Genomic DNA, 144,179 nt, shown 5'->3' with positions numbered 1-144,179 from the left:
TCCAAAGCGAGTACGAGCACCGATCGACGAGAAAGAGACTCTTCTGGGTTGTGACGATGAGATATTGCGTTTTCGGGGGAACGACATAGTTTTGAAAAGGTCTTAGAATATATTTCTTATATTTCATCCTGTCGCTGACTTTAAAACTTCTTTCCTTCAGATTGGGGGACGATGATTCGTAATAGGCGAGAGGAGCGGCTGTGGTTTGAACAATATGAACTTCGTCCTCAGCCGTCGTTCTCACTCCAAACGTAAAATATCGTTTCGTGAGAAAAATATTCTTCCACCGAAAACTCGTGCGCGGATCTGTATATCGCCGGTCTGTTTGAATAGGCCGTCTCAAAGCTCGATCCATCCGATTCCAAGAGAAGGGAGATTCCTCTTTCGTTTGTTGCGATTCGAATAAATTTCTGTATATATTCTGAACGAGCAGGTTGGAGGATTCGACATCTTGGTTGAAAGAAACGATCGCTTGATGAGGTGGTAAATGGGAGAATAAATGTCGCACAATGACACGCCAAAAAAATTTTTAAGTTGGAGATTTGCTTTAACGTCTTCAAATCCTCCCCGTTCGAAATCCGTTGAGTTGGAAAAACGTCTAATAGCAACATGGCTCCCAATGGAAAAGAAATGATCTCGCCCAGTACTCTCGTCTTTTTATATATCTATATAGACACACACAGACACACATAGAGGCTCTATGACGTCCGTTTTATTTGTTTTTTTTTGTTTCTCTCTCTCTTCTTTCCAAGAAATCTTATCTCCATGACCTCTTTTTCTTTTCTTAAAAAGATGAATGTGTGTGGGAATGAGGAAGTGAAAGTAATAATTTAATAAACAAAAAATTATCCAACCATGACCTTCTTTTTTTTTTCAAAGCCAACCTTTCCAATCCAAGGACGTCCAGAGATAGAGGAAGCAGGGAGAGAGGAGGAGGAGGGAAGGGAAGGTCACACTCTCTTTCTCTCTATAAATAAAAGGGGAGAGCCCCAAAGTCGTATTTTTGTCCAAGTGGATCATGAGGAGGCATCCCCAGCTCACTACGTGTATTCCTTTCAAATATAAATATGTTGATCTTTCCTTTTATATCATCCAAGGAGTCGTTTACCTGAAAGCCTCCGATTTTTCAAAATGTGCGGGTTATTATACCGTGGGGAGTTATCAAAAGATGCGGGACGAATTTTTGTCCGACGAAAACGTGTTGATGGCTCGTGACATTCCACCTTTGGATGCACAAATTTTGTTAATGAAACGAGCCAAATATTTTTACACGTCCCACTTTCTAACCGTCTCGCAAATGAATAGGATTATGGATCGTCTTGAGAAGACAAAAGGGATTCTCGTTCATTTTAGTGAATGGTTGCATAAATGTTTGCACGAACCTCTCTCGATCGAGAAGACTGGGAAGAATACCTATTATATTCTTCTCGAGGACTCTTCTCCTTCGTCTCATCATAGAGAGGCCCCGACTTTTGAAAAAATCCTCGAGCAAGAAAAAATAGAATGGTGGAACAACTACCCCATTCCTCTCCCCGAGCATCAAGAGGAGCCTGTTCAGAAGAAAAAGAAAAAACCTTTCCAAAAGCCTATCCTCATCCTCCTCGATAATGATGGGGATGAGGAGAAGCCTGTTCAGATTCCTCTCAGTTTGTCAAAACCCGTCGAGGATGAAAAACCTCTCCCTTCCTCAAAACCCCTTGAGGAAGAGAGACCCCTCGAGAAGGAGAAATCTCTCCCATTGTCAAACCTCCTCGAAGATGAAAAACCTCTCCATTTATCAAGACCCCTCGAAAATGAGGGACCTCTCGATTTGTCAAAACCCCTCGAGGATAAGGGAACCAAAACTTCTCTCTCTTTCGAAGAGGAGGGACCACTCAATTTGTGAAGACCCCTCAAGAATAAGGGAACCGAAAATCCTCTCCCTTTCTCAAGACTTCTCGAGGAGGAGGAGGAGGAGAGACCTCTCCATGTCTCAAGACAGGACCCCCCTCTATCTCTTGAGGATCCGAGGGAAACGATTCCTATTGAAAAACCATCTATCGACGATCCCCAGAAAAGGTCTTCGGAGGAGATTAGACTTCCATGTAGAAAACGAATCTGCCACAATCATAATAATAATAATAATAATAATAATAATAATAATAATAATAATAATAATAATATACCCCCTTCTCAACAACAGAATCCTACAACATTTGCAGATAAATGCATTCAAACCAATCCCTTTATAGTAACCCTTTTGATTGGAGAACCCGTGCATTAGCCTCGAAAAATAAAATGAGATTCTAGACTGTTTCTATGACCAGAATGTTAAGCCAATAGATAGGTCTAGCTCAGAATTTTTCTTTTTAAAAGAAAATAAATAAATAATCCAAAGACTATTCGTAAATATAAATGGTAAAGTCTTGAGTCGGCTGGAAAAAAAATTTTCAGAGCTGAGAAAAATTCTACAACTCAAAAAAAAAAAAAAAAAAAAAAAAAAAAAAAAACTTTTTTGTTAATTTTTATCATGTCTTAGACATGATAAAAATTAACGACCCCCCTTCCCTTTTCGTCTGGGAATGTTGTCTCACTCTTTTGAAAAACAAATCGTGATTCATTCATGGAATGATTGCCATTAGAGAAAGGATGAGTCATGATCTATTTTTAGAAAGGGTGAGACATCCTTCCCAGACAAAAAGGGAGGGTCATTAATTTTTATCATGTCTAAAGACATGATAAAAATTAACCAAAAGTTTTTTTTTTTTTTTTTTTTCAGCTCTGAGAAATTTTTTTTCTCCCAGCCGATTCGAGACTTTACCATTTTTTTTAAGAATGATTTCTCTCTGATCTATTATTTCAAAATTCCAAGTTTCACTTCAGAACCATCTATGCTGTTGAAGAAGTAACGTGATATATGTATTTTTTAATGAGTTCTGTCAAGATTGAATTGTGCAGGATCGACCTTGCGAATTTCTTCTCTTTGTCTTTAAATAATAATGATACCGAACCGCTTTTTGTAGAGCGCAATGGAAAAAACCTTTTGTATGGTTAGGACAATTCATGTGTTCGATCCCATTGTATTTGAGAATCTCTTGCGTCGATCCCGAAATGCAATAAATGGATCTTTGCAACCATTTCTCTAAAAACCGCCGTTTCATTTCTCCTCGCACCCAAATCATGGAAAAAGGTTCCGTCAACATCGTTAACACCCATGGAAAATAACTGTACGGAATTTCTCCTTCGTACCACGACAAGCCGTGATAATAATCACTCGCCCACACAGCGGTTCGTTTTTCGTTCTCGGTGAGCATTTACCATGGAAACGGGGGTTTAAAAACAAATACCCCTCGAGAAGTACCGTCCAATGTGACGTAAGCCAATTCTTTCACAATAAAGGCTCCTTGAGAATCGTAGAAACCTTCAAAGTCGAGCACGAGTTCCATGTTTTTTCTTTCCAAGGTGACCTTTATTATTATTATGATGGATGTGTATTGAGATACGCACGATATTATTCAAAAAACAAATATATATACGAATGTGACCTTTCCCAGAATTCATACGACCTGTCACGTGCAACCTTCTCTCTCTATATATATAAAAGAGGAGACGGCGAGAGAACGCTATCCATTTTTTCCTTCAGGACACACAGCGAGAGAGAGAGAATTTTTTTTCTTTTTTTCCTCAATTGAAGAAGATGGACATTTTGAGTGCCAAACCTCTCAAAGATTCCTACATTGTTCTGGACATGGAATACTTTCAGTGTTATGATCCAAAGACGGGAGATATATGTTTCATCTTGAAAGAACTGGGCTACATCACTTGCGATTTAACCTTATGCGGATCCATGATTTTTCTCCCTCCTGTCCATTACGATGACTTATCGTCCCGCAATCAAGCTGTGGTCAACCAGACTACAAATAACCGACACGGCCTGCAATGGACCGAGGGTCGTCTTTCCTACGAGCATCTTCCTACAATCCTGAAAATACTGACCGAAAATGTGGAGGTGATCTACGTCAATGGATACGATAAAGCCGAATTTTTCAGCAAGCTCTGCCAGCGATCCGTTTATGAGTTTTACATCCCAGGGAAAACCGAGTGGCGGAACAAGTCGAAATGCACGCGACACCAATATTTCCAAAAGATGATTCATTGTGCCGAGAACAAGGTGAGAAATTTTCGATACCATTTGATGGAGGGTAGTTACGTTTTCCGGAAATTACATTGTTACCCCTCCGAGAGCAAAGCTGTCGAAGACGAAGAGGAGGCGGAAGAATCTCCCCAGGAGAACTTGTGCGACGATGAGGAGGAGGAGGAGGATGAACTTTCTAATAATAATAATAAATGTCTAAGTTGGGATGCTTTAGAGACCCAAGAATATTGGTCTCAACCCTTATCTCACCTAGACCTGAAGGAGGATCCTCAAGTGTACTCTTTGTGGTCCTCTTCTAAAATTTGGTCTTGGAGAGAACCCTTGAATGTTCATGAATGAAATGGTATGTAAATCCCTAGAGAAAAAAAAATAGAAAAAAAAAGTTCCTTTTTTTTTGTAATATGTTGATTTCTTTCCAATCCCATTTCTTTTCCATAACTCCACCCCAATCGACGAGAAGAAGAAGAATTTTCCAAGTTACACAAGACGTAGAAATATTTCACAAGGATTTATAAATTACACGCTCCCACATGATATATGTATAGAGAGAAAAAAACCCTCTGTTCTCTAGCCAATACGTCAAGACTTCCCTAAACTAAGAGAGATCATGAGTACCGAGGAAACCTTAGCAGAGCAAGTGGAAAGACTTTCAAAGAGATTAGAAGAGTTAAGACGGGATAGATTTACAGTTCCGCAGACTAAAGAGGAAACTATCATCGATTTCAACAAACCGCTGTACTTTCATCCCCTACCCCAAAGAATGAGACGAATGGACTCGCCGTTGAACAGTTCCAATGAGAAACAAAATGTCACTTATTTGAATAGCCAATTTCAACACATGAATATTTCATAAGTATTTTTTTTTGTTTTTTTTCCCTAAAGCGTAGGGAGATCGGATCAGTAGTTTTTCCCTTTTCATCGTCGAAAAAGATTGGGAGGAAAAATCTTTCTCAGCTCTCTCAGAAAAATTTTTAAGCCTTAAAAAAAAAAGAAAAAAAAAACACTTTTTGTTAATTTTTATCATGTCTTAGACATGATAAAAATTAACTCTACCCCCCCTTTTGTCTGGGAATGTTGTCTCACACTTTGTAAAAATAGACCATCACTCCTTTCCTAAAGAATAGAATTCCAAGAATGGGATTTGGTCTATTTTTAGAAACGGTGAGACCCTATTCCCAGACAAAAGGCGGGTAGAGTTAATTTTCATCATGTCTAAAGTTCAGGGTCCATCCATCTTCTTATGTGAAACGGTGACCCTGACAAGATCGAGATAAACAAGTCCTGTGAGTTGTTTTGTAATCTTGACGCGATCCAAGAAAGACTTTTTATTTTTTTTTTTTTGAAATAGGCGTGGGGTGGGGAGAGAAAATATTCTCACGACCCTCAGATATCTTTTCATAAATGTATTTTTTATCAAAGTGTTTCTTTCATTCCGATCCTTTTAAGAGGTTGGAATGACCCTGACATTTAGATGGGGTCGCGATCCCGACAGATGTCGCGCGAGTATAAAAGTGTGTATCCTCCGCGAGATTTCTTCAGAGAACAGAAGAAGACGTGAACTGAGCTGGTAAGTCCCTTTGGTCCTATGAATATGGTTTAATCATAACTTCATTTAAAAAGACCTTTGAAACTTTGAAACTTCTTAACCCTTTGAAAAGAAAAATGTCTCTTTCAAGACGACGACTCTAAAACGTTTTATTGTTTTTTTTCCCTTTCTAGATCTTCCCTGTTATACATATATACCTTTTCGATTCTTTTTTTGCTCCTGTTTGTGGAAGACATCACCGTATTCATCGCCATAGCGTGTTCAGAAAACTTTATCGTGCTCGATCTAGAGGGTTTCCAGTCCTACAACCACAAGAAGGGTGAATTTACCTACGTTTTAAAAGAATTGGGCTATGCGACAAAAGATTTTTTGACCGTGGGATCGTTGACGTTTGCTCCTCCTCACCCCTTCCACCAACTGAATGAAAAAAACCAAAAGACGAATGCCTGGCTGACGAGAAACCGGCACGGACTTCGTTGGAACGAGGGTCATATTCCCTACAACCATTTAGGACGCATTCTCCAATCGCTCACTCACAGCTTCTCCACGATTTATGTGGTGGGATGTCAGAAAGCTAAATTCTTTGTTAAAGCCTTGGATTATCAAAAACCCGTGACGGAAATTTATGTGCCAGATGGAATCATTTGGAAGTATCGGGAAAAATGTGCCCGACATCATCAAAGGATGAAATATTTCCATTGTGCCGAAAACAAAGTGCGCAACTATCGATGGCATATCACGGAAGGAGATTTTCATATCAATCACGTCTATCCAGTCGGAACGGAGAAAGAGGAGAGGATTCAGGACGAAGCAGACAATCCTCTGCAAGCTTTTGATAAGGCCTACGATCAGTTAGAGAAGGATCCGTCCCCAAAAGCGTACGATAACCTCATCCAGAAATGGGATAATCTGTCCTGTTTCCAAGTGATGGAACATCCGGATGAGCTTTAAACTTGATGGGCTCTTCTTCTTTGTCGTCAACTTCCTCCAATAACTCGAGGAAGACGGAGGGTTGGGGAGACATACCTGAAAATATTCCCCATTACGATCCAGCAGCCTGTTGGGACGAACCTTCCAAAGAATCTCATGAGACCCCCAAAATATCTTCAGAGGATCCAAAGACAAAATCCACTGAGTGTTGGGACAATGAACGGACGACTCATGCTCTAAAATCTACTAAGACTATGTCCACTGAGTGTTGGGACAATGAACAGACGACTCATGCTCCAAAATCTATTGAGACTATGTCCACTGAATGTTGGGACAATGAACGGACGACCCATGCTCCAAAATCGACTGAGACTATGTCCACTGAGTTTTGGGACGATGAAACCGAAAAGACGACAGAGAATTGGGATGACCGTTGTCAAAAGTATTTGAATTGATATATACATAAACTCAGGAGAAAAAAAATAAAGAAAAAATTTTTAGAAATAAGTAGGGAAAGGTTCTCCGCTTTCCCTATATTTATGGAAATGGACTGAGAAGAGAGAGAGTGAGACGAATCAGGAGACCAAAAAAAATGGGTCTTGGAAGGAATGAGTGCAAATGCATTCGATTCTTTCCAAGACCCATTTTTTTTTTGGGTCCCTCTCTCATCCAATCTTGGAAAAGAACTTTGTCCTATTTTTCTAGGTCCATTCAAAAAGAAATGAATCTATCCATAAATTTTCTTAAAAGAAAAAAAAACAAAAAGATCCTTTACCTCTTGACGGTCCAAAGTCGAGAATCTTGGAAAAAGTTATCCACTCTCTCCATCCAGTCAAGCTTCTCTGTAGAAAATCTAGTAGTTGCATCTGCATTCTTGAACACCCGGCAGTTATTATTGGACGCGAAACGTCGAATGCTGAAATAGTTAACAGTGAGCCCATTCTTAAAGAAACGGGGTTGTTTTATTCATCCAGTCGAGTGCGGAAAAATTTCTGAGAGCCGGAGAAAAATTTCTCTAACTGAAAAAAAAAAAAAAAAATACCCCCCTTTTAGTCTGAAAATTGATGTCTTCAATTTTTACATCAATTTTCAAATTTTCAGACTAAAAAGGGGGGTAATTTATTTTTCAGAAACATTTCCCAGCCGACTCGATGTGAATAAAACTTTACTGTTTGTTAAGAATGTTATTTAATGGATCGATTTCAACCTATCGAGTTTCGCTTGAGTTCCGGCCGTGCTGTGGGCCCACCTGGATACAAGTTTTCCCCTTTTGGAATAGAATAAAACTTTACTGTTTTTTAAGAATGTTATTTAATGGATCGATTTCAACCTATCAAGTTTCGCTTGAGTTCCGGCCGTGCTGTGGGCAAACCTGGATACAAGTTTTCCCCTTTTGGAATAGAATTTCCTTCAAGGTAGGCTACTTTTCCTCTTTTTGCATTTTTCATGTCATTTCATTTGTATTACAATATACTGAAAACGGGCGTTCGAACTGATTTCTAGGCTATTTCTATACAAATGGAGCTCGATCCAAGAAAGAAATGATGTCTTTCTTTTTATTTTGTGGACTGCCAATTTGTATTGGAATATACTGAAAACGGGTGTTTGAGTCGATTTTCAGTATATTTCAATACAAATAGAGCTCGGTCCAAGAAAGAAATGATGTCTTTTTTTTATTTTGTGGACTGCCAATTTGTATTGGAATATACTGAAAACGGGTGTTTGATTCGGTTTTCAGTATATTTCAATACAAGTGGAGCTGGATCCAAGAAAAAAATGATGTCTTTTTTTATGTTGTGGACAGCCAATTTTGTATTGGAATATACTGAAAACGGGCATTCACGTCGGTTTTCAGTATATTTCAATACAAATGGAGCTGGATCCAAGAAAAAAATGATGTCTTTTTTTTATGTTGTGTACAGCCAATTTTGTATTGGAATATACTGAAAACGGGCGTTCACGTTGGTTTTCAGTATATTACAATACAAGTGGAGCTGGATCCAAGAAAAAAATGATGTCTTTTTTTTTTATGTTGTGGACAGCCAATTTTGTATTGGAATATACTGAAAACGGGCGTTCACGTTGGTTTTCAGTATATTACAATACAAGTGGAGCTGGATCCAAGAAAAAAATGATGTCTTTTTTTTATTTTGTGGACAGCCAATTTTGTATTGGAATATTCTGAAAACGGGCGTTCACGTTGGTTTTCAGTATATTCCAATACAAATGGAGCTGGATCCAAGAAAAAAATGATGTCTTTTTTTTTATTTTTTGTGGACAGCCAAATTTGTATTGGAATATACTGAAAACGGGCATTCACGTTGTTTTCAGTATATTTCAATACAAATGGAGCTGGATCCAAGAAAAAAATGATGTCTTTTTTTTTATTTTTTGTGGACAGCCAATTTTGTATTGGAATATACGGAAAACGGGCATTCACGTTGTTTTCAGTATATTTCAATACAAGTGGAGCTCCATCCAAGAAAAAAATGATGTCTTTTTTTTTATTTTGTGGACAGTCAATTTTGTATTGGAATATACTGAAAACGGGCGTTCACGTTGGTTTTCAGTATATTTCAATACAAATGGAGCTCCATCCAAGAAAAAAATGATGTCTTTTTTTTATTTTGTGGACAGCCAATTTTGTATTGGAATATACTGAAAACGGGCGTTCACGTTGGTTTTCAGTATATTCCAATACAAATGGAGCTCCATCCAAGAAAAAAAAATGATGTCTTTTTTTTATGTTGTGGACAGCCAATTTTGTATTGGAATATACTGAAAACGGGCGTTCGAGTCGGTTTTCAGTATATTCTAATACAAATGGAGCTCCATCCAAGAAAAAAATGATGTCTTTTTTTATGTTGTGGACAATCAATTTTGTATTGAAAACGGGCGTTCGAGTCCTTTTTCCGACTATTTCTATACACATTCCACTATATTAAAATGACGTCATGGTTGAGTCCAGAGTCGTCCCCGGACAATTTTATACCGAATTTGTATAGAAATATACTTAAAATGGGCTTGAAGGGGGGGCGGAATCCAAACAAAATCGTCCCCGGACCATCTTGATGACCAGACATATTGCCTTTTCAACAGCCCGTATTATTCTGAAGAAAAACGTGGAATACTTTTATAGAAAAGAGAAGAATTGAAAGTGAAAGTCAAAAAGCAAAATGGGATCGGCTGGGAAAAATTTCTGAGAGCCGAGAAAAAATTCTGAGTCAGAAAAAAAAAAAGAAAAAATATATAATATATATATTATATAATATATATTATATAATATATATTATAAATACTTTTTGTTAATTTTTATCATGTCTTCTAGACATGATAAAAATTAACTCATCCCCCTTTTGTCTGGGTATGTTGTCTCACCGTTTCTAAAAATAGACCAGAACCCAGTCTTTTCTTGGAATTTAAAAGGATGAGTCATGGTCTATTTTTAGAAAGTGGGAGACAACATTCCCAGACAAAAGGGGGGTGAGTTAATTTTTATCATGTCTAGAAGACATGATAAAAATAAACAAAAAGTGTTTTTTTTTTTTTTTTTTTTTTACATCTCAGAATTTTTTTCTGAGCTCTGAGAAATTTTTCCTAGCCGATCCCATTTCGTTTTTCGACTTTTTCTTTCAACTCTTCACTTTTCCTATCCACTGTCGTTGGAATTGTGTTCACTGGAGGCTATTTCTTTTTTTGCAATCTCGCTTTTAGTTTTCTCTGAGATTCTTTAGAAATGGCTATACAAATTTCACCATCTATATAGAGATGATGTCCAAACAAAGTAGTCCCCGGACCATCTTGATGACCGAATATGTATAGAAATAGTCTGAAAATGGGCTTGAGGGCCGGTTTCTGGACGATTCCTCTACAAATTCGGCCGCATCCAGAAAAACAAAAATACATAGTTTCTTTTTGGGTGGACAGGAGATGATAAATTTCTTTTTTTTCTCTCTCTCTCCCAATATTGGAGGAGAGAGTGGCCCAAAAAAATGGGTCTCGGAAGGAATCGAATGCATTTTGAAATGCACTCATTCCTTCCAAGACCCATTTTTTTGGTCTCCTGATTCAACTCTCCAGTCTATGGAATAGGGAAAGCGGAGAACGTTTCCCCTTCTTTAAGCGACTGGAGACCATATCGTATCATCATCATCATCATCATCATCGTCCTCTTTCTGATACTTTTCAACGAAGGCTTGATGTCTCTGGATGATTTTGGGGAGATGATGGATCCCGAATTGTGTGATGAAAAAGAGAGGACACTTTTTCCTTTCTTGTTCGTCTTGCACAGTCTCTCGGAGGGTGAAATACGTTTCCCCGTCCTCCTCAATTTTCGTCAGAGGTCTCATGAATATTTTACACATCCAAGGGAAGAGCGACTTGTTATGCAGGGATTTCGAAGCGACGAAGGCCGCTTCATTCGAAGTGAGGACAATCTGGTTCGGTTGACCCCATTCTTTGGAGTAGTTGTCCAAATCGCCTAGTCGAAGAAAATGGTGTCGATTAGGAAAAAAGACTTGGAGAACACTCGTCGTATGCGAGACGTTCGTAGGCAAGAGAGTCAAGATATCTTTGGCATTCCAGTACAGGAATCCTAGATCCATACGCGTGCACGTAATAGTCATCGTTATATTCCAGTTTGAGCAGCATGGCTTTTGTATTTTTTTTTTCGTTCTCAAGGCGAAACACTCGTCTGATATGAACAAGAGCTGAAAAAGATTGGGAGGAAAAATCTTTCTCAGCTCTCTCAGAAAAATTTTTAAGCCTTAAAAAAAAAAAAAAAAAAAAAAAAAAAAAAAAAAAAAAACCACTTTTTGTTAATTTTTATCATGTCTTAACCATGATAAAAATTAACTCTACCCCCCTTTTTGTCTGGGAATGTTGTCTCACACTTTCTAAAAATAGACCATCACTCCTCCTTTCCTAAAGAATAGAATTCCAAGAATGGGATTTGGTCTATTTTTAGAAACGGTGAGACCCTATTCCCAGACAAAAGGCGGGTAGAGTTAATTTTTATCATGTCTAAAGTTCAGGGTCCATCCATCTTCTTATGTGAAACGGTGACCCTGACAAGATCGAGATAAACAAGTCCTGTGAGTTGTTTTGTAATCTTGACGCGATCCAAGAAAGACTTTTTATTTTTTTTTTTTTTGAAATAGGCGTGGGGTGGGGAGAGAAAATATTCTCACGACCCTCAGATATCTTTTCATAAATGTATTTTTTATCAAAGTGTTTCTTTCATTCCGATCCTTTTAAGAGGTTGGAATGACCCTGACATTTAGATGGGGTCGCGATCCCGACAGATGTCGCGCGAGTATAAAAGTGTGTATCCTCCGCGAGATTTCTTCAGAGAACAGAAGAAGACGTGAACTGAGCTGGTAAGTCCCTTTGGTCCTATGAATATGGTTTAATCATAACTTCATTTAAAAAGACCTTTGAAACTTTGAAACTTCTTAACCCTTTGAAAAGAAAAATGTCTCTTTCAAGACGACGACTCTAAAACGTTTTATTGTTTTTTTTCCCTTTCTAGATCTTCCCTGTTATACATATATACCTTTTCGATTCTTTTTTTTGCTCCTGTTTGTGGAAGACATCACCGTATTCATCGCCATAGCGTGTTCAGAAAACTTTATCGTGCTCGATCTAGAGGGTTTCCAGTCCTACAACCACAAGAAGGGTGAATTTACCTACGTTTTAAAAGAATTGGGCTATGCGACAAAAGATTTTTTGACCGTGGGATCGTTGACGTTTGCTCCTCCTCACCCCTTCCACCAACTGAATGAAAAAAACCAAAAGACGAATGCCTGGCTGACGAGAAACCGGCACGGACTTCGTTGGAACGAGGGTCATATTCCCTACAACCATTTAGGACGCATTCTCCAATCGCTCACTCACAGCTTCTCCACGATTTATGTGGTGGGATGTCAGAAAGCTAAATTCTTTGTTAAAGCCTTGGATTATCAAAAACCCGTGACGGAAATTTATGTGCCAGATGGAATCATTTGGAAGTATCGGGAAAAATGTGCCCGACATCATCAAAGGATGAAATATTTCCATTGTGCCGAAAACAAAGTGCGCAACTATCGATGGCATATTACGGAAGGAGATTTTCATATCAATCACGTCTATCCAGACGGAACGGAGAAAGAGGAGAGGATTCAGGAGGAAGCAGACAATCCTCTGCAAGCTTTTGATAAGGCCTACGATCAGTTAGAGAAGGATCCGTCCCCAAAAGCGTACGATAACCTCATCCAGAAATGGGATAATCTGTCCTGTTTGCAAGTGATGGAACATCCGGATGAGCTTTAAACTTGATGGGCTCTTCTTCTTTGTCGTCAACTTCCTCCAATAACTCGAGGAAGAGGGAGGGTTGGGGAGACATACCTGAAAATATTCCCCATTACGATCCAGCAGCCTGTTGGGACGAACCTTCCAAAGAATCTCATGAGACCCCCAAAATATCTTCAGAGGATCCAAAGACAAAATCCACTGAGTGTTGGGACAATGAACGGACGACTCATGCTCTAAAATCTACTAAGACTATGTCCACTGAGTGTTGGGACAATGAACAGACGACTCATGCTCCAAAATCTATTGAGACTATGTCCACTGAATGTTGGGACAATGAACAGACGACCCATGCTCCAAAATCGACTGAGACTATGTCCACTGAGTGTTGGGACGATGAAACCGAAAAGACGACAGAGAATTGGGATGACCGTTGTCAAAAGTATTTGAATTGATATATACATAAACTCAGGAGAAAAAAAAATAAAGAAAAAATTTTTAGAAATAAGTAGGGAAAGGTTCTCCGCTTTCCCTATATTTATGTAAATGGACTGAGAAGAGAGAGAGAGAGACGAATCAGGAGACCAAAAAAATGGGTCTTGGAAGGAATGAGTGCAAATGCATTCGATTCCTTCCAAGACCCATTTTTTTGGGTCCCTCTCTCATCCAATCTTGGAAAAGAACTTTGTCCTATTTTTCTAGGTCCATTCAAAAAGAAATGAATCTATCCATAAATTTTCTTAAAAGAAAAAAAAACAAAAAGATCCTTTACCTCTTGACGGTCCAAAGTCGAGAATCTTGGGAAAAGTTATCCACTCTCTCCATCTAGTCAAGCTTCTCTGTAGAAAATCTAGTAGGTGCATCTGCATTCTTGAACACCCGGCAGTTATTATTGGACGCGAAACGTCGAATGCTGAAATAGTTAACAGTGAGCCTATTCTTAAAGAAACGGGGATATTTTATACATCCAGTCGAGTGCGGAAAAATTTCTCTAACTGAAAAAAAAAAAAAAAAAAATACCCCCCTTTTAGTCTGAAAATTGATGTCTTCAATTTTTACATCAATTTTCAAATTTTCAGACTAAAAAGGGGGGTAGTTTATTTTTCAGAAACATTTCCCAACCGACTCGATGTGAATAAAACTTTACTGTTTGTTAAGAATGTTATTTAATGGATCGATTTCAACCTATCGAGTTTCGCTTGAGTTCCGGCCGTGCTGTGGGCCCACCTGGATACAAGTTTTCCCCTTTTGGAATAGAATAAAACTTTACTGTTTTTTAAGAATGTTATTTAATGGATCGATTTCAACCTATCGAGTTTCGCTTGAGTTCCGGCCGTGCTGTGGGCAAACCTGGATACAAGTTTTCCCCTTTTGGAATAGAATTTCCGTCAAGGTAGGCTACTTTTCCTCTTTTTGCATTTTTCATGTCATTTCATTTGTATTACAATATACTGAAAACGGGCGTTCGAACTGATTTCTAGGCTATTTCTATACAAATGGAGCTCGATCCAAGAAAGAAATGATGTCTTTCTTTTTATTTTGTGGACTGCCAATTTGTATTGGAATATACTGAAAACGGGTGTTTGAGTCGATTTTCAGTATATTTCAATACAAATAGAGCTCGGTCCAAGAAAGAAATGATGTCTTTTTTTTATTTTGTGGACTGCCAATTTGTATTGGAATATACTGAAAACGGGCGTTCACGTTGGTTTTCAGTATATTCCAATACAAATGGAGCTCCATCCAAGAAAAAAAATGATGTCTTTTTTTTATGTTGTGGACAGCCAATTTTGTATTGGAATATACTGAAAACGGGCGTTCGAGTCGGTTTTCAGTATATTCTAATACAAATGGAGCTCCATCCAAGAAAAAAATGATGTCTTTTTTTATGTTGTGGACAATCAATTTTGTATTGAAAACGGGCGTTCGAGTCCTTTTTCCGACTATTTCTATACACATTCCACTATATTAAAATGACGTCATGGTTGAGTCCAAACAGAGTCGTCCCCGGACAGAGTCGTCTCCGGACAAAGTCGTCTTCGGACAATTTTATACCGAATTTGTATAGAAATATACTTAAAATGGGCTTGGAGGGGGGGGCGGAATCCAAACAAAGTCGTCCCCGGACCATCTTGATGACCAGACATATTGCCTTTTCAACAGCCCGTATTATTCTGAACAAAAACGTGGAATACTTTTATAGAAAAGAGAAGAATTGAAAGTGAAAGTCAAAAGCAAAATGGGATCGGCTGGGAAAAATTTCTGAGAGCCGAGAAAAAATTCTGAGTCAGAAAAAAAAAAGAAAAAATATATAATATATATAATTTATAATATATATATTATATAATATATATTATATAATATATATTATATAATATATATTATAAATACTTTTTGTTAATTTTTATCATGTCTTCTAGACATGATAAAAATTAACTCATCCCCCTTTTGTCTGGGTATGTTGTCTCACCGTTTCTAAAAATAGACCAGAACCCAGTCTTTTCTTGGAATTTAAAAGGATGAGTCATGGTCTGTTTTTAGAAAATGGGAGACAACATTCCCAGACAAAAGGGGGGTGAGTTAATTTTTATCATGTCTAGAAGACATGATAAAAATTAACAAAATTTTTTTTTTTTTTTTTTTTTTTTTTTTTTTTTTTTTTTCAATCTGAGAATTTTTTTCTGAGCTCTGAGAAATTTTTCCTAGCCGATCCCATTTCGTTTTTCGACTTTCACTTTCAACTCTTCACTTTTCCTATCCACTGTCGTTGGAATTGTGTTCACTGGAGGCTATTTCTTTTTTTGCAATCTCGCTTTTAGTTTTCTCTGAGATTCTTTAGAAATGGCTATACAAATTTCACCATCTATATAGAGATGATGTCCAAACAAAGTCGTCCCCGGACCATCTTGATGACCGAATATGTATAGAAATAGTCTGAAAATGGGCTTGAGGGCCGGTTTCTGGACGATTCCTCTACAAATTCGGCCGCATCCAGAAAAACAAAAATACATAGTTTCTTTTTGGGTGGACAGGAGATGATAAATTTCTTTTCTCTCTCTCTCTCTCCCAATATTGGAGGAGAGAGTGGCCCAAAAAAATTGGTCTCGGAAGGAATCGAATGCATTTTGAAATGCACTCATTCCTTCCAAGACCCATTTTTTTGGTCTCCTGATTCAACTCTCCAGTCTATGGAATAGGGAAAGCGGAGAACGTTTCCCCTTCTTTAAGCGACTGGAGACCATATCGCATCATCATCATCATCATCACCATCGTCCTCTTTCTGATACTTTTCAACGAAGGCTTGATGTCTCTGGATGATTTTGGGGAGATGATGGATCCCGAATTGAGTGATGAAAAAGAGAGGACACTTTTTCCTTTCTTGTTCGTCTTGCACAGTCTCTCGGAGGGTGATATACGTTTCCCCGTCCTCCTCAATTTTCGTCAGAGGTCTCATGAATATTTTACACATCCAAGGGAAGAGCGACTTGTTATGCAGGGATTTCGAAGCGACGAAGGCCGCTTCATTCGAAGTGAGGACAATCTGGTTCGGTTGACCCCATTCTTTGGAGTAGTTGTCCAAATCGCCTAGTCGAAGAAAATGGTGTCGATTAGGAAAAAAGACTTGGAGAACACTCGTCGTATGCGAGACGTTCGTAGGCAAGAGAGTCAAGATATCTTTGGCATTCCAGTACAGGAATCCTAGATCCACATACGCGTGCACGTAATAGTCATCGTTATATTCCAGTTTGAGCAGCATGGCTTTTGTATTTTTTTTTCGTTCTCAAGGCGAAACATTCGTCTGATATGAACAAGAGCTGAAAAAGATTGGGAGGAAAAATCTTTCTCAGCTCTCTCAGAAAAATTTTTAAGCCTTAAAAAAAAAAAATAAAAAAAAAAAAAAATAAAAAAACCACTTTTTGTTAATTTTTATCATGTCTTAGATATGATAAAAATTAACTCTACCCCCCCCCTTTTGTCTGGGAATGTTGTCTCACACTTTCTAAAAATAGACCATCACTCCTCCTTTCCTAAAGAATAGAATTCCAAGAATGGGATTTGGTCTATTTTTAGAAACGGTGAGACCCTATTCCCAGACAAAAGGCGGGTAGAAATAATTTTTATCATGTCTAAAGTTCAGGGTCCATCCATCTTCTTATGTGAAACGGTGACCCTGACAAGATCGAGATAAACAAGTCCTGTGAGTTGTTTTGTAATCTTGACGCGATCCAAGAAAGACTTTTTATTTTTTTTTTGAAATAGGCGGGGGGTGGGGAGAGAAAATATTCTCACGACCCTCAGATATCTTTTCATAAATGTATTTTTTATCAAAGTGTTTCTTTCATTCCGATCCTTTTAAGAGGTTGGAATGACCCTGACATTTAGATGGGGTCGCGATCCCGACAGATGTCGCGCGAGTATAAAAGTGTGTATCCTCCGCGAGATTTCTTCAGAGAACAGAAGAAGACGTGAACTGAGCTGGTAAGTCCCTTTGGTCCTATGAATATGGTTTAATCATAACTTCATTTAAAAAGACCTTTGAAACTTTGAAACTTCTTAACCCTTTGAAAAGAAAAATGTCTCTTTCAAGACGACGACTCTAAAACGTTTTATTGTTTTTTTTTCCCTTTCTAGATCTTCCCTGTTATACATATATACCTTTTCGATTCTTTTTTTTGCTCCTGTTTGTGGAAGACATCACCGTATTCATCGCCATGGCGTGTTCAGAAAACTTTATCGTGCTCGATCTAGAGGGTTTCCAGTCCTACAACCACAAGAAGGGTGAATTTACCTACGTTTTAAAAGAATTGGGCTATGCGACAAAAGATTTTTTGACCGTGGGATCGTTGACGTTTGCTCCTCCTCACCCCTTCCACCAACTGAATGAAAAAAACCAAAAGACGAATGCCTGGCTGACGAGAAACCGGCACGGACTTCGTTGGAACGAGGGTCATGTTCCCTACAACCATTTAGGACGCATTCTCCAATCGCTCACTCACAGCTTCTCCACGATTTATGTGGTGGGATGTCAGAAAGCTAAATTCTTTGCTAAAGCCTTGGATTATCAAAAACCCGTGACGGAAATTTATGTGCCAGATGGAATCATTTGGAAGTATCGGGAAAAATGTGCCCGACATCATCAAAGGATGAAATATTTCCATTGTGCCGAAAACAAAGTGCGCAACTATCGATGGCATATTACGGAAGGAGATTTTCATATCAATCACGTCTATCCAGACGGAACGGAGAAAGAGGAGAGGATTCAGGAAGCAGACAATCCTCTGCAAGCTTTTGATAAGGCCTACGATCAGTTAGAGAAGGATCCGTCCCCAAAAGCGTACGATAACCTCATCCAGAAATAGGATAATCTGTCCTGTTTCCAAGTGATGGAACATCCGGATGAGCTTTAAACTTGATGGGCTCTTCTTCTTTGTCGTCAACTTCCTCCAATAACTCGAGGAAGACGGAGGGTTGGGGAGACATACCTGAAAATATTCCCCATTACGATCCAGCAGCCTGTTGGGACGAACCTTCCAAAGAATCTCATGAGACCCCCAAAATATCTTCAGAGGATCCAAAGACAAAATCCACTGAGTGTTGGGACAATGAACGGACGACTCATGCTCTAAAATCTACTAAGACTATGTCCACTGAGTGTTGGGACAATGAACAGACGACTCATGCTCCAAAATCTATTGAGACTATGTCCACTGAATGTTGGGACAATGAACGGACGACCCATGCTCCAAAATCGACTGAGACTATGTCCACTGAGTGTTGGGACGATGAAACCGAAAAGACGACAGAGAATTGGGATGACCGTTGTCAAAAGTATTTGAATTGATATATACATAAACTCAGGAGAAAAAAAAATAAAGAAAAAATTTTTAGAAATAAGTAGGGAAAGGTTCTCCGCTTTCCCTATATTTATGGAAATGGACTGAGAAGAGAGAGAGAGAGACGAATCAGGAGACCAAAAAAAATGGGTCTTGGAAGGAATGAGTGCAAATGCATTCGATTCCTTCCAAGACCCATTTTTTTTGGGTCCCTCTCTCATCCAATCTTGGAAAAGAACTTTGTCCTATTTTTCTAGGTCCATTCAAAAAGAAATGAATCTATCCATAAATTTTCTTAAAAGAAAAAAAACAAAAAGATCCTTTACCTCTTGACGGTCCAAAGTCGAGAATCTTGGAAAAAGTTATCCACTCTCTCCATCTAGTCAAGCTTCTCTGTAGAAAATCTAGTAGGTGCATCTGCATTCTTGAACACCCGGCAGTTATTATTGGACGCGAAACGTCGAATGCTGAAATAGTTAACAGTGAGCCCATTCTTAAAGAAACGGGGATGTTTTATACATCCAGTGGAGTGCGCAAAAATTTCTGAGAGCCGGAGAAATATTTCTCTAACTGAAAAAAAAAAAAAAAAAAAAATACCCCCCTTTTAGTCTGAAAATTGATGTCTTCAATTTTTACGTCAATTTTCAAATTTTCAGACTAAAAAGGGGGGTAATTTATTTTTCAGAAACATTTCCCAGCCGACTCGATGTGAATAAAACTTTACTGTTTGTTAAGAATGTTATTTAATGGACCGATTTCAACCTATCGAGTTTCGCTTGAGTTCCGGCCGTGCTGTGGGCCCACCTGGATACAAGTTTTCCCCTTTTGGAATAGAATAAAACTTTACTGTTTGTTAAGAATGTTATTTAATGGATCGATTTCAACCTATCGAGTTTCGCTTGAGTTCCGACCGTGCTGTGGGCAAACCTGGATACAAGTTTTCCCCTTTTGGAATAGAATTTCCGTCAAGGTAGGCTACTTTTCCTCTTTTTGCATTTTTCATGTCATTTCATTTGTATTACAATATACTGAAAACGGGCGTTCGAACTGATTTCTAGGCTATTTCTATACACATGGAGCTCGATCCAAGAAAGAAATGATGTCTTTTCTTTTATTTTTTGGACTGCCAATTTGTATTGGAATATACTGAAAACGGGTGTTTGAGTCGATTTTCAGTATATTTCAATACAAATAGAGCTCGGTCCAAGAAAGAAATGTCTTTTTTTTATATTTTGTGAACTGCCAATTTGTATTGGAATATACTGAAAACGGGTGTTTGAGTCGGTTTTCAGTATATTTCAATACAAATAGAGCTCGATCCAAGAAAGAAATGATGTCTTTTTTTTTATTTTGTGGACTGCCAATTGGTATTGGAATATACTGAAAACGGGTGTTTGAGTCGGTTTTCAGTATATTTCAATACAAATAGAGCTCGATCCAAGAAAAAAATGATGTCTTTTTTTTATTTTGAGGACTGCCAATTTGTATTGGAATATACTGAAAACGGGTGTTTGAGTCGGTTTTCAGTATATTTCAATACAAGTGGAGCTCGATCCAACAAAAAAATGATGTCTTTTTTTTTATTTTGTGGACTGCCAATTTTGTATTGGAATATACTGAAAACGGGCGTTCACGTCGGTTTTCAGTATATTTCAATACAAATGGAGCTGGATCCAAGAAAAAAATGATGTCTTTTTTTTATGTTGTGGACAGCCAATTTTGTATTGGAATATACTGAAAACGGGCATTCACGTCGGTTTTCAGTATATTTCAATACAAATGGAGCTGGATCCAAGAAAAAAATGATGTCTTTTTTTTATGTTGTGGACACCCAATTTTGTATTGGAATATACTGAAAACGGGCGTTCACGTTGGTTTTCAGTATATTACAATACAAGTGGAGCTGGATCCAAGAAAAAAATGATGTCTTTTTTTTATGTTGTGGACAGCCAATTTTGTATTGGAATATACTGAAAACGGGCGTTCACGTTGGTTTTCAGTATATTACAATACAAGTGGAGCTGGATCCAAAAAAAAAATTATGCCTTTTTTTTATTTTGTGGACAGCCAATTTTGTATTGGAATATACTGAAAACGGGCGTTCACGTTGGTTTTCAGTATATTACAATGCAAGTGGAGCTGGATCCAAGAAAGAAATGATGTCTTTTTTTTTATTTTTTGTGGACAGCCAATTTTGTATTGGAATATACTGAAAACGGGCATTCACGTTGTTTTCAGTATATTTCAATACAAGTGGAGCTCGATCCAAGGAAAAAATGATGTCTTTTTTTTTATTTTGTGGACAGCCAATTTTGTATTGGAATATACTGAAAACGGGCGTTCACGTTGGTTTTCAGTATATTTCAATACAAATGGAGCTCCATCCAAGAAAATAATGATGTCTTTTTTTTTATTTTGTGGACAGCCAATTTTGTATTGGAATATACTGAAAACGGGCGTTCACGTAGGTTTTCAGTATATTCCAATACAAATGGAGCTCCATCGAAGAAAAAAAATGATGTCTTTTTTTTATGTTGTGGACAGCCAATTTTGTATTGGAATATACTGAAAACGGGCGTTCGAGTCGGTTTTCAGTATATTCTAATACAAATGGAGCTCCATCCAAGAAAAAAATAATGTCTTTTTTTATGTTGTGGACAATCAATTTTTATTGGAATATACTGAAAACGGGCTTTCGAGTCTTTTTTCCGACTATTTCTATACACATTCCACTATATTAAAATGACGTCATGGTTGAGTCCAAACAGAGTTGTCCCCGGATAGAGTCGTCTCCGGACAAAGTCGTCCCCGGACAATTTTATACCGAATTTGTATAGAAATATACTTAAAATGGGCTTGGAGGGGGCGCGGAGTAAAAACAATGTCGTTCCCGGACCATCTTGATGACCAGACATATTGCCCTTTCAACAGCCCGTATTATTCTGAACAAAAACGTGGAATACTTTTATAGAAAAGAGAAGAATTGAAAGTGAAAGTCAAAAAGCAAAATGGGATCGGCTGGGAAAAATTTCTGAGAGCCGAGAAAAATTTCTGAGTCAGAAAAAAAAAGAAAAAATATATAATATATGTATTATATAATATATATATTATATAATATATATTATATAATATATATTATATAATATATATTATAAATACTTTTTGTTAATTTTTATCATGTCTTCTAGACATGATAAAAATTAACTCATCCCCCTTTTGTCTGGGTATGTTGTCTCACCGTTTCTAAAAATAGACCAGAAGCAGTCTTTTCTTGGAATTTAAAAGGATGAGTCATGGTCTATTTTTAGAAAGTGGGAGACAACATTCCCAGACAAAAGGGGGGTGAGTTAATTTTTATCATGTCTAGAAGACATGATAAAAATAAACAAAAAGTGTTTTTTTTTTTTTTTTTTTTTTTTTTTTTTACATCTCAGAATTTTTTTCTGAGCTCTGAGAAATTTTTCCTAGCCGATCCCATTTCGTTTTTCGACTTTCACTTTCAACTCTTCACTTTTCCTATCCACTGTCGTTGGAATTGTGTTCACTGGAGGCTATTTCTTTTTTTGCAATCTCACTTTTAGTTTTCTCTGAGATTCTTTAGAAATGGCTATACAAATTTCACCATCTATATAGAGATGATGTCCAAACAAAGTCGTCCCCGAATATGTATAGAAATAGTCTGAAAATGGGCTTGAGGGCCGGTTTCTGGACGATTCCTCTACAAATTCGGCCGCATCCAGAAAAACAAAAATACATAGTTTCTTTTTGGGTGGACAGGAGATGATAAATTTCTTTTCTCTCTCTCTCTCTCCCAATATTGGAGGAGAGAGTGGCCCAAAAAAATGGGTCTCGGAAGGAATCGAATGCATTTTGAAATGCACTCATTCCTTCCAAGACCCATTTTTTTGGTCTCCTGATTCAACTCTCCAGTCTATGGAATAGGGAAAGCGGAGAACGTTTGCCCTTCTTTAAGCGACTGGAGACCATATCGCATCATCATCATCATCATCACCATCGTCCTTTCTGATACTTTTCAACGAAGGCTTGATGTCTCTGGATGATTTTGGGGAGATGATGGATCCCGAATTGAGTGATGAAAAAGAGAGGACTCTTTTTCCTTTCTTGTTCGTCTTGCACAGTCTCTCGGAGGGTGATATACGTTTCCCCGTCCTCCTCAATTTTCGTCAGAGGTCTCATGAATATTTTACACATCCAAGGGAAGAGCGACTTGTTATGCAGGGATTTCGAAGCGACGAAGGCCGCTTCATTCGAAGTGAGGACAATCTGGTTCGGTTGACCCCATTCTTTGGAGTAGTTGTCCAAATCGTCTATTCGAAGAAAATGGTGTCGATTAGGAAAAAAGACTTGGAGAACACTCGTCGTATGCGAGACGTTCGTAGGCAAGAGAGTCAAGATATCTTTGGCATTCCAGTACAGGAATCCTAGATCCACATACGCGTGCACGTAATAGTCATCGTTATATTCCAGTTTGAGCAGCATGGCTTTTGTATTTTTTTTTCCGTTCTCAAGGCGAAACACTCGTCTGATATGAACAAGAGCTCGCTGGCGATCCGTTTATATAGACTCCTCAGAGAGAGAGAGGGAGAGGGGAGGAGGAGGAACAAGGATGATGAATTCTAAAATAAAAAAAATGATAACGAAATGAGATCGGCTGGCAAAATATTTTCAGAGCTCGGAAAAAAATTCTGAGATGTAAAAAAAAAAAAAAAAAACTTTTTGTTAATTTTTATCATGTCTTCTAGACATGATAAAAATTAACTCACCCCCCTTTTGTCTGGGTATGTTGTCTCACCGTTTCTAAAAATAGACCAGAACCCAGTCTTTTCTTGGATTCTATTCTTTAAAAGGATGAGTCATGGTCTATTTTTAGAAAGTGGGAGACAACATTCCCGGACAAAAAGGGGGGGTGAGTTAATTTTTTTTTTTTTTTTTTTTTTTTTTTTACATTTCAGAATTTTTTTCTGAGCTCTGAGAAATTTTTCCAGCCGATCTCATTTCGTTTTTCGACTTTCACTTTCAACTCTTCACTTTTCTATAAAAGCATTCCACGTTTCTGTTCAGAACAGTGTCTCTCTCTACCCAAATCTGAAACCCTAGTCACGAGAGAATATGAGACTAGAAAAATAGTTTAGCTTATTGATCTAAAAAATGTCCCATGCTAGAACTCAGAATTATAATCAGAGCGGTTCTTTCCAGTATCCACTTCCAAGATTTTAGATTTGTCATGGGTGACATGTTCCCAAATTCATAAATTCTTCAATTATAGTCCCCTTCTTTGACAAATGGCTAAGAAATTCTTAAAGAATATCATGATAAAGATTTAGCTATCTATATATAACATTATGTTTTCTTTTCAAAAAAAATCCAGTCTTGATCGAAATGGACTTTACGCACAATTTATTGTATCCCCACCTTTCCAAGATTGGTTTGAAGAAGTGATAAAAAATTGGGTCTCGAAGGAAAAGGGTGCATTTCGAGAAAAGAAAAGAGGACCCTCTTTTTCTCGCAATGCACCCGTTTCCTTCCAGACCATTTATTTTGCCTCCTCAGAACTCTCTTTCTTTTCTCCTCCCTCTCTCTCTTAAGAGGGATTGAAAGAAAGAGGCTAGATGGAAAAGTTTCTTTTTTTTTTCTTTCGAGAAGATAAAAAAAAATTTGGAGGAGGAGCAAATTTTTTTTGGGTGGTGGTGGTTGTTTTTTTTAGAAGGTGATAACTTTAGTGACATTTAAAGAGACCACCAGAGGATCCGTTTGAGTCTCGACGACCATTTCTTGACGGGGGTCTGTCTGGCAATAAGCGCTGGCATATTGTTTAGGGTAAGTAGAAGAATCCGTCATGCCTGGATGAGGCGGTATGTAGCGCACTCCCAGATTAAAGAGGGTGATGAAGGGAAATTTCTCCCCCGGATAGAGCAGTCGGTAAACGGGTTGATTGGTACAACTCGAACCAGCGGCTGAGTTAAAATGCTATACACCCAGGCCAGAAGCTGATTATTTTTAGGATTATTTTCGGCCAGATGTAACATTTCTTCGCTGGAGAGGACATATCCCTCTTGTGAACTGCCGAGACTCTCAAGATCTTTTATTTTCCTGAAGACGTGGTGTTCGTAGAAAAACACGGAGAGAATGTCTGAAGTATTCTCTCTTACTGGAAGAGTTCTTTTACTGGAAGTATGAATCAGAGGCAAAATGTCCGTAGCGTTCCAAAACAATCTTCCGTCATCCACATAACAGCGAATGCTCACAAACTCATTATATAAGACGCGGATCATCATCTTGAGTAGAAATATGGATACGCACAGCAGTCTCTCTCTCTCTGGGAAATAGAGTCTGTCTTCCACTCGCCTCTCTATATATACGAGAAGACCACGTGATGGGCGACGTGACGGTTGACTTCTAGAAAGAAAATCAACTTTGTCTATCTCTCTCTCTATGACCTTCTATTTTTTTCCTAAAGAACACCCCGTCACCTTTTCAAAGGTCATGGGATTGAGAGGAACGAAAGAAAAAAAAACCATCCTTTGTATACTACCTATGACCTTCTCCTAGAGACCCCTGTCATTTTCTTCTCGAGAGCTACGTGATGAAAGCTTTTTTTTATTCTAAAGTTTATCAACTTTGTAGACACATGACCCCGTCACCTTCTCAAAGGCCATGTCGTATGGAATGGGACCCTTTTGGTTTTTTCTTTTGAGAAAATAAAAAATAAAACAACTCTATAATCATCTCTCTATGACCTTCACAAACACTCATTTCGTTATCATTTTTTTTATTTTAGAATTCATCAACCTTGTTCCTCCTCCTCCCCTCTCCCTCTCTCTCTCTGAGGAGTCTATATAAACGGATCGCCAGCGAGCTCTTGTTCATATCAGACGAGTGTTTCGCCTTGAGAACGGAAAAAAAATACAAAAGCCATGCTGCTCAAACTGGAATATAACGATGACTATTACGTGCACGCGTATGTGGATCTAGGATTCCTGTACTGGAATGCCAAAGATATCTTGACTCTCTTGCCTACGAACGTCTCGCATACGACGAGTGTTCTCCAAGTCTTTTTTCCTAATCGACACCATTTTCTTCGACTAGGCGATTTGGACAACTACTCCAAAGAATGGGGTCAACCGAACCAGATTGTCCTCACTTCGAATGAAGCGGCCTTCGTCGCTTCGAAATCCCTGCATAACAAGTCGCTCTTCCCTTGGATGTGTAAAATATTCATGAGACCTCTGACGAAAATTGAGGAGGACGGGGAAACGTATATCACCCTCCGAGAGACTGTGCAAGACGAACAAGAAAGGAAAAAGAGTCCTCTCTTTTTCATCACTCAATTCGGGATCCATCATCTCCCCAAAATCATCCACAGACATCACGCCTTCGTTGAAAAGTATCAGAAAGAGGACGATGGTGATGGTGATGATGATGATGCGATATGGTCTCCAGTCGCTTAAAGAAGGGGAAACGTTCTCCGCTTTCCCTATTCCATAGACTGGAGAGTTGAATCAGGAGACCAAAAAAATGGGTCTTGGAAGGAATGAGTGCATTTCAAAATGCATTCGATTCCTTCCGAGACCCATTTTTTTGGGCCACTCTCTCCTCCAATATTGGGAGAGAGAGAGAGAGAAAAGAAATTTATCATCTCCTGTCCACCCAAAAAGAAACTATGTATTTTTGTTTTTCTGGATGCGGACGAATTTGTAGAGGAATCTTCCAGAAACCGGCCCTCAAGCCCACTTTCAGACTATTTCTATACATATTCGGTCATCAAGATAGTCCGGGGACGACTTTGTTTGGACATCATCTCTATATAGATGGTGAAATTTGTATAGCCAATTCTAAAGAATCTCAGAGAAAACTAAAAGCGAGATTGCAAAAAAAGAAATAGCCTCCAGTGAACACAATTCCAACGACAGTGGATAGGAAAAGTGAAGAGTTGAAAGTGAAAGTCGAAAAACGAAATGGGATCGGCTAGGAAAAATTTCTCAGAGCTCAGAAAAAAATTATGAGATGTAAAAAAAAAAAAAAAAAAAAAAAAAAACACTTTTTGTTTATTTTTATCATGTCTTCTAGACATGATAAAAATTAACTCACCCCCCTTTTGTCTGGGAATGTTGTCTCCCACTTTCTAAAAATAGACCATGACTCATCCTTTTAAATTCCAAGAAAAGACTGGGTTCTGGTCTATTTTTAGAAACGGTGAGACAACATACCCAGACAAAAGGGGGATGAGTTAATTTTTATCATGTCTAGAAGACATGATAAAAATTAACAAAAAGTATTTATAATATATATTATATAATATATATTATATAATATTATATAATATTTATTATTATATATCATATATATTTTTTCTTTTTTTTTTCTGACTCAGAATTTTTTCTCGGCTCTCAGAAATTTTTCCCAGCCGATCCCATTTTGCTTTTTGACTTTCACTTTCAATTCTTCTCTTTTCTATAAAAGTATTCCACGTTTTTGTTCAGAATAATACGGGCTGTTGAAAAGGCAATATGTCTGGTCATCAAGATGGTCCGGGGACGAGTTTGTTTGGACTCCGCCCCCCCTCCAAGCCCATTTTAAGTATATTTCTATACAAATTCGGTATAAAATTGTCCGGGGACGACTTTGTCCGGAGACGACTCTATCCGGGGACGACTCTGTTTGGACTCAACCATGACGTCATTTTAATATAGTGGAATGTGTATAGAAATAGTCGGAAAAAGGACTCGAACGCCCGTTTTCAATACAAAATTGATTGTCCACAACATAAAAAAAGACATTATTTTTTTCTTGGATGGAGCTCCATTTGTATTAGAATATACTGAAAACCGACTCGAACGCCCGTTTTCAGTATATTCCAATACAAAATTGGCTGTCCACAACATAAAAAAAAGACATCATTTTTTTTCTTGGATGGAGCTCCATTTGTATTGGAATATACTGAAAACCAACGTGAACGCCCGTTTTCAGTATATTCCAATACGAAATTGGCTGTCCAGAAAATAAAAAAAGACATCATTTTTTTCTTGGATACAGCTCCATTTGTATTGAAATATACTGAAAACCAACGTGATCGCCCGTTTTCAGTATATTCGAGTACAAAATTGGCTGTCCACAAAATAAAAAAAAGACATCATTTTTTCTTGGATCGAGCTCCACTTGTATTGAAATATACTGAAAACAACGTGAATGCCCGTTTTCAGTATATTCCAATACAAAATTGGCTGTCCACAAAATAAAAAAAAGACATCATTTTTTCCTTGGATCCAGCTCCACTTGTATTGTAATATACTGAAAAACAACGTGAACGCCCGTTTTCAGTATATTCCAATACAAAATTGGCTGTCCACAACATAAAAAAAAGACATCATTTTTTTCTTGGATCCAGCTCCACTTGTATTGTAATATACTGAAAACCAACGTGAATGCCCGTTTTCAGTATATTCCAATACAAAATTGGCTGTCCACAACATAAAAAAAAGACATCATTTTTTTCTTGGATCCAGCTCCACTTGTATTGTAATATACTGAAAACCAACGTGAACGCCCGTTTTCAGTATATTCCAATACAAAATTGGCTGTCCACAACATAAAAAAAGACATCATTTTTTTCTTGGATCGAGCTCCACTTGTATTGAAATATAGTGAAAACCGACTCAAACACCCGTTTTCAGTATATTCCAATACAAATTGGCAGTCCACAAAATAAAAAAAAAGACATCATTTCTTTCTTGGATCCAGCTCCATTTGTATTGAAATATACTGAAAACCGACGTGAATGCCCGTTTTCAGTATATTCCAATACAAAATTGGCTGTCCACAACATAAAAAAAAGACATCATTTTTTTCTTGGATCGAGCTCCACTTGTATTGAAATATACTGAAAACCGACTCAAACACCCGTTTTCAGTATATTCCAATACAAATTGGCAGTCCACAAAATAAAAAAAGACATCATTTTTTTCTTGGATCGAGCTCTATTTGTATTGAAATATACTGAAAACCGACTCAAACACCCGTTTTCAGTATATTCCAATACAAATTGGCAGTCCACAAAATAAAAAAAAAGACGTCATTTCTTTCTTGGATCGAGCTCTATTTGTATTGAAATATACTGAAAACCGACTCAAACACCCGTTTTCAGTATATTCCAATACAAATTGGCAGTCCACAAAATAAAAAAAAAGACATCATTTTTTTCTTGGATGGAGCTCCATTTGTATTGAAATATACTGAAAACAACGTGAATGCCCGTTTTCAGTATATTCCAATACAAAATTGGCTGTCCACAAAAAATAAAAAAAAAGACATCATTTTTTTCTTGGATCCAGCTTCATTTGTATTGGAATATACTGAAAACAACGTGAATGCCCGTTTTCAGTATATTCCAATACAAAATTGGCTGTCCACAAAAAATAAAAAAAAAGACATCATTTTTTTCTTGGATCCAGCTTCATTTGTATTGGAATATACTGAAAAGCAACGTGAACGCCCGTTTTCAGTATATTCCAATACAAAATTGGCTGTCCACAAAATAAAAAAAAGACATCATTTTTTTCTTGGATCCAGCTCCACTTGTATTGTAATATACTGAAAACCAACGTGAACGCCCGTTTTCAGTATATTCCAATACAAAATTGGCTGTCCACAACATAAAAAAAAGACATCATTTTTTTCTTGGATCCAGCTCCACTTGTATTGTAATATACTGAAAACCAACGTGAATGCCCGTTTTCAGTATATTCCAATACAAAATTGGCTGTCCACAACATAAAAAAAAGACATCATTTTTTTCTTGGATCCAGCTCCACTTGTATTGTAATATACTGAAAATCAACGTGAACGCCCGTTTTCAGTATATTCTAATACAAAATTGGCTGTCCACAACATAAAAAAAAGACATCATTTTTTTCTTGGATCCAGCTCCATTTGTATTGAAATATACTGAAAACCGACGTGAATGCCCGTTTTCAGTATATTCCTATACAAAATTGGCTGTCCACAACATAAAAAAAAGACATCATTTTTTCCTTGGATCGAGCTCCACTTGTATTGAAATATACTGAAAACCGACTCAAACACCCGTTTTTAGTATATTGCAATACAAATTGGCAGTCCTCAAAATAAAAAAAAGACATCATTTTTTTCTTGGATCGAGCTCTATTTCTATTGAAATATACTGAAAACCGACTCAAACACCCGTTTTCAGTATATTCCAATACAAATTGGCAGTCCACAAAATAAAAAAAAAAGACATCATTTCTTTCTTGGATCCAGCTCCATTTGTATTGAAATATACTGAAAACCGACGTGAATGCCCGTTTTCAGTATATTCCAATACAAAATTGGCTGTCCACAACATAAAAAAAAGACATCATTTTTTTCTTGGATCGAGCTCCACTTGTATTGAAATATACTGAAAACCGACTCAAACACCTGTTTTCAGTATATTCCAATACAAATTGGCACTCCTCAAAATAAAAAAAAGACATCATTTTTTTCTTGGATCGAGCTCTATTTGTATTGAAATATACTGAAAACCGACTCAAACACCCGTTTTCAGTATATTCCAATACAAATTGGCAGTTCACAAAATAAAAAAAAAATCATTACTTTCTTGAACCGAGCTCTATTTGTATTGAAATATACTGAAAATCGACTCAAACACCCGTTTTCAGTATATTCCAATACAAATTGGTAGTCCACAAAATAAAAGAAAAGACATCATTTCTTTCTTGGATCGAGCTCCATTTGTATAGAAATAGCCTAGAAATCAGTTCGAACGCCCGTTTTCAGTATATTGTAATACAAATGAAATGACATGAAAAAATGCAAAAAGAGGAAAAGTAGCCTACCTTGACGGAAATTCTATTCCAAAAGGGGAAAACTTGTATCCAGGTTTCCCACATCACGGCTGGAACTCAAGCGAAACTCGATAGGTTGAAATCGATCCATTAAATAACATTCTTAACAAACAGTAAAGTTTTATTCACATCGAGTCGGCTGGGAAAAGTTTCTGAAAAATAAATTACCCCCCTTTTTAGTCTGAAAATTTGAAAATTGATGTCTTCAATTTTTGAAAAATTGAAGACATCAATTTTCAGACTAAAATGGGTTTTTTTTTTTTTTTTTTTTTTTTTTTTTTTTTCAGTTAGAGAAATTTTTCTCCGGCTCTCAGAAATTTTTCCGCACTCGACTGGATGAATAAAACATCCCCGTTTCTTTAAGAATGGGCTCACTGTTAACTATTTCAGCATTCGACGTTTCGCGTCCAATAATAACTGCCGGGTGTTCAAGAATGCAGATGCACCTACTAGATTTTCTACAGAGAAGCTTGACTGGATGGAGAGAGTGGATAACTTTTTCCAAGATTCTCGACTTTGGACCGTCAAGAGGTAAAGGATCTTTTTGTTTTTTTTCTTTTAAGAAAATTTATGGATAGATTCATTTCTTTTTGAATGGACCTAGAAAAATAGGACAAAGTTCTTTTCCAAGATTGGATGAGAGAGGGACCCAAAAAAAATGGGTCTTGGAAGGAATCGAATGCATTTGCACTCATTCCTTCCAAGACCCATTTTTTTTGGTCTCCTGATTCGTCTCTCTCTCTCTCTTCTCAGTCCATTTCCATAAATATAGGGAAAGCGGAGAACCTTTCCCTACTTATTTCTAAAAATTTTTTCTTTATTTTTTTTCTCCTGAGTTTATGTATATATCAATTCAAATACTTTTCAGAACGGTCATCCCAATTCTCTGTCGTCTTTTCGGTTTCATCGTCCCAACACTCAGTGGACATAGTCTCAGTCGATTTTGGAGCATGGGTCGTCCGTTCATTGTCCCAACATTCAGTGGACATAGTCTCAATAGATTTTGGAGCATGAGTCGTCTGTTCATTGTCCCAACACTCAGTAGACATAGTCTCAATAGATTTTGGAGCATGAGTCGTCCGTTCATTGTCCCAACACTCAGTGGATTTTGTCTTTGGATCCTCTGAAGATATTTTGGGGGTCTCATGAGATTCTTTGGAAGGTTCGTCCCAACAGGCTGCTGGATCGTAATGGGGAATATTTTCAGGTATGTCTCCCCAACCCTCCGTCTTCCTCGAGTTATTGGAGGAAGTTGACCACAAAGAAGAAGAGACCATCAAGTTTAAAGGCGTATGCTCATCCGGATGTTCCATCACTTGGAAACAGGACAGATTATCCCATTTCTGGATGAGGTTATCGTACGCTTTTGGGGACGGATCCTTCTCTAACTGATCGTAGGCCTTGTCAAAAGCTTGCAGAGGATTGTCTGCTTCCTCCTGAATCCTCTCCTCTTTCTCCGTTCCGTCTGGATAGACGTGATTGATATGAAAATCTCCTTCCGTAATATGCCATCGATAGTTGCGCACTTTGTTTTCGGCACAATGGAAATATTTCATCCTTTGATGATGTCGGGCACATTTTTCCCGATACTTCCAAATGATTCCATCTGGCACATAAATTTCTGTCACGGGTTTTTAATAATCCAAGGCTTTAGCAAAGAATTTAGCTTTCTGACATCCCACCACATAAATCGTGGAGAAGCTGTGAGTGAGCGATTGGAGAATGCGTCCTAAATGGTTGTAGGGAATATGATCCTCGTTCCAACGAAGTCCGTGCCGGTTTCTCGTCAGCCAGGCATTCGTCTTTTGGTTTTTTTCATTCAGTTGGTGGAAGGGGTGAGGAGGAGCAAACGTCAACGATCCCACGGTCAAAAAATCTTTTGTCGCATAGCCCAATTCTTTTAAAACGTAGGTAAATTCACCCTTCTTGTGGTTGTAGGACTGGAAACCCTCTAGATCGAGCACGATAAAGTTTTCTAAACACGCCATGGCGATGAATACGTTGATGTCTTCCACAAACAGGAGCAAAAAAAAGAATCGAAAAGGTATATATGTATAACAGGGAAGATCTAGAAAGGGAAAAAAAACAATAAAACGTTTTAGAGTCGTCGTCTTGAAAGAGACATTTTTCTTTTCAAAGGGTTAAGAAGTTTCAAAGTTTCAAAGGTCTTTTTAAATGAAGTTATGATTAAACCATATTCATAGGACCAAAGGGACTTACCAGCTCAGTTCACGTCTTCTTCTGTTCTCTGAAGAAATCTCGCGGAGGATACACACTTTTATACTCGCGCGACATCTGTCGGGATCGCGACCCCATCTAAATGTCAGGGTCATTCCAACCTCTTAAAAGGATCGGAATGAAAGAAACACTTTGATAAAAAATATATTTATGAAAAGATATCTGAGGGTCGTGAGAATATTTTCTCTCCCCACCCCCCGCCTATTTCAAAAAAAAAAATAAAAAGTCTTTCTTGGATCGCGTCAAGATTACAAAACAACTCACAGGACTTGTTTATCTCGATCTTCTCAGGGTCACCGTTTCACATAAGAAGATGGATGGACCCTGAACTTTAGACATGATAAAAATTAACTCTACCCGCCTTTTGTCTGGGAATAGGGTCTCACCGTTTCTAAAAATAGACCAAATCCCATTCTTGGAATTCTATTCTTTAGGAAAGGAGGAGTGATGGTCTTTTTTTAGAAAGTGTGAGACAACATTCCCAGACAAAAGGGGGGGTAGAGTTAATTTTTATCATGTCTAAGACATGATAAAAATTAACAAAAAGTTTTTTTTTTTTTTTAAGGCTTAAAAATTTTTCTGAGAGAGCTGAGAAAGATTTTTCCTCCCAATCTTTTTCAGCTCTTGTTCATATCAGACGAGTGTTTCGCCTTGAGAACGGAAAAAAATACAAAAGCCATGCTGCTCAAACTGGAATATAACGATGACTATTACGTGCACGCGTATGTGGATCTAGGATTCCTGTACTGGAATGCCAAAGATATCTTGACTCTCTTGCCTACGAACGTCTCGCATACGACGAGTGTTCTCCAAGTCTTTTTTCCTAATCGACACCATTTTCTTCGACTAGGCGATTTGGACAACTACTCCAAAGAATGGGGTCAACCGAACCAGATTGTCCTCACTTCGAATGAAGCGGCCTTCGTCGCTTCGAAATCCCTGCATAACAAGTCGCTCTTCCCTTGGATGTGTAAAATATTCATGAGACCTCTGACGAAAATTGAGGAGGACGGGGAAACGTATATCACCCTCCGAGAGACTGTGCAAGACGAACAAGAAAGGAAAAAGAGTCCTCTCTTTTTCATCACTCAATTCGGGATCCATCATCTCCCCAAAATCATCCACAGACATCACGCCTTCGTTGAAAAGTATCAGAAAGAGGACGATGGTGATGGTGATGATGATGATGCGATATGGTCTCCAGTCGCTTAAAGAAGGGGAAACGTTCTCCGCTTTCCCTATTCCATAGACTGGAGAGTTGAATCAGGAGACCAAAAAAATGGGTCTTGGAAGGAATGAGTGCATTTCAAAATGCATTCGATTCCTTCCGAGACCCATTTTTTTGGGCCACTCTCTCCTCCAATATTGGGAGAGAGAGAGAGAGAAAAGAAATTTATCATCTCCTGTCCACCCAAAAAGAAACTATGTATTTTTGTTTTTCTGGATGCGGACGAATTTGTAGAGGAATCTTCCAGAAACCGGCCCTCAAGCCCACTTTCAGACTATTTCTATACATATTCGGTCATCAAGATAGTCCGGGGACGACTTTGTTTGGACATCATCTCTATATAGATGGTGAAATTTGTATAGCCAATTCTAAAGAATCTCAGAGAAAACTAAAAGCGAGATTGCAAAAAAAGAAATAGCCTCCAGTGAACACAATTCCAACGACAGTGGATAGGAAAAGTGAAGAGTTGAAAGTGAAAGTCGAAAAACGAAATGGGATCGGCTAGGAAAAATTTCTCAGAGCTCAGAAAAAAATTCTGAGATGTAAAAAAAAAAAAAAAAAAAAAAAAAAACACTTTTTGTTTATTTTTATCATGTCTTCTAGACATGATAAAAATTAACTCACCCCCCTTTTGTCTGGGAATGTTGTCTCCCACTTTCTAAAAATAGACCATGACTCATCCTTTTAAATTCCAAGAAAAGACTGGGTTCTGGTCTATTTTTAGAAACGGTGAGACAACATACCCAGACAAAAGGGGGATGAGTTAATTTTTATCATGTCTAGAAGACATGATAAAAATTAACAAAAAGTATTTATAATATATATTATATAATATATATTATATAATATTATATAATATTTATTATTATATATCATATATATTTTTTCTTTTTTTTTTCTGACTCAGAATTTTTTCTCGGCTCTCAGAAATTTTTCCCAGCCGATCCCATTTTGCTTTTTGACTTTCACTTTCAATTCTTCTCTTTTCTATAAAAGTATTCCACGTTTTTGTTCAGAATAATACGGGCTGTTGAAAAGGCAATATGTCTGGTCATCAAGATGGTCCGGGGACGAGTTTGTTTGGACTCCGCCCCCCCTCCAAGCCCATTTTAAGTATATTTCTATACAAATTCGGTATAAAATTGTCCGGGGACGACTTTGTCCGGAGACGACTCTATCCGGGGACGACTCTGTTTGGACTCAACCATGACGTCATTTTAATATAGTGGAATGTGTATAGAAATAGTCGGAAAAAGGACTCGAACGCCCGTTTTCAATACAAAATTGATTGTCCACAACATAAAAAAAGACATTATTTTTTTCTTGGATGGAGCTCCATTTGTATTAGAATATACTGAAAACCGACTCGAACGCCCGTTTTCAGTATATTCCAATACAAAATTGGCTGTCCACAACATAAAAAAAAGACATCATTTTTTTTCTTGGATGGAGCTCCATTTGTATTGGAATATACTGAAAACCAACGTGAATGCCCGTTTTCAGTATATTCCAATACGAAATTGGCTGTCCAGAAAATAAAAAAAGACATCATTTTTTTCTTGGATAGAGCTCCATTTGTATTGAAATATACTGAAAACCAACGTGATCGCCCGTTTTCAGTATATTCGAGTACAAAATTGGCTGTCCACAAAATAAAAAAAAGACATCATTTTTTCTTGGATCGAGCTCCACTTGTATTGAAATATACTGAAAACAACGTGAATGCCCGTTTTCAGTATATTCCAATACAAAATTGGCTGTCCACAAAATAAAAAAAAGACATCATTTTTTCCTTGGATCCAGCTCCACTTGTATTGTAATATACTGAAAAACAACGTGAACGCCCGTTTTCAGTATATTCCAATACAAAATTGGCTGTCCACAACATAAAAAAAAGACATCATTTTTTTCTTGGATCCAGCTCCACTTGTATTGTAATATACTGAAAACCAACGTGAATGCCCGTTTTCAGTATATTCCAATACAAAATTGGCTGTCCACAACATAAAAAAAAGACATCATTTTTTTCTTGGATCCAGCTCCACTTGTATTGTAATATACTGAAAACCAACGTGAACGCCCGTTTTCAGTATATTCCAATACAAAATTGGCTGTCCACAACATAAAAAAAGACATCATTTTTTTCTTGGATCGAGCTCCACTTGTATTGAAATATAGTGAAAACCGACTCAAACACCCGTTTTCAGTATATTCCAATACAAATTGGCAGTCCACAAAATAAAAAAAAAGACATCATTTCTTTCTTGGATCCAGCTCCATTTGTATTGAAATATACTGAAAACCGACGTGAATGCCCGTTTTCAGTATATTCCAATACAAAATTGGCTGTCCACAACATAAAAAAAAGACATCATTTTTTTCTTGGATCGAGCTCCACTTGTATTGAAATATACTGAAAACCGACTCAAACACCCGTTTTCAGTATATTCCAATACAAATTGGCAGTCCACAAAATAAAAAAAGACATCATTTTTTTCTTGGATCGAGCTCTATTTGTATTGAAATATACTGAAAACCGACTCAAACACCCGTTTTCAGTATATTCCAATACAAATTGGCAGTCCACAAAATAAAAAAAAAGACGTCATTTCTTTCTTGGATCGAGCTCTATTTGTATTGAAATATACTGAAAACCGACTCAAACACCCGTTTTCAGTATATTCCAATACAAATTGGCAGTCCACAAAATAAAAAAAAAGACATCATTTTTTTCTTGGATGGAGCTCCATTTGTATTGAAATATACTGAAAACAACGTGAATGCCCGTTTTCAGTATATTCCAATACAAAATTGGCTGTCCACAAAAAATAAAAAAAAAGACATCATTTTTTTCTTGGATCCAGCTTCATTTGTATTGGAATATACTGAAAACAACGTGAATGCCCGTTTTCAGTATATTCCAATACAAAATTGGCTGTCCACAAAAAATAAAAAAAAAGACATCATTTTTTTCTTGGATCCAGCTTCATTTGTATTGGAATATACTGAAAAGCAACGTGAACGCCCGTTTTCAGTATATTCCAATACAAAATTGGCTGTCCACAAAATAAAAAAAAGACATCATTTTTTTCTTGGATCCAGCTCCACTTGTATTGTAATATACTGAAAACCAACGTGAACGCCCGTTTTCAGTATATTCCAATACAAAATTGGCTGTCCACAACATAAAAAAAAGACATCATTTTTTTCTTGGATCCAGCTCCACTTGTATTGTAATATACTGAAAACCAACGTGAATGCCCGTTTTCAGTATATTCCAATACAAAATTGGCTGTCCACAACATAAAAAAAAGACATCATTTTTTTCTTGGATCCAGCTCCACTTGTATTGTAATATACTGAAAATCAACGTGAACGCCCGTTTTCAGTATATTCTAATACAAAATTGGCTGTCCACAACATAAAAAAAAGACATCATTTTTTTCTTGGATCCAGCTCCATTTGTATTGAAATATACTGAAAACCGACGTGAATGCCCGTTTTCAGTATATTCCTATACAAAATTGGCTGTCCACAACATAAAAAAAAGACATCATTTTTTCCTTGGATCGAGCTCCACTTGTATTGAAATATACTGAAAACCGACTCAAACACCCGTTTTTAGTATATTGCAATACAAATTGGCAGTCCTCAAAATAAAAAAAAGACATCATTTTTTTCTTGGATCGAGCTCTATTTCTATTGAAATATACTGAAAACCGACTCAAACACCCGTTTTCAGTATATTCCAATACAAATTGGCAGTCCACAAAATAAAAAAAAAAGACATCATTTCTTTCTTGGATCCAGCTCCATTTGTATTGAAATATACTGAAAACCGACGTGAATGCCCGTTTTCAGTATATTCCAATACAAAATTGGCTGTCCACAACATAAAAAAAAGACATCATTTTTTTCTTGGATCGAGCTCCACTTGTATTGAAATATACTGAAAACCGACTCAAACACCTGTTTTCAGTATATTCCAATACAAATTGGCACTCCTCAAAATAAAAAAAAGACATCATTTTTTTCTTGGATCGAGCTCTATTTGTATTGAAATATACTGAAAACCGACTCAAACACCCGTTTTCAGTATATTCCAATACAAATTGGCAGTTCACAAAATAAAAAAAAAAATCATTACTTTCTTGAACCGAGCTCTATTTGTATTGAAATATACTGAAAATCGACTCAAACACCCGTTTTCAGTATATTCCAATACAAATTGGTAGTCCACAAAATAAAAGAAAAGACATCATTTCTTTCTTGGATCGAGCTCCATTTGTATAGAAATAGCCTAGAAATCAGTTCGAACGCCCGTTTTCAGTATATTGTAATACAAATGAAATGACATGAAAAAATGCAAAAAGAGGAAAAGTAGCCTACCTTGACGGAAATTCTATTCCAAAAGGGGAAAACTTGTATCCAGGTTTCCCACATCACGGCTGGAACTCAAGCGAAACTCGATAGGTTGAAATCGATCCATTAAATAACATTCTTAACAAACAGTAAAGTTTTATTCACATCGAGTCGGCTGGGAAAAGTTTCTGAAAAATAAATTACCCCCCTTTTTAGTCTGAAAATTTGAAAATTGATGTCTTCAATTTTTGAAAAATTGAAGACATCAATTTTCAGACTAAAATGGGTTTTTTTTTTTTTTTTTTTTTTTTTTTTTTTCAGTTAGAGAAATTTTTCTCCGGCTCTCAGAAATTTTTCCGCACTCGACTGGATGAATAAAACATCCCCGTTTCTTTAAGAATGGGCTCACTGTTAACTATTTCAGCATTCGACGTTTCGCGTCCAATAATAACTGCCGGGTGTTCAAGAATGCAGATGCACCTACTAGATTTTCTACAGAGAAGCTTGACTGGATGGAGAGAGTGGATAACTTTTTCCAAGATTCTCGACTTTGGACCGTCAAGAGGTAAAGGATCTTTTTGTTTTTTTTCTTTTAAGAAAATTTATGGATAGATTCATTTCTTTTTGAATGGACCTAGAAAAATAGGACAAAGTTCTTTTCCAAGATTGGATGAGAGAGGGACCCAAAAAAAATGGGTCTTGGAAGGAATCGAATGCATTTGCACTCATTCCTTCCAAGACCCATTTTTTTTGGTCTCCTGATTCGTCTCTCTCTCTCTCTTCTCAGTCCATTTCCATAAATATAGGGAAAGCGGAGAACCTTTCCCTACTTATTTCTAAAAATTTTTTCTTTATTTTTTTTCTCCTGAGTTTATGTATATATCAATTCAAATACTTTTCAGAACGGTCATCCCAATTCTCTGTCGTCTTTTCGGTTTCATCGTCCCAACACTCAGTGGACATAGTCTCAGTCGATTTTGGAGCATGGGTCGTCCGTTCATTGTCCCAACATTCAGTGGACATAGTCTCAATAGATTTTGGAGCATGAGTCGTCTGTTCATTGTCCCAACACTCAGTAGACATAGTCTCAATAGATTTTGGAGCATGAGTCGTCCGTTCATTGTCCCAACACTCAGTGGATTTTGTCTTTGGATCCTCTGAAGATATTTTGGGGGTCTCATGAGATTCTTTGGAAGGTTCGTCCCAACAGGCTGCTGGATCGTAATGGGGAATATTTTCAGGTATGTCTCCCCAACCCTCCGTCTTCCTCGAGTTATTGGAGGAAGTTGACCACAAAGAAGAAGAGACCATCAAGTTTAAAGGCGTATGCTCATCCGGATGTTCCATCACTTGGAAACAGGACAGATTATCCCATTTCTGGATGAGGTTATCGTACGCTTTTGGGGACGGATCCTTCTCTAACTGATCGTAGGCCTTGTCAAAAGCTTGCAGAGGATTGTCTGCTTCCTCCTGAATCCTCTCCTCTTTCTCCGTTCCGTCTGGATAGACGTGATTGATATGAAAATCTCCTTCCGTAATATGCCATCGATAGTTGCGCACTTTGTTTTCGGCACAATGGAAATATTTCATCCTTTGATGATGTCGGGCACATTTTTCCCGATACTTCCAAATGATTCCATCTGGCACATAAATTTCTGTCACGGGTTTTTAATAATCCAAGGCTTTAGCAAAGAATTTAGCTTTCTGACATCCCACCACATAAATCGTGGAGAAGCTGTGAGTGAGCGATTGGAGAATGCGTCCTAAATGGTTGTAGGGAATATGATCCTCGTTCCAACGAAGTCCGTGCCGGTTTCTCGTCAGCCAGGCATTCGTCTTTTGGTTTTTTTCATTCAGTTGGTGGAAGGGGTGAGGAGGAGCAAACGTCAACGATCCCACGGTCAAAAAATCTTTTGTCGCATAGCCCAATTCTTTTAAAACGTAGGTAAATTCACCCTTCTTGTGGTTGTAGGACTGGAAACCCTCTAGATCGAGCACGATAAAGTTTTCTAAACACGCCATGGCGATGAATACGTTGATGTCTTCCACAAACAGGAGCAAAAAAAAGAATCGAAAAGGTATATATGTATAACAGGGAAGATCTAGAAAGGGAAAAAAAACAATAAAACGTTTTAGAGTCGTCGTCTTGAAAGAGACATTTTTCTTTTCAAAGGGTTAAGAAGTTTCAAAGTTTCAAAGGTCTTTTTAAATGAAGTTATGATTAAACCATATTCATAGGACCAAAGGGACTTACCAGCTCAGTTCACGTCTTCTTCTGTTCTCTGAAGAAATCTCGCGGAGGATACACACTTTTATACTCGCGCGACATCTGTCGGGATCGCGACCCCATCTAAATGTCAGGGTCATTCCAACCTCTTAAAAGGATCGGAATGAAAGAAACACTTTGATAAAAAATATATTTATGAAAAGATATCTGAGGGTCGTGAGAATATTTTCTCTCCCCACCCCCCGCCTATTTCAAAAAAAAAAATAAAAAGTCTTTCTTGGATCGCGTCAAGATTACAAAACAACTCACAGGACTTGTTTATCTCGATCTTCTCAGGGTCACCGTTTCACATAAGAAGATGGATGGACCCTGAACTTTAGACATGATAAAAATTAACTCTACCCGCCTTTTGTCTGGGAATAGGGTCTCACCGTTTCTAAAAATAGACCAAATCCCATTCTTGGAATTCTATTCTTTAGGAAAGGAGGAGTGATGGTCTTTTTTTAGAAAGTGTGAGACAACATTCCCAGACAAAAGGGGGGGTAGAGTTAATTTTTATCATGTCTAAGACATGATAAAAATTAACAAAAAGTTTTTTTTTTTTTTTTAAGGCTTAAAAATTTTTCTGAGAGAGCTGAGAAAGATTTTTCCTCCCAATCTTTTTCAGCTCTTGTTCATATCAGACGAGTGTTTCGCCTTGAGAACGGAAAAAAATACAAAAGCCATGCTGCTCAAACTGGAATATAACGATGACTATTACGTGCACGCGTATGTGGATCTAGGATTCCTGTACTGGAATGCCAAAGATATCTTGACTCTCTTGCCTACGAACGTCTCGCATACGACGAGTGTTCTCCAAGTCTTTTTTCCTAATCGACACCATTTTCTTCGACTAGGCGATTTGGACAACTACTCCAAAGAATGGGGTCAACCGAACCAGATTGTCCTCACTTCGAATGAAGCGGCCTTCGTCGCTTCGAAATCCCTGCATAACAAGTCGCTCTTCCCTTGGATGTGTAAAATATTCATGAGACCTCTGACGAAAATTGAGGAGGACGGGGAAACGTATATCACCCTCCGAGAGACTGTGCAAGACGAACAAGAAAGGAAAAAGAGTCCTCTCTTTTTCATCACTCAATTCGGGATCCATCATCTCCCCAAAATCATCCAGAGACATCAAGCCTTCGTTGAAAAGTATCAGAAAGAGGACGATGGTGATGATGATGATGATGATGCGATATGGTCTCCAGTCGCTTAAAGAAGGGGAAACGTTCTCCGCTTTTCCTATTCCATAGACTGGAGACTTGAATCAGGAGACCAAAAAAATGGGTCTTGGAAGGAATGAGTGCATTTCAAAATGCATTCGATTCCTTCCGAGACCCATTTTTTTGGGCCACTCTCTCCTCCAATATTGGGAGAGAGAGAGAGAGAAAAGAAATTTATCATCTCCTGTCCACCCAAAAAGAAACTATGTATTTTTGTTTTTCTGGATGCGGCCGAATTTCTAGAGGAATCGTCCAGAAACCGGCCCTCAAGCCCATTTTCAGACTATTTCTATACATATTCGGTCATCAAGATGGTCCGGGGACGACTTTGTTTGGACATCATCTCTATATAGATGGTGAAATTTGTATAGCCATTTCTAAAGAATCTCAGAGAAAACTAAAAGCGAGATTGCAAAAAAAGAAATAGCCTCCAGTGAACACAATTCCAACGACAGTGGATAGGAAAAGTGAAGAGTTGAAAGTGAAAGTCGAAAAACGAAATGGGATCGGCTAGGAAAAATTTCTCAGAGCTCAGAAAAAAATTCTCAGATTGAAAGAAAAAAAAAAAAAAAAAAATTTTTTGTTAATTTTTATCATGTCTTCTAGACATGATAAAAATTAACTCACCCCCCTTTTGTCTGGGAATGTTGTCTCCCACTTTTTAAAAATAGACCATGACTCATCCTTTTAAATTCCAAGAAAAGACTGGGTTCTGGTCTATTTTTAGAAACGGTGAGACAACATACCCAGACAAAAGGGGGATGAGTTAATTTTTATCATGTCTAGAAGACATGATAAAAATTAACAAAAAGTATTTATAATATATATTATATAATATATATTATATAATATATATATTATATATTTTTTCTTTTTTTTTTCTGACTCAGAATTTTTTCTCGGCTCTCAGAAATTTTTCCCAGCCGATCCCATTTTGCTTTTTGACTTTCACTTTCAATTCGTCTCTTTTCTATCAAAGTATTCCACGTTTTTGTTCAGAATAATACGGGCTGTTGAAAAGGCAATATGTCTGGTCATCAAGATGGTCCGGGGACGACTTTGTTTGGATTCCGCCCCCCCCCTCCAAGCCCATTTTAAGTATATTTCTATACAAATTCGGTATAAAATTGTCCGGGGACGACTTTGTCCGGAGACGACTCTATCCGGGGACGACTCTGTTTGGACTCAACCATGACGTCATTTTAATATAGTGGAATGTGTATAGGAATAGTCGGAAAAAGGACTCGAACGCCCGTTTTCAATACAAAATTGATTGTCCACAACATAAAAAAAGACATCATTTTTTTCTTGGATGGAGCTCCATTTGTATTAGAATATACTGAAAACCGACTCGAACGCCCGTTTTCAGTATATTCCAATACAAAATTGGCTGTCCACAACATAAAAAAAAAAGACATCATTTTTTTTCTTGGATGGAGCTCCATTTGTATTGGAATATACTGAAAACCAACGTGAACGCTCGTTTTCAGTATATTCCAATACAAAATTGGCTGTCCACAAAATAAAAAAAAGACATCATTTTTTTCTTGGATGGAGCTCCATTTGTATTGAAATATACTGAAAACCAACGTGAACGCCCGTTTTCAGTATATTCCAATACAAAATTGGCTGTCCACAAAATAAAAAAAAAGACATCATTATTTTCTTGGATCGAGCTCCACTTGTATTGAAATATACTGAAAACAACGTGAATGCCCGTTTTCAGTATATTCCAATACAAAATTGGCTGTCACAAAAAATAAAAAAAAGACATCATTTTTTTCTTGGATCCAGCTCCATTTGTATTGGAATATACTGAAAACCAACGTGAACGCCCGTTTTCAGTATATTCCAATACAAAATTGGCTGTCCACAAAATAAAAAAAAGACATCATTTTTTTCTTGGATCCAGCTCCACTTGTATTGTAATATACTGAAAACCAACGTGAACGCCCGTTTTCAGTATATTCCAATACAAAATTGGCTGTCCACAACATAAAAAAAAGACATCATTTTTTTCTTGGATCCAGCTCCACTTGTATTCTAATATACTGAAAACCAACGTGAACGCCCGTTTTCAGTATATTCCAATACGAAATTGGCTGTCCACAACATAAAAAAAAGACATCATTTTTTTCTTGGATCCAGCTCCACTTGTATTGTAATATACTGAAATCCAACGTGAACGCCCGTTTTCAGTATATTCCAATACAAAATTGGCTGTCCACAACATAAAAAAGACATCATTTTTTTCTTGGATCCAGCTCCATTTGTATTGAAATATACTGAAAACCGACGTGAATGCCCGTTTTCAGTATATTCCAATACAAAATTGGCTGTCCACAACATAAAAAAAGACATTATTTTTTTCTTGGATCCAGCTCTATTTGTATTGAAATATACTGAAAACCGACGTGAACGCCCGTTTTCAGTATATTCCAATACAAAATTGGCAGTCCAGAAAATAAAAAAATGACATCATTTCTTTGTTGGATCGAGCTCTATTTGTATTGAAATATACTGAAAACCGACTCAAACACCCGTTTTCAGTATATTCCAATACAAATTGGCAGTCCTCAAAATAAAAAAAAGACATCATTTTTTTCTTGGATCGAGCTCCACTTGTGTTGAAATATACTGAAAACCGACTCAAACACCCGTTTTCAGTATATTCCAATACAAATTGGCAGTCCACAAAATAAAAAAAAAGACATCATTTCGTTCTTGGATCGAGCTCTATTTGTATTGAAATATACTGAAAACCGACTCAAACACCCGTTTTCAGTATATTCCAATACAAATTGGCAGTTCACAAAATAAAAAAATGACATCATTTCTTTGTTGGATCGAGCTCTATTTGTATTGAAATATACTGAAAACCGACTCAAACACCCGTTTTCAGTATATTCCAATACAAATTGGCAGTCCTCAAAATAAAAAAAAGACATCATTTTTTTCTTGGATCGAGCTCCACTTGTATTGAAATATACTGAAAACCGACTCAAACACCCGTTTTCAGTATATTCCAATACAAATTGGCAGTCCACAAAATAAAAAAAAAGACATCATTTCGTTCTTGGATCGAGCTTTATTTGTATTGAAATATACTGAAAACCGACTCAAACACCCGTTTTCAGTATATTCCAATACAAATTGGCAGTTCACAAAATAAAAAAAAAGACATCATTTCTTTCTTGGATCGAGCTCTATTTGTATTGAAATATACTGAAAATCGACTCAAACACCCGTTTTCAGTATATTCCAATACAAATTGGCAGTCCACAAAATAAAAAAAGACATCATTTCTTTCTTGGATCGAGCTCCATTTGTATAGAAATAGCCTAGAAATCAGTTCGAACGCCCGTTTTCAGTATATTGTAATACAAATGAAATGACATGAAAAATGCAAAAAGAGGAAAAGTAGCCTACCTTGACGGTAATTCTATTCCAAAAGGGGAAAACTTGTATCCAGGTTTGCCCACAGCACGGCCGGAACTCAAGCGAAACTCGATAGGTTGAAATCGATCCATTAAATACCATTCTTAAAAAACAGTAAAGTTTTATTCTATTCCAAAAGAGGAAAACTTGTATCCAGGTGGGCCCACAGCACGGCCGGAACTCAAGCGAAACTCGATAGGTTGAAATCGATCCATTAAATAACATTCTTAACAAACAGTAAAGTTTTATTCACATCGAGTCGGCTGGGAAAAGTTTCTAAAAATAAATTACCCCCCTTTTTAGTCTGAAAATTTGAAAATTGATGTCTTCAATTTTTGAAAAATTGAAGACATCAATTTTCAGACTAAAATGGGGGTATTTTTTTTTTTTTTTTTTTTTTTTTTTTTTTTTTTTCAGTTAGAGAAATTTTTCTCCGGCTCTCAGAAATTTTTCCGCACTCGACTGGATGAATAAAACATCCCCGTTTCTTTAAGAATGGGCTCACTGTTAACTATTTCAGCATTCGACGTTTCGCGTCCAATAATAACTCCCGGGTGTTCAAGAATGCAGATGCACCTACTAGATTTTCTACAGAGAAGCTTGACTGGATGGAGAGAGTGGATAACTTTTTCCAAGATTCTCGACTTTGGACCGTCAAGAGGTAAAGGATCTTTTTGTTTTTTTTTCTTTTAAGAAAATTTATGGATAGATTCATTTCTTTTTGAATGGACCTAGAAAAATAGGACAAAGTTCTTTTCCAAGATTGGATGAGAGAGGGACCCAAAAAAAATGGGTCTTGGAAGGAATCGAATGCATTTGCACTCATTCCTTCCAAGACCCATTTTTTTGGTCTCCTGATTCGTCTCTCTCTCTCGCTTCTCAGTCCATTTCCATAAATATAGGGAAAGCGGAGAACCTTTCCCTACTTATTTCTAAAAATTTTTTCTTTATTTTTTTTCTCCTGAGTTTATGTATATATCAATTCAAATACTTTTGAGAACGGTCATCCCAATTCTCTGTCGTCTTTTCGGTTTCATCGTCCCAACATTCAGTGGACATAGTCTCAGTCGATTTTGGAGCATGGGTCGTCTGTTCATTGTCCCAACATTCAGTGGACATAGTCTCAATAGATTTTGGAGCATGAGTCGTCTGTTCATTGTCCCAACACTCAGTGGACATAGTCTTAGTGGATTTTAGAACATGAGTCGTCCGTTCATTGTCCCAACACTCAGTGGATTTTGTCTTTGGATCCTCTGAAGATATTTTGGGGGTCTCATGAGATTCTTTGGAAGGTTCGTCCCAACAGGCTGCTGGATCGTAATGGGGAATATTTTCAGGTATGTCTCCCCAACCCTCCGTCTTCCTCGAGTTATTGCAGGAAGTTGACGACAAAGAAGAAGAGCCCATCAAGTTTAAAGGCGTATGCTCATCCGGATCACTTGGAAACAGGACAGATTATCCCATTTCTGGATGAGGTTATCGTACGCTTTTGGGGACGGATCCTTCTCTAACTGATCGTAGGCCTTATCAAAAGCTTGCAGAGGATTGTCTGCTTCCTCCTGAATCCTCTCCTCTTTCTCCGTTCCGTCTGGATAGACGTGATTGATATGAAAATCTCCTTCCGTAATATGCCATCGATAGTTGCGCACTTTGTTTTCGGCACAATGGAAATATTTCATCCTTTGATGATGTCGGGCACATTTTTCCCGATACTTCCAAATGATTCCATCTGGCACATAAATTTCTGTCACGGGTTTTTGATAATCCAAGGCTTTAGCAAAGAATTTAGCTTTCTGACATCCCACCACATAAATCGTGGAGAAGCTGTGAGTGAGCGATTGGAGAATGCGTCCTAAATGGTTGTAGGGAATATGACCCTCGTTCCAACGAAGTCCGTGCCGGTTTCTCGTCAGCCAGGCATTCGTCTTTTGGTTTTTTTCATTCAGTTGGTGGAAGGGGTGAGGAGGAGCAAACGTCAACGATCCCACGGTCAAAAAATCTTTTGTCGCTTAGCCCAATTCTTTTAAAACGTAGGTAAATTCACCCTTCTTGTGGTTGTAGGACTGGAAACCCTCTAGATCGAGCACGATAAAGTTTTCTGAACACGCCATGGCGATGAATACGGTGATGTCTTCCACAAACAGGAGCAAAAAAAAAGAATCGAAAAGGTATATATGTATAACAGGGAAGATCTAGAAAGGGAAAAAAAACAATAAAACGTTTTAGAGTCGTCGTCTTGAAAGAGACATTTTTCTTTTCAAAGGGTTAAGAAGTTTCAAAGTTTCAAAGGTCTTTTTAAATGAAGTTATGATTAAACCATATTCGTAGGACCAAAGGGACTTACCAGCTCAGTTCACGTCTTCTTCTGTTCTCTGAAGAAATCTCGCGGAGGATACACACTTTTATACTCGCGCGACATCTGTCGGGATCGCGACCCCATCTAAATGTCAGGGTCATTCCAACCTCTTAAAAGGATCGGAATGAAAGAAACACTTTGATAAAAAATATATTTATGAAAAGATATCTGAGGGTCGTGAGAATATTTTCTCTCCCCACCCCCCGCCTATTTCAAAAAAAATAAAAAGTCTTTCTTGGATCGCGTCAAGATTACAAAACAACTCACAGGACTTGTTTATCTCGATCTTGTCAGGGTCACCGTTTCACATAAGAAGATGGATGGACCCTGAACTTTAGACATGATGAAAATTAACTCTACCCGCCTTTTGTCTGGGAATAGGGTCTCACCGTTTCTAAAAATAGACCAAATCCCATTCTTGGAATTCTATTCTTTAGGAAAGGAGTGATGGTCTATTTTTACAAAGTGTGAGACAACATTCCCAGACAAAAGGGGGGGTAGAGTTAATTTTATTCATGTCTAAGACATGATAAAAATTAACAAAAAGTTTTTTTTTTTTTTTTTTTTTAAGACTTAAAAATTTTTCTGAGAGAGCTGAGAAAGATTTTTCCTCCCAAACTTTTTCGACGATGAAAAGGGAAAAACTACTGATCCGATCTCCCTACGCTTTAGGGAAAAAAAACAAAAAAAAAATACTTATGAAATATTCATGTGTTGAAATTGGCTATTCAAATAAGTGACATTTTGTTTCTCATTGGAACTGTTCAACGGCGAGTCCATTCGTCTCATTCTTTGGGGTAGGGGATGAAAGTACAGCGGTTTGTTGAAATCGATGATAGTTTCCTCTTTAGTCGGCGGAACTGTAAATCTATCCCGTCTTAACTCTTCTAATCTCTTTGAAAGTCTTTCCACTTGCTTTGCTAAGGTTTCCTCGGTACTCATGATCTCTCTTAGTTTAGGGAAGTCTTGACGTATTGGCTAGAGAACAGAGGGTTTTTTTCTCTCTATACATATATCATGTGGGAGCGTGTAATTTATAAATCCTTGTGAAATATTTCTACGTCTTGTGTAACTTGGAAAATTATTCTTCTTCTCGTCGATTGGGGTGGAGTTATGGAAAAGAAATGGGATTGGAAAGAAATCAACATATTACAAAAAAAGGAACTTTTTTTTTCTATTTTTTTTTCTCTAGGGATTTACATACCATTTCATTCATGAACATTCAAGGGTTCTCTCCAAGACCAAATTTTAGAAGAGGACCACAAAGAGTACACTTGAGGATCCTCTTTCAGGTCTAGGTGAGATAAGGGTTGAGACCAATATTCTTGGGTCTCTAAAGCATCCCAACTTAGACATTTATTATTATTATTAGAAAGTTCATCCTCCTCCTCCTCCTCATCGTCGCACGAGTTCTCCTGGGGAGATTCCTCCGCCTCCTCTTCGTCTTCGACAGCTTTGCTCTCGGAGGGGTAACAATGTAATTTCCGGAAAACGTAACTACCCTCCATCAAATGGTATCGAAAATTTCTCACCTTGTTCTCGGCACAATGAATCATCTTTTGGAAATATTGGTGTCGCGTGCATTTCGACTTGTTTCGCCACTCGGTTTTCCCTGGGATGTAAAACTCATAAACGGATCGCTGGCAGAGCTTGCTGAAAAATTCGGCTTTATCGTATCCATTGACGTAGATCACCTCCACATTTTCGGTCAGTATTTTCAGGATTGTAGGAAGATGCTCGTAGGAAAGACGACCCTTGGTCCATTGCAGGCCGTGTCGGTTATTTGTAGTCTGGTTGACCACAGCTTGATTGCGGGACGATAAGTCATCGTAATGGACAGGAGGGAGAAAAATCATGGATCCGCATAAGGTTAAATCGCAAGTGATGTAGCCCAGTTCTTTCAAGATGAAACATATATCTCCCGTCTTTGGATCATAACACTGAAAGTATTCCATGTCCAGAACAATGTAGGAATCTTTGAGAGGTTTGGCACTCAAAATGTCCATCTTCTTCAATTGAGGAAAAAAAAGAAAACAAAATTCTCTCTCTCTCGCTGTGTGTCCTGAAGGAAAAAATGGATAGCGTTCTCTCGCCGTCTCCTCTTTTATATATATAGAGAGAGAAGGTTGCACGTGACAGGTCGTATGAATTCTGGGAAAGGTCACATTCGTATATATATTTGTTTTTTGAATAATATCGTGCGTATCTCAATACACATCCATCATAATAATAATAAAGGTCACCTTGGAAAGAAAAAACATGGAACTCGTGCTCGACTTTGAAGGTTTCTACGATTCTCAAGGAGCCTTTATTGTGAAAGAATTGGCTTACGTCACATTGGACGGTACTTCTCGAGGGGTATTTGTTTTTAAACCCCCGTTTCCATGGTAAATGCTCACCGAGAACGAAAAACGAACCGCTGTGTGGGCGAGTGATTATTATCACGGCTTGTCGTGGTACGAAGGAGAAATTCCGTACAGTTATTTTCCATGGGTGTTAACGATGTTGACGGAACCTTTTTCCATGATTTGGGTGCGAGGAGAAATGAAACGGCGGTTTTTAGAGAAATGGTTGCAAAGATCCATTTATTGCATTTCGGGATCGACGCAAGAGATTCTCAAATACAATGGGATCGAACACATGAATTGTCCTAACCATACAAAAGGTTTTTTCCATTGCGCTCTACAAAAAGCGGTTCGGTATCATTATTATTTAAAGACACAGAGAAGAAATTCGCAAGGTCGATCCTGCACAATTCAATCTTGACAGAACTCATTAAAAAAAATACATATATCACGTTACTTCTTCAACAGCATAGATGGTTCTGAAGTGAAACTTGGAATTTTGAAATAATAGATCAGAGAGAAATCATTCTTAAAAAAATGGTAAAGTCTCGAATCGGCTGGGAGAAAAAAAATTTCTCAGAGCTGAAAAAAAAAACAAAAAAAAAAACTTTTGGTTAATTTTTATCATGTCTTTAGACATGATAAAAATTAATGACCCTCCCTTTTTGTCTGGGAAGGATGTCTCACCCTTTCTAAAAATAGATCATGACTCATCCTTTCTCTAATGGCAATCATTCCATGAATGAATCACGATTTGTTTTTCAAAAGAGTGAGACAACATTCCCAGACGAAAAGGGAAGGGGGGTCGTTAATTTTTATCATGTCTAAGACATGATAAAAATTAACAAAAAAGTTTTTTTTTTTTTTTTTGAGTTGAAGAATTTTTCTCAGCTCTGAAAATTTTTTTCCAGCCGACTCAAGACTTTACCATTTATATTTACGAATAGTCTTTGGATTATTTATTTATTTTCTTTTAAAAAGAAAAATTCTGAGCTAGACCTATCTATTGGCTTAACATTCTGGTCATAGAAACAGTCTAGAATCTCATTTTATTTTTCGAGGCTAATGCACGGGTTCTCCAATCAAAAGGGTTACTATAAAGGGATTGGTTTGATTGCATTTATCTGCAAATGTTGTAGGATTCTGTTGTTGAGAAGGGGGTATATTATTATTATTATTATTATTATTATTATTATTATTATTATTATGATTGTGGCAGATTCGTTTTCTACATGGAAGTCTAATCTCCTCCGAAGACCTTTTCTGGGGATCGTCGATAGATGGTTTTTCAATAGGAATCGTTTCCCTCGGATCCTCAAGAGATAGAGGGGGGTCCTGTCTTGAGACATGGAGCGGTCTCTCCTCCTCCTCCTCCTCCTCCTCCTCGAGAAGTCTTGAGAAAGGGAGAGGATTTTCGGTTCCCTTATTCTTGAGGGGTCTTGACAAATTGAGAGGTCCCTCCTCTTCGAAAGAGAGAGAAGTTTTCGTTCCCTTATCCTCGAGGGGTTTTGACAAATCGAGAGGTCCCTCATTTTCGAGGGGTCTTGATAAATGGAGAGGTTTTTCATCTTCGAGGGGGTTTGATAAAGGAAGAGGTCCCTCCTTCTCGAGGGGTCTTGATAAATGGAGAGGTTTTTCATCTTCGAGGAGGTTTGACAATGGGAGAGATTTCTCCTTCTCGAGGGGTCTCTCTTCCTCAAGGGGTTTTGAGGAAGGGAGAGGTTTTTCATCCTCGACGGGTTTTGACAAACTGAGAGGAATCTGAACAGGCTTCTCCTCATCCCCATCATTATCGAGGAGGATGAGGATAGGCTTTTGGAAAGGTTGTTTCTTTTTCTTCTGAACAGGCTCCTCTTGATGCTCGGGGAGAGGGATGGGGTAGTTGTTCCACCATTCTATTTTTTCTTGCTCGAGGATTTTTTCAAAAGTCGTGGCCTCTCTATGATGAGACGAAGGAGGAGAGTCCTCGAGAAGAATATAATAGGTATTCTTCCCAGTCTCCTCGATCGAGAGAGGTTCGTGCAAACATTTATGCAACCATTCACTAAAATGAACGAGAATCCCTTTTGTCTTCTCAAGACGATCCATAATCCTATTCATTTGCGAGACGGTTAGAAAGTGGGACGTGTAAAAATATTTGGCTCGTTTCATTAACAAAATTTGTGCATCCAAAGGTGGAATGTCACGAGCCATCAACACGTTTTCGTCGGACAAAAATTCGTCCCGCATCTTTTGATAACTCCCCACGGTATAATAACCCGCACATTTTGAAAAATCGGAGGCTTTCAGGTAAACGACTCCTTGGATAATATAAAAGGAAAGATCAACATATTTATATTTGAAAGGAATACACGTAGTGAGCTGGGGATGCCTCCTCATGATCCACTTGGACAAAAATACGACTTTGGGGCTCTCCCCTTTTATTTATAGAGAGAAAGAGAGTGTGACCTTCCCTTCCCTCCTCCTTCTCTCTCCCTGCTTCCTCTATCTCTGGACGTCCTTGGATTGGAAAGGTTGACTTTGAAAAAAAAAAAAGAAGGTCATGGTTGGATAATTTTTTGTTTATTAAATTATTACTTTCACTTCCTCATTCCCACACACATTCATCTTTTTAAGAAAAGAAAAAGAGATCATGGAGATAAGATTTCATGGAAAGAAGAGAGAGAGAAACAAAAAAACAAATAAAACGGACGTCATAGAGCCTCTATGTGTGTCTGTGTGTGACTATATAGATATATAAAAAGACGAGAGTACTGGGCGAGATTATTTCTTTTCCATTGGGAGTCATGTTGCTATTAGACGTTTTTCCAACTCAACGGATTTCGAACGGGGAGGATTTGAAGACGCTAAAGCAAATCTCCAACTTGAAAATTTTTTTGGCGTGTCATTGTGCGACATTTATTCCGCATTAACCACCTCATCAAGCGATCGTTTCTTTCAACCAAGATGTCGAATCCTCCAACCTGCTCGTTCAGAATATATACAGAAATTTATTCGAATCGCAACAAACGAAAGAGGAATCTCCCTTCTCTTGGAATCGGATGGATCGAGCTATGAGACGGCCCATTCAAACAGACCGGCGATATACAGATCCGCGCACGAGTTTTCGGTGGAAGAATATTTTCCTCACGAAACGATATTTTACGTTTGGAGTGAGAACGACGGCTGAGGACGAAGTTCATATTGTTCAAACCACAGCCGCTCCTCTCGCCTATTACGAATCATCGTCCCCCAATCTGAAGGAAAGAAGTTTTAAAGTCAGCGACAGGATGAAATATAAGAAATATATTCTAAGACCTTTTCAAAACTATGTCGTTCCCCGAAAACGCAATATCTCATCGTCACAACCCACAAGAGTCTCTTTCTCGTCGATCGGTGCTCGTACTCGCTTTGGAAACAATTGAAAGAGGAGATTTCTTTCCAATCGCCGATGATGTTTCAAGAAAAAGAAGAAGAAAACCCTCCGCCACCTTTACCCATCCCTTCCTTAGATGATAAGAGGAGCTGGACCAAACCGTTATTTCCCGAAACAAAATCGACCCGGCAACGGAATGAAATTGAAGTCATCACAATTGAAGATGAGGAGGAAGAAAAAAATTACCTCTTAAAAAACGGTCGACTTACCGGAACCTACCTGGCGTGCAAGATCCGCTTCAGAATCCAGAAGCTTCTTCTTCTTCTTCCCCGACTTGTTCAAACAGACAACCTCTTTCGGACTCCTCACAAACAGAACCTCTTCCAGTATCCTCTTCTTCTTCTTCTTCTCCTCCAACCTGTCCCGACATCGTAGAGGCAGAATGTCAGACGGGTCCACAAGCTTCAAAAAGTCCCGACATCGTAAAGGTAGAATGTCAGCCGGGTCCACAAGTTCCAACAGGTCCAGAAATCATGGAGGCAGAATCACAGCCGGGTTCACAAGTTCCAACGGGTCCAGAAATCGTAGAGGTAGAATTTCAGCCGGGTAAACAAGTTCCAACGGGTCCAGAAATCATGGAGGTAGAATCGCAGCCGGGTCCAGACATCCTAGATCCCTCCACTCATCCCAAAGAGACTCCAAGTGTTTCAAGACAGCCTTGTGAGGATCCAGCCCTTCCCGTATGGAATGATTATATGGACTTACAAAATTTGGTGCAACAGAAAGGAGAAGTAAATAATCATACGGATGGGTGGGTCAAAGACTGTTTAGATCATTTAACCTCGAATGAAATTGAACTGTTATGGAATTGCATTTCTGAAATCACATCGGAAATGGGATAAAAACCAAAACAAAAAAACAATTTTTTTAATAACAAATGGGAGGAGGGTCATGATGTCAATTAAAAAAAATATTATATAGAGTCCAATCTTGGTGGTTCACTTCAGTTTTCCAGCATGAGGTGATCCACGTTTCCCGAAATATGGATCCCATTCCAAGAGAGATTGTGTAGAGCCTTCACTTCAGTTCTTTTTTTTTCTACCAAGAGGAGAGGGTCCGCAAAGGGTTACCCATGTCCAAAGAGAGAAAGTGTAGAGCATTCATTTCAGTTTTTTTTTCAAGTTTAGGGGAGGGAAGTCTCAAAATGAAACCCCCCCCCCGTTTTCAAAGAGAGATGGTGTAGAGCGTTCATTTCTGTTTTTTTCCAAAGTTAGGGAGTTTTCAAATGGCTACCCATTTCAGAGAAAGAGAGAGAGAGAGAAAAGGTGTAGAGCGTTCATTTCAGTTTTCCAACATTAGAAGGTCCCAAAATACCTTCTGAATTCAAAGAGAGATCGTGTAGAGCGTTCATTTCCAGTTCTCCAAGATCAGAAGAAGAGGGTCCGCTTTTCCCAAAAGGGCTTTCCGCATTCAGAGACAGCGAAATGCAGACTTCAGTTTTCTCCCTCCCCAAGAATAGAGGGTCCCAAAATGGCTTCCCATTTCAAAGAGAGAGGGAGAGGCGTTCATTTCCATTTTCCAAGATAGGGTCGTCTGCTTTTTCCCAAAATGGCTTCCCAATTCAAAAAGAGAGAGAGAGAGAGAGAGTAAAAGGGTGTGTAGAGCGGTCATGTTCATTCTCCAAGATAGGGTCGTCAGCTTTTTCTCAAAATGGCATCTCCCCATTCAAAAAGAGATCGTAACCAATTTTTTCCAGTTTTTTCCAAGATGGGGGGGAGAAGAAAACCTAGGATGGAATTACACGACACACAGAGAGAAAGAGAAAAAAAACGCCATCTTGTCATTTTCTGATAGGGTACCGGTGTTCGAATACTTTTGTGACCGACTGTAGGTGGTGTGAACCTCCTGAGAATAGCCTGTTAGCTATTCGCACCGTCGGTGCGATTAGCCACTGCGAGTTTAAGGTCTTCTCAGCACCATCAATGGATATCAATATTTCTCAATTTGCAGCATTAAAGATGTTTCAAATGTTAAAGAGCTCGTCCGAGTTTGTAAATTAGGCTACGTTTAGCTGAATATGAGTAATAAAATAATTTTTAAAAAATCTACATAAATATACATGATTCAAGAAAATGTATGGAAATCCCTGATAAAATGCGGTGTAATGCCAAGGTCTGTAGAAGAACGGACTCTACGGACCTGCTGGTCTACTGAAAAGAAGGTTGCTTTTTCCTTCGAGAAATAAACACTAATTGACTTTTCAAGAGGAAGAAAGAAATATTCTTTCCCTATCAGCATAGGAGCTCACAGTATTGGATGGAAAATAGAGCATAAAGTCCTTGGCGTTATACTCGAACACAACCTCAGTTGGCGAGCTCACGAGGCAATTATGGTTAAAAGATTAAATAACACTTTAATCAAAATCCTCTCCCACCCACTTCAAGGAATGAGAACAAAAAACTTATTAAAGATCATTCAACAGATCATGATTCCCCAACTCATATACGGCTGTGACCTTAAATTCAAGTTAAAACTTTCAAGTACTCCTTTATGCGTAAACTGCCAAGTACGACATGATTTTGAGCACAGACTGAATGAGTGTCAAAAATACAAGCATCTAATGAACTATATCGCCAAATTCTGCGATAAAGAAGACATTCAATACTTCCTTCCTGCAGAATTAGTAAACAATTCCAATCTAAGAGTTCCGAAGTTGGGTCGTTTACTTGCCAACTTCTTCTAATTTACCAAGCCTCACGGTCTGGAGGAAACGGCGTTCGCCAAAGTCCTCATGTCCTTTCTGCTAAAGATTGCTTCAACGCAGGACTTAGAAGAAAAGGGCTAGCTCATAGAGGTTTTCTCCCTGAAGCAGAAAGTGAGAAATGATGACGTAGCCATGATGACACTGAGCGCGCCAATATAATTCACAGCTTGGAAATTAGCGTTTTTGAACCAGCGTTTAAAATGAGCTGTGTATGAAAGATAGCTATAATTTGGAAGAGACAATGTTACTGCTTTACGCATTTTAGACTGAACCATTAAAAAATTTAATAATACTTACTCAATTTAAAAATAATAGCTAAAATTTGCTACTCTTTTGACATAAAGTTCCGTGGGTTTTTTAAGTTTTTATTTGCAGGTTTTTTATTTAATGCACGTTTATTTCTAATCATTCCTTTATCTGCATGCTAACTGAGATAATTTTTATACTGCTTCTAAGATAACTATAATAGCAGCTATTTAAATTTACTCAAAAAAACAACTTTACATTGACATAGTTTTAAACATATATGACATATATGGCAATATTTCTGCTAACCTACGTTTGATTTTTTGCCTAAATGTAAATTTTACATTGTTATAATTCTCTTCCGATTCAATATAATAATAGATATTTTTAAAATAATTTTGTAATTTGTACTTATATCTATATTAAAATTATATAAATGTATGTAAGATTGTTACCTTAATTTTGACAAAATAGCTTTACTCAGAGTACCTAAAACAGTTATTTAATTTTTCAAAAGTGTGAGTAAAGGAAGCAGGTCTTTTTATGCCAATTACTTTGATGTTTTATATATTTTATCTAGAATGCTAATCTAGCACAAAATCTAATCAATAGTTAGTTACAAAGGATACAATAAGAATAACTTTAACAAGTACTTAACAAAATTAGTTTGTTAAATACTTGTTATTCTTGTTGGTACTATTTTAGTACTATTCATAATACCGAAGATATTATCGATTTACTCATAGAAGTCAGATGCTTTCTGATTTCCTGTGGGGTAGAGTTTACCTTTTGCGGTACTTTTTGAAAATAATGTTTTCTCTGGAGCGACTTTTTGTCTCTCGTTTCCCTTGACCATTAAATAAATTGGTTTTAGTTTGTGACATAATTTGATTTCTTCTCAATCTCTATTTAAAACCTCTTTAATAATATCAAAATTTAAAACAGTTACATCTTCTAAAACAAATTCTCTAACTAAAACGCGGTTTCTCAGTAATTTGAGGCAGAGCGCGAAATGAGACCTCTGATTAAAACAAACTGCACATTTTGAAAAGAACCAACTTAGTCCAGTTTAGAGTCATAGCAGAGTTTTCAATCTATATGCATTTCGTCGAAATTGAGAACGCATGTTTTTTCTACAGAATACAAATATTCGCCTCTTTCCTTCTTTAGAGTAAGAACATCACTTTGAATTCTTGGACTATACTAAAATTCTTTCCAACTATCAAAGTTTTAAGATGACAGAGCTCTAATGACAATGCAAATTGAAATATCTTCACTAGTCCACCTGGTTTTTTCCTTCTTTTTCAGCAATGCATTAATCTGCGGCTTTATAAAAATAGGCTTTAGACACTTTTCCAAATTCTCCGATTTGTCCTTCCCCCCCCTAAATTTCGCTATTGAGATTTTAATTTCTGATACCAATTTCTGCCTAGATGTCGTCCACCTTCTTTGTCGCTGAACAAACATTCTAAAATTTTTCTTTTCTCTATTTTTCAATACTTTAATACAATTTTCTAAGGATATTATTTTGTTCTTCAAATTATCAATGCATTCTTGTTTATTCTTAAACATAGGGCATTCAGGAATGTCTACATTTTTATTTGTGAGTTTTATTTCAAAATTATTAAAATTTGATTTATTATTGTTATCATCAATTTCGATTTATTATTGTCATCATAATTTACTTTCGGCACAGCATTTCGTTTCAACAGTTTCTTTTTGTGGCTAACCAAACAAGCGATTTTTCATATCATCTTCATAAACACTGCACAGAAAATGTTCGCTGCAGATTTTTCCGCTCTTAACATTAATAGAATCTTGTCTTTGACATTTGTGTATCCATACTTTCGTCAAAAGCAAAATCCCATTTGGATCCTTTGGTCCTATTAAGGCTCCTCTAAACCAGGCTGAATCACCAACTTTTCTCTCTTGGCGAGGGAGGGAACGCGCTACCAATTTTGGCGCGTTTATCGCACACACTGGCTGAATGTCTGCTGTTTTTTTAAAATGTCTGTTGTTTAAAATGCAACAGCATTTTCATGCAGTCAAGGTTTTTTAATTGCTAGTTATTATACATAATACTTAATTTTTAATTTAATAATTATTAGAAAGCATAACTAAGAAACTTCTTTTTAAAGCACCACAGTGATTGCAAAGAATGTCGTTAAATTTACAAAAGTATTGAAGATATATTGAACAGCATTATAACAAGAAACTACTGTACAAAAGATTTATTTTATAGACGCGCGGCATTCAGCGCACATAAACTTTTCGGATAATTTATTAATTCTCGAATAGTATATAGACGTTTTCACTTAAATAAAAATTTCGCGTATATTTTGTAAACATATTCAAAATAACTTATTCTTTAGATGTTTTAGTTTTGTTAGCAGACTAAAATAAATAAGATATGAATAAAAACTTTCAATAGTGTCAAATGGGGAAATAGTTAAAGCGTAGAGTGTGCAAATAAATTTATCTTAATGACATTTTAACAAAAATTTCCATAAAAACACTGTAAATTCATACTAAAAAAATAACTTAAGAATATGTTGTCATTTTAGTCTGAGGTATATGGAAATAATTGTGCAAGACTCTGAAGAAACACTTTCTTTTAAATGTGTGAAATATTTCATAACATATATGGAAGAAGAAAGTACAGCATTCTGTGTTTTGGATGATTTTCACCAAATGTAATATAAATACGAACTAGAAACCGTAATAAAAAGTCCTTCCTCTCCAATCAGATCACCTTTGTGTTGCATTGTATTTGTAATACTTCTAAAAATGCAATTTTTACCTAAATTAAAAAACAGTTATTCCATAAAAGATAATAAATTTGAACATATATAGAATGAATTTTGTAATTTGAGTTATGTTACAAAATAAGTCATAGTTTATATATTTTATACTAATAATTTAGATAAAACCTGTCCAATTTAAGAATGTGTGTTAACCACATTCTTAAATTGTAAAAGGACGACTTAACCCCACGTAATTCATTTCAAAGCATAAAAGAAAGCTTATTTTCTATTTTACACAGCAACAGCATTTTCATGCAGTCAAGGTTTTTTAATTGCTAGTTATTATACATAATACTTAATTTTTAATTTAATAATTATTAGAAAGCATAACTAAGAAACTTCTTTTTAAAGCACCACAGTGATTGCAAAGAATGTCGTTAAATTTACAAAAGTATTGAAGATATATTGAACAGCATTATAACAAGAAACTACTGTACAAAATATGTAAATTTAGCATAATTTCTTTTTTAGTATTTGCATAGTTTCCTCCAAATGAACCTTAATGGGAAGTTATCTTGCGAAAATTTAAAAGTATTAAAATGGCCTCTATTTAAGATGTAACTGCATTTATAATTATTTTGTAATTGTGAATAGATTATATTATTGCAATTAGATTATGCACTTACATAATTGCATAAAGTAATGAAATTAAGAGTTCCCAGATACAATGTAATATAATTACAATGCAATTATCTAAATTGTAATTATAATCACTTATTTAATACCACAATATTATTACAATCACAATGTAATTTAAATTGCGTACTATATTTGTATACCCTCCACTCAAAAGGAGGTACTGATAAGCCTGGAAGTTATTATCAACTAAAAGCCTGTTCAGGACAGTTTGATGACAATTTCCACCGGGCGAAAAGTACATTCTTAAGCCCAGGCAAATCATGACAATAAAAATCATTTAGTCTCATGATTCACTATATTTCAAACCCTAAATTTGAATTCTGCACCAAATTATTTACCTATATTTTAACATACTTTATGAATTATTAGAAGCAAATATCTTCTAAAAATAACTGTAAAATATTTGTATCCATTAATTGATTCAGATACACACTTTTATTATTTAAGTATATCAAAATAACAGTTTCATGTTCCTGAAATACAAAAATTATGAAAAAAGTTAAAAGTAATATTCTTAGAAGCATGATATTAGTCACCAGCTGCAAAATAGTTAATTTTTTGCCCTAAATACAAGTTTATTACACAGTAGTCAAACATGTAACTTAATAACATGTTATATAAAAAATTAATGATAATAAGTTTATCAGAAATGAATTAATTCTGCAAATAAACTTTCTGCATTTGAAAATTTTCTACACCTGAGGGGAGAAAGAGATCTAGTAAAATTAGATTTATTATAACTTCAGTTGGACCAAATACCTTCTCTCTCTATATATGCATCACTAAAGAAATAAATAAAATTATCATGCTTAAAAAACAGATGTACCATACCAGTTTTTTTCCCCTTGTTACCCTTTACATTGAGAAATAACAAACAGTACAACGCTGAAAAATACTATCCTTGAAATTTTGTTTAAATGAAGAAACACACGCACTATCTTTTTATTTAAGCATTACACTTCAAAAACATATACACATACCAATTTATTTTCACTAGCCTTTATACTGATAACATGCCATATAAAAATGAAAAGAATTATCCTTGAAATTTAGATAAAATGAAGTAACACAATGGGAAAATTTATGCACACGGACATCAGTTACAGATGGTGGTGGATTTGGAATGCTAAAGAGTGTTGGTACTGCAGTTTTTCTTAGTTTTTTTCTATCTTTGCATAGTGACTCAAATTGAGATTCCTCAAAATGATCCTGTAAATACATAAAGTAATAAAAAAAAAGTATACAAAATAAATAAAAGTACAAAAAACAAACCACACAGTGAGGTTGTGCCAAAGGCAGCAAGCATGAACTGTAAGTAAGTATAGGCAATAAATAAATATGCAGGTAATTAAATTAGGCCCAGTATTATAAAAAACTGAAACAATAAACAAACCATGTCTAACATATCAGCAGCAGCATCTTGTAAGCTTGGGCAGAATTTAATTATCCAATATTTATTTTTTGCCTATAATTTAAAGTGTTCTTTAGAACATTATCCAAAAATTAAATGAAGTAGTGTTTTGCTATAACATTAAAAACAACTAAAATAAAACTTTATATTTCTTGCTATAGTGCTCTTACAATAGATAAGAAAATAAGAGTTCACTTCACCCAACTTTTAAGATACTAGGCCGATAAATACATTTATAATTACAGCAGACTATGATTCTTGTTATAATTGTAGTAATGTTTATTGCTCTAATTGAAATATTTAATTTTTAATTCTCTAATCATTCAAAACATAGCCCTAATTTCGGAGCACAGTGCCAACATGCATTTTAAAAAGCATCAAGGCCAGTTTAAACAACAATTTTTTAAATTACACCGGCACAGACATATCCAATTAAAGTTATTAAAAACTCTAGAACGTAGTTCAGTAGCTTTCTGAATTTGTAGGCAATTTTTTATTTAGAGATGACAACACAAAATAACGCTTCAGAAAATATTATTTATCATGTATAAAAATCTGTTTTGTAACACAGATCAGTAATAACTGTTTATCAATGTCATGAGGATTTAATTTGACGAGATCACATTCTTTAGAAGTATCAAATTCATGAAAGGATTTTGGCTTGGCCTTTGAAATTCATCATTACAGGCAGATTTATTTGATTGTTATGCATGCATTAAACACTACACATGCATTAAAAACACTACACATGCATTAAAAACACTACACATGCATTAAAAACACTACAATTATTTTTGAAAAATACACATGCAGTTTCACAAGTTTTCTGTGCTTATTTGAAAGTTCTCCATTCATTTCTAAATCTTTACTCCATTGCCAAATTGTATAATACTGGATTATAACTATATGGTACTTGCAATTATTGATTAGATTATATATATTTTGTCTCATACTATTCAATTTATTCTACTGACATCAGATGTCAATGTCAAAATTCTGGAAGTTATTTTAACCAAGAAACAGTAGTGGGCACCGTGCATAAACAACTCATCTAACTTTTTAACAACAGTGATTATAAAATAAAGAAAAAAATTATATATCATTCCAACGATATTGCAACTATAGTATAATGTTACATATATCTTTAGCAAACATTCAGATTTTATCTTGACTTTCCAAATTATTATTTATTTTTTAATAAATTTCAATATGCTAATGATTTTCATGTTACATTAGTATAAATTCCACAATTAGCACAGGAAAACAAAATCTGCGCTTTATATTAGAAGAGAAATTTCTTTTCCACATTCAAAACATCCACATTGGCGATGTTTGGCGACGGGTACATTAACCCTAGACTAATTTAATTATAGCTATTATTACAGAAATTAGCAGATACTCAGGTTATTGTACACAAGAATTTCACTTTACTTGCACATTATAAACATCAGAGAAGATATAAACTCTAAATGAAGGCGTAATTAACATTATACTTACTAAGCAAAGTTCAGCGCCTGGACCAGGTTTCCAATTGTCTCTTCGGCAATTATTTACCCATATTTTTCTCCTTTCTTCATTTTTAGGAAATTTTACCAATGTATGACCTTTCCGTGAATGATTTGAACAATTAATAGCTGCACATCCGCCCATTTTACACAAAATAACACAAAAAATTGTTGCACCGTAACTACACAGCCGCCATTAAATCTCCCACTTGGGATCGCGAATGCCTGATGATTCAGCCTGGTATATAGGAGCCTTAGGTCCTATGAAATAAAATATCTCATCCTTTCTTACTTTTGAAAGTGCTACGGCACGTTACTACAGTGCAAAAAGCCATATTACGTAAACGATACTTTACAAAATAGAATTTAAAATAAAAACTGACTCAAATTACATATATATAAATTATTTTAAATATATACTTTATTAAAAACAGATATATATATATATGATTAAAATTAATTTGGGATATGTAACCTCTAGAAAATCGTCTCACAGCTGAATGAAACTAGTTTTAAACGCGGGAAATCAGGACAGGTGGCATCACAGTGACGTCAGATAACTGCCTGTCCCCCCATTAGGCTCATGGAGGTAGGAAGTAAGAAGGAGTCGCCCTAAACAAGTTTCTCCGTACTCTGCTCTGAAGCACCGGCGATCCCTACGTGGTGATCATTTACCATTGAGTTCTATGGGATTTGACGCGTTCGGGTGTAAATATTTTGTAATTACGTCGCAAATATACATATAAATGTATATATTTTCTTTTTCTACAACACTTCAGAGTCCTAAGTATGTGAAAACAACATATTTCTAAACAACATTTCATTCTGAACGGAATTAAATTATACTTTTCACAGGACAGTTTTCTCAGAATGGTTTAATTTGAATGAAATATTTTCACAAGTTTTCGTTAATTACATTAGAAAAAAAAATTAAGGTAATTCGATTTTATTCGGTTAAGGTACAAAAATTAAGATCAAAGTTTATTGTATTATTAATATTAAAATTATGCATTATATCTTTTCTATTTATAGAGCTTCTTCCTAAAATACTTTCTTAAATATAACATGATTTTTTGGCTTCTTTTAAATCGAAAAATGTAAGTCAATTTATAATTAATGCTCTATTCGGTTCATATTAAATTAGAGAATTATTAGGAAAATAGTATTTGACTTTCTCTGAACATTTCTGAAAAGGAATAAAATAAGTTTTTTTTTTTTTTTTTTTTTTTTAGTATTATTTAAAATTTGTAACTGAGTTATTATAAAATGTAAAGAGAATAATTCTTTTAATTATACTTATCAGATTTTTTTTTTACCCTTCATTTCAACAATACATATTCCAAAACTCTTTATTACGTTCTTAAGTGCGCATCTCATAGCATTTGCTTTACAATACCTTTTAACGGATTGCTTTCCAATACGAACAATTCTTGCTCAAATAGTTTTATAACGTATTTGTCAACAGGATTTCAATTTATGTTTACAATTCAATATTAAGGTTATTATATATTTAGATAACATTTATAATCATTATAAATTAGATACATTTAATCATTAGATTTCTTCACAGTACTTTTACAGTTGTTTATAAGTGAATAAATTCCTAATTTCAAATACATTTATAAATAATTTAATGAATATTTAAGTATTTTGTCAAAGGCAGATACATGCTTTTTGCAAGCACATGCATAAATACCCATACATATTTCCTATTTATCATTTCCGGCATGTGCAAATCTTTAATTTCTGTGCATTCACTATATTTTTCGTGTAAAGTAATTTACACTAATTTAGCATACACCCGAAAGTTTTACATAAAAAATATATATGAATATAATTTGAATGAAAATTATAAGTATTATTTTTAATACCCACTCAAAGGTCAGTTTTTCTTCAAAATTCCCCCACGATGGCATCTCTCTCTTTAGGCAGATAGCCCTTGCATGCGTTACTCTATTTAATAAAACTTAATCTGACCTATGTGCCTAATTACAAATATTTTAACATACATAATTTTATATTTACATTTAGCCATCAAGTTTCAAACTTTTCAAATCTTCTAGAAAATAAATTTTGGCAGATCTCTTTTAGCAATTTTCTTAAAATCTATATTTTTGTAGTGCAACAGCTTAGAATTTTATAAAACAAATTCATAATCAAAATCGCTGTTGTTAGTTATCGAAAAATAACCAAGATGTGATTTTTGCGTAAATGTCAGTAAACTATACAAATTGCTATTATCCATCACACTATGAATGTTTCTTTCATGCGAGAGTGTCCCTTTTTCGATTTCTATGGAACTGTCGTGTGTCGAAATACTATCAGAATCTTGTCAAGCGAGCTTCTGAATGTAAACAAAAAACACCCCGTCTGGTGACCCAAGCTTCAAAGCAGTGCTTCACTTCTAGCGCGGAATGGCCCCTCCTCCCTTTCCTACCTCCATGATTAGGCTCGCGTCGGCGAGGAGTCGAACAAAGAAGTGAGCTAGCCCTTTCTATTTATCCCTGGCTTCTACGAACCTTCGCGTAAAGCTACTGTATAAGGAATTCCTTAAAACTAACACCCTAAAGAGTTTTTATTTGATAGGGAATAAAAATTATTTTCACAGTAACATTAGCAGTACGAATATCAGAAGTAATGAAAGTAAAAGCCATGTCTGAATTTTGTTTTCGTTTCTTAAATATATTTCATTTAAAGGAATTTAGCATGAATACTCCTACTGGGAATGGCAACACTAAATAGAACGGATTGTTTTGGTGTTTTTGGTTTCGTCCCGAAAATTCTAAAATGTGGTGAAGACAGCTATCTTATTGTGATTTGCGATTGGAAGTGATAGGTGAAGGGAACCTTCTACCCGTTTTTTTGCGTTAATTTTTTTTCAGATACTTTTCTAGATTTTATTTCGCTTGTTAACGAAATTTTTCAAGTAAAAGTTTATGATAAAATAGAAGAAATTTGTATTTGTAAGAAACGTGCGATTTTCAGTCACCAGTAGTTTTTTCCGCAGTTTTCGGATAATCGGGGAACAAAAAATTGACTTAGGTATTTATTTGACTGAATGCCGTTTAGTACTTAATATCTCCATTCGTGAGCAAAAAATTTAATTTTATTTTTTATACCAGGTAACCCAAAGCATGGTAAATATTTCTCTTGGAAAAAAAGTTAGTTTTTTTAAAAAATAAGTTACGATGTTGAGAACAAAATTAACTGCGATTTATAATGGTGATATAAACATTCATATATTAAATAACGCTTTATTTGAGTAAATGATAGTGTGTAATGTATCCTGTTTTGTGATTTTTATTCTTATCTAAATATATTATTGTTTCAGTTCTTACGTAATTAAATACAGTTCATGTGAAAGTACATTTATTTAATACTCGCAGGGTTACAAATTGAATCATATTATTTCTTGCGTCAGGAAATTATTCTTTTGATTTATTTAATGAAAGGTGGTGGGCTAGACTAGAGATTGTTGGTCAGTGTCCCCAAGTTGTGAAACCTCGCCAAATCTGACAACCTTACATTTTATTGAAATCATGCCAAGTTGGAAAAGTGTAGGGTTACTGTTTATAGTATTTAACTGGGCTTTCTGAAATTTTGTCATTTCCATGTGTTTCTGGTAGATAATTGTGTAAGCAAAATGGCTGGCATCAAAAGAATTGATCATACGGATTTTATTTATATGATTCGGTTGCAAGATACAGGCAAAGGTATGTAATAGAACATTAAATGGTTATAAAAGCCTATACTATTAGTGTGCAGAATGAAGTTCCAGCATTATTGTGCCCTGTCTTCTGATTCTATGGCCATAATTTTTCTTTGATGATTTTCACAACTGGCAAATATTCTTGAAAAATTAAAAGAAATTAACGATCGAGCCAAGTTGAAATAGAAAGTAACATGGGAAAATACAATAACCCAAGCTGCCTCATCTTTAGAATATATCAAGTGATTTGGCAATAAAGATTGTAGTACATTTCTGTTATGCCTGTCATGCTTTTTATCACTTATGAAAGAGTAGCCAAGCACATGTTTGGACCTAATGATAATGCCATATGGCACTTTGTGTGTTAACAAAAACACACATTATTTATTAAGAGTATTGCGAAAATGTGTGGCATGTGTATAATAGAAAAGTACCAAAAATTGCTAATTGGGGACTCTAGAAATGGCAGCAGTAACCTGACGTTCAACAACGAGACCAAGTAAGATTCATGGTTTAAGCAACTAAGGTGTATGTTTCAACCACTTTTCATTATTTTATGTAAGCATTTTGTTGTGCTTTTGATTTCAAAGATTCTCTGTAATTTTGCCTCAGTTTCGTTCAGAATTGGTTGAATTTATGCTAGATCTTATTTAAAAGTTGCGTACATAAATTTATCTCAGAAAATACAGATTTTTGTACATCTCTTCTGCTATTTCAGCAAACATTTTGATTGTGATTTCAGCCTATAGATGTCTTAAACCATTTTTAGATGCATTTTTTCCAACCCTGTTCCAAAGGTAAAGTCATTTTCGTTGAGCTGAAATACGCACAAACAAAATGGAAAAATTCTATTGAAAGCTTAATTTGGCTGGGAATCAAACCAGGAAATGTGAAAGGTAACAGGGCGAAGGATATTTGTTCCACCATTTCAGTGAAAGTTTTTGATGATTAGGTCACCTAATTGGCATTATGAAGCATTTTAGCCTATGTTTTTTTATCTCCTGTTTTAGAGATAAAGCATTTGTGTTGATTTGAAACAGTAAAAAAAAAAAAAAAAAAGGAAAAATTCTAGCAGAAAAATAATTCATTTAAAAATTGAAACAGAAAAAGAAATTGTTTAAAAAACACACATGGACAAAAAGGAAAAACGTTAGCATCGTTGAGTTGGTCGCCAAGGTACCATAAACCAGCGATTCATCCCTGAGCCAAGGTTGTATTCTGAATTTTCTTATAGATGTTTAAGTGTGAAGAAAAGAAAAGTAGTTAACTTTTAATTTCTTTAAAACCAGTGGGAAGCTATGGCCTATAGCTTTGCTGGTGTATTCCAGAAGGGCAAAAGATTGTGTATCTACATTTGTTCCAACTATCAAGCAAATAAGCTTGTGTGATTTTTTAATAATGATTGAGTTTGGATAAAAAAACATATTTTTCATAGTTCTGCTATATTTTGAAATGATATATGCTAAATATTCTTTATTACTTTGTCAATTATTGAGGATTAATCTTTCATTTATGAAAAAAGTGCTGTGAAAATATTCAGAATGTTCTATTGTATGATTTATATACACCAAACAGCCATCATGTAATAACCACCCCTTCCTAGAGCAGTGAGCTTGCCATAGGCAAAACCATTGCACACGTGTAGCTAATGCTGGATTGTATAAAATGCCCATGCACTGTTTTTCCACATATTTGGTTTTAGTTTATGTGATTATGGCAAAGCCTTGAGGGCTAGAAGGCTATCTGCGTATGGGGAGTGATGCCTCTGTGGAGGACCTTCTAACTGAAACTGGCTTGTATACATGTTCCACATGGGTAAAACCATGAAAACGCCCATACAGCGAGCCCATTCATGGGATATGACTTTAAACCAAACTACCAGTGCTCAGTCACTTTACTGCTTAGCCATTGGTGGGCTTTTTCACATGTATGATGTTTAGGGACATAATGGAAAAAGTAGTGGATTTATCATATTTCTATAAAGGTCAAATCATTCCGAGTCTGAATAGAAACACTTATTTCAGAAACAGTGCATTTGCTGAGCTGCATACATGCAGCCATTGTGAGTGTTTACTGAAACTGGTGTAGGGATGGTAAAACGTGAAACAACAAGTCGCCAGCGAGCCAGTGGTTTGTTGGCCACAACACATTTATCCCAGAGGAGAGTTGTGCTATGTGAACTCAGACATCAATGTTAATGTCTGTGTGTTATGTGAACATCATAGCAGACCGGGTTCAGCCGTTCATGGCAACAGTATTCGTGGTAATTGATGGCGCTTACCAAGATAATGCACCATGTAATAAGGACGAAATCATCAGGGAGTAGTTGAATTTCAAGTCACGTCTTTGCCTGACATGAATCCAATCGAGCATTTATGGTTCCACCTGGAAAACTGAATTTGTGCTACCACACTACCATTTCGCACTATGCGGGAATAGCAGGACCAATTGGTGAGTGCCTGGTACCAGATACTTCAGACTGCCTATCAGCACCGTGTAGAGTAAATGCCGTGGCAGATGCTGGCAGTTTTGAGGGCTTGTTGTTCATGCCTTGTTGAGTCATGTCTCACCAGTTGTTGGTGGTTTTGAGGGGGAAAGGTGATCATAATGTAACACCCTTTCAGTGTATACTTTATTAATCATTAATAATATCTTAGTGGCATGAATTATCAATTAAACTTTACTAGACTTATATAATTCTGTTTTATCTTGAGGTATAGGGGCACTGCTGTAATGCATGTGCAAAGTTATAACTATGTATAAAACTTTCATTACATTAAGTATGGTTACAGTTGTATCCAGTAGTTGTGAGTTTTGTTGTATTTAGGTTAGAGTGCACATAGATGAATATAAAACACTTCACATTTATTTTACAGAAATGTGTTTTCAAAAGATGATGGCTGCAGTGGGCATTATGGCGATTTAGCTGATTACCACACCATTAGGCTTATGTTTAAATCTCTTATGAGGCAAAATCAGCTCTAACTATAGTTTTATTGTTGAATGAAAGTACTTAGCCCTTAAACACAGAGGTGAGGTGTATATGACTGATAATATTCTAGAACTGCAGAACTGCTTATGAGTCTTCTCCTTTTCAGTACTTTCAAGTTGACATAAAATATACTATTCCAAAATTTTTATTAAACTCTATCCAATAGTTTTTTTAAAAATAATTTTAAAATTTGATCTGTTGTCATATAGACCTCATCTTTACATTTACTTTACTTTTTTTCTTGCATGAGAGGTAAACTACTAGAGTCATTTCAGTAGCTGGCATGATAAGAGTTTGTTTAACTAAAGGTTTGACATATGTCAGTACTGTGAAAAAAAAAAAAAAACGAGAGAAATGCCAGGTGAATTTTTTGGAATAAAACACAAAGTGAAGGATCTTCCCTTTATGCATTCACTGATAGAATGACTCTTGTTTCATATGTGCTTCAAAAATTAAAAGGTGTTATTCTCATTTCTTCAGTGCATCATTTGAAATCAGAAAACCTTGATCTGGGAAGCCAGAAATAATAACATTTTACAATTTTACTAAAGGAGGTGTAGATGCACTGGATGGAAAAAGTTCTAAGCATTTTAACAAGACAAAGAACAAGGCGATAGCCAATGGCAATATTCTTTAGTTTACTTGATGTAAGTGGAATTAATGCACATGTAACACATCAGTTTTTTTTTTTTTTTTTTTTTTTTTTTTTTTTTGATGGAGTTAGCAGAATTAGTGAAACCACTTATGGAACCAAGGCTTCAAAAGCCAACTGTGAACCTGGAAATAAAAATGTGCATTCAGAAAGTGCTAGGAGTTTCCAGCAGAATCCATTCTAACCCAGATGTAACTGATTTCCTTAAAAAGCCTAAAACATGCTCTCTTTGTCCCCCCTAGACTTAGAAGAAAAACTGTTATCTCTAAAACGTACGTGTATAACTGAAGATTAGCCAAAACATGTAGTCTTTCTTGAAAAGCTAACTGCAGGGTAGTAATGCAAGTAGTAATGCAAAGTAAAATGCAAGACCTTTTAGATATCACCCTGTCTTGTTATTTTTGATCAAAATTGAGGCCTTTGGCTTCTAATCCTCGTGCACTTGTCCATGGTTAAATATTTTCTTGCCATATGATGAATGCAGTAGCAATTGAAGATGATTATCATGATATAATAAAAGGAAAATAGAAGAGAAGACTAATTATTTAATTATATTATCTTTTTTTTATTTAAATAATTATGAAGTGAGAGTTAATACAACTTGTTAATTAATTTATTTTTGTTTGATCTGATACAGTAAAAGCTTGACTAGGCAGAAAGTTCAGGAAATGCAGAGTGTTGGATATGTGAAAATTCTGAATAATTGAGCATGTAACAAAATCCAGTTCATTGTAAAAAAAGCCAAATGAATGGAAAAAATTCTCATCCAAAGATTATAAAAAGCCATCTAATATGTTATTAACTCGAATATAGCATTTAAAATAATACTGTATTCAAGCATACGTTTACGTAACATTTGAAATATACATTTAAAATAATGTAACATTTAAAAAAAAAAAAAAAGCGTTTTCTGACTCATAGCTTTAAACACGGTCTGATAGTGAAATCCCATTGACCAGAAGATTGGCATAGATGCTGGCAAGCTTCTTATGCCAATCATTCTGACAGAAATTTAAAGAAACAAAGCACTCTGTAGTTTGATAATCAATTAATTCATGTTACAAGGTATAGCATCTAAAAAATGGGAATCTGTTATCATAATTTTTTATTTTGCATCGCCAGTGCTTGTCTGTTTTCATGATAAAAGTGATCTGTCTGTTTTCAAGTTACATATGTTCATTAATGTACACTTTTCTTAAAAACAGGATCTTAAAACTTTGAAAATACTCCAACACATGCTATTCCATTAAAGACAGGTTCGAAATTTTAATTCAAAATGTGAGGGAAAAGTGTTAGGAAGGATTTTCTGATTGTGTTGTAACATCAGGCATATCCATTAACAATTTGCTCTTTTTTTCCCCCCTCCTTTTCCCGGTGGGGATTAAGAAAAAAGAGCTAAAATTCTAAATATTCCAGTTACTAGAGCTTTCTGGTTAGTTAAATGCCAGATAGTAGGTCTTTTACAGTACTAATACTTTAATATGAAGGCAGACATGGCATTGGGGATATTTAAAATTAAAATTGCCAAATATTAAAAAATGCTATGGCAGTCTTAAAAAAATGAAAAATCCTAATATGAAAATATAATAAAACAATTATTAATAATGTGTAACAAAAAATAATGTTTATTTGTATTTAACCTGAAGTAAAAAATACATTTATTTACATTTTTCAAGGCCATAATTATCCAATTGCTGCTGTAAAAGAATCGAATATTTTTACTCATCTTACATACTGCCATTACATAAATTCTCTTAAGTATTAATCTGAATGTTGGCAAGCCTTTTTGTCTTTTGTTTCAATATTTGGCCGCATCTTCTCTATGAATAGTTGGTACTTCTTTGTTATAGCACCTCTTGATCAACCAAGATATCTCTTCAAAATCTGGCTGCAAATTCTTATACCTCACCATGTAATTATATACACTCTGTCACAAAAAAAAAAAAAAAAAAAAAAAGTATGCACTCGGAAAAAAATTGATTCACAATCAAGAAACTCAGCAGGAATGTAGTGTGGTAAGAGATACGCAAATGATTTAAATTGCAATTCCAATGAAACAAGGGTAAGCGCGCTATGCACATATGAGATGTGCAGCTGGGAAAGTTTAAAAGCGTGACTGCTCGTGCTGTAGGGCTATTCAAACGAATTTGTCAACTTGGATGAATGGTATTGTGACTAGAGATGCCTCTGAGATATAACCAGTGGCAGTATGAACAGTTGTTGAACTTTGAGAAGGGGCATATAGTAGACCTCAAAGAAGCAGTTTGGTCGAACAGGCATATTGGCTGCCACCTCAGTTGGAGCGATATGGTAATTGCTCAGTGTTGGTGACAATGGATCATCATGGAAGGGATAATCTACCATCGCGGATTGTCAAAGTGTCTGAAGAACACAAATAAATATGAGGATTGCACAATCATAAGAGCAGCCACTTCCGCTCCAACAAGGTCTAGCGTCGATTCAGCACCATTTACCACCCTTCAGGCATCCAGTTGTATCAAGGGAAACCATTCAGAGATACTGGCCGACGTCTATTAAGACATTTAGCACTTAAACATAGGTAGTGTAGATTGGATTTCTGCCGAACTCAGGCAACCTGAAGTGTTACTGACTTAAATCATGTGATCTCTAGCAATGAATCCTGACTCAATCCTAATGTTGATGACCAACACATGCATATGGAGGCCATCAGGCCAGTGCTGTTGAGTGACATACAGCAATTATACAAGGTGTGACAGTGTGGAGAGCAATTTGTCAGAACACAGAATCACCTCTAGTCATCCTTCAAGGCACTATGGTGGCTCACAGTTACATCGATGATGTTTTAATGGTGGTTGTACTACCTATGCTATCAAGTCGCTCAGATGCCATTTATCTGCAAGACAACACTTATTTATATACTCCATAACTTTCCCGATAATGTGTTCAAGGATATGACATACTCCCGTGGCCTGCCAGGTCACAGACATCTTGTCAATAGAGCACGTTTGGGACATGCTTGCAGTGCAACTGTCTGAAAATATTGGTGAATTAACTGTGCAGGTACAAAGATTATGGCATAATCTTCCGCAGGGGGTCGTAGGTGACCTATGTGATTTGATGCCATGCCATCTTTTGGCTTGTTTAGATACCAGAGGTGGTTATACTACTTACTGATTTATAACATTTTTCATGCCATAACTTCTTATTAAACTGATCTTTTGTTCTGAATTTATAATCATTTGTTTATCTCCTCATACACTACATACATATTAAGTTTTGTGATAGTAGTTAGTTTCCTTCTGGGTGCTTATATTTTTTGTGACATAGTGTATTAGCACCTTGTTGCATTTTTGCTCTCACAACGTGTTATTATTATTTATTTTTGACTAGGTTTTCACATTATTTAAAGATATATTCATTGCTTTTTATGTAAATATGATGTTAGCAATCTTCAATTTACCAAGGAATGAGGTGGAGGCCATATCATTTTTCTAAGAGATGCTTTACCTGACAAATGACACTGGGAAAATGGCCACAATATAAAACTTTATGTTAAGAATGAAACCATGTGGAGGTGCAATGTTAAAAATTGCAAAAAGAAGAAAAGCCTCCGTGTTGGAAATTGGTTCAGCAGTTTTAAAATATCATTCATCACTGCTATTAGACTTATTTATTCTTAGGCAGAGGAGTTGATATTTATGAAATGGTGTAAGAAGCAGCTTATTATGTGTGAAAGTGTTGCAGTTAACTGGAACAGTTACTTGCAATAAAATAGTAATAATAAAGGTAAGGGGTTTTGGTGGCCATTTTTTGCACTTCTACTCAGTATGTAAAATTCTTTACTTTAGTAAGAAAACCATTGCTTCTTTTTCACTTGCTTAGTAAGAAAACCAATGCTTCTTTTTCAGTTGCTAGCAAGTTAAATATGGGCAGCATTTTAAAGGAAAATTTAATAATGAAGAATATGAAGGAATAAACAGTGTTGCAAAGAATCTGCATTTTAAATTAACAGACAGTTAAAGGTTACCATCATTTTAAAAGAAAATAATTAATGATAGAATATTGGAATGTTTCTGAGTTAGCATGAAAATCAACATGTTATAAATATCGCAAAAGTTACTGCTACTTTATAACTGATCATAAGATAAAATGCTAAATATTTTAGAGGAAAAAAAAGAATTACTGAATTTGCTAATATCACACAGACAGCATTGCAATCAAGTAGTCTGAAAATCGTATCTGTTGCGGGTAAAAATTTGTTGATTATAGTTACCAAAATGGAAGCTAATCTTCAATTTTGACGATTGACTGAAGTGGCCATTTTAATGAAGTATCACTGTATATTAATGGGGGAAAATAGTATTCCATTTTAAAGTTTTTGATACTGTGTAAAGCAATAACAATTTGAATTGGTATGTTCGGTTTTAATTGGAAATTAGTTGTTTAAGAAAACCTTTAGCTAATACGATTGTTGCTGTTCATAACTGTAGTTTAAAGTAATTCTAATAACTCTGAATATTAATTTAGTTGTTTTATTTACTTTGGTAACTAAATAATTGTTTTATTCTCATTAGATTATTTCATAAGGCATGGATGTTGAAAGAACTGATAATTTTTTGCCTGTTCTAAATTTAACTGAGGATGTAGAGAAGCTTGCTTTGTATTACTCAGCATTACGAGCATATACTGCTGATCATGAGCGAGTTTTGCTTTCTATACAAGTAAGTGTCACTCTGAAAATATGTAAATTTTTTTTTAAGTTGTCAATTTTTTAGATGTGTGTAAAATATGTTTTTTTATTTATAGCTTATTGTATTGCTTATTTAAGAATTTAGTTTTGTTATATTCGGTCTACTAGAAAGTTCTGTCCGTTTTGGGAATAAAACAAAATACAAATTTTTCTTACCATCAATAAACTTTATTAAATAATATAATTCCCATTACTATTAATGACTTCTTTCCAGCATGAGGGCAATTTGTATATCCTATTTTTGAAAAATGGTCTATCTCTTGATGTAGAAAATTGAAACAGTGCTTGTTTGCTACCTTCTTTATTTTAGAATTTTTTGCCTTTCAAAAAAATTTATGTGGACAAAAACAAGTCATAGTTCAAGAGTGCTAAGTTCGTGGGATATGGTAGATGCAACAGAATTTTCCAACCTAGTTCTGCAATTTTTTGACAAGTCCCCCAAAGCAATATGTGACCTGACATATTATATTAACATCGGTAGCCATGGGTACATCAACTTTGTTTTAGTTAATTTGCTACATCAGTATGTATACATTAAGTGATAAAAATAGAGAGTTGAACATGCACCAAATAAACATGTGCTTACATATAGAAAATTGTTGTCATAGAAATGGACAGAACTTCCTGGTAGACCGAATATAATGAGTTATTGGATACATGTAATGTCCAGTATGTTACTCAGTGAAATCCTGGAATCCAAACTTAACCTTTTCCTGTCCTGGGAGAGGATGAGCACTGGAGGACATGGTCTCGTTATCCAAACTCCATCAAAGTTCATTGGTATTTCTGAATTTTTGGGTGGTCTGAAAAATTTTTTACATAAGGTAAGAAAGTAGAAAGAAAAAATTAATTAAAAGGACATCATCACAGCAGTTATAGAAAAAGTTGCTGGTAAGCTTGTGACATGAAATTCTGCTAAAAAGGTTCTTTGAAGACTAGTTTATGAAACGCAGTACAATACAAGTCTGAGATCCGGACTCATCGAGCAACTCGGGCTCACTTTTGTGAGTATGGGTGTGGTAATCTCAAGGTAACCTAGCCCTTGAAGAGATCATCCTCCTGGTAAGACGGGAGTCATTATCCTGAAGCCCTAGTGACCTTTACTCTTTTCTTTTTCATTTCTCCTTATTTGTACTATCTTCATTTTTTCTGCCCTTGGGGTTTTCCTTTTCAGAGGTTGAGGACCCAAAATGAGAAGCTATTACATAAGTTTGCTTCTAGTCTCCATAAGGCTGGAAAGGAGGGTCTTGGTAGTTGAGCAGAGAGGTACTGTTCCCAACACACTACTTTGGCCTCTGCTTCAGATTAAAACGGGAAGTACTTAGCTGTCCGTGCTAGTGTCAATCGGCTGGTCACTTATCCTTTGGATCAGTGGTTTGGGGATAAGCTTTTGGGAGTTCTAGCTTTCAGGAGAGCTGACTGTGGGACTTCAGATTGGTTAACCTTGGCACAGGAATCTGCATCCCCTTGTTAGACTCTGTGGTAGGTAGGGCTACCAGGTCCGAACTTTTGATTTCTTTAATTATGGCTTCAATAACAAAAAAAAAAAAAAAAAAAAAAAAGAAAGAAAGAAAGAAAGAAAAAAGAAAAAGAAAACATATATATTTCAAACAAAGTCAAGACAAGTGTAAATGCTGATGAGAACAAAAATCTACCCTGATTTCTGGTAATTAGTAATCTATCGGGAAATCTTCAGAAAATACCACCATTTTTAATACATAAATATCTACAAAGAACATCAAAAGGCTGTGGTCTGGCAAGATTCTAATTGAAACTGCTTTTCAAGCACAGCCCGCTACCCTTCCCAGTTTAAATAAACTTGGGCAAAGGGATATGAACGTTTCAGAGCATACGACGTTGAATTATAATTGTAGTGTAATCTCCGAGATCGACCTGCTCTTCATATCAGAAGAAGAAATGGTCTCTGAGCTGTCTGACCAGAGTATCTGTGTTACTAGGCAGATCAAGATGCATAAAGATGGTCAGTTGATAAACACGAAGCACGTAATCCTGAAATTATGTTTTCCTGATTTGCCAAAAAGTATTAAGGCCAGTTACTGCTCTGTACAACCTTACATCCCAAGCGTATGATAGAGACTATTTGCTGAGTGAAACATGGCGGAGGTTCAATCATGGTTTGAGCAGCTATAGCTTGGTATTCAATAGGACCCATAATCACTGTGTAAGATCTCACATGACTGCCAAGGATATGTGACCATTACGTACATTCCATGGTACAAATTTTGTTCCCCAGTGGTGATGACATAGTCCAAGACGACAGAATCACACCAGTCAGCTTACATTATCCAGGACTAGTTTCTGAGCATGAGGGTGAACTTTCACAACTGCTATGGCCACCACAGTCACTAAATATCAGTATTATTGAGCCTTTGTGGGCTATTTTGGAGAAAAATCTTCACAAACGCTATCTACTGCCATCATCGTTAACAAAACTAGAGAACGTTTTACAGGAAGAATGGTACAAGATTCTCTTGAAAAGCATACGAGACCTCTGCTTATCCATTCCGAGAAGACTGCAAGCTGTTTTGAATGCCAGCAGTTTTCCTACACCGTATTAGTCACAGCAATATGTTTTTATTTCGGTGTTTCCGTATTTTTGTCTAAGCCTTGTATATTAGGTAATAAACTGGTGATTATGTATAATAGCTGGTTATTATTCACAATCACCAGTAATGCTAGTAAATATAATAATTTAATGAAAATTATTCACTTTAACCGGTTTTTTATCTATATATTATGGCAAATGTAATGATTATCTTGACCAGGCATGGGCAACCAACGGCCTATGAAATTGTCGAGTCTGGCTCACTACATAAATGCATAAAATGTAGAAATTTAATAATTTTGAAATTGTTATTAATAAAAATATTTTAACAGAGACAAGCAATCACACATTAATTACTGCTTAGTATATTACAAGTAATTGATAGTATTGTATTTCAACAAACCAAATTTGTGGAAAATGAAAATGAAGAACTTTAATTATGCTTCCATGCATTAACTGAAACTTATAATAATTGAAGGGAATCTAAAAACTTACCATCTCGCTGTGTCACCAGATGCTTGTCTGTTTTTTCGATCTTGTATCAAAAAACAATGCAATACATGCATTAATGCACGTCATAATGAGATGCTGTGAGGAAAGCATTCTCTATCTTATTTCACCATTGAGCTTTGATTGCTTGAATAATAAGATAATGGCCGATGTGCTGATGAAACAGATAGCTGCATTAAGTGCAGTAGGTTATCAAAGAATATCTGTTGTTTCTTAATTAATATTAAACCATTGATCAAACTAAATTTAGCTAAGGATGAAGTTTTAGTAAAAAAAAATATTGTAAGCTTAATTACATCTTTTTTAATTATTATAATTTTTAATCTAAGATATAATTTATAGTCCATAAGATGAACAATTAAAAAATTGATGTGGAATGCCACATTTTAAACGATAATTGGATGTTTAATTATTCTATTGCAAATATAGATGACAAAGCTGTTTGTTTGGTGTGTAATGAAACTATTTCCATTTTTAAAGAGTATAATCTAAAAAGAGCATTTTTCCACAAAACATTTCATTAAATATAAAATTTTTTCCCTGGAACAAATGAAAATCAAAGCAGAAAAATTAGAATCAGCTTTATGAAAGCAACAAAATACTTTGAAAAATTTATCATACACAGATAGAGTTTTTAGAAAAGTAACTTACGTTGTTGCACATAAGGTTGCAAAGCAGTGCAAATCTTTTCTGATGGATAATTTGTGAAGGAATGTTTGATAGGTATTGTTAAATTATTATGCCTTGATAAAAAAGAACAAAATTGAAAGAAATTTAATTTTTTTTTTCAAATTTCATTTCCTTCATTCAATTTCAAATTTCATTTTTTACATTCAATTTCATTTGAAAAAAATTCTTTGTCATGAAGAACTCTTGTGAGACAAATTGGTGATATTTCAAATAATTTATGTGGTCAATTAAACGTTCAACGTTCATTCAATTCAATTCAACGTTCTTACCATGCACTGGCATTAGATGAGTCATGTGTCATTAATAGTATTAGTCAACTTTCAACTAACAGTACTTTCTATATATCCTGTGAAAGACACTATGACTGGCAAATATTTTTTTATTGCTTTTCAAGAAGTATTGCAGAAACACAATATAAAATGGGTGAAAATTTTTAAGATCACCACTGATGGATGTCCTAGTTTGACAGGAAAAAACATCGAATTGTTAAAAAGAATAAGCTACGAAATAAAAATTTTATGAAAAGAAATAATTTTTCTACATTGTGTTATTCATCAGGGAACCCTTTGTGCAAGAGTTTTAAAACTTAAGCATGTAATATGAGTTGTAACAAAGGTGGTTAATATTATTTGTAGAAGAGCTTTAAACCACCAGCAATTTGTAACATTTTTGCAAGACATTGATTATGAGTTGATTGGTGTTCCTTACCACATGGAAATACTGTGGCTTAGTCTTGCAAAAGTGCTAAAGTGATTCTATGAATTGTTAAATGAAATAATTTAACTTTTTAAATGCTAAGAAAAAACTGAATGAGTTTTCTGAACTACAAGATGACATCACCTGAATGACTTTTTTTCTTCCGTTGATATGTTTTCGCATCAGACTCGGTTAAATTTGTCATTGCAAGGGGAGGGACAGTTCTGTTTTTGGCGTGTTTACTAATGTCACATCATTTACCACTAAAACAAAATTATTTTCACAACAATTTCAGAGTAAACAATTAACCCGCATTCTCATTTTGCAGAAAAGAGAGAAATACTGGGAAAGGTAGTGATTTAAAGAAGTATGAAGCTAGTAAGTGATTTGTAATTTATAAGCAGATTTGATAATTTTCAAAAGATTTCCAAAGGTTTATCATTAGTAAGGCAACCATTTAATTTTAATGTTGCCAATGCACCATCTTGTATTAAGTTGGAAGTAATAAATTTACAATCAAATCTGATGCTTTAAAACCGATTTACAGAAAAATAGGTAACAGAATTTTATGCTTCTTTAAATCGAGAAATGTTCAAAAGTATGCTATATAATGCTAAAAAAAAAATTAGCATTCCTAGGATCTATCTACCGATGTGAAGCTATATTTTCTTTAATGAAAAATACAAAAGGCAGAAAGAGATCACACATTACAGATGACCATAAATTACAAATTTAGGACCTATTTTGCGAATAACCACTAGTGATTCAGAAATTATGGATCACGAACATACTAATTTTAATCCTTCTCATTAGAATTTTTAACTCTTGTTTAATTTTTCTTAAAGTTCTTTTCTGGTTTCTTGTAATTATTTTGGTGTTATCACAGTAAAAATATTTGTTCCAAATTATGCTTCTTTTACCTTAAATCTACCACCTATAACTGATTTTATTTTTAGATTTAAACACATTGAGAATTTGCTATATTTTTTAATTCATTTTTTTAAAATTCTGTTTCATTAAATTCTTTAGTCTTTTTCTTTCTTTCTTTTCTTTTCTTCCCCCCCCCTCAATTTAATGGTGGGCACATGCCTAAAATAAGAAAAATAAATTCTTTAATCTAATCTATCTCACGTCACAATATAAAAAGTTTCATTGGGCCATATGATGAAAAAAGAGACCTATCCCTGATTTTGATTAATTGAACCAGTGGGAATACAGTATAAGTTTTGGATAATTACTAGTCAGGATAGTTTTTTGTTGACACAATGGCATGAGAAGTAGTGAATAACAATATTTTATATTTTACAGTTAAAGAGGCAGTAAATGGTTATTTTAAGTCATATGGATGTAGCCTGAATAAAATTTGAGTAAGGGACTGACATATATAATCAAATGAAAGAACTAAGTAGGGAAAATAAATTTTATTATTAGAATTTATACAGAAGAGTTACGCATCAAGATCAAATTAAACCCATGTTCTAAAGAGAAAACATTTTTTTGAAATATGACAAATTATTAAACATTTTAATAAATTTAATAAATTTACTTATTTAGACATAACTGTTATAGCATAATTATAATATTTGCCAGATTTTTTACATTTTCACTTATAAGACTCTCGCTGTCTCTTACAAACATGTTGCTAACCTACAAAGATAAATGATTTTGTGAGATATTTTTGAAGTAATATTACTAAATTTGCAACATCATCAAGCCCCCTCCCCCCAAAAAAATGTAAACTGATTTATGGTATAAAACTGTAAATATTTGTTGTTTTGTTCCTAACTGAAAAAGCTTTTCATTTTGAACTTCTAATATCACTGCTAATAAATTTCACGGGTCACTTCTTCTCTGTGAATGTAAGTTCTCTGTAAAATTCATAGTTTCACTGTGTCACGAACTGCCAGGAGGAAATTTAAGATTTCAAACTTTCAGCATTTTCTTTGTCTGTGTGTGTGTCTTCAACACTCATTCTTTGTTTTCTTACTTGTTCTTGCCTGGTTAAAATATCTATCTGAATTAAAAAGACCACTGCTTCATCCTCTTTCTGAGTCTCGAAATTAACTACAGGTTGAGAGCCATTTTTCAATGGATTGTTATTGTCCACATCAGAATCATCTTTTATTTCATTGTAAGTGTTTTAGGAAGCATTATTAACTGTCTTGATTAAAGCCAGAAGCTCTTCTTCGGTTCTAAGACATTTGATAGGTTCACATGTGAAAGATGTTTTCAAGCCTACTTTTACAGGCCTTCCAAACATTTTTTTTTTTTTTTTTTCATAAGGAGTATACTTGATGCCTTTATGGAATACTCTACTTTTCATAAGTTGCACAAAGCATAACCTTTCGAACCATTTACTAGTTTGACTGCTTTCCAACCAAAAACTTAGCATATTGTCTATATCCTAGTTCACATGGTGGACTGAACATTGAGTCTGGCTGTGCCTAGCTTTTTAGTGCACAATTTTCAGATCTGGCCATATTTGCACAAGCTTCTTTTACGATTTGATTACTTAACTTAAGCCCATTGTTACTTTGCAGTGTGCTGGAGGCTCTAAATATATTAAAGATACCAGTTAGATGATTTGCAACCTCTTCTGCATGTGTTCTTTTTAAGGCATTCAGCTGTATGAACTTCATCAAGTGGTCTTGATAGAAAAATATAAAGTCATTATATGGTCGTCATATCTTTCTTTCATCAGAAAACCACTGCTATAAGTGTTTGTAATATTAACTAATTAAAACACTCGATCATACTACCATTATTGAGTATAATATAAAATATAAGAGGGTAACAAATGTTTTGCTGATAGGAGTTTAGAAAGCTGCTGAAATCATGATCTAATACAGTTAGTCCATGTATAGACTAGTGCATCTGACATTGGCAGAGACAACCAGTAACAAACAGGCTCTGTGATATTTGTGTACATCATGATAAAAGCCAAGCTGCACAAACTGAGCAAATTTAGTTAATTAGCAAATTAGTTTTAATGAAGTTATGGACTTTTATCATAGTCACTTTTAAGTTGCTGTGAATATGTAAATGAACCACTGAATTTGATAAATATTAAAAAATTTATCACATTTACCAAAATTAGTGATGAGAATGAATAATGACCGGTGTTCATATATAATCACCAGATAATCGCATTTGCCATAACTACGTACAGAAGGAATTTTATATAAATTTGTATTTATTCTAGATTTAACAAAATCTCATCAGCAAGTTATTTAAAATAATATAATCTTATTTCGTATGTACATTGATTATCATATTTAATGCGATATATGTGCAAATTTTTTTTTTTTTTTTTTTTTTTTTTTTTTTTAAATAGCAACTTGTATAAACATATTGGGAAATTCTGTTTATTTTTAAACGTTTATTTTTAAACATACCAGAGAATTGTATTAATTATTTTATTTAATGCAGTTTCATTAGCAAGTTATTAAAAGTAATATTTATTAAATATACTGTAAAATTCATTTTTACTGACTCTTTCTGATGACCACAGTTCCTGCTAATAATACCTCAGACATCAACTATAGGGCCCACCAGCGGCTGAGCGGTAACATCACTGAACACTGGTAGTTCGGTCCGAGGTTGGGTGTTTTCATGGTTTCCTCCATGTGTAACGTGTATACGAGCCGGTTTCCCTTTAAAAAGTCCACCATGAAAGCATCCCTCCCTTAAGGCAGATAGCTGTCGAGTGCTTTGCCGTAATCTAACAAACCAAACCAAACCATCAACTATAGCTGCTTTTCTGTTGATGAAAGATTGAAAGTAGTAAGCATAATGAGTATTTTACATTAAAAAAAACTGTTATATTAACACAGTAAAATTACAGAAACCAGTTAAATTGTTAAATGTTTGTTACTCACACATGCTTAAATCAGTAACTGTTTCACCAATGTCGAAATGCACCAGATCAGTTTTTTTATCAAAACTGCTACAAAAAACAAGTACCTTATTCTGTACTGTGGATAACACTTTTGAAAGTTACTAAATTAATATATAATTTTTTATTATTTTCATAGCAAATTGGTAACATCAAAATTCAAGCACACTCACACAGAGACCAAAAAAAAATTTAGAAACATCCAAGTGGTATTTCTTACATAATAATCAGATTTGTAGTTTATCTTCTTTGGCAAGTTTATTTTGATAGAACCTGTTTCAGTTTACAGTTGCTTCATAAAAATAATTTTCGCATTTCTATTGTTGATGCTCATCATATTTCAAATGTTTTTTCTTTACTTTTTGATTATCTGTATGTTCACAAAAAGTTGTCAACTCACTGGAAACCCTGTGAATTGAAAAATATTTTAATTACCTTCATGGCTTACAGGCAGGTAGTCTTTGTAAATAATAATTTTTTTTAAATTCATAAAATCAGTAATTTAATGACAAAAAATGTACATGACCGATATTTACATTTTTACAACAGATGAATACCATTCAGTAAAATGATGGTGAACTGTAAAATATATAAATCCACATAAATTTAAAAACACATGTGTAGTATGTGTATGTGTGCTTGGCTATTGTCACTTTTTTTTTTCTTTTTAAATATGCCAAAAATATGATATTTCTACTGAAATCTGTGGTCAGAAAGTCATGTAAGGAAACAAAAAGCACAAATTGGCTATGTTGATTATTTTAAAGAAATATTTAAATTAAAGTAATATATTTTAGTAGCTCATTTCAAAAGTTACTGTTTTACTAATTTTTCAAAAAACTGTTTGGCAACTTGCAAAATGATATCATTTACTGAAATTCCTATATCATATATGTCTGCATAATTGTACTGGTGTTTATCTCTGCTAAAATTTTCATTAATAGGTTACTCTTTCTACAGTATTTATGTGTAGTAAGAAAATAAAATCTGTAGTAATTTTTTTTTTTTTTTCTTTTCTTTTTTTTTTCAGAGGCGGTTAAAAGCTGGTAAGACTTATTTATGTGTTTTTAAAAGAGCAGGAATATTTGTTTTACATTTCAGAATGCTTAAAATATGTGTTCTAGAGATCTAGTTAATAGTAATCACTTAATAATAGATATATTCAGATTTACACTGCAAATAATATAAACCTGAACTGTTGTAAGTGTTTATTTATTGAAGAATTTTATTAAGGAAATATAATCTCTTTTTTTCTTAATTCTTTGCATTCAAAGGCATTGTAACAGTAAAATGTTGAAACAACATTAAAATATTAATTTAGAAGTGAAACAACAAAAATCAGTGTTATATTTTCAAATTTTCACAGGACTAGTTTCGATGGTTTTATCGAACCATCAAAATTAGTCCTTTGAAATTATAACGCTGATTTTTGTTGTGTGACTTCTAAATTAATATTTGTTTGCCATGTTATTGTATCTTAACATTAAAATATTTTACCCAAATAATTTTATTAACTTTAGCAATTTTTTTAAAATATGATCTGATGTCAGCAAGTTTTTCATATTATGTTTACTCTTTATCATCATCACTGTGATTATTTAATGCCCTTTTATTGCATCATTTTTTGATCATATAAAGGGTTAAAAAGGTACAAGAGAATGATGCAAAGACTGCTGCAAGGGAAAGCAAGAAAAGGAAAGAAAGTAAGGGGAAAACTTCGCAATTTAAAATTAAGCAAAATATTATACTTACCATTAATCTGATGGTATAAGTATTTCTTAAAACTTAGCATGAATTATCGTATCTTGTCAGTTGGCAGTTATCTAATAGTCATTGTATTTTTTAAAAGGATTTAATGCAATCATTTAATGCAGAAAAGGGGGACTGTTAGCTAATACGTTTTTCTTATTGAAAGTTAATGGCATTTTGTTATTCTCACAAACTATACCAAAAAAGAAAGTAACACCTGGCTATGGATATTTTAGAAAGAAAGGAGGTATTTAAGGTTTATATGGCCCTTAAAAGTTCTTTGTAGGCAGCATGGGGGGGGAGGCTGTTGTTTCTCGCTTGCTCTGCCACAGCTCCTAATAAGACCATAGGGCAATGTAAACTATGCTGGGAGGGTCAGCTTGTATCGTTTGCATCACATGATGTATAATGCACTTTTTTATATGAAAACTGTATGAATAAAAAACTGAGTATATCATTAACACTTGGCTGTAATTTCCACATTATTTCATGCATTATTACATTATTTATTTTATTATTTTATTGATATTTATCGATTTACACCATGTTGAGTTGAAAAATTTCAGAATAGGGAAAAGCAGTCTAGTTCCCTTAAAAATTTCTTCCCATAGGATTAGTGCTCTCTCTTCCACAATGGATTTAATGCACATATGGCGTATTGCTAGTAAGAGTGCATCAACTGAGGTGATTTTAATTGCACCAGTGATAAGTCAGAAAGCTTGGTTGTGAAATCTTTTTATTAGTGAATCCATCACGTGATTAGATGCTGCCATGAGGGGCTCACAGTAGTGAGTAATAAGAGGTAGAATATAGGAGATGCATGTTAAATCAAGAGTGGTTCTAGAATAACCCCTTTTAGATCAAGCAGCTCTCTTCATTAAGGTTAGCCTCTTACTAGCACATTCTAAAATCATTTCAATATGCTCCTTCCAAGTCAAGTATTGAAAATTGTTGGTTCCCTGTACCAGTGAATCCTGAAATAAAAGATCTTAATTTCGAAAGCTGGTGAGTCAGTGAAAAAATTTGAAAACTGCAGTAAACTTAACACCAATTTTTTTCAATTTCAGTTCAACAGCTCCCTGTGGGAGGCCAGTCTTTACAACTGTATATAACATAGCAAATTGTACCAATTCACTGGCTAAGAAAGCTCTTGAATCAATGAAACATATTTAAACTCCACTGTTGAAAAGCTTTAAAAGTAAAATACTCCTACAAACTAAGTCATAAGCAGAATTCAGGTCAATGAAAACTACAGAAAGGATTTATTTTTTATCTAGTGTATTCTTTACTTTTTGGCTGTGTAGTGTAACATGCTGGTCAGGTGATCTATATTTTTTTAAACCAGTAGTTCATTGGCTAAAAATCGAAAATTTTTGGCATACCAATTTATATTTATTTCAGTTATCCTCTCTATAGTTTTACATAAAATACTTGAAACTGAAATCAGTCTGTATCCTTTTATGTCTCTGTGCTCCTTTTCTATTTTGGGGATCAGGATTATTATCAATTTACACCATGTTAAGTTGAAAAACTTCAGAATATTATAAGTTGCTTTATAGTCCAAATTCATGAGAAATTAAGGACGAATTTCATTGTCACCTTTAGATTTATTTGATTTTAAATGGCTTAATGTCACAGAGAGTTCATCTATGGTGATTGGAGTACTTAATAAGAGAAGGATATTTTGTGATTGTGAAGAACAATTATGAATAGATCTAATACTTGCTTTAACTGATTTTGTCTGCTTTCTGCAGAAATCAGATTTGTGTTGCTTGTTATGGAAATGTTGCGCAAGTGTATTTGCAGTTGCTTAACTTGAAGCAGCAGACATTTCATTCACTAAGAAGGGTCTTTTAAATGATCTAGAATTTTCATATTTAATTTTTGAAGAAAATTTTATATGTTCTTTTCCCATTATTTTTGAAGTTTATCTTAGAAATAAAGCTATCAAATGATATTATTTTCTCTGAGAGGACAATCTTAAATAAAGCAACTTGTTTTTGCTAAGCCTGAATGTTAGATGGACATTCAACTTCTAATTAATTCTACTTTTCTTCTTAGCCTGTTTCATTTATCTTTCATCATTTTAAGTTTTTCAGACCAAAAGCACATGTAGCCTTTAATCTGCCCTCTTGAATACATTTTTTAGCATTAAAAATTATACTGCCTTGTAACAGTTTTGAAAATGGCAACAAAAATCAAATTTGTTGATCAAATACGACATTTGTTAGCTTGCAATTTGTTAAGGTTTTTTTTTTAAATTCCAAGATGATTTTTAAATATATGTGCTTCTATATCAGGGTGGAAATGTAATATCAGTAATTACTTGTTGATTCCGTGAACCATGGTCATCCAATATTTTTCTTTTGGTAAAGGGTGAGAAGTCTGATGTAGCAAGCAGTAATTCTGTATTAAATTTCTTTCTGTTATAAAAGTGTGCAAATCATAAGACTATAAAAAATGTAAAGTATAAAATGTCTTCAACTTCTTTCCCGGGATCACTAGCGTCTGGGTATCCCCATGTAGATGAATGGGCAGTGAAGTCTCTGATAAAAATAGTTTTAGTTGAAGTATTGAGATAAGTGACCTCAGGTTTGCTATGAGGAGGATAATTTTAAAGTGGATGTTATGTTTCCGTATATCCAAATTTACAACTTTTCTTTAATCTCTTGAATGTTCTTTAAAACTCAAGTCAGAAGTACTCAGTAAATACTAAGTAAATTTTAGGATATTTTTCCAAAATTATTGATAATGGAATTTTTTTCTTTAAAGTTAAGATGATAAAGTACCATGGCCGCAATGCATTTTAGTTTCTATTGAATGCCATTTAAATATCACGAAAAATGTGCATATAAATGCAGTAGCAAATTTATTAAGAAAATAATTGATTCATACTTTTTTTTGCCAAAATTGCACATTAATACACAGTAAAATCAACAGGAGATTTATCTGAATTTTTACCAAAATTACACATTTATACGAACTAAAAGAAATAGTGAAAATTAATGTAAATTCCTATGAAAAGTATACTTAAATGCTAAGTAAAAAATTATGCATTTTTATGTAAATTGTCACTAAAAATATACAAGTAAGAAATTGAAAAGATTTACATATATGCAAATAAATATACATAAATTTTAACCACTTGTGCTTAAAAGCTACTAATAAAGCTCATCAATCACATAAATATACCTAAATTTTACATATAACTTCTCTGCCATAAACCCCACAGTTTTGCTTGAACCATACTTAGACAAAAGTATGACCATCGTTGAAGGTTGAAGTTTGAGGTTTTGTAAAATTTGCATTTCCACTCCCAGAAACTTTTTCATGAATGGCTGAACCGAACCAAAGTCATAAAGATGGCATTTGAAAAAAAAATCTGCTGGAGCAATTAAAATTACCTAGATCTAGAATAAATCACTTATTCATGTAGAGAGTTCATTTGCTTCAGTGCTACTAGAAGTAATAATAACCATCTATAGCAGTGGTCGTCAACCCTTAGAACTTCATGGACCACTACATATATAATTTTATATTTGGCGGACCATTAATATGAATTAAAAAAACCCTTAAATCAGACCTTAAAAACAACATATTGATACACAAAAACGATATTCAACTTTCCAATACATGTAATTCTAATTTTCATTTGTTAATATCATTTTCGAAACATTTGATGTTCAGCAGAATGCCTTTATGGAAATTCAGGCTATGCTCCTGATTATGAGTAACAGTTAAAACACTATTAACGTCTCACTGATACACATATTTCGTTTACATTGAAAAGTTATATTAAAAGTACAAAAATATTACCTTCTCATACAGAAAAAGCTTCACATTTCCATATCACTGAAAAGGAACTTCATGAAAAGCAAGAACAAACCGGCAAACACAAAGCAATATCAGTAAACTTAAAGTGTTATGCCACCAATTTTTAATTATTCTAAATATAATAATCAGCGTTTACTCGGCAATGGTGCCATCCATCACCAGTTAGACAGAACAAAAACGGAAACTTCCTGTAATGCAATTATAAACAAGAATGCAGATGGTTCTCATGTACAAATGCTTTTTTAAAACAGCATTTTTACATTTGGTGTGTGTGTATATTATCTGCATATGATTATAGAAATATGGTACTAAATAAGTGTATGTATGCCTCTAAAAATGTGTGTAAATTTCACGAAAAATGTGCATATAAATGCAGTAGCAGATTTATTAAGAAAATAATTGATTCATACAATTTTTTGCCTATTGCCTATTGACGAGAAAAATTGTGTTATTAATGACTACCATAACATATGTTTGCAATTCAAAAGGGAAGAGAATTCCAGTTTCTGCTATTGATAACAGCAGCATATTTATGGATGCCAATTCTCACTTTCAAATGTCGCTATCTGCACCTTCAAAAGTAGCTAAAAAGTCGCTAATTTCAGAAGAAATTTCACTAAAATTTTAAAAAAAAGTATAATCCATATTCCATAATAGGTTTTGTTACTCGTCATTTTTTAAACTGAATCTTCATAAAAATGTAAATGAATGTCCCAATTTTTCTGCGGATCATCAAAAAGTTTTCACGGATTACTGTTCTAGAGGATTCTAGTGGAGAAAAATGGCCATTCAAATAAAAATAAGTCAGCAAAATAAAAAAAGGATAGATGATGGTCATTTTCTGTTGTGATGATTTTTTTTATTATAGCTTCTAGCAAAATTTAAGGTATATAGCGAATTTAATTGTAGTGACTTCTTACAGGAAATAAATATTTTATGAATTTGCATTCATTTTATTTTAAATTTTTTCCCCCTCTGTTGTTGTTAAAAGCACTAAAATTTCTGTGAGTATGGCGATTTGTCAACAGATATGTTAAAGCACATATTCATGCCAGAAATTAGGGTTACCATTTAAATTCATTCCATTTATTGTGCAAAAGAACAATCTTTTCCCTTTTTATTGTGCATTGTCATGTTTGGTGATTAATCAAGATTTTGGCAGTTTTAAATGCAACTTTTTTTTTTTTTTGTTGTGCATTGCCATGTTTGGTGATTAATCAAGATTTTGGCAGTTAATGTTAAGATCAGTTTGTCTGTGAAATGGTGATTTGTATATTTCATTATTATTATTTTAACAACTATAAGAATGTTATTATAGTGGTGTAAAAATAACAACAGCATATTTAAATTTAGTGTTTTAGAAAAATGTTATTTTTTTCTCCCTGTCTACCATGTTTTAAAATGTCTTTGCCTTTGTTTTTGCCTTAAAATGTCTTTGCCATATTTTCGAGATTCTGAAAACTAAGCAGGATAATAAGTGCTATGAAACAATTTCTAATTACTTTTTAGTAAAAGCAGATCGTGTAAAACTTAATTTCATTTATTTATTTTTTGTGATAGCTGTTTTTTCTTCGGTAACTCATTCAGAGTATTCAGCTATATGTTAGGCTTTACTGTAAAACTAATTTTTTTGCTTTTTTTCTAAATTGTTTTAATAAATCTCATTTTTACTCTAAGTTGGCAGGTATTTTAATGGTTAAAAGTGCAGAAAAAGACCATTAAAAATGAGAAAATGCATTACTGGTGTTAATGCAGAATAAACTGTTTTGCAGTAAGATTATGATGAGTTTCTCACATTTATTAAAGCATTGTCAGAAAAAGCAGTGAAAACTGTATTATTCTATGCTAATACATTATTATTTTACAGATGCTATTATTTAAACAGAGCTGTTATGTTATAGAACTGTGACAAAACAGCCAGGAGCTATCATATTATTGAACTGCAACAAAACAGTCATCCTTCAGAGCTCTTATATTGAGTGGGCTCTAAGTGTCTAATTTGGACTGCTAAGTTTTTGGCCATGATTTGCCAGCAGTTGCAAGTATGATTGCTGTTTTAGTGCAGTGTACTAACATGGAGGCCATTGGTACCATTTAAATAACATGGACCATAATAATAAGAAAATACATTGCCTTTTCCTTGAAATAGTTTTATTTCTTTTATTTTCTATTTTATTTTTGTGATTTCCCTCCCCCCATTCAAAAATATGCAAAATTCAAAAATGTTTGTATTCTTATCACATGGGAAAGGAATCTATACAAAAAAAATATTCTCTTTTAATAAAAATATTAAAAATCAGCAATTTTATATCTTATGCATCTAAGCACGTAGTATATAATTTAAAAAAGCTTTCTGCAGTTATTCTCTACACTGAAATTTCTAAAGAAGTAAGATTAGCAGCTTCTGCACATTTGAAGTACATGCAGTTTTTGGGACATTAAATAGATTTTTTAGATATATTTTGATTAAATCTGAAATTTCAAGAAAAGTTATTGATGAAAATATTGATTACATAAAGCAAATATTTTTTTTCAAATGTATATTGATGATACACTCACTTCCAAAAGTTAAGCACAGAGAGGAAAATGCTAATTTTCGGAAGCCAATCAGAGTTGAAGAGGATGCAATTGCTGCAGAGGTAGATGGAAGTGTGTAAATATGTTAGGTAACAGCCAATTGCGCTTTCATGTCAAGAAATATGCAAAAAAGGCACTCTTATAAGAAGCCAGCTTTGTGAAGGGTTACAGAAGTTGATTGTAAGTGCTGATAGAAGGTGTTCAAAACTTTCGTACAATTTGTTTTCGAAACATACGTGTTTCTATGACTTCCAGAAGATGAATGGAAGATTCTGAGCACTGGTGTGCTGTGGTGCACATTGAAGCAGGACAGTCGATCACAGATGTTGCTCTTTTCATCGGTGTTCATCGTTCTGTAATTCCACGTTTATGGAAACAGTTCCAAACCACACAGACAGTTGTCCGAAGGCCCGTAGCCGGTCGCCCAACAAACCCCATAAAAGGTTACAACCCCCATAAAAGATCGATATATTGCTATTGTAGCCAAGCAGAATCGCAGAGCGACCTCCCTGCGTGTGACATCTGTGGTTGCAGCGTCTATTGGTAAGGCGATATCTGAAGCTACTGTACAGGGAAGATTACATATGAGTGGACTATATGCCCGGGTACCTCGAATTTGTGTTCCTCTATCCGTCCAATCAAGAGGGGCATGATTACAGTGATGCCGGGAACATGTCAATTGGAATGTGTCTGACTGGGGTAATGTCATGTTTACTGATGAGTCAAGATTTGCTCTGGAGCCAGATAATAAGTGTATAAGGATATGGCATAAACAACGAACATGCAATCAGTCCCAAAACATCACCGAACATCACGCATTCCAAGGCGGAAGTATTATGGTGTGGGCAGGGATTTCATTAGGATACCGCACTGACCTGCACATCTTTAAACGGGGTTCTTTGATGGCTGTCAGATATCGAGATGAAGTCCTAGAACCCATTGTTAGATTGTACTCTGCAGCAGTTGGCCCTACTTTTGTTTTAATGAACGATAACACATGTCCCCATAGAGCTGACATTGTCAATGACTACCTGGAGAGTGAAGGGATTGCGCATATAGCGTGGCAAGCATATTCGCCCGACCTTAATCCCATTGAAAATCTTTGGGATGCTCTTGGCCGTGCTGTATCTTCATGTTTTCCACCTCCAGCCACTCTTATTGAGCTGGAAACTGCTCTACAAGAAGAATGATGATTGCTTAATTCGCGGTGGTTGACCACCTAATTGAAAGCATGGTCACAAGGTGTAAACTTTGTATACAGATGAGGGGGGGGATCACATACTCTATTAATGTCCTCTTTTTTTTTTTTTTTTTTTTTTTTTTTTTTTTTTTTTTTCATTTTATGCTGTTTATGTTCACTTTATACATAGTTATGTTTAAGTCCCCAGCATGTCATTATCTGATAACTTACAAAAATTTAATATTGTTTTCATTTCTGTATACAATTATTGATTTTGTTTTATGCATAAATATGCATGCTACTTTCTTGCCGCCGAATTTTGTGTCAATCAAAGCAGTATTTGTTAATTTTTTTTGCATTTTACATCTTTGTGCTTAACTTTTTGAAGTGAGTATAAGTGAGTATATTAACAAATTAGCAGATAATATTAGAGGATCATTCAGAAACTAGTAAGAAAGTGATTCCTTTTTTTAGAGTAAATCAACTTAGAATAAAAGGAAATAAATAAATAAATATATGTAGAATAATTTCAGGTTAAAATGGCAAGTATTTTGTAGTGTTATAGATGTTTTGCTTCTTTTAAAGTACAGTTGCTCAAATATTTATGTGACAGATTAGATGTATAATTGTCTGTTAAGCCTCGTTTCCACTACTGTGTACGAACGCGTTGCGTCAGTTGAAGACACGCCTACAGCATCCGTACAAGCATTTCTACTGCTGCGTATCCGTAGAATATTTTCATTTTGCGCCGCTAGGTGTCACTGTAACATTTTGGCACAAAATAAGCAGTTCGCGAGTTACGACGCTGAACATCTGAATTTTTCCTGCTTAAGCGAGTATTGTTTGTTTTGGATTTGATATGGATCCTTGTGTAAAACTCAGAAAAGTTTTGTTTACTAGATTCCATGTTATTGGAAATTTTTATTTCTGCTTATGAACTGCGAAAGTAAAGTACGCTAGCAATTTTTAGATAAGTAAGATTATAATGCATATTATGAACATCACTAATTCCATAGAAGCTGAAATAAATTTTAAAATTTTAAATTATTTTTGCGTTTCTAGAAGCCTTAAATATTGATGAAATAATATATATATTATTAAAACTAAAATGTACTGTTAGTGAAAAAATAAAATAAAAAAGTTAAAGGAATTAAAAAATAGTTGGTACTTTAAAAATACAGAGCAACTGTAAAGAAAGGTTCACAATATTTACACAAAATTTGCTGTGCTTGTATACCGCTGACTTTATAGGGTCATAGCTGGATAATTTATTAGAAATTTCGTTTGTTTTAAAATGCACTATGGACAGTTATATTTCATGCATAATCCATAAAATATTATTTTTAAATTAAACATTTTTAATTCATATCTCTTTTTATAGAAGTTATAAAAATAAGATTTTTCTCTTTATATATACACACATTAGGTAAAGAAAATGGAAATATTTAATTAATTAATTCCTGCGCTTCTGCTGGAGAGGACTGAATTTAAAAGCAATTATTATAGTAATTTTTTGTTAAAAAATGTTTAGGGAATTAATACTGTCTCATGTTGATTGGAATGAAAGTTTAGAGTTGTAAACATCCCAAAGTCTGAGCACATGTCCCAAAGTCTGAGCATTCACATAAAAGTGAAACGAAAATATATATATCTACAGGGTTTCAAAATAAATTAAATTTAAATAATTCTCTTGCGCCATTGCTGCAAGGAATGAAATTTGAGTTTAACAAACATTTTCTATTCATAAAAAGCAAATTTAAAGTTAATTAAATTTAAATGAAATTTAATGCAAACAAATAAATGATTAATTATTGCTGCGAACTAATATACAATATCATTTTAATTCTGAGAGCATATGTAAATCAAGTGCAAGTATCAAAATCCATGAATAAATATATAATTCCAAAAATTTATTTATCCTATTATTCACTTATGCATTTTTATAAATTTTTTAGGATTAAATCTATCCTATTATTCATTTATGCATTTTTATATTTTTTTTAGGATTAATAAGCTATCCTATTATTTACTTATGCATTTTTATAATTTTTTTAGGATTAATAATCTATCCCATTATTCACTTATGCATTTTTATAAATTTTTTAGGATTAATAAAATTTTGGATTTATATATTTATACAGGGTATGCTTTAAATTAGTATTATATAATTTTCAAACTTTTTTGCGGGAGGAAATTTAAATAAATAAGAGCATAAATAAAACAATATATTTAAAGCATATAATAATAGAAATAAATTATAAAACATGAATATAGATCAAATTGGAACAAAAAGCTGAGAAAGTTGCAAACGGTGCAAAAAGTGTATGGGATTCGAACTCACGACCCCCAAAAGTAAACATTATTACCGTCAGCTTTACCACTAAGCTAGCATCACATGGGAGACGTATGCATATTTTGGCTTATATACATCATCAAGTAAATCAATTCTTAAAACTAAATTTTTTGGTGCTATTTCAGTGTGCTATCGTCTGAAAAATTCACCAGAGTTTGTTCTTCAGCTTCTAGTACATTTTCTACAAAAAACATTATCTTTTAAAGTGGCTTTTCGATTGAAGTTAAACGGGCTGCTAAAAATATATTTCATGTGCTTACAAATATATGTTGGCCAAAAACATATATTTATAAAGGGAAATACAAATTTAACATACTCTTTAATGCAGTGGAATATTTAAAAGGCTATCAAATTTAATTTATAATTAACGTTTTTAGTTTTTACCTGTTTCAAAAGAAAAAAATAAATCTTTTAATCATATCTAATTTGCTATAGCAGTTTGATATAGTCAGACATTCATTTTCATTAAAGGTAAGTGAGTATGCAAAACTAGGAAATAATTGTCAGGATAAATTTTGCTATTTCATGGCCTTGGAAATATAATTTTTGCCGCTAATTTTCTTGAACGCCTGATTTTATCTGCGAACAAGTACTGTAGTTGCAGTTATCTTATCTTTTTTTAACTAAATTCAGCTGATTGCTGTCTTTTTCAGCACGCAGATTTCTCACTATAATGTTAATTCAGAAATAAGTATTTTGTAGCAAAACATTCTTGCCATAAACGAGCGTTCATCACTATTTCTGCCGCCATTAATTTTTGGTGACTACACCTGATTGCTCCTTTTTTACCACGTGACCCCAATGCATCCACAGACATACGGATAGAAGTTGAACATTGTTGAACTCCATCCGTCACCGCACATCGACCGGATTGCAGATGTCAATCAAAGTGAATTCACTCGCTGATTGGATAAATGCATAGACACCGCAACGCATGCACAGCAGTGGAAATGGGCCTTTACTTAAACTACAAAAATTCATTTGATTGAGATTTTCAGTATTTTTTAAAAATGAAGGAATTTTTTAATATTGACCATATAAATAAATATTCTTTAAGACATGTGGGACTTGGTGTTACAGCTCTCTAGAGATAAACTGAAAATAATAATAATAATAAAATGTATGGTTATTAGTGGCTGAAATGCAAACATTATAGTTTTTTTTTTTTTTTTTTTTTTTTTTTTTTTTTTTTTTTAATGTGTTCTGCATTAGGTTGTCCTGGAGTTAGGATGTTTATTCATTACGAACAACATCTTGAATGACGTGGAGATTTTTAGGTGGATTCTGCAGTGGTTCAAGTTGTGATCCTAGTGCATTCATGTGTGTTATATCGGATTTAAGTCTGGAGGATATGTGCCCCCCGCCATGTGCTGGATTCCTTTGCTCTCAAGATAATGCACTAGTGCAGCATGATGAGCAAGAGCATTATTGGAATTTATTACTAATTCTGTGCCTAAATAACTTGACATACGGATCAAGAACCTCATCTTTCCTTAATTTAGCATTCATAGTTTTTCCTTAGGAAAATATTCCCTACTCTTAGGTTTTCACGAGTTTCGATTGTATCGCTAATAATGCACTCAGTTTAAAGAAGGACAGTGATATTTATCCTGTAGAAACACACTTCATTATCATCCAATACAGTTATCAATATCTCCTTATACATTCGTTATTTTTTTCATCTAAGCAAAAATCCTAGTCAGTTTCAGAGTTGCCATTATATTGTCCATACAGACAATGTGCAGCACGTGATTTGGATGCTGATGACATTCATTTTATCATGTGCTGATATTTTCTTTCCATTCAAAAGCCTATCAAGGATGGACCTGTATATAGGTTTTTGCAGATTTGCCAGGCTAGAAGAATAGTTATATTAGCACCTTTATCTACTGTCATGCAGCAAGGTAATGTATTTATACTGCTGTAAAATGTTGATATATGTAGGACACTAAGAGCAAAGTTTAATGCTTTCACTAATCTCTGATTTTTCATGCGACATTTACCTTTTAGTCTTTTATTGATACTCCCTCTGTAATAGTCTTTTACTACTGCAAATTCCAGTATTTTAATCCATTTTTATGGCCCAACTGTGTGTTGAGTGTTTTTACTACCTCTAGTTTTTTTTTTTTTTTTTTTTTTTTTCACTTCTCTCAGCATCAAGTCTTCTGTGCTGTTGACATTCCTTTGCGACAGTGAAGGCTCCTGTGAATACATTTCAATAAATTAATTAATATTATTATAACAAGAATTTGAAAAAAAAATCTAAAATTTTAATGATATGGTGTCCAATTTTACATTATTTTCATTACCAAAAATGAACATGAGGGATGCTTTTGAAGATCTAGAAATACAGGTAATTAATTTATGATATAAATCGTATTCATGATATAAATGATTATAAATTTATGATATAAATCCTATTCAAAGATTTGAAGATACAAGTTTTAACTTTAGAAATTTTAAAACTTTTATTAGTATTTGATCAAAGATAAATTTCCTTAGTTACGAATATTTGCAATAAGAATAATCTTTTTGTAATATCTCTCTCATTAAACATATGCCTGCACGAACCCTAGCTTCCAAAGGTGAACAGCATCATAGCTAAGCAAGTCAGAACTAAGCAAAGTTAAGAATGTCTCATTATTTTACTTTGTGCAAAAGCTGGTGGTATGGAAAAAATTTCTTTAATTATAGGTCCAAACCAAGGTCCTTCAAACATGTTAAAACTCTGTCATTGTAATATAAAGCAAATAGGAAAACATGAATGGCTACGGAACGTTTTTACAGAATGGCTCAAGAAAATAGACAAAACTGCAAAATTTTACTTTTTATATATCATTGTACTGTCTACCCTCAAATGACAGATTTCTTGTAAAATGTGAAAGTTGTTCTCCTCCCAGAAAATTATGCAATTGTAATACAAGCATTAGATCTAAGTGTCTTTAAGGATTTGAAAATGTTCTGCAAGCAAAGGTTGATTCAGATAGTCCTTCAAAACATAACTAGAGGAAACACACAGGAAAATTTAAATATTGAGGTTATTAATATTCACTGTGAGTCGCACTATTGGGGCTATGAAACTGTGATGCCAATGTAATGAATGACATCAGACCTATGCACAGTTGAAGAACTTATTGAAAACATTTTACCCGATTAACATTTAAGTAGTGAGGATGAAGAAGAAAATGAAGAAATAATACCACTTTCTTTTCAAAGTGCTAGCATTGACACCTTCAGGAATTTCTTTGCGTTTAATAATACAAGGGAAAAAACATTTCAAGAACTGAATTCAATTCATAGCACTTTGCTTGGGATTCAGATTCAAAAGCCATGTCAGATGACAATTAATGACTATTTAAGAAAAGTTAAAATTTGCTTTAAAATGTTCTTGGGGAAGGAAAAAAGAGGGTTTTGTATTCAATATAGAAGTTTATATTATATTTTCAATATAATATAAACTATATTTTCAATATAGTTTTCTATTCAATATATTAGAAACATCTCTCCAAAGGCGTGTGCTAGGTAATGCTAGATTTTCCAAAGATACTTGAAGTTTTGTAACCACATTTGGTCTTCTTCCTTGAATTTCCTGTCTGTTGTTCTTAAGCGTGGGCATTGTATTGTCTATTTTCCTGACAAATATATAAAGGCAATTTAGACATCTTTCAGATGTAATTGATAAATGGATTCTGGTCCTTCACATATTGCTCACTAGAAGAAGATGTTTTTAGCAGCTATTTCAAAAATTCCAAATAAGGGGAGAAAAAAAACTTGTGGGGCATCTCCTGTTTTTTATTCAAATATAAATATGACTTTTTTTTCAAATTTTTCATAACTGCATGTAGAAAGTTGCATTCTTATGATTTTAAAATATTAAATATATTAGTATTTTAAAATTATTAATTTTGTATTTACCATTAGATGGAATCTAAACATGTCACAAACAAAAAAAAAGATTTTCATGATTCTTTCAAGCAACAGGACTCTTGCCAAACATTTCTTATCCACAGTTTGACACCATTTTTGTCCATCTATCCTTTCTCACAAACACGAAGTATAAAACCATTGGGAAATCACATTTCACCATGGGCTTTCTTTTAAAAGTAACCATGGATTTTAATTTTATACCATCTTTTATGCAGGAAGACACTATGCTGAGGTAAGATTTCTTGTGACCTGTTGTTTTGTTCCTTTCACATCAATTGTTTTATTTCTTATCATACTGGATATTGCTGGAATTTCATTCATATTTCCAGTATGTGACTGTAAATTTTTTTTTTCCCTTCATAGGTCAGTAACGTAATTCTTGAAATTTGTTGTATCATTAACTGGGCAAAATCATACCATCACCTATATATTGCACCCAAGGCTTTTCCCAGTGATGGGCATAATCTTGTACTCCTTGAATGTGGCTTGTGATTTTTTGAATTTTGTGGGCTTGTGATATCAGACAGGAGAGAGATTAGTCACAAAAATAAGAACTTATAAATTTCTTGTCTCGAATGCCTTTGTGAAACTTTTTTTTTTCCTCATAGAACTAAATTATTCTGTCTCATAAATCGATTATACATGCTCAAAGTTTTAACTTTCATTTGCATTCTTTTTTGCAAATAAAATGTATGCTGTTTCTTGTTACAATTAATCCATTCTGGTGATTTTTTAGGATACAGTTCACAACATAGTCTTTCAGGATATGCCATTTTGTTTCTCCTTTATGCAAGCACATTTATTCTTTGGCATATTAATTATTGTGATTTCGTTTTTTCATCTGTGGAGCTCTCACCAACATCAAGCATCCTTGCTGCTGCCCGATTTCCATTTTCTTTCACAAATTGAATGATTTTGCATTTGAAGTCAGCACTATGTTTCCTTTGGCAGGGGTCATACTTGCTACTAAAAGGAACACTAGATCAACTGTGTTTCAGCTAATGTGATTTACTAAGCCTTCGATGTTCACTTCAAATGACTGCAGAAAAAGAAAACATCTGCCTCCTAATTCTGTGAATTCGTTTGGGTTGGAAGTACATTCTTATTCCAAATTACATCCCCCTTTTCTTGAAACCATAGAATAACATTCTTATGTAAACCTTTGTTAAATACAACTCGCCTTCTTTACAAAATTATTCACCACCCTCAACCATTCCCCCCCCACACACATTGTTCCCTTTTTCGCTTTGTTAGTTTAGTATATTTTTAGTTTAGTTTGTTAGTTTAGTATATTGATGTTTGAAAGCCTGGGGAAAATCTTCGAAAGAATGACTTTAAAGGATAAGATTATTGTGCGTATATCTTTCAGGATTCTTCCTAAAGAAAAGGATGTGCATTATGCGACTAATATACGTAAAAATTTAAAAATATAGTTTGAAATTATAGGTATGCATTATATGGTAATATATATGTTGTTATAAATTAAAAATTACTTGAAATATGTAATGAATATAAAATTACAATTACAGTTTAGAAATAAGTAAAGCAAATTATTATAGGCACATTATTCTTATAGAAATAAGTAAATAATTCTGTAATGCAAAGTACATAAAACAAACAGACACATATTTTTCTCAAATCTTCCTGTCATTGAGGATTGATATCCTTTGTCCTATGTAGTGTAATCTTTAGGATTTGATACAGCTAACTTAATGTCCTTAATTAAGGTTGAATCCAATTTAGATTAAAAAGAAGGATTCCTCATACAAATCCTCATCATCATGTTTACCACATCATCAAGTTTCTTACTCATGTAGAAACATCTCTCCAAAGGCGTGTGCTAGGTAATGCTAGATTTTCCGAAGATACTTGAAGTTTTGTAACCACATTTGGTCTTCTTCCTTGAATTTCCTGTCTGTTGTTCTTAAGCATGGGCATTGTATTGTCTATTTTCCTGACAAATATATAAAGGCAATTTAGACATCTTTCAGATGTAATTGATAAATGGATTCTGGTTCTTCACATATTGCTCACTAGAAGAAGATGTTTTTAGCAGCTATTTCAAAAATTCCAAATAAAGGGAGAAAAAAAACTTGTGGGGCATCTCCTGTTTAGGCAGTGAAAAAAATGTTGGTGAATAAATTGAGAAATTGATGTGTAAGTAAAGATATGTGTCGTACAAATGAAATATTTCACAGTTATGATAAATATGAATGAATCAGAACTGAGAGACAAATGGTGCTGCATAGTAATTATTCTAAAAAAAATTTCATGCAGTATGTAAAGTTAAGAGAGTATCCCAGAAAATGTTTTGAGTAAATATATATGTGTGTATTCCTTTTCCTTCTTAGGTAGAAAACAGATTGATCTTTGCTCACGAGAATCAAAAGCAATAGAATTAAAGTTGAATGCAGTGGAACTGAAAATAACTGAAACTGTGTTGTTAAATCAAGAATCAGAAACAGGTATTTTTTTATATGATGCATAGTTTATGTTTAACAAAACTGCTGAACTGTGATCTAAAATTAACTGCATTTAATTTCAGAAACTAACATGATAATAAAAATATGGAAACAGTTATGAAATGCAGTACAGTCAAAAGTCTTTAATCCGGACTCGTCGGGACTTCGGCGATTCCGGATTATCGATTTTTCCGGATTATAGGTCATCAGTTTAAATCTGGCAAGATGGCATGCAGAAATTATAAAATTAAAAATATGAAACCGTAATTTATAAAATAATGAGCAATTATGATCTAAAGGGTATCAAAATTTGCAAAAAAAGAAGCTTAATATTTATTTGTTTACTTTATTAAACATTTCTTTCAACGCGCGATTGCGTAAAGCATACCTTACGCATAGCCGAAATTAGAAAATTGCAACCAGAAAACTATTTGATTTGTATTCGTGATATTTATAATGATGAGGAATTTGATTTAAATCATATCAAAGACGGAGTAAATGAAATTAAATACTACATTTAGTAAGGAATTATAAGCCGAATAAAATAAAAACATCTGCCCTGAAGATAACGATAGTGCTGACAGAACAACTTCCAGTTCATTGTGCGCCGCGATGTCCACACACACACACACACACACACACCCGCGCGCGCAGAGCAGCGTGAAATTGATAAACAGATTTCGGAACGGTTAGATAAACAAAGGATATGCCTTTATCCATTTTTTGTAGCAATTCGCTTTTTGTTTGATGGACATCGAAACATACTTTCGTTTTCTAGATCCTTTGGGAGCTCCAGCATCGGAAATTCTATTTGACATAATCGAAAGTTCAAGCTTACTTTTATAAAATTGCTCTTACAGTCTGGAAAAAATAATAAGCCGGATCCAATTTGAAGATTAAGGAACAACGCAATCATTAACATTAACTGAAATAGATAATTAGATAATTTTAGCTTATACCATCCATTATAAATTAAACGCGCACGCGAAAACGTATTCTGCGCTTGCGCAGACATATATGTGCAGTCGTAAATGTCTTGCGCGCACGCATAAAACGCCTATGCGCATGCGTCAACGCGCCACATGCGCAGAAATATTTTAGCTTTGAGGTTGATGCTAAAGCAAAGTTTAAAGTTTAAAGAAATTAAACATTTAGCAGTAGTAGCAATGAAAGCTCCCTGAGTTATGTTGTGCAGACATTGAAGACAATAAAGATTTTGAACTTAACCAATTTATTAACAATATAATAAAAAAATAAAAACACATAAAATAAATGTCAACAATATTAGAGTATTAGGAAAAACACAACATAATCATCATTCATCAAATATTTTTACCTGTACTCCAAAACACTGGCATTCTATACAAACAAAAAACAAAAAAAATGACAGTGTCCTAAATAGTGACTATGCAGCCTAAAAAATAAAGCAGGCTACCCATTCAATAAGTCCATAATCAATGGTCAAGAAAACACCTGAAAAATTTAAATGTGAAACCACTTAAAACCGGCCTAACTTCGTTTGCACAAGGAGTCGTCGCCACTCACGTATTTTTAATTCCGCCTTCATTGAAGAAACATGGATGCCGCCCACGGCATTTACTCACAGGACAGCCTCGAAGAATTTTAATCTGGAACCATCAAACCGGAATCAAGGCATTCTTTCACCAGACTGCATGCATCCTTGAAGGGGCTGAAAACCGCTTACTCACTAGCCGGGAAACCAGGAAGTAGAAGGGTTGAGCCAGAGCGTCGCGAGATACTTATAGCAGAAGTAGGAATGACGTCATCTCACGGCAACCAATCAGCTATCGGCACGAATCGGCTTTTCACATGACGTAACATCATGTTTCGTTTTTGCATCTCAATTAGGTTGAAACAGTCCGTTCTCAATGCAAACAGTGGCAGCAAGAAAAAGAAGTAGAAGTAACTACTATATTACATTAAAATAAGGATTAATCTAAATAAACATTTCAAGAAGGAGAGATGATGCAGTAAAAGGTTTAAAAATAAACTATATTTTCCAACAAATGCCCCCCACATCATCATCTCCGACTTGATATAAAAACCGAATGCCAGTATTTTTACAAAATTCAAAACAAGAATAAATAAATATCACAATTTCATTCAGAAATTTTTAAGAAAATTTTTCTTTGGGAAAATCTTATCCCATTACTCAAAAATTTTTACCGTAGCAAGAAAGTCCAACATGTTACAAAACAATACAAAGTCATATATATGATCATACGCTCAATACATTTACCCAGGGCCCTGGTCACTCATACAACATTCTACACTATACAATTTTACATTTACCTAATATCCATCACAATATGACTTATAACATATTTTTCAAATTAACAAAACTCTTAATTTAAATACACACAAAAACAAATTTCATAAGAAAATTGTTCCACAAAATCTTATCAGATTATGCTTAGTCAGCGGTTTTGTCATGGGATCAGCCAGATTATCTTTACTTGAGACATATTTTAAATCAAAAATTTCCCTGTTCAATAGATCACGAATGAAAAATAGTTTCACATCTATATGTTTTGTCCTTGAGTTTTCAATGGGTGATTTTGTAAAACATATAGCAGCCATGTTATCAGCAAACAATATTGGCCTCGAAACATAGTTACTTGCAATTTTAAACTGAATGCATTCATCCAAAATGTTTTTAAACCAAACTAATTCTTTTGCTGATTCAGTCATGGAGATAAATTCAGCCTCCATAGTAGATAAACTCACTCCCCTTTCTTTAAATGTACGTCAAGATACAGGTGATTCTCCCAACAAAGCTATTTGTCCACCAATAGACACCATATCATCCCTGCTTGAAGCAAAATCCGAATCTGAATATATATTGAGCTTCAGTTCCTTGCATACCAGCTTGAGTTTGTACTGTCTGGTATTGTAAACGTACCCTAAAAGTTTAAGTAATCCTTCCCAGTGAAACTTACCAGGATTGCTTTGGAACTGAGAAAATATATTAACAGCATAAGCTATATCCGGACGAGTACGATTGCAAAGAAACGATAGACATCCCAAAACATTTCTATAAGGATAATTCATCATTTCAGTCGTTTCTTCTTGTGTACTGGGACTTTGAGACTTCACACCTTTAACTATTGGAAGTATTTCACACCTTTAACTATTGGAAGGGAAGTAATTTGTATTTTAAAAGACTTAAATCGATTAACTATGTCTTCTATATATAATTGCTGATGAATTAAAACACTATTTTTCTCATATTCAAATTCCACACCCAGAAGCTTTCTTGTTTTACCTAAAATTTTCAAATCAAAATGTGAACTCAGGACTTTTAATATCCTTTTGGCCTGAACTTCACTTTTCCCAAACACGACTATATCATCAACATAAACCAACGGAATGACAAAATCTTTAAAACGATAGACACAATTACACCACTCAAACTTGATGAACCCTAGGTTACAAAGTGTTCTATCCAACTCGTAGTACCATAATCGGCCACTCTGATGCAAACCATACAAGGCTCTATCTAAACGACATACAAAAGTTTCTTTATCTCGCTCTACAAAACCCTGTGGTTGGGACATGTAAATTTCCTCTGATAAAGGAGCATAGAGATAGGCACTTTTCACGTCACATTGTATATTTGCCCATCCAAGGTGTGCAACTAAAAGGGAGAAAAAGAGCCTTATTACTGAAAAGTTAACTACAGGAGAGTAGGTTTCATCATAGGTATCGTATTTAATTTGAAGATAACCCTGAGCCACTAAACGAGCTTTAAAACGAACAATGTTTCCAAATTCGTCCCGTTTAATGTTGGAAATCCACCTGCAACCTAGTGGAGTCTTGTCTTTAGGAAGTGGAACAAGATGCCATACCTTATGCTTTCGCATGTTGGCCATTTCCTCTTCCATTGTTTCTATCCATTTAAGCTTTTCTGTGGATTTCATTGCCTGGTTATAAGTGTTTGGAATTGAAACATCTAGTCAGCTATCTCGGGTATACGACGTTGAAGGAGTACCAGTTGGGTCGATTTCACCACTATAAGTATTGCTTCCCTTGAAATCAAACAAGGTAGGATCATACTGAATATTATGTTCAGTGCAATACCTTTCTACATCATTTGGTGATCGTAGTCTTTGATTAGACCCCCTCTCAAAATAATACACATCCGTACGAGTGCCGTCTGGCCTTGGAACAGGTTTACGAAGCCAAGTTACTTGTCTCAATGTAGATTGAGTGTCAGTGCCAATTGTAGAAGAAGGTACATTGGTATTGGTTCTTTCCTCTATTTCAGGAAAATAGCCAACTGGAGTGTCAGTAGATTGGAACTTTACCCTTTCTTCAGATTCCAAATCAGGTAGGGTGCCCAGTGCAGCTCCACTGCCACTTTTCTGCATTCCAATCGACTCTTTAAAAGTAGCATTTAGGGTTTCTACTACCTTTTGCTCATTTTCCAACCAAATCTTGTACCCTTTTGTTCGTACACTGTACCCAATCAATCGGCCCTTTGTTGCCTTTGGATCAAGTTTAGAATTTCTTTTAGCCTTTGGAATTCCCATATAGGCAATCATTCCAAATGCCTTAAGATGACGTACTGATGGTTTCCGCTTAGTGTATAATTCAAATGGGGTTCTATCTTGGCCCTTATGACAAATTCTATTAAATGAATATGCAAAATACATTACTGCATCTGACCAAAATTCGGAACTCATTCCACTATCGTGTAAGATTGCACGTACATTATTTAGAGCTGTCTGATTAAATCTCTCACAAATTCCATTCTGTTCTGGAGTATAGACATCTGTAAATTCGTGCTTTACACCATATTTCTTACAATATGACCTGAATTGATCATTATCATATTCTCGCCCATTGTCAGTCCTAAAGTATTTCAACTTAAGGTTTAAAGATCTTTCCACACATGCTATATGCCTTTCAAATACTTCAAACACCTGACTTTTCTCCACAATGGGGTACACTACCACGTAACGAGAATATTCGTCAATAAAGGAATCGAAATAACGTTCACCATTCCTACCTGGAATGTTAATAGGTCCCCATGCATCAGAGAAAACCCTTTTAAGCGGTCTCTTTACTTGAATACCTTCTAAGGGTCTATAGGAGATTCGTCTTTGCTTATTGATTTGGCAATGTTCACAAAACAAATTAGGTGAGTGCTTTAACACGGGAAGACCTCGAACTGAATGTCTCTTACTAGTCCTGACAATAGTATCATAATTTATATGACCAAACCGACCATGCCACAATTCACTATTATTATGCTGAACTGTGGATGCCTCAAATTTTACAGATTTGCCCCCCTTTTTGATTATTTTCGGGAACACATGATAGTTACTTCCTATCAACTTAGCCTTGTATAAAGTTGAATTCTCATTATCAGTAACTTTGATTTGCCCGTTTTTACCATAAAATCTCGCTCCATTGATATCCACCCTAGGTCCAGATATTAAATTTCGTCTCAGTTCAGGTGAATATAACACATCTTTAAGCAAAATAACCGTATCCCCAAATTTCATTTTAACAGTACCCTTCCCATGAATTGGAAAAGTTACCCCATCAATAGCTACTAGCATATTCTCATTTTTCACAGGAGAAAAAGTATCAAACAATTCACGATTTTTACAAAAATGATGAGATGCAGCCGTATCAAAGATCCAACTATCATCATTTTCTTCCAAATTGTTAACATTGGCTTAAGCTATAAAATGGGACTGTGCATGGGAATTATTACTTTTACTCAACTTGGGCTTATTCTTACGCTTAGAAGATGTTTTATTACTACTAGATACAGCTGAGGAAACAGAAGAAGCAGGTGAGGGTGATCTGGAAAAATTACCTCTCATTCTACAGTATTTTTGAATATGACCTGGACGGCCACATTTATAACACTTGAGCCCTTTAATCTGCTTAAATTTGGGTTCACAGTGAGTACTTTGTACTTCTATAGTCTTATTGGAGTTTTCCCTATCTATCTCTCTTAAATTAAGATGCGTTTCCTCTGCTAGAATTTCAAGTTCAACATTTTTAAAAATGAACTTTTCATCTGGCCACCTCAAAATATTCTGAACTACTTGATCAAATTTATCTGGAAGGAACCTAAGAAACTGGAAACATATATATACATCTCTTACAGCCTGATTAATATCAGCTAACTTTTCAGTTACGCGTTTTAATCTAGAAGAAAAGAAACTAATACTTTCATTTGGCTTGATTTTGCAGTTTAAGAACTCTGAAAACAGGGACATATGTCTTGACCGATAATCTGGCTGGAAATATTTGGCAAGCGTATTCCATGCCACTACCGGGTCATCAATTTCACATATCAAGTTTCTATATTCAGGGCTTACATTCATATAAATTAACGATAATGCTAATTGACTTCTATTTTGATAGTCGGCAATAATTTCTTTTGCAATACCCTTAACATCATCTGAATCAGGACATTTTTCAATACCCTTGACCAAAAGCCATGCATTTTTTTCATTCAAGACAAACTTCATATCTTTGGACCATGTAAAATAATTACATGCATCAAGTTTAGCAATATTATGCATGACACTAACAGTAGCCATATTTGAATTTTAACAAAAACCGCCCCCCAATCTCTTAAGTCCTAAATTAACTTTAAACTTCAAAAGTCTGCACTAAAAATAACTCAGGAGCTACTGGGCCCATAACCAAAATGATGCTAAAGCAAAGTTTAAAGTTTAAAGAAATTAAACATTTAGCAGTAGTAGCAATGAAAGCTCCCTGAGTTATGTTGTGCAGACATTGAAGACAATAAAGATTTTGAACTTAACCAATTTATTAACAATATAATAAAAAAATAAAAACATATAAAATAAATGTCAACAATATTAGAGTATTAGGAAAAACACAACATAATCATCATTCATCAAATATTTTTACCTGTACTCCAAAACACTGGCATTCTATACAAACAAAAAAAATGACAATGTCCTAAATAGTGACTATGCAGCCTAAAAAATAAAGCAGGCTACCCATTCAATAAGTCCATAATCAATGGTCAAGAAAACACCTGAAAAATTTAAATGTGAAACTACTTAAAACCGGCCTAACTTCGTTTGCACAAGGAGTCGTCGCCGCTCACGTATTTTTAATTCCGCCCTCATTGAAGAAACATGGACGCCGCCTACAGCATTTACTCACAGGACAGCCTCGAAGAATTTTAATCTGGAACCATCAAACCGGAATCAAGGCATTCTTTCACCGGACTGCATGCATCCTTGAAGGGGCTGGAAACCGCTTACTCACTAGCCGGGAAACCAGGAACTAGAAGGGTTGAGCTTGGATCTTGGATCATATCTTTACTGCTGGCTTTAGCTACTAGGAGCTCTTACCAGTATATTATCATTTTACCATAGGCCATAAAGTTAAAAATTTAAGAGGTGTATTTAAAATACACCGCGCCCGAAGGCGAGATCAATAAATGAGAGAACTCATAAAATAAGTTTTGCTAAGTTGCATATCATGGCATAGCATGGGTGATTATATACGTAAATGGTGGTGAGAAGCGAAATGAAATTCTAAGCTTCTGCGTGAGTCAAGAAGAGCACGTGATCAGCGTCCGGCATTTAGATTGGTCGAGGAGTCAGAGTTCGAAAAATGAAGTTTTTGTAGTGTTTGGCAATAAATAAAGTTCGAACATAGTAAAAGCAAGATATATTTGTGAATTTAAGAGTCTTATGTCTTTTGAGACACTTGAAAATCTTCTAAACTTGCGATATAATCATTAAATGAATAGGAAACTGTAAAAGGTGAAAATGAGGTCATGTAGCTCACTAGGGCTAATGAGTGAGAGTAAGCACTTGGTGTTACCACGAACTTTGATTTTAAAACACACGATACGAAATATTAAAAATAAAAAGTAAACATCTTGGTTAAATAAGTAGTAAAACGAAGAATTCATCGATGAAAAATAAAGTCCTAATTTTGCAAAGTTCATCTTTCTTGAATAGTAACTGCAAAGGAATAGTAATTATTATTATTATTTTTTTTAATACATTATATACACTACCACCACTTAGAATTGTGGTGGATCGTTCGAGGTCTTTTCACTACGTTCTCAATAGTAGGGTCATAGTCTGTAAGCGATTTAATAGCTTCATAGGGAGAATTTCTCATATCTTCAAAGAAGTTGTGTGCAGAAATTAGGATTTGGTCGTGAATTGGATTGATATCCAGGTCTTTGTGAATTTGAGAATTTCGCACGAACCAGGGTGCGTTCACTATGCTACGTAAGATTTTGTTTTGGAGTACATTTAATTTTTGTCTGTCTATTTTTCGGGCAGTAGCCCAGGCTGGAACTGCATAGAGGATTATTGGTCGAATAAGTGAGATGTAGATATTTTTCTTGGTACGGAGGCTTAACTTAGAGTTTCTTCCAATTAATGAGTAGAGAGCAATGAAAGCAGCGTTAGCCTTATTTGTAACATATTGAATATGATCTTTGAAATTTAGGGTTTTGTCAATATAGACACCTAAATATTTATAGGAGTTGGCAACAGGAATATCTTGGTTATTGAGTCGGATATTTATATTCATTGGGATATTTTTTCTGTATCTGCGAAAGAGAACTACGCAGCATTTATCAGTATTTAGTTTGATTTTCCAGTCTTGACAAAATTTGTTAATAATGTTGACTTGGAGCTGAAGTTTCTCTAAAGCATTATTTGGACTTCGTGAACTGGTGAGGATGACTGTGTCGTCAGCATATTTGAGTATATTAGAATGAAAAGGTAGAGGCATATCATTTATGAATATTGTAAAAAGCTTCGGTCCTAAAACACTGCCTTGAGCTACTCCACTGTAAATAACTTTTTTTGAAGAGATTGCTTCACCACAGCGCACTTGAAAAGTACGATGTTTAAAATAAGAATGCATAAGCTTAATAAAGCTGTTTGGTAAAAGGAAGTTAGATAGCTTATGAAGTAAGCCAGCATGCCACACTCGATCGAAAGCTTTTTCGAAATCGAGGAAGCATGCCGCTACTCCGTTCTTTTTTGTAAATTCTTGGGCAATAAATTCAACTAAATTTAATATTTGATGTGTGGTATTGTGGCCTTTGCGGAATCCAAATTGATTCTTGTCTATTAGATTAAGGCGTTCTAGATGATTGGTGAGCCGAGCACTAAGTACTCGTTCGAAAACTTTTCCAAGCGCTGGCAGAAGACTGATGGGTCTGTAATTTTTTGCTAGCTTTGGATCTTTTCCTGGTTTCGGGATCGTAACAATGATCGAATGTTTCCACTGCGATGGAAAGTAGCTGAGTCTAATACAAGCATTAAAAATATTTGTAATTAAGACTATGCATCTTCTAGGTAAAGCTTGCAATGCTTCATTAGAAATCATGTCATATCCTTTAGCTTTGCGCTTCTTTAATTTTTTAATAATTTGCTGAACTTCGTTTGGAGATGCAGGCATAAAAAAAATTAATGCTGGGACTGTTGAGGATGCTATTGACAGAGTAATTAATATCTTTTTCGTGATCAGAATTTTTATTTTCATGTTGTTTAAAAATGTTTTCTAATTCTTTTGCATGAATTTCAGCTATGGAGTCTTCGGAGTGGTGAATTTTGCCCATGTGATACAGGGGGTGAATTTGATTGGGTGAAAGATTTCTGAGTGATTTAGCTACTTTCCAAACAGAGTTTGGGTAAAGATCCATGTTTTCTAGGAAATTATCCCACGAATTTGATCGATGGGTTGCGATGTCTTCTTTTATTTTTCTGTTTAAATAATTAATATGACGTTTTTCAGTAGGATTGTGAGTAATATGCCATCTTTTTCTAAGTCTATTTCTTTCTTGTATAAGGGATTAATTTCTTCTGGGATGTCATAGGGATTTTTATTCTTGACTGTATAGGTAGCATTATTGATAGCGTTTTGAATTTTGGAGTTTAATCTGGTGATTTCCAGCTCAATATCGCAGTCATAACGAAGTGTGGCTCTGCTGTTAACAGAATTTAGCTGTTCGGTAACCATATACCAATTAACTTTTGTATGAGCTTTAGGGAGAGGGGGATAAAATCCATAGAAGTTGAAGACTATAGGGAGATGGTCAGACGAAAGTTCTGGGAGAACATCAAGATTAGGAATATTAGGAAGGTTTTTCATCAAAACTATATCTAAAATATCCCCTAGTCCGTTGTGCGTATAGTGCGTTGGGTGATTGGGAGCAATGAGATTGATGTTACTATTGTGGATGAAGTTGCTTAAATTTTCTCCATTTCTATTTGTGACTCTACAGTTCCAAGAGGAATGTTTAGCATTTAAATCACCTGCTATTAAGGTGGGGTAGTTATTTTCAGTAAGTAGTTTCAGATTATTGAGATCAAGAGTGCTGGAGGGGGGATTGTAGACGGAGATAAAAAGAAAAGGTTCTCTAAAACCACTATAGATAAGTACTGCAGCATTTTCTATAGTACAAGCGGGATTTAAATCGTATTTGGCTGTTTTGATATGGTTTTTAATGAGAATTGCGTTTCCTCCCCCTCTATTATGTCTTCTGTCTTTTCTGTAGATGCGGTAGCCTTGTATTTTAAATTTGTCGCAAGAGCGGAGATGGGTTTCATTTACTAGCATAACATCAATGTTATGTCTAGTAAGAAAATTTGAAATTTCCACTTGTTGGTATCTGATGCCGTTTGCATTATAGTAACAAATCTTTAAGAAGCTATTTGTAGCTGAGATAAAATTTATTTGACTATGAGTTTGATTAAAATTCATAGTTTAGATTTGAGAAATATTCGAAGGCCGCCATACCGACCTCTAGTTTGTCTAATATTGTTTTTGCTGTTTTAAATTTCTGGAAGAATTCTTTAACTTGAGTGAATTGGATTTTTATCCAGTCAAAAAAGCCAAGTGGGTTTGAGTTTGTGTCTTCTGTTTTACTAGTGTTTTCATTTTCCTTGGAAGTATTCCATGCATTTTTTGGTTTGTTCTCAGGGAGTGAAGGAAAATCCTTTTTGTTAAATTTAAATTGTTCTTTTTTCTTTTCTTCTTTGAAAGCTTTAGATTCTTCGATTTGCTTCTGAACATTATAAGGATGTTTACTGCAACCTTTGAAGGAAGAAACGTGATTTTGCCCACAGAGGGCACAGACAGGGAGTTTGTTGTCATTTTTTGTTTGTTTACAAGTAAATGTTTCATGAGGCTCTGCACATTTTAAACAGCGAGGTTTATAGTGACATTTGTCCCGTGTGTGCCCGTACCTTTGGCACTTATGGCACTGCACGGGTCCAGGGCGAGCTTTAAAAGGCTCGATGAAGACATCCAGACCTCTGAGTTTCTTTAGTTCATATATTCTTTTACCTTCTTTATTTCTAGTACATTCTGCTATAAAAACAGGAAGATGAACTTTCTTTCCTTCAATAATGTGAATTACTTGTCGAATTTTTTGAATTGGGATACCTTCTTGGGCAATTTCGTTTTTGATTAGTTCCATATTAGCTGTTTTTGGAAGTTTTTTAATTATTGCCTTGATAGGCTTTTCACTGTTGAGTTTATAAGTATGAAAAGGAATAAGTAGTTTAGTTAGGTATTCAGTAACTGTGCGGTAGTGGTCTGAGTCATAAACTCTTATGGTCAGTGTACCTCCACTTAGGTTTCCACGATATTTTTTTATATTTAATTGCTCTTCAAAATCTTCTTTAATCTTATCCCAATCCCCCGTGAAGTCTGCTAAGACTATAGGGGGAATGTGTCCTGCTTTTTTGTTGGGTGTAATAAATTCACCTTCCTCTGCTTCCATATTGTCTTCAGGGTTTAGTTCCTCGAATTTATTTTTTTGAGCTGGTTCTTCAATTTTGGAATTTGATAGAGTTCTTTTATGAGTTTTTCTAGGGGTTATGTATCCTTCTTTATCTATTGTGGTTTTCTTTTTGATTCTAGATTTTTGACTAGCAGTAATATCAGATTGATTTGTTTCCTCTGTTGGATTATTTAGGGTTTCTTTTTGTTTCATTTCATTAATGTATAATTCTAAGATTTGTATATCCTTTTCCATAGCATTGACGTGGGCTAAGTGAACTTGAGCCAGAGCTTCGCGAGATACTTATAGCAGAAGTAGGAATGACGTCATCTCACGGCAACCAATCAGCTATCGGCACGAATCGGCTTTTCAGATGACGTAACATCATGTTTTGTTTTTGCATCTCAATTAGGTTGAAACCAAGGAGGTTAGAATAGAAGGAGGGAGGGTTCGCAGTTTCCTCCACTATCGGGGAATGAAACTCCACAGAACAAGCGGCGTCCATGTTTGTTACTTCAAAACATTGCAATACGGTAGTGGAACGTACGTGTTTGTAAGCTGTTCTATGCATGAATTTTCCAGTAAAAATATGTTAAATTTATAATGAAATGCTTCGCTATTGTTAGTTTTTTGTTTTAAAGTTATACAGGTGATATCTGTAATTTACTAAGTACAGAAAATCATTAAGAAATATTTCGAAATCTAAATGCATGTGCATAACATTAAAGCCTTTACAAATTATGTTTCTGCATAATTTCAAGAATTTGTTTAGGTTTTATTAGCAACTTCTCTGATATACTTTCCAGTTGTTTCTTTAAGAAGTGATATTTCTGATTTATTCGCAATATTATTATAATTTATTAAAGAATCATTTTTACCTGAAATTAATAGCAGATAATTATCTAAAAAAATGGTAACATGTTGCTTTTTTTTTTTTTTTTTAAATGAAAGTTTTAAATAGATTCTTTTCACAATCAACAACCTTATATCAACAAGAAAATAAATCTTAATAAAATAAAACAGATTTATGTGAATTCAATGATTTCAGTTTATGCGCGTTTCATATTTATGAATCTCAAAGAAATTACCTTGAATTAAACTGAATTACAGAAATATACCTATATAAATTTTTGGATATATCTTTTCAAATGTTCAATTGTGTAAATATTTTACTTACGTTTATCGCTATACTGCCCAGAAATTTGTAAGCTTATGCAAAAAACATTTTAACAACAGAACAGTTTATCTTGATCAAATGCACAAATTATATTCGTAACAGTTCACAAAACTTAAGAATGAATAATAATTAATACATAAGGAAAAGCGTTGCTTTATTTAACACCTTTACAATTCATAAAAATAGTAACAATTGATTTCTTACTTTTCATGAAAATTATAAAACGAATTATCTAAGCGTTCAAATTATACAGCAAGCATATAATCCTAGCATATATCATTGTATGTTAAGGAACGAAGATACCAGCTGTAAGCAAAAGCATTAAAATGTATTGTATTTAACATGTTTCGATTATTATTAAGTCTTTTTTGTCACATCTGGAAAGAAAACAACATGACATTGTGACATTTTTTTAACATATTTATGAAATTACATAAAAAAAAAAGAAAATACTTACGAGTGAACAGTAATCCCAGGAATATTTTTCGAAAATCTATTTGTGCATCCATATGCAATATAAGCAGACATGCTTCAAAAAGAGAAGGGAAATGAAAAAAAAAATGTTACATTTACAGACTTCCTTGCACAAGTCACAGTGATAACAGTAACATGGCCGCCAAGCTTCACCGTTTGAGTTGAACCTTCCCTCCTTCTATTCTAACCTCCTTGGTTGAAACAGTCCGTTCTCAATGCAAACAGTGGCAGCAAGAAAAAGAAGTAGAAGTAACTACTATATTACATTAAAATAAAGATTAATCTAAATAAACATTTCAAGGAGGAGAGATGATGCAGTAAAAGGTTTAAAAATAAACTATATTTTCCAACAAATGTCCGGATTATGGGTGTCCGAATTAACGACTTTTGACTGTATATAATCTGTGTAAATATTGGAATGCAAAGTATCACTCTTAATTTATTGCAGAATGTAATAATCCAATAGTTTAATCATCAGTACTAAAACAGGAAAAGTTTAGGAAAAAAGAAACTAAAAACCTTTACTGAATGTGTATATATCATTTGACTATTAATAGCAGGGGTAAAGTATGTGCTTTATCACTGTTAATAACAGTCAACTAATACCACATCCAGTATTGAAGGCAGATGTCTTTGAGTGCTTTGCCGTAACTTTAAATGCAATGTGTATATAGAGGGACCTGAAGGAGTTAAAGTGCTAAAATTTGGAAAAAGATAAACTATCCGAAAAAGCTAATTTTGAAATTACAAGTGGTACGTAACATATTTTTATGAATAAGATCATAGTGGCTATGAAATGTTTTCACTGAGGGGGGGGGAATTTTTTTTTAATTATAAATTAATGGTTCCTGAATGAGACATTCATACTCAGATGAGTGCAGGCCAAAGTTATTGAAATTACATTTTGACATGCTGCAATTGGTTCAACATTCGTCATGCTGCAAGTAGAATGTTTTGTAAAATGCATCATTCCGTTGCAAAAGTTTATTACATCAAAATATTTGTTCTGAGTGTGCAAGTAAAGTATTAAACAAAGGTTGTACCTTATATATACCTTGCACGGGGAATTGTGCAGGATCTTAGTGTCCCAGCCTCTAATACCCAAGAGAGCAGGTATGTTGTTTGCTTGCCTTTGTGGGAATGTGCAGTCTCATTGCACATCCTGAGTCAAGAACTTGTCCCATGTACAGGATAACAAGTGTCTGTGCAGATAATGAGATGTTTGCAACACCACCACCAGCTGTCACCGTGGTGACCATTGTTGCAGCCTCTGTTGATATTGCAGCAGAGACAGGTATACCAGATGATGACACAGATTTTTTTTTTTTTTTTTTTTTTTTTTTTTTTTTTTTTTTTAATGAGGAGAATGAGTACTGGCTAACATCTGGCGTGTTGGTATGATGGGCCATTGCATCAGCACAGTCACCTCTTTCTGGCTTGTATGTCTGGTATGTGAACAGCTGTCATAACGTTTCTGATATGTTAAGGCCTGTGGCTGTGACTCATGTTTTGAGGCCTGCATGATGCCATCTTTCAACAGGGTAATGCATAACTGCATGTTACATATGCTGTCATGTTCCACAGAAAGTGTTTTGGCTGTTGCTGTATCCAGCTCCAGATTTCCTAATGCAAGGTAAAAACTGCATATGTTTGTAGAACAAGATTTTGAGATACATCATCAGCACATCTTAATACATAGGGAAGTTAAGGCACATGAGCATAAGTCATTTAAAAAATAAGGCATATGGCAACAGCTTCTTTGCAAAACGGGTGATTTATTTGGAATGAAATTTGTGCCCCTAATGCACAGTTCGTCATGAAAACTCCAGTTTGAATAATAAAAGTGACTTTTTGTGAGCCAAATGTAACTAAGCAGCAGAATAGATGTGATATTAAGGTATGTAAAGAAAGATTCATGCCCAAATTTCTTACAAACAGATTACAGATACTTATTTGAATCTTTTACTAATCGTGGAGGGTTTTAGATATATTTTGGAGAGTTTAATATGAAGTATTGGACATTTTCATATTGTAGGACAAATGCTGATGTTACTAATATTATTGTTGCATCTACTCTGCTTTGAATCATACTGAGAAAATATCTTCCTTTGCTAATAGCAACTGATGGTCCCAATTTTTTTTTTTTTTTTTTAAGTATGGACTACACAAAGAGAATAATATCTAGAACAATTAAATTTATAGCAATTCACAATGATACATACTACTGCTGTTTGTATGTAATGTATTTTTTTCACATTTTGTTTTCTCTTATGTAGAATTAAATTATATCTTCCATTGCATCATATCTTTCTTTATGAGTCTGTTTAATGCTGGACAACAAATTTTTCAGTCAGTTTTCATAGATAAGCTGTGTATTCCCTCTAAGTAGTTCTATCTTAGTTTCTGGTGTGCATGAAATAAAGTTTGCAGGCAATATCAGCTATGGTGACTGTAAGAAATCAAAGATCATAGTATTTCCAAAGTCTGTATGAAAAAAACTTTAGACTTTTACTGTGCATTGTCTGAAGTTTGTATGATCAATCTGAAAGAGTGGAGCATAGTATTGGGTTATTTCCATGAAGCACATGTCAAGCATACAAGGTGACTAAAAAACCAGAGAAACATCAGTAGATGAAGAAATTGTATCATCTGTGGCTAGCTAAAAAAAAAGAAAAATTGTCGGCTAGCATGTAAGTAAATATCATAAGCTGCAAAGATTTAACTAACATCAGTATTATGTGTTTTGACAGACGCTTTGTGAGAAAAAGTTTGTGCTCGATTGATTATTCATTGTTTGATGCGACATCATTGAAACAAGAGCTGATGATGAAAGATCTGTATTAAAAATCATTGTTAACAAAACATAAATTACATTCTTTTTATCTAAATCTGAATTTTTTGTCAATCCAATGAAGAAATCTTTCATCCAGATTTCAATATGTGTAACCATAATTAAAGTAAATGATGATCTGTGCCTAGGGCTGTCAAGTAATTTTTACAAAAGTGTTTTGTATGAAAAAAAGTGACTATAGCTTGCTACTGTGAGAGGTTGTGAAAATTATGATTTATTTATTAAATAATATTGATTATATTACATCCTAATATTAATTATAGTAGAAATCTGAAAAGAGTGAATCCAGAGAATTTAAGATCATACAACATTATATATATGTGATGTACCAGCTTTTGTCAGAAATAAATAGATTGTTGAAGAATCATAAATGTAGTCGTAGCTTAAATTATCAGACGATAAGTTTAAAAAACGGGATCCATTTATTATTGGTCAGGAGAAATAGCAGTTACAAAATCAGATATCCGGAGTAAATAAAAAAAAAAAAAAAAAAACGACTAATAACATTTTGTATGAAGTTTACTGCATTGTGACATTTAAGAAAAAGCCCTGATATTCTTTTGCGAGTCCTTTTATAGCCTCTGGAAAGGCAGAGCTTCCAATAAATGACGTCAGCCAATCCAGTTCGCTTTAAATATTTCCAGAACATTCTATAACTGTACGTGTAGAAAAGACGAGAAAAACAACTTGACTACGGGGCTGTGGATTTAATTCCACGTACTTTCAAATAAGAGAACATCGCCATTAAAAATTAAAAGAACATACAATTAGAAATTTAAGTGACTATGGAATTTTATTATTACGTTATACATTTATACAGTCAAAAGTCATTAATTCGGACACCCATAATCCGGACCTCAAAGCTACAAACTTTCTGCGCATGCGTCGCGTTGACGCATGCGTAAGACCTTTACCGCTGCGAATTTGCGCGTGCGCAAAATACGTTTACGAATGCGCGTTTAATGTATAACGGACGGGATAAGCTAAGCTGAAATTATCTAATTATCTATTTCAGTTAATGTTGCAGATTGCGTTGTTCCTTAATCTTCGAATTGGATCCGGATTATTATTTTTTGCAGACTGTTAGAGCAATTTTAATAAAAGTAAGCTTGAACTTTCGATTATGTCAAATAGAATTTCCGATGTATATTTACTAATATGTAAAGGATATGCAAAGCGAAAGTATCTTTCGGAGTCCATTAAACAAAAAGTGGAATTGCTGCAAAAAATGGATAAAGGCATATCCTTTGGTTATATAAACTTTAACGTTTGTTTATCTAAACTTTGTTTATCTTTAACCCCGCCGCGGCGTGCAATGAATTGGAAGTTGATCTGTCAGCACTATCCTTATCTTAAGGGCAGATGTTTTTTTCATCTCGATGTACTCCGTCTTTGATATGATTTAAATCAAATGCCTCCTCATCATTATAATTCGCTTCCGATAGCGAAGAAAGTGACAGAGGTTATTGAAAACGACTAAATTTTGATTGACAAATTAGTCTGTATTCTCGACACAGCAATTATAGGACTTGAACAGCAGAACTTTGTAACTGAACAAGAAATTATGTCTGTTTATAGAATTAAAGAGAATGTATTATCACATAAAAAACAAAGCAACTTAAACAACTTACATTGAAAGAAATGTTTAATAAAGTAAACAAATAAATATTAAGCTTTTTTTTTTTGGTAAATTTTGATACCCTTTAGATCATAATTGTTCTTTATTTCGTAAATTACGGTTTCATATTTTTAATTTTATAATTTCTGCATGCCATTTTACCAGATTTAAACTGATGATCTATAATCCGGAATCGCCGAAGTCCCGACGAGTCCGGATTAACGACTTTTGACTGTATATAAAACATGATTGATTTGCTGCATTATGGGCAATTCATTTTGAGCTTTAATGTATAACTGCATATAGAAAGATTTTGACGATGCCAATAAAATAGGTGTTGGAAGTTTTATATGACCTGTTATAAAGTTTACATATGAATTGATCAAGACATTTAATAAGTGTAGCAACATACAAGGAGCATCAAATCTTGTGAGTTTCCTGGATTGCAGCTATTTAAAAGCAAGCAGATTACATGAAAGGATTGTAAAAAAATACATATAATAAAATAACACGAGAGAACATTAAAAAAAAAGTGATAACTTTTTTAAATGCCTTTCATATTTGTTTTTTGGGCTTTCGGAGTTGCAGCCATAGCAGTAATTCACGAAAATGAAATTATATAACATTTTATTTGTTCTGTTATGATTAGCTTACAGTTGACAGTTTGAAATCATTTAATTATTATATACATTTTGTAATTTAAGAAGAAATTGTTGATTGATAAAGAAAGTAGTTGTTAAATGATTCTTGTTTCAAAATACATTTCAAAAATAAAGTTACTTGTTGCTAGTGGGTCACATTTAAGGAACTAAAAGATCGCATGCCACTTGCAAGCTTCAGTTAAAGGATGAAAGCTACATATGGCTTGTGAGCTGTAGTTTGGCAGTGCTTGCTATATATATTTGTAAAAGGATTACTGAAATATTATTTTTGTTTCCAGAAACACTGCAGACTGTTAAAGAAAACAGAAGTATTAAAAGAAAAATTATTGCTTTAAAAAATGACATTGAACAACAAGAGAAGTGAGTATGATAGCTGTTACATAGATCTCATTTCGGAATTGAATGTGTGGATTTTTTTTAGTAATTTTGTCATAATTATTTGAAGGTAATTTTAAATTGTCTACGTTTCAACTAAAATAATTTTTTGCTCAGAATTTCTGCCCCCTTTTTTTTCAATATTTTTTGTATTTTTTATTTAGTTTTAAATGTACTGAAATTATTTCATTTGTTATGTTCTCTTATGCTGCACCAGTGACTAAAAGAGCATTTGGTAGTTGCATATAGGGGGTGATTAATATCACCCTAATGGTACCTAATGTAATGGCTTCTGTATAGTAATGTAAAATGCAACCATTTTCTTTCAAAAATTAGTCTGACCTATAAATCAGTTTCTAAACCTATAAAATACTGGTAATATATCACAGTATATATTTGTGACAGTAAAAACTGCTGACTGCTTGCCATATTTATTATGACACATAAATTTGGGAAGGTTTTCTTTTAAAAATTTTTACCTTCCTAAGTTCTCTATGAAACTGTCATATCCTATGGACATCCTATAAGCTTTGTCATTATCTAGTAATTAAAAAATGCTGCATCACTGTTTGGACATAAAGACCTCCAGTCCTATGACTAATTTATCTAAGCACTCATCTCGTGTGCATTAATTGCATCAGGTAACTGCTTCTGTTATTGTCCACCAAAAACATCGCAGTCGAAAATGTTGCAGAGAAAACATTGTCTGAGAAAAGAAAGCAGAGTGAAAACATCCCAGTTCTAAAACATCGTGGTACAAAACGTCATGAAAAATAAAGGGGCTTAAATACTTCACAGTTTAAAACCATTTTTGCCCAAAATATCATGGTAAAAAATAAAGCACCTGTAAATCGTATGACAATAACGTCACATACATACTCATTAAAATTCCGCATATTCGCATAATGGTTTGTGAGTGCAGGAAGGAATGAGGAGATTTACTCTTTTATATGTTATATCTTTGAATTAACACTTTGCAATCAAAGCCTTTTTCGCTTGCATGAACCAGCAACTCTTTACAAGTACTTTAAAAACATTTATAAACAAACAAATGTATACAAATAAGAAAATTTCACCAGTTTATTCATTTATAGGTCGAAAACAACAAAGTTTGAATAAATATTACACTCTGTAATTACTTTTGGTGTAATATTTTGTAAAACAATATCCAAGATGCATCCTAGGTTTGCCAGGACAAGTATCACAGTAATACAAAATTTCCCGCCGACATCCAGGCACGTTATGATCAGAACAAACCTTGCAGTCCCTTTTTGGCTTTTTTAGTATTACGTGAAACTTCCCATTTAGTCGGATTTCAACGGAATGCAACATAGACACTTGTTTTCGTTGCTGGCGATATGATCCTCTCAATTTTTCGACAAGTGTTTTCAGAAATTGCAGAAGGGTCAGTGGCTTTTCCCCTTTATTTGGTCTTTTCTAGTTTATACAAAATGTATAAATTGGTCAGAGAAATTTCCATGCCCCCTCCCAAAAAAGCTTACCCCATCATTTAAGCGATTTTCGCAGAAGACAATAGGTTGACGCATATTGGTCTGCCCGATCAACACCACTCATATATTTTATATAGTTTATCAGGTTCAATGTTCCTTCTAACCTTCTTCGGAAACATACAAGGACCTGACTCGGAACAGAGAGCTTACTAAAGCTATGTTCACTAATTGTGGTAAGTAGACAGGATACAGACGAAGGGTATACAAAACCCTTTATTTTTCTCTATATACAATAACTTCCGTACTTCGGAATACACTGACCCTCCACTCGGGGTCTAACGTAAAAGTATAAAAATAAAACTAAACTCTAATTTAACTTTAGAATAATACACGTGGAAGATTGGCCTTATAATAACAGGAAGCGTATGTAGCACAGAAACTGTGAACACTACAATACGTTTAATTTATCAAGAGGATTAAAACCTCTGGCCTGGAAGGCAAATAGCAACTGTGTAACTTCTAAGGTAAGCGGCCTGCTTCGAACTCACTGCTTCCTCTCTCTCACTTGGCAAAAAGGCCACGCTTAAATACTTCGCGTTCGCCAGACAAACTTTGCATAAAAACCTTCACGCTTATAATTCTGGCCGGAAGTAGAAAATAAGAAGTGATAGTAAAGATTTAAAATAAAATAAACGTTAGTAAAACTTAAGATCCTTACATACTTCCCGCCAGAGTTAATTAGTTTGAAACTGAGGTCTAAAACGACCTCGTTGAAAACTTTTAGCTCTAGAATCTAACGCGAGGCCAACTTTTACAAACATAACTTAGCTAAAAACTAGAAATTTAAAAGAAAGAAATTTGTTACAATAGCAGCTCCCAGGATATACAACAATCTTTTTTTCATCTGTACTGCATCTAACCAGGAGCTTTTATTCAATTCTGGTTCCTTCCAGAGATCTGGAAGGAAAACTAGTTTAATGAAATGTTACACAATGACATGGCAAGTAACATATAGAATTATACAGCTCTTAACATTCTTATTTCATTCATGACTATTTTAATTATCTCTCCCCGTGCTCTCTGACATGTGTTGTAAAAGAACACCAAACACGAATGTGTTTCTGTCTACGTGTGCCACACTTCCTCCTACAATCAAAACACTAACGTGTTAAAATTCAACATAACGAGACCTCTTAACACACCCTACTTTCAACTCTAAACCCTGAGGTACTATTCTAAAAGTGGCTAACTCTAAAGTGTAGCGTCAGAGAGCCTAACTACATCATTCAACCTTTACCACATATTCGCCATGATTTAATCTTTACAGTCACACGAATAACAAATTTTTAACATTACTTTCACTTTTACCATATCACGGTATTTCTTAACATTTAAAATAACACTTCACATGTATATAAGAACATATCAACATGCCGTTAATTTTACACATTTGAAAACATACATTAGTAGTACATTGTTAACTTCTATTCTTTTCAAAGCAAGTGCCAATTCTTTCTACATTGAAATACTACATTTCAAAAAGTCTTTCAGACTAAAACTTCTTTCTTGCTAGAATGTTTTAAATAAAATTTATACAATAACTTTTTACAATATTTAAGTCTTTACACAACGCTATTATACATCAACTTTAGTTTTACGCACGAGTAATTTAAAAACATAATACGAAAATCGGTCACAACTCATTTCTCGCCCTTTTGGCGATAAAGGTAGGCCTCGCATGAGGTAAAACTTCTTGAAATCTGCCACTTGCAGTAAGAATGAAAGATTAACTTAAGTTTGCAAAGTAACATAAAATTTTACTTATCTTTGTAATATTCGGACATCCTTTTCTGGGCCCAGTCTTTAAAGGTACTGCAGATAGTAGCTTGGTTTATCCTCCTTCTTGTACGGGCTCGCCCTTCAGTGCTTTCCTCTGGAAGCTTCCTTTTTTCACCAGTACGGCCACCCTTGAATACTTTCCTTTTCTCCTCTGCTTGTGGTCTTTGCCGTTTGATGGCAGCTGGTCTTGGCGGAACCGGGAAACTTCTGTCGTGATCCTGCTTGGACCTCGTTGTTGGCCGTTCAAATTTTTCTTGTACTTTTTCCTCCGCCGCTGATGGCCCTTCCACAGTTTGGCGACTTTTGCTGCGGAGAGTTCTGTCGGATGAGTAGATCTTCCGTTTTAAAGCCGGGTTATAGTTGCCGTCATTTCTCCTGGTCCTCTTCACGTACGTCGTCCTTCTCCCTTCTTCATTCTGGGGGTGTTCGTGAACTCTGTTTTCTGGACGGTGGAACGGCTTCTTTTTCTTGTTACATTCAATTTTTCCGTGGGGCAATTTTCTTTTCACTTGCTTCTGTCTCTCATTGGCTTGCCTTTGTACTTGTCGTTTTCCCACCTCTGGAACTTGTACCTGCGGTGTCTACCGTGCCGGATCCTGCAAAAGATCTGAAAAGATTTGCATTTTATTACGATCGAAGTAGGGCTTAATTTGATCAATGTTTGCAGAACAGGTTTCACCATTTCTGGCTTTTAACACTACAACAGCATGAGTTATTTTTTCTATAACATATGGTCCTTCAAATCGTGGAAAAAATTTGGCAGTTTTATCTTCTGGTGCTGAAGAAAGTGAATGCTTAATTTTTAAAACTTCATCCCCTACTTTATAAGTTACTCCCCATCGTTTCAAATCATAATATAACTTCTGTTTTCTTTGTGCTACTTCCGTATTCTTTTTTGCTTCTTTTATTAGTTTTTCTATATCACCCATTTTAAATTCTGGGGCTCTTTGTTGCACATAAAATAATTTATCTAACGGTGTTATAATCTTTCTGCCTAGAAATAACTCAGCAGGAGTTTTGCGGTCCTAAGGGCGAAAGCAAATTCATTGACATAGTTATCCCAGCTTTTATGAAAATTTTTAACATAACTACGGATAATTTTCACTATATTTCTGTTGACCCGTTCCGCTATATTTGATTGCGGCCGATACGGAACCATTTTTAAATGACGTATGCCCAGTTTTTGGCACATGTCTTCAAATATATTACTTACAAATTGAGGACCATTATCCGATATAACTTTTAGGGGCGCCCCGTATTTTAAAATATATTTATTTAAAATAGAATCGGTAACTAATTTCGCGATGGCTCGTTTTAAGGGAACAATTTCGGTCCATTTACTAAAATGATCAACCATAACAAGGAGATAGCGACTTTTATTTAACTGACTTTTTGGGAAAGCGCCCAATAAATCGATGCCAATTATTTCATTTGGAAATTCGGATTTAATACTATTTAGAAACCCGGCTGGGCGGAAATTAATATAATTAACGGCTTGACATGTTGGGCAGGACTGGACATACGCCCTTGTTAACTTTTTCAGTTCAGGAAAGTAGACTGCCTCGCGTACGTGTTGGATAGTTTTTCGAATACCAGCATGAGAAGCTAAAGGGCTGTCATGGAGCTCATGCAGGATATTTAATCTAAGACTAGCTGGGATAACAGGTCGAAATTCGTTGTTGGAATTCGTAGTTTTTGTGTAGAATAATAGACCATCTATTAGTTCGTAATGGGCCGCCCTATTTCTTATCGCCACAATATCTTGGTGGCTAAAATTTTCAGGATCCTTCAAATACTCATAAATACTTCCAAACTCAGGATCCTTACCCAGTTCTGTTATTACAGTTTCTCGGGAATTTATTGTACACGCTGTAAGCATTGCAACTTTTACGGTATTACACTGTTCGTCTAATTTAATTCGTGATAAGGCATCTGCTACGATATTTTCCTTTCCGGGGGTATGCTTGATTACCAGATTATATTCTTGCAGCTTGAGTGCCCTTCTTATTAACCTTGGGGATAAATTTTTCCCTGAGTACAATCTAGTTACCGCCGCATGATCAGAGTATACTGTTATCGGCGCCTTTCCAAAATAGACTCGGAACTTTTGCACTGTTAACAGAACTGCAAGTGCCTCTCTCTCGGTCGCGGAATAGTTTCTTTGTGTTTGATTTAAAGTTCGGCTAAAAAATGCCACAGGCTGCTGATTTTGCGAAAGTACCGCTCCTACCACATAATCCGAAGCATCCACTGAAATTTCTAAATTTTCATCCTTTTCAGGAAATTTTAACACAGGGGCTTGCGTTAATGCTTGTTTTAATTTTTCGAAAGCACTATTGACTTCGGCCGTCCACGAGAATCTTGCCTTTTTCCTTTTTAATTTTAACAATGGCTCAGCGATAGCCGCAAAATCTTTTATAAAGGACCTATAATATGAACAAAGTCCTAGAAAAGAAGAGAGCTTCTTTGCCGTGTTTGGAGTCGGATACTTTTGTACAGCGATTATTTTTGATTCATCTGTCTCGATCCCTTTTTGCGATATTTTGTAACCTAAATATTTTAATTCAGGGGCTGCAAATTTGCACTTTTCGACATTAACTTTTAGACCGGCCTCATTTAATAAAGAAAACACCTGTCTTAAATCCTGTACATGTTGGTCTAGATTATCACTAGTAATAATGATATCGTCTAAATAGATAAATGTGGACTTTCCAAGAACAGGTCTTAACACAATGTCCGTGCATCGCTGAAATGTTGCTGGGGCTCCTGAAAGGCCAAACAGCATACGCAAAAATGCATAAGTGCCAGACTTGGTTATAAAAGCAGTCTTAGGCACGTCCTCAGGCCTCACCCCTATTTGAAAATAACCAGTCGTTAAGTCTAAAGTCGTCATATATTTGGTCGATGTTATGTTCCTTAGAATTTCTTCAATAATAGGTAACGGATATACCGGATATTTAGTCATGGAGTTTAATTTACGGTAATCAATAGCGAATCTCCACCTTTTTGGATGCTCCAAAGGATAATCATTATTTTTCTTACATAAAACCACCGGGCTAGCATAACTACTTGAGATGGGCGTTATGATCTTTTTACGTAGCATATCGGTAATATGCCATTCTATAATTTTTTCCTTATTCTTATCATACCGGTATGGTTTTTGACGAACTGGCAATGCATCTCCGGTGTCAATACTATGGTTAGTAACCTGAGTAAATCCTGGAATATCACTAAATAACGAAGCAAATTCACTTACCACTTGTCGGATTCTATCATGCTCGTCATTAGGCAGGTGGTCAAGATTTAACCTTGGCCGTTCAACCTTTTCTACACGCACTGGTTTCATTGTCAGCTTAAGGGACGCTTCATTAAAATCCAGTGTAGCTTGTGCGTCTGAAAGAAAGTCTATTCCTAAGATTAAATGTGCTTGCAGATTCTTTACTATAAAAAACATCACCTTTACTTGTTCGTCCTACGGATATACAAAGGTACTTTACCTACGCACTTACATTTTTCTCCTTACGCCGCTAATACTGTCGTATTATCCGCATTATATATGTGGTATTTGCGAAAATACTTTCTAAAAAAGACTTCTGCCACACAGGAACACTGCGCGCCGGTATCCAGGAGTGCGGTGGCCGGGATATTATTCACCAAGACTTCAATCTTCGGAAGAGTCAAATTTTTCACCATTACTGTATTTAACTTGTAGGAAGAGGGGTTTTCGTGGCCTTCGGATTTCCGCACCCTCTCGTGAGCAGAAATCCGTTTTAGTTTAAATTATTTTTCCTTTCCGTGCTTTCCTTCTTTTTCCCCTGGCCTTGAGACTTTTTTCCTGGGTTGCTATTGAACTGTCGACGTTCGCTGGCTGTTTTTGAATGCTCGGGTTTCCTTGCCCACTGATTCGCTTTTTCTCCGTAGCCGTATGCTTGAGTTTGCTGTAGTCTTGGCGTACCAAATTGGTTTCGCTGTTGATATTGGCGTCTTCTTTCGACGTCCGCCATTCTTCTACTTTCAAACTGAATTGCTAGCTCAAATAACTTTTCCAGTTTAGTCGGATTTCTTAATTCAATAAAGTCTTGCACTTGGGGTAGTAACCTCGGCAAAATCACTTGAATTATTTCAGGATCTGGACGGTTTCCATACAAGAGCTTGAAAACGTGAATTTTTCTTAAAATAAAGCTCGAGAGGTTTTCGATTCTTTGTTGATATATACTAAAAAGTTCCGTTTCTAATTTCGCACGATCCCTTACAACAGGGAAGGCTTTTAGTAGGGCAGTCTTGAAATTTTCGTAAGTATAGGTGGGACTTCCTGCTTGACCCAAGAGACTTCTGCCTATACATTTGAACCAGTTAAGCGCTTGGCCCCTCAAAGCGCTGGTAGCTAAGGTAACTTTTTGAAACTCGTGCACGGGGTAGAGCATGAAGTGGTCATCCAATTTTTCCAAAAAACTGGTTACCGGTGAGTTTCCATTAAACGTTGCTTCTGGTTTCATCGAAGCGCGCATGGTCTGGACGATGTAACCGAATCCTTCCAGGGCGGCAGCTGGCATTTCTGGATTCTGAGCCGTTTCTGCAGGCAGCACAGGTTCTTCTTGAAACTCGGCCATGGTTATTCTTCTTCGTTGGGCGCCACTATCAGGTTCAATGTTCCTTCTAACCTTCTTCGGGAACATACAAGGACCTGACTCGGAACAGAGAGCTTACTAAAGCTATGTTCTCTAATTGTGGTAAGTAGACAGGATACAGACGAAGGGTATACAAAACCCTTTATTTTTCTCTATATACAATAACTTCCGTACTTCGGAATACACTGACCCTCCACTCGGGGTCTAACGTAAAAGTATAAAAATAAAACTAAACTCTAATTTAACTTTAGAATAATACACGTGGAAGATTGGCCTTATAATAACAGGAAGCGTATGTAGCACAGAGACTGTGAACACTACAATACGTTTAATTTATCAAGAGGATTAAAACCTCTGGCCTGGAAGGCAAATAGCAACTGCGTAACTTCTAAGGTAAGCGGCCTGCTTCGAACTCACTGCTTCCTCTCTCTCGCTTGGCAAAAAGGCCACACTTAAATACTTGGCGTTCGCCAGACAAACTTTGCATAAAAACCTTCACGCTTATAATTCTGGCCGGAAGTAGAAAATAAGAAGTGATAGTAAAGATTTAAAATAAAATAAACGTTAGTAAAACTTAAGATCCTTACAAGTTTAATACAATATTGGGTTTCTTGACCATTATATCCACACCACCTCGTGTAATTCTTCTGACCATCGTCATTCCTGTGTCACCCCTCATAGTCAAACAAGTGACAGCCCTATCTTTCCACCCTAATGTGTTGCCCTGTCGATATGCGACTGTGGATTTTGTCGAAAAATAGCGTACCAGCGCCACTTGATTTAAGACTTCGAATCAGTCTGGTGGTGCACCAGCTGACATTCCAAATTGGGGAGGCGCCACTCGCTTTGACACTCCAAATCGTCTGGCCGCTCAAGTGCGAAGAGTTAACTAATGCAGTTTCACTGAAGGAAAAAATCTGATGTGTACACCACATGACTTCCTTGTACGGAATATTAAATTATACGCATTTTTTCTTGCATTTCATTTAAACATATTAGATTGAATTAAACCTACTTCGCCAACAGCGCATAAACCACAATAGAATAAATGCATTCTTTAAAATTCACTTTGTTTACCATAGCGACACTCTGGCTCTAGGTTTACTAACCAGTGTTATATTTCATTCATATTATAACTCAGAATGCACAAAATTTATATCATTTAAAGAAAGAATTATCTAATCATTCCCACATGTTCTATTCAAATACTATTGTTCGGTGTCTGAAAGAGTATTGCTTGGCAGCATTGTTTTACGCCAAGCAGAGTTTGGCTTACCCTAAAGTTATTTCGTTTTTGCTTTATTAGTGTGAATGATTTCTGACTTGATGTAAGAGCATATGGTTGCTCGCTCTTAGCTAAATAAGTTACATAGGCAACTATAAGCACATGCGTGTGCTAGTATTCAATAATGTTGTTTTTGTTAAAATAAAATTGTTATTGTTAATATTACAGTCCACTTACTGAAGTTAAGTATCATTAAATAAGTTCGAGCTATCTTCGGCAAGAACAGTTTGGTCCGTCGAACCGGAGAAGAATATGGCTACTAATATTGTTTCATTGAATCGCCAACGCGGCGTAGTGAAAACGAAACTCGGAGCTTTGATAAAATTCCTTGATGAATATAAAATACAGGAGAATAAACTCAACCATGATGTTATTATGAAGACTAAATTAGATTCTTTGTTGGAATTAAAATTTCGGGTTAAACAACTCATAGTGGAATACACCAATTTGCCAGAGGAAATTGACTTGAAGGATAATCTAAGCATTACACAAGAATTGGAAGAAAGCATTGAAGAGTTCGAAGTAAGATTTAGAATTTTTCTTTCTAATTGTGAAACAAATAATAAAGATAAATTTGAAACCAAAACTGTTTCTAAATCAAATTTTAAACTGCCTGATTTACCTCTTCCTCAATTTTATGGTAAATATGAAGATTTTAAAAATTTTAAAGTGCAATTTATGTCTATGATTGGTGATAATAATAATTTAAATGATACTGAGAAACTGTTTTATTTGAAAGCATCACTTAAAGGTGAAGCAAAAATGTTAGAATCATGTCAGGATACATTTGAGTCGCTATTTTCTGCACTTGAAAGCAGATATGAAAACAAAAGAGCAGTAGTTGATGCCTTTATTAATAATTTGTTGAACTTTGAAAAAATAAATGACTCACCTTCTCAGTTGAGATCACTGGTAAATAATGTTAAAAGATGTTTGAGATCTTTAAGTGTATTAGAATTTGATAGAAATAATTTATCTGATGTTTTGATATTAAATATTTTATTGCATAAATTAGATAGAGAATCTAGAAAAGCATTTGAACTAAACGTAAAATCAAATGAAATTCCCAAACTTGATGAATTTTTAGAATTTCTCGAAGAAAGAATTCGCATTCTTGAAGAAATAAACAAAGTTAGTTTTCCTAAGCAGAGCTATGCTACTAAAGTATCAAATCAATTAAGTCGCTCTAGAAATTCAAAATCCTTGGTAACTAAAACAAACCTTTTTCGAAAGTGTATTATATTTAAAGAACCACACCCAATTTATCATTGTTCGAAATTTAAGAGTATTTCTGTTTCTGAGCGGTATGATTTTGTTAAAGAATATAAATTATGCATTAAATGCCTTTCTCCATCACACGTATTATCGCAATGTAAGGCTAAATTTAGCTGTTATGTCTGTAAGAAAGACACACATCATTCGCTGTTACATAAAATTGACGAAAAACAAAATGAATCATCGAAAGAAAATGAATTGACCTTGAACCTTTCGTCAGTGAATGGGAAAGAGGACTGCCCCTCTCCCCCCCACACAACTTTGATAGCAGCTGCAAATAAATCTAAATTTGTGTTAATAAATACAGCGATTGTTTATCTTCGTGATGTTTATGATGAACGAATTCCTTTTAGAGCCGTGCTTGATTCAGCTTCGACTTCTAATTTTTGTACTGTAGGTGTTATGAACTCATTAGGAATAAAAAAAGAACGAGCATTTATTCCAGTTAGTGGAATAGGCAACACTACTTTGAATGTTAAATCGCAAATAAAGATGCGTTTATCGAACTTAGAAAAGGAAAATGAATGGGAAATAGAGTTATTAGTTGTTCCCAAAATAACTGACATGACACCATCGAAATCTATTGATATTTTGAAATTAAATATTCCGAAAGGAATAAAGTTAGCTGATGATGAATTTTTCAAGGCAAAAAAGGTAGATTTATTATTAGGTGCGGAATTATTTTTTGAATTTTTAAAAACAGATAAAATACGTTTAGAAGATAATGAGTTACTTCTTCAAAACAGCTGCTTCGGCTTTTTAGTTTCTGGAAGCATTAGAATTCCAAATGTAAAAAATTATGACTTAAATTATTGTTTTTTGTCAACAGAGATTAATTCGTTAAATAACTTAGTAAAGTCATTCTGGGAAGTTGAAGAAGTAAATGAAACTAAATCTACAGTTAATTCTGAATTAAATTATTGCAACGAACTTTTTAAAAACTCATTTTACCGGCATGCGGATGGAAGATATGTGGTTAAAATGCCGTTCAAGCCAGATATTGGTGAAAACATACAATTAGGGGATTCAAAGGAAATCGCTGAAAAAAGACTGAATCAATTGTGGAAATGTTTGTCAAGTGATTCTGTAATGAAAGAAATTTATGTTTCATTTTTAAGGGAATATGAATCATTAAATCATATGGAGAGAATGGAAGACTATTCTGAAACTGAAGGAGGATATTTTCTTCCTCATCATGACGTGCTGAAACCTGATAGTAAAACAACAAAGTTACGCGTTGTGTTCGACGCGAGTGCCAAAACTACTAACGGTTGTTCATTGAACGACATATTATGTAAAGGTGGAATGATTCAAGAGGAACTTTTTTCCATCATGATACGGTTTAGAAAGCATATTTATGCATTTACTGCCCATATTGAGAAGATGTTTTGACAAATTGAAATATTGCCATTGCAGACCAAATATGAGAAAATACTTTGGAAGGAAGATGAAGATAAGCCTATAGAAATATACAGACTCAAAATGGTAACTTATGGCACAGCATGTGCTCCATATTTGGCACAAAGGACTCTTCAACAGTTAGCGAAGGATGAAGAAAAGGATTTTCCTGTAGCATCGAAAGTGGTCTTGGAAGATTTCTATGTAGACGACTGTCTTACTGTATCTTCGAATTTGAAGGAATGCATTCAGCTCCAGAAAGATTTGACAGAATTGCTCCAAAGAGGAGGAATGAAGCTATACAAGTGGTGTACTAGTTTTGATTCTCAGAACTCTGATTTACAGAATTTTTCATTTGATCGTAATAGTAATACAACTGTGAAGACGTTAGGTATGTTGTGGAATAATAATAAGGATACATTGCAATATAAAGTTACTGTTAATGAAAAGCCTGATGTTACGAAAAGAGATGTTTTATCTCAAATAGCGAGATTATATGATCCTTTAGGCCTACTCGGTCCTATTATTAGCAAGGCAAAGATATTCATGCAAGCACTTTGGTTGCTTAAGATAGACTGGGTGGAACAGTTACCACCACCTCTTGCCAATGAATGGAATGTGCTTATTAAAACTCTTCAGAGTATAGAAAATATACAAGTACCTCGTTGCATTTTAAAAGAGACCTTTTCAATGCTCATTTTACAGGGATTTGCGGATGCCTCCGAGAAGGCATTTGGGGCAGTGATATATCTTCAAAGCATTACAAGCCCTGGTGAATATTGTAGTAAACTTCTTTGTAGCAAATCTCGTGTAGCAAAGACTATGACTATTCCTAGATTAGAACTATCAGCATGTCTACTCCTGTCCAAACTTATGCAAAAGGTTTTAGAAGCTTTGAAACTCAAAATTGATGACGTTAAGCTCTGGTCAGATTCAAGCATTTAGCCTGGATCAATACATCACTGCATCTTTTGAAAACCTTTGTGAGTAATAGAGTCTCACAAATTCAACAACTTACTTCTAACTATCAGTGGGGACATGTGTCTTCAGAAATGAACCCAGCTGACATCATTTCCAGAGGATCAGATGCTACAACTCTTGGATCTAACAAGCTGTGGTGGAAAGGTCCTGATTTTTTAAACAAGGACAATTTTCAAGATAAAAATGGACTTAGTGATGAGCTTTATTCTTCAGAACTGAAACCAGTTACGACTTCCTTCTTGACTTTAAAAACTGATTCATTCTTTGATGACTTCCTAAAAATAACTAATGATTTCTTGAAACTAATACGAATTCTTAGTTTACTTTTCAGATTTATCTACAACTGTAGGAACACAAGTGAGAAACGAACAGGTAGTATTAGTATAGATGAAATGGAGTTGTCAAGGAATACACTCCTTAAATATATCCAAGGTAGGTATTTTGCAGAAGAAATTTCTTTGTTGCAGAAAGATCTACAGATAACATCAAGGAGTAAGTTAAAATATTTTGATCCCTTCTTAGATGAAAAAGGTCTGTTAAGGGTAGGTGTAGGATAAAGAATTCTAATTTAAGTTATAGTCAAAGACATCCCATTATTTTGCCTGCCAAGAATAAGTTAACTGAACTTATATTTATTTATTTTCATGAAAAGGATTTTCATAATGGTCCACAATCACTATTAAATTCTATTAGACAAATTTATTGGCCCATTAATGGCAGGAATATAGCTAGAAAGATAGTCCAAAGCTGCATAATTTGCTTTAAGGCAAAACCAATAATTTCTCAACAACTAATGGGAGAATTACCTAAAGAGAGAATTAATATTAACTTTACATTTAATTGTTGTGCTATTGATTACTGCGGCCCATTTTTGATAAAGTACAAAGGGCAACGCAAGGGTAACTATCATAAGATATACAGTCAAAAGTCGTTAATTCGGACACCCATAATTCGGAATGATCTATAATCTGGACATCAAAACTAAAAACTTTCTGCGCATGCGCCGCGTTGACACATGCGCAGAGGCGTTCACGCGTGCGCGTAAGACCTTTTACGACTGCGCATATGAGTGTGCGCAAGTGCAGAATACGTTTTCGCGTGCGCATTTTATGTATAATGGACGTATAAGCTAAATAATTATCTATTTCAGTTAATGTTGATGATTGCGTTGTTCCTTAATTTTCGAATTGCATCCGGCTTATTATTTTTTGCAGACTGTAAGAGCAATTTTATAAAAGTAAGCTTAAACTTTCGATTATATCAAATAGAATTTCCGATATATATTTGTTAATATGTAAAGGATCTAAAGCGAAAGTATGTTTTGAAATCCGAAATCTGTTTATCATTTTCACGCTGCTCGGCGGCGGGCGCGTAATGAATTGGAAGTTGGTTTGTCAGCACTATCCTTATCTTCAGCGCAGATGTTTTTATTTTATTTGGCTTATAATTCCTTACCAAATGTAGTATTTCATCTCGATATGCTCCGTCTTTGATATGATTTAAAACAAGTTCCTCGTCATTATAATTCGCTTCCGATAGCGAAGAAAAGTGACAGAGATTATTGAAAACAAAAAAATTTCGATTGACAAATTAGTCGGTGTTCTTGACACAACAATTATAGGACTTGAACGGCGGAACTTTGTAACTGAACAAGAAATTATGTCTGTTTAATAGAATTAAAGAGAAAGTATTATCACATGAAACGAAGCAAAACTTAAACAACTTACATTGAAAGAAATGTTTAATAAAGTAAACAAATAAATATTAAGCTTTTTCTTTTTGCAAATTTTGATACCCTTTAGATCATAATTGTTCTTTATTTCATAAATTACGGTTTCATATTTTTAATTTTGGAATTTCTGCATGCCATCTTACGAGATTTAAACTGATGATCTATAATCCGGAAAAATCGATAATCCGGAATCGCCGAAGTCCCGACGAGTCCGGATTAACGACTTTTGACTGTATTATGTTTGTATTTTTGTTTGTATGGTGACAAAAGCAATTCATCTAGAGATTGTCAATGACTTAACCGCAGAAGCATTCATTGCTTGTCTGAAGAGGTTCTTTGCCCGACGAGGTAAACCAAAAAAAATATTTAGTGACAATGCAAAAAACTTTGTTAGTGCAAATACAGAAATAAAAAAATTAATGAGTATTTTTCTAAAGCAGAATGGAACTTTAGCTACTTTTCTAGCCAAGGAAGGTATACAATGGAAGTTTATACCCCCAAGAGCACCAAATTTTAATGGTCTATCTGAAGCAGGAGTAAAATCCTTTAAATTTCATTTTAAACGAACAGTAGGAAATTCAGTATTAACCTACGAAGAATTTTTGACAGTAGCAGTTCAAGTAGAGGGAATCTTAAATTCTCGCCCTCTTACACCGTTAACTTCCAATATTGATGATTTAAATGTTTTGACCCCTGGTCATTTCCTTATAGGTCGACTGATCAATTCAATAATTGAACCCAATTTAACAGAAGTAGATAATAACAGACTTAGTTTATGGCAAAAAACTACAAAAATGGTACAAAATATTTAGTTTATGGCAAAAAACTACAAAAATGGTACAAAATATATGGAAGAACTGGACTAATAATTACTTGAGCACTTTGATTCAAAGAAATAAATGGATGATTGCTAAACAAAATATTAAAATAGGGGATATGGTAGTGATTAAGGAAGAAAATCTTCCTACCTGAAAATGGTTTTTAGGGAGAATTCAGGGGCAAAAGCTAGAGGGGGGCAAGAGGGGTCCCCGGGCGCAGAATCCAAGGGGTGCCAAACTGATGTTACGACATTTTAAAATTAAATGTTTTCCATCCTTGGCAAGCAGTAGGGGGCACGAAATCTTCAGTTGTCCCTGGGCACTGAAAACCCTAGCTACGACTCTGGGAGAATTGTAGATGTGTTTTATGGGAAGACAACCTTGTGCGAGTTGTCTCTGTCAAAACCAAAAATGGTATTTATAAACGAGCAGTTACTAAAATTGCTGTACTGCCAATTGAGAAATAATGTACGAATTTTTATGTTTATTTGAAGGTTTGAATTGTAATCTATCATATTTGTTCTTTTCACATTGTAATTACTTGTATTATAATTTGTGCATTAATTTACATTGTATCATTTTGTATTGTATGAACATTTATTACTTTTTTGAATTTTACTTATTGTATTGAAATTAATATTTCAACGCCGGGCGGGATGTTCGGTGTCTGAAAGAGTATTGCTTGGCAGCATTGTTTTACGCCAAGCAGAGTTTGGCTTTAGTGTAACCCTAAAGTTATTTCGTTTTTGCTTTATTAGTATGAATGATTTCTGACTTGATGTAAGAGCATATGGGTGCTCGCTTTTAGCTAAATAAGTTGAATAGGTAATAACTATAAGCACATGCGTGTGCTAGTATTCAATAATGTTGTTTTTGTTAAAATAAAATTGTTATTGTTAATATTACAGTCCACTTACTGAAGTTAAGTATCAATAAATAAGTTCGAGCTATCTTCGGCAAGAACAACTATAATAAAGCTAGAACTATGTATAAAAGAAATTAAGCAAACAAAACAAAAAAGAAACAGTTTTTCACAGACGATTGAGTATTTCTCATTCATTTAATTCAGTTTTCACTTTGTGAGAAGGCAAAAATACATAAAAACTCAAAATATCTGTATTAAAAATTATAAAGTAAATCTTAAACGCTTATTTCCTCGAAAAAATTCCAGAAAGGATTAAGCATGATTTAAATAATAAATGAAGGCATTATCGTTGTTGTTGCAAAGCTAAGTTTCTCTAGATTGGCAACAAATCCGCTACTCAGCTGTTTCAAATGTAAACAAGAGCAATGGCCGCCATCAAATTAGGCTTAGCGGCACTTAAACAATTTTAAAATTGTTAATAATTCTAAAAATATTGCATACAGATTTACTAAAGGCTTAAAACCCTTAACCGGAAGATAAAAACAACATAATTCACTCATTTTTAAAGCAAAAAATGTACAATTTACAAACATATAAGAGTAAAGAAACTGAGATCACTGAGCCGGGTAACAGAGTGGATATATTTATAAATATATTTATATACATTTGGCGCGGCCGATTGAAACCAAAATACAAGGTGCACATCTACATGTTATAGCAGTCCTATACACAAAAAATTTTTGGGAGGAAAAGAGTCTTTTATTCTGTCCTTACGTACAGATGTCATGCAAAAACATTGTTAAATTGCATTCGATAGCGGCCAGAATGGATATTTTCATTGAAATATGCTGCCTGAAGCTTTTCGCGATTACAATACTTTTTTTTTTTTTTACTTCGTACAAGGAAGTAAAAAAGAAAAAGAAATTTAAGCATTCAAAGACTGAAAGTGAGTAGGAAAATGATTCTAGGTATAGCAGTTAATAGAATTTTAAGCTTTTATAGTTAACTAATAAAGGTAACCATTAATAGTAAACCATTAATTTATTAATTTTTTAAAAACTTTTCCTGGTAAATTTTTCATGAAAAGCAAGCATAGTCTAAAAAAGATCAGGAAAAGGAAGATGAGTAGTTGTATGTGGTTACCTCTATTAAAATTGATTAATGAATTATCATATTATAAAATTATGTTAACTGCTATTAGCATTATTTTTTTTTTTTTTTTTTTTTTTTTCCCAGATGTTGAATGTTTAAGTTTCCTTCTGAATTTTTCAGCAAAAATTTATTCATTAGTTCAAAGACATAAAAGTAAAAATATTCCTCATTACTTTTGCACTCAATCATTGTGTGAATGTGCATCTACAACTTTTAAAGCCTGAAAAACACATGTCTGTGATGTTATCATCATGCAATGATTTGTAGGTGCTTTATTTTTACCATGATATTTTCAACAATGATGTTTTAAACTGCAAAATCTTTTAATTGCTTTATTTTCAATGATAATGTTTTGTATGATGACGTTTTCACCTTGCGTTGTTTTCATCACGACATTTTAATCCTCGATGTTTTTTGCCTGTAACCCTTAAAAAATCTCATAATTGAATAACTGTCAGCCAAACGTTTTGCCTTTTTCTTAATGTGTAAAACATTTTAAATTTCCCATGAGAATGTAAACTGAAAGGTGCAGACTGATTAAAAATATGTGGCACATATAAAAAGATTTGCAGATTTTGTGTATTCTGCAACAGGCTGTGATCAGTTTGGTATTTTCCTTTTAGTAATTTGCAGTTTTCAAGGCTTTGTAGCCATAAGCAAAATGGCACCAAATGTTTTGTTACATATTTTCAATATGACTGTAAGTTGAATTTTGGTTTTTGATTGGTATTGTGTGAAGTTAAAATGGATAAACAGCACAAGTCTTACAATTTTTAAATAAGTATCAACAAAGATTTAATAAATACATTTTGATGATGAAATAACACAGGTTTCAAGTGCTTAACTATATATAAAATTTGGTACAGTCAAAAGTCGTTAATCCGGACTCATCGGGACTTTGGCGATTCCGGATTATCGATTTTTCCAGATTATAGATCATCAGTTTAAATCTGGTAAGATGGCATGCAGAAATTATGAAATTAAAAATATGAAACCGTAATTTATGAAATAAAGAACAATTATGATCTAAAGGGTATCAAAATTTACAAAAAAAAAAAAAAGCTTAATATTTATTTGTTTATTTTATTAAACATTTCTTTCAATATAAGTTGTTTAAGTTGCTTCATTTTATGTGATAATACTTTCTCTTTAATTCTATAAACAGACATAATTTCTTCTTCAATTACAAAGTTCCGCTGTTCAAGTCCTATAATTGCTGTGTCGAGAATACCGACTAATTTGTCAATCGAAATTTTTTCGCTTTCAATAAACTCTGTGTCACTTTCTTCACTATCGGAAGCGAATTATAATGACAAGGAATTTGATTTAAATTATATCAAAGACGGAATACATCGAGATGAAATACTACATTGAGTAAGGAATTATAAGCCAAATAAAATAAAAACATCTGCCCTTAAGATAAGGATAGTGCTGACAGATCAACTTCCAATTCATTGCCCCCCCCTGCCGCAAATCAGCGTGAAATTGATAAACAGATTTCAGAATAGTTAGAGAAACGAAGGATATGCTTTTATCCATTTTTTGCAGCAATTCCACTTTTTGTTTAATGGACTTTGAAACATACTTTCGCTTTGTAGATCCTTTACGGTTTAATCCTAGTATCCAGTGCACATGGGATTTGGCGACTTTATGATCAGTAAAAACGTCAGTAAAAACGGGGCATATACGATGAGTAGTAAACGGGTCATTCAAAAAATATATATAGTTATACATAGTATATACTATGTATATAGTGTATATACAAAGTATATACTATGTATAACATATGTACTATGTATACTATGTATAACATATGTACTATGTATAACACATAGTATATAATGTATAGTATATATACATAGACGTTCTTGGGATCATTTTTGGTGTTGGCAATAATTTTCAAAATTTCACCAAGGCGGCACCGTATACTAGGATTTTACCTCCTTTACATATTAGTAAATATATATCAGAAATTCTATTTGACATAATCGAAAGTTCAAGCTTACTTTTACAAAATTGCTCTAACAGCCTGTAAAAAATAATAAGCCGGATCCAATTCGAAGATTAAGGAACAACGCAATCTGCAACAGTAACTGAATTAGATAATTTTAGCTTAGCTTATACCGTCCGTTATACATTAAACGCGCATGCGTAAACGTATTATGCACACACGCATATTCGCAGCCGTAAAGGTCTTACGCGCATGCGTCAATGCGACACATGCGCAGAAAGTTTGTAGCTTTGAGGTCCAGATTATGGGTGTCCGAATTAACGACTTTTGACTGTACACCAGTGTAAATACATTGTTGTGCATCATTAGGGAACTGAAGAAATATAGCAAGATGTTGACTCTGCGATACTGCAGAAATGAACACAAATTTGATATAGAGCTGTCTGTCATTCTGTATTATTTGGAGGTGTAGAATTTTGTATTCTACTGTGCATGCCTTGGCGGATGTATTCAGTAACGCTAGTATCTGGGGATTTAGGTGGCCATGGCAAGACTCCAAATCCAGATGAATGTTTCTCAAACCAAAATTTTTTATAGCTAGACATATTTGTCTGAGCACTGTCCTATAGAAAAGACTGCACCTGTCAAAAAAAAAAAAAAAAAAAAACCAGATCATCTAATTAATTAAAAAAAGATTTCCATCTAAAGTTCACCTCTGGGAGATGGTTGTAGCTGTATCAGGGATTCATTTGAATGCATAGCTGTCAAATCTCCTGGTTTTGTTAAGAAGTAACCTAGATTTTTAATCACATCTGATGTAAATGACCGAATCAACCAGCTTTTTATTGTTAGTCTTTTTTGGAAATTTCTATAGATATTTGCATAAGTAGATGTGAAGATTCAACCTGTGTTTAATCAGTTAATATTCGTATTTAATTTTGCTTTTCTTCAATATGCGGTAAATTCCTAAATTTATATCCACATAAAAAGTATGTAGATTACTTATTAATTTCCATTATATTTGATGAGAGACAATGTCACTTTTCATAAGGTGCTGATAAATAGCTTTCCTTCCCCTACTCAGCATTTTAGTATGAATTTAAGCAAATTACAAAATTCAGAATAATTAAATATTAATTTATTTCTCATCAGAATTTTATTATAAAATAATTCAGTATCCTGAATTAAATATGTATAAATATAGTTAAATAAATTTGTAATGTGACTAATATTCTCAAAGATAAAAGGCGGCTTTGATAAATGCCACAATGATAAAGCTCTCATGAACATAAAGCACATTCTTATGAACATAGATCACAATTGTTTTTGCTAGATGCGGTCGGGTTCATAATGGATTGAATGCACACAGAACCAGTGGCAGCATGATAAAGCTAATTTTTCCATAAGAAATACTTTAAAGACCTTTGTGGAACTTTCCACAAAAGTACTCGCACAGCTGTTATACAAAGCATATTTAAAGAGCAAAACTCTGCCCAGATCTTTCAATATTCTGAAATAAGCTCCTGAACTTAATCTCCAAGTTTATATAGATTTTCCTTGACTCTGTCCCTCCCTTATTTTAAGATGGGGTCCAGTTTTAAGTAGTTCACTATAATTCAAGAAATATATTAAGGCAAAAAATGGGTATTTTAACAGTTACTGGTAAAAGTTTCAGTTATGGAATTTTCTTTCAAATATTAAAATTATTTTAATAACCAGTTGATATCTCACCGACCCCTAACAACACTTTTCTTCAGCCAGATGGTTGGTAACCCATTATTTCATCAACCTTATATTTACTATGCAGTATATAGGCTGATATCACTTGTTTTGGCTATGTACACTTTCTAGACTTTCAAATTGACTTCTGTAATTTCTTCTTACTGTCAGGGGAAGGGAAGATATTTGATAAAAGTTGACATAGTAAAACTTTTTAGAGAGATAAGAGTAGAATTTTTGAAAATTCTCAAGTTAGTATAATGATTAAATATTAGTATTTCAAGGGACTATCAAAATAAAGTATGTGAAAGCATAAGAGTTGAAAATTAACAAATTATTTTAATTCATTGTTGTAACAATATTTCTGATTGTGCAGAGAAATATTTTCATAATTATAGTAGAATAGCTGTGTTTTGTTGAAATAAAAGTTCAATTTAAATCATTTTTTTCTGCATAGTAAATTTAATGCATGCAGAATTTTCTGTGCTGTTAAATAATTTAATAATGTAATTATAATTGTTCTCTATTCATGATGCATAATGCAATTCATACTTTTCATAATTTTATAGAACTTAAGGAAAACAGTGAGGCCAGCATCCCTGATATGTTTTCTTTGTAAACTTAACAAAGTCCATAATTTTAAGAATTTATTTCTATCCTGAAACATATCTAATGTAATGAAATTTTTAAGTAAAAAATTTCTTCTTAAATGAAAATAATGGTAAAATTATCTCATGCAGAGCATAAAAGTCGAAAGTAGTAAACTAAAAAGAGGGACCTGTTTGGTATTTGACGTAACGTCTATACTCTGGAACTGCAGTATAAAATGTGCTTTAAAGCATTAGCCTTTTTACTTTCCTCTTCTGTGCAAGTATATATATATATATATATATTATAAGCATTTATCAATATAAACTTCATTTTAAGAACTTATTTTAAAACATACATAATGCAATGAAATTTTGAAATAAGAATTTGCTTCATGTAAATTAAAAACCATGGGAAAATATTTTCTCATGCAGGGCATGTCCAGTCATATTGACTTTTAATTGTGTGAATATTTGTCTTGTGGGAAGTTATGATTGTAGGGTATCTTTTGTGGGCTCTCCTTGTGTAAGGATTTATCTGGCTTTATTATAATCATGTATAAGATTTCATGAAAGGGGCTATGAATGAAAGTGAAGTATAAGAATGTATTTAAAATTATGTATGATTAGTGATAATTACTTTGATTTCCTTTACAGGATACTTAAAAGAGCAAACGAAACTATGAATGCAGTCCGAAAAAATTGTATTCGAAGCAATAAAAAGCTGAAAGTATTGCCTGCTGTTTCTACACTTTGTGCAAATATATAATTTGTTGTTGTTTTAAGAAATATCATTTATTGTGGTTAGCATGCTTAGAGTTATTTAATTTTCATTGTGAAAGTTACAAAAAGTGGGTGATGCATGTGCCTCATCCCTAGCACTGCCATTTAAACTTTTCATTTCATTTTTGGTATTTGTCTATGAAGCCTAGTGTAAAATGATTTAGGTGCAAGGAATGCAGTAATTTACCTAATATAGCGACTTTGTTAAATTTAAAAGTAAGTGTACTCTACTTGGTCAAATTCTGTGCTAATGCTAATTCAACTTGTGCATCTTTCTAAGAATCTGAATGCATTAAATATTCATTTTAACAATATTGTACTACAAAAAGTGCTTATTGTCATCCGATATCACAACTGTAGCTGTCAACTCTCTTGAGCTCCATAACTGCCACGTCATCACATCTCCCATTCTCCTTATAGATCACAGAATCTCTTAGATTTTAATTTTTAGCCTTTACTAGAGAAAAGGCTTCTCAGCTTAAATTAAATTTATTGAATTAATAAAACTTAAATTGTGCAAATTCCATTCCCTTAATCTTAGTGATTTTCAAAGTATTCTTATTAAATTTATAGCTTCATCATCCATCAATGGTTGAGTGATTAATATCGCAGAATGCTAGTTCTTCAAACATCCAGACAAATAGAGTGGTTGCATTGTTGGTTTCCTCAATGTGTAGCGTGAATACAAGTAAATTTCCCTTGTCCTTGAATACAAGTCTTTCCATGAACACAACTTTTCTGTTAGGCATCCTTAGCCCTTGAGTTGCCAAACGATCATCTTACTAAATTTGTCAGAAGTCTACTTATTTCTTATAATCATCTATAGGTATTTTTAGTTCTGTGTATTAGGATTTAACCGCTGTTTAATCAGTTAATTTAACATTAATGAAGCATTTATAAAAAACAAACATTGATGTAAAACCAATACATTGGCAAATACTACATTGCTAAACTTGTTCACACATTAGTATGTATTTTAATTATTAATTTTTTTTTCATTCTATTTAAAACCTTACTAAATGAAAACTTGTGTTTCCTAAAGAGAACTTTCCAAATATCCCCACCCCCCCCAAAAAAATACGAAATGAAATTAGCCAATGAGCATAAAACTTTGCATATCCAATTAAATATTGATATATTTTGCATCAGAATCATATAGTAAATAATTCAGTAACCTGAATTATATGCATTATAAAAAAAAAATTTTAAATAACATTTCGCAACAGCACAAAAGCCTTCCACAGATCCTCAGTTTTCATTCCAGAATCTCTCACTTTTCCATATTTCAAGATTGGCAGCTATGTTTTGACTTCTTCCTTACATGAATCATTTTGATAACCTATAGACAAATACTTATCCTTTATGTGTAGGAATTTAATTGCAACAGGGATATGTATTATTTATATAATATACTCTAAAAATGTGTAAAATATATCTTGAAAAGGGGA

General features: G+C 34.5%; 2 protein-coding genes across 3 annotated transcripts; one reads left to right on the top strand and one right to left on the bottom strand.

Annotated features, from left to right (window-relative positions):
• Window positions 1–60,847: 60,847 nt before the first annotated feature.
• Window positions 60,848–62,971, bottom strand: LOC146998066 (peroxynitrite isomerase THAP4-like). Its single transcript, XM_085813199.1, has 2 exons — window positions 62,791–62,971; window positions 60,848–61,091 (listed from the first exon to the last, which is right to left on the bottom strand). Exons 1-2 carry the CDS (start codon window positions 62,941–62,943, stop codon window positions 60,876–60,878), a joined length of 369 nt encoding a protein of 122 aa, XP_085669325.1. The 5' UTR covers window positions 62,944–62,971; the 3' UTR covers window positions 60,848–60,875.
• Window positions 62,972–65,480: 2,509 nt separating this feature from the next.
• Window positions 65,481–143,798, top strand: LOC146998065 (uncharacterized). 2 transcript variants are annotated; one of them, XM_085813197.1, is made up of 6 exons: window positions 65,481–65,634; window positions 74,708–74,854; window positions 84,271–84,286; window positions 101,212–101,325; window positions 120,171–120,252; window positions 142,606–143,798. In XM_085813197.1, exons 2-6 carry the CDS (start codon window positions 74,723–74,725, stop codon window positions 142,715–142,717), a joined length of 456 nt encoding a protein of 151 aa, XP_085669323.1. In that variant the 5' UTR covers window positions 65,481–65,634; window positions 74,708–74,722; the 3' UTR covers window positions 142,718–143,798. The 2 variants fall into 2 exon arrangements, with proteins under 2 accessions (XP_085669323.1, XP_085669324.1); XM_085813198.1 differs by lacking the exon at window positions 65,481–65,634 and adding an exon at window positions 65,641–65,840.
• The last annotated feature ends 381 nt before the right edge of the window (window positions 143,799–144,179 follow it).

Source organism: Stegodyphus dumicola, chromosome 3 (assembly GCF_044657685.1).
Source record: "Stegodyphus dumicola isolate Sdum_Otavi_A_Nest chromosome 3, ASM4465768v1".
In the NCBI taxonomy this organism is placed as follows: Eukaryota; Metazoa; Arthropoda; class Arachnida; order Araneae; family Eresidae; genus Stegodyphus; species Stegodyphus dumicola.
Note: the sequence above shows the minus strand (reverse complement) of the source record. Positions and strands in the feature narration are given on the sequence as shown.

Bases quoted from the DNA above. Each gene is read 5' to 3' on its own strand.
- LOC146998066 (XM_085813199.1), bottom strand. From the start codon at position 62,943: ATGGGCGGATGTGCAGCTATTAATTGTTCAAATCATTCACGGAAAGGT. The intron at 61,092-62,790 runs GTAAGTATAATG...ATGTATTTACAG, and splicing joins CAGGCGCTGAACTTTGCTTA to GATCATTTTGAGGAATCTCA.
- LOC146998065 (XM_085813197.1), top strand. From the start codon at position 74,723: ATGGATGTTGAAAGAACTGATAATTTTTTGCCTGTTCTAAATTTAACT. The intron at 101,326-120,170 runs GTATTTTTTTAT...TTTTGTTTCCAG, and splicing joins AAATCAAGAATCAGAAACAG to AAACACTGCAGACTGTTAAA. The intron at 120,253-142,605 runs GTGAGTATGATA...TTTCCTTTACAG, and splicing joins GACATTGAACAACAAGAGAA to GATACTTAAAAGAGCAAACG.